We start from the raw sequence: 144,179 nt of genomic DNA, 5'->3' as shown, positions 1-144,179 counted from the left end.
GACCTTGGGTCAAGGTCATGGTACACCCTTAGGTCATAAGCAATCTTTGTGTGAAGTAAGAATTTCCAATGCTTCTCCATAAGAAAGATATGGACCGGACACGATTGCACAGACAGACGGACAGACAGACAGACAGACAGACAAGGTGATTCCTATATACCCCCCCAAACTTTGTTTGCGGGGGGTATACATATTATTTTAAAAATTGCACAATTTCAGAAATAGACAAATAAAGTTTTATGAAGGATATTTAGTTCTTTAAATTCTGATATTGGTTTCGGGTGTTAAGGTATTCTTTCAGTACTTTAGTTAAAATTGTGAATTGTTTTCTTTGACTCGCACATACAAAAAAAACCCAGTTATTAAGTGAACAATTTATTTTAGTTAGTAACAAGAATTTTGTATAAGAATCTGAGTAGTTTGTATAAGCATTGGAGCATTTGGTACATGAGGTAATATTCATGTAAAAATATAAAAAATGTTTACACATAAAACAAGAGAACTGAAAAAAAAATGAAAAGGTGACAATAATAATGACAAAAAGTAAACAAATACTGTTATGGGCATTGGTTACCAAATAAAAACATAATGAAAGAAAGACGTAATATATGGAAATGTATTGTAAAAACTGACACAACATGGACATGAAATTGACAAGCACCTGTGTATTGTTGAAGCTTTGAAATATAAAGGTAATGTGTTTAAATTTTCAGGAAATGTTTGTAAAGGTATATTTGGGACATCAAAATTTATATTAAACTTAAAAGTATTGGAAAAAAATAAAATGATCATAAAATTTTTTGTAATACATCAAAAACTACACACACTAATACTTTACAAAATATACATCTTGGCCTTCTACATAAATCTGTATAATTGGGCAAGCAGTTTCATTAAATGGCACTAATTTACCCTAAAACTTTTAATATTGTCAAAATAATTTTTTTTGCCTTGTTAAGCAAATGTTTTAAAATACAAAAAGGTTATTGAAATAAAAGTGAGATTTGAGACATCCAAAAATTTATGTAAACCTTCACAGTTTTGGAAGAAAAATTTAATGATCACTAAAGTTTTTGTGATGAAATAAAATCACTGAAAACTCTACACACTAATACTTTAAAAAAATTACAACTTGACATTCTACATGTAAATAAACTTGTAAAATTGGGCAAGCAGTTTCATCAAATGGCATCAATTTACACAAAAACTTCTAATAATGGTACTGTCAGAATAATTTTTGGTTTTTTAAGCAATGTGTTTTAAAATATAAAGATGTTGTTGAAAAATAAGTGACATTTGTGACATCAAAAAATTCATATCAACTTGTGCAGTCTTGAAAGAAAAATAAACTGATCACAAAAATTGTTGTTATGAACGATAAACATCAAAAACTACACACACGAATACTCTACAAATACTCTACAAAATTGACATAAAACTGTATAATTGGGCAAGCAGTTTCATCAAATGGCATCAACTTCTAATACTGTCAGAATAATTTTGTTTAGTGTTAAGCAATATGTTTTGAAATACAAAAATGTTATTGAAAAATAAGTGGAATTCGAGACATAAAAAGTTAAATACTGAAATATGATTGGTTAAGACACAGTTCCTTATCCGTTCTATTACCCTCAGTGTTAGCAACGGGTAACATTACAAATTGTTACACGCGGGAAAATTATGCGCGTACGGTTCGCTGTAGAATTCACATTATTCCTATATATTTACATTCTTCAGTGTCTTTGCCTGTGATAACACAACGTTTCGATTTTGTACTATAAAACCCATAACTTCAATTGAAGCCAAATTGAGGCGCCAGCGGGGTTAGCTTATTTATATTTAAATATTTAATCGAACGGTGGCTTAGAGTTATATAAATATAAGTAATAAGGAATCATTCTTTGAATATTATTAGGTGATAATTTCGGTCGGAGCGTGATCAAATCTATCATAAAGCCCTTCGGGCTTTATTGGATTTGATCACGCTCCGACCAAAATTATCACATCATAATACTGAATGATTCCTTATATAAAAGCAGTAAAATTTTCTTGAAAATTAAGACATTCAGTATAACAAAATTAATAGTGCCTGTTTGGGAGGATAACAGTTGAAATTGACACCCCTCTAAAACCATTGTCAACCTCCGCTTTGCGTCGGTTGACGATGCTTTTCTTGTGGTGTCAATTTCAACTGTTACCCTCCCAAACAGGCATATTTATATAATATGTTTGAAAAAAAAATAACACTAACTATTCCCCTTAATTGATGTTTTCGATGTAGTGGAAACTGATGTTTCCTCATTAAAGGATGTTACTACAACATCAGTAAAGCAGAGGTATTTGCCAACTCCTGATGTTGATGTCAAGTCCCTCCAAGGGACACTTTGACAGTGTCTGTGTCATCCTTTATTGTTACAGATTTTACCTGGACATCGTTGCCCTTAATTTTAACTGTTTTTGTGATGTCCTCCTGTAAATAGCTTAAAACTGTAATTCCATTTCACATAAAAAAAGATATGAACGTTAAAATTTTTTACATTATTCTACTTGTCAAACGGAATGATAATTTTACTAATTAATATAAATTAATATAAATTGATCTATTTATTAAATAACATAAATTCATACTTACAGATATAACTGTTCCCTTCACTGACACAAGGGACTTAATCGGGGACCTTTTGACCTGTTTTATGGTCAAGGTCAACGTTTCAGCAGGTGGGGTTGGCAATCAATGCCCCCTGTCTTTGAATTTCAGTAGGAACATCAACATCAGAGGTCTTCATGACCTTGGTATTTTCGGTGATGATTATCCCTTCTGTAGGCTCAGTTATAGGTATGCAGTGCATCACTATCACTGATGTGCCTTCAGCAAGATTTGCTTTCTTGTCCTCATGGCCATGCTGTGGTCTGCAATTCCAATGACACAGTATTCTTTTTTCTCTTCACTCTCTTCTTGATATCTAGCAGTACTGCTTACTCCACAAACTTTTACCTTTAATGGCTGAGAGTATGGTTTGTTCCCTTTGCTAGCCTTTAATTTGGCTAAAGTCAGCATCTGTTACAATGAAAAATACAATCTGAGAATTGAATAGTAGATGTTTATATTCTTGTGAATTTTTGATGTATATATCTTTATGGGTTTTTCCCCCCAATTGATTTTTATCTTCGAAAAGAAATAAACAAAGGCTTATGGTCTGAATAATATGATTCTTGGGTACCCCAAGTCAGTATTTTGTCATGCAGTACATTTGTATACATATAGTCTAAAGCAGAATTATAGTCTGTGGTGCTACTTGTTTTCAAATATTGAAGATTAAACTTATCAATCATGTATTTTACAAGATAATCTCCAGCTAAATTGTCCAAATTGAAATCACCAGCTAAAATTATTGAATTGGCATTACTTGTGTGCGTGGTCAATATCCAATCATTATTCTTCTCACAGTTTCTTTATTTGTCTTTGGAGGGATGTACAAAAATATAATAGTAATAATTTGTTCTCCGACTTCAAAATCAACTGACAACACTTGAACTTTTTCAAATAGATGTTCCTTCAAATTTGCCACTTGGCATGTGATTGTGTTTTTTACATACATTGCCGCAGTATTTGCCGCAGTTTTATGGTATATTGGTTTAGGACGTGACATGGAGTCCTTAAGATCTGTAGGGGACTGGAGCAAGTTCATTGATGATGCAGCTGTTATTCCAGATGCAATTGATGAGTCAGAATCAGAGGATGATTCCTCAGAGTGCTTGAATGAACAATAGACTGCCTGTTCTTCATAGACTATATATGTATATACATGCACCCTGCATTGCAAATTGCCTCAATTATATTATGATATATTCAGTTATTGTTATAATATTCTGCAGTCTATTTTGATTAAGTAGACTGAATTAATATTAACCTTAATTCATTTAGGGAAGCGGGTTTACATGAAAACTTTTGTATGAGTTTAATGTTGGATGCATGCAGAAATAAGCTGCCCCAGATATAAACAACATGTTTTTTTGTCAAGTAAAATATCTAGTGTGGTTTTATGTCAAAGGCGGAAAATGGCCAACCATATGTATAGATATGCTATAAGTTTAATCAATGTCAATTAAAATTTTTTGTGTAATTCATGTACTCCAAATATCTGATGCAGTTACCCGGTACATGTATTTAAATTAGAATTGCACTAATTATGGTATTACTCCTGAAAGTAAACTGTTTACTTACCAAATTAATTTTGAATAACATATTGACAGTTTGTTATTGTCATTTTTCATAGAGATATGATTTTTTTCAATTAAACACAGTTTTGTTTTTCATATACCTGGGAAATGTAGGATTTTTAGAAACAAACCTTAAATGTGTAACCACTATACAATAGAAACTGTAGACTGAATCAGCAACTATGGTTTTCGTTGAGTTCATTTTTTTTAAACCAATATACAGAATCAAATTATATTTAAGAAAAAATATTCATATAGATGTATTTCAATGTGTTTGTACCAATTTTTACAAACAATTTAACTATTATGAATCAGTCATCTATGTTTCTGCCTGGTTCTTACAAATAGCTGTACTTAATTTTGGAAAATGTTAATGAAAATAAAAAGATCAAGTTAACTAGTAGGATAATTTAATTTTTGTGATATATGTATAAATATGATGTGTTCTAGGTAAAAAAAAAACCCTGAAATTACAGGGTCTGGAAGACTGAGCATGTTTCAGGAATAAAGTATTTGAGACAGACTATGAATTTACCTCTACCCACCATTTTTACAAAAATCACAGGTCAAGAAGTGTTTTAAGGTGGAGTCCGCCTTATCATGGTAAGGCGGATAAAAAGGCGGCTTCCACCTTATTTTAAAGCGGATTCCATCTTATTTTAAGGCGGATTCCCCCTATTATAAGATGGATTCCATGAATATCTAAGGCGGAATCCTTTTACGACTAAGGCGAAATTAATCCAACTTTGATTGGGGGGAATCTTTTCCAGGTTATTAGACGTGTTTAGGTGGATATTATTTACACGGAATACGCTTTATCTCATTTAAATATTTCCAGCCATATACCGCCCTGATTCCACCCTGAATCTGTAAAATGTACAATGCCTTCACGGATTTTTTTTTCGTACGGGTATTTATAACAGGACTAGGTAAGGGCTAACTTTTTTCATTGTTCTCAATCTTACAAAATAAATATAGGATTTCATCGATTTTCATTACTCGAATCTTCGCCAGGAAAATAACAAAGTTAACATAAAATATTTAATGTTATCCAAGAATCCACTCCTGTTTGGATATTCGTTACCGTGTAATTTAGCTACAGAACAGAAACATTTAAAATATTTTTTAAATGGCATTTCCTCTTTTCAGACGCAACGCTGTTGATCTCTAACTTTATGATGAATTGTTCTTTAAAAAGTAGTTGTGCAAACAAGGAAATACAATTTTAAACAAATGCGTTGTCATCTCGCTTTAATGCTTATGAAAGCTAACGACAAGTGGCATCCGCTGCTCATTCGCTAGTAGAGACCGGTATACGTCAACCATTGTTTATTCGTCACGGGCCTTTGTTTCTCTTTATAATGGCAACCATTGTCTGATCCAGTACTCATACACTCATAATATGCAACCAATGTTATTAATTTATTGGTATTTGAATTGCATTTTGTAATGACATGTTATATATGACAGCAAACATATTTCGTAATGAAAAAATGAATGTTGAGGTTCGATTAAAATACATGTACTGAGGTTGTTATATTTACTAAGAATTGCGGGGAAATCATGGCATCGTATATTGGCGATCTTCTCTTGCTTTTTACATTCTTGTCAATTTTGGTTGCCTCAGTTTCTTATTATTATGAGGCCGTTCTTGGATTTGAAAACAAAGTGCCTATTTCGGAACCAATAGACACCAGATCCGCGGATTCTTTAGTAGGATGCGCCATGTCCTGTGGTTCTGGATGCAAATGTTTTAACTTTAACCATCATACAGGAATGTGTATTTCCTATCAGTCCTGCCATGCCTTTAACATGACAAAGAACGAATTTGGGTGGCAACTGTATTACAGACTTCCTTTGAACACGCTTGGTAAGTAATGTTTTGTTTTGGGGGATATTGTAAGCGAATTCACTATCGTTCTTGACAAATTCTGAAAATGCTTATGGTACATGTACATGTTTTATGATCTACCCAATAGCTACTTTGTTATCTTTTCAATAATCATAATGGCCATTAGCATTAGGTTTAACAAGAAAAAAATGACGAAAGTGCCAAAACAAGGAGTGCTAATAATGTGAAAAAGGCTACATAGAAAGATAAAAACAATCTATGCAATTCTTTATGTTGTGAATTTATACACACACCCCTATAAACCTGTTTGCTGTTAATATTCTCTTTTGATAAGTGAACAGATATAACATACATCCACTACTTCGCAAACCCTCTTATTTTGATTCTGAAAAACTTGTAAATGTCGGAACCGAAAACGATCTACGCTTATACCCATGGTTCGACTCCAGTTTCCCTGAATGTTCGTAAGATACCTATATTATTTCTACAAATTAAACATTATTGCATCCATGTACATTTGTATCACAAAAAAATCAACACTAACCCTCTTTCTCAACTTCTACATCCCGGGTTTAAACTTTGTGTATCAGATTGTTTATGTCAGCGCAGATCAAATGTTTGTGTTTCGGATAAAATTGGTAAAAAAGTATTAATTTAACGAAAATAATGCCGGAAACGTTACTTAATCAACTTAATCTAGCAATGCACAAACAAATAGCTCTACATCTGTTTTTTAACATTAAAACGAACATTGATTAATATAGCATAAAGAAATATTATTTTTTTTATTAAGATATAATTACTTATTTAATCGTGTGTAATTTGTTAATTTTTTTTTTTATTTATGTTTTTTATTCATTACTTTCACAGCTTTCTTACATGATACATTTCTTTTGGAATCTCAACATTTTTTACATACAATATACATGCAAGAATAGATATATAATAGTTCGCAATGGTGTGGAAGTTTGTTTTTTATGTTTTTAGTGGGGGTGAGAAAGGACAGAAAACATTGAGTGAAATAATATGCATATACCGGTCAACACAAACAAAAGAAACAAAAGAAGAAAAGCAAATAAAAAATATAACATGCACACCAACTTATAAATTGACAGCTCTAAATTTAAGGATTTTCCAGTATGTGATTATAATATACACAAACAACAGCATGAACATAATATTTAGCACGTACATGTACATATATTTATTTATGAGAGAAAAGAAGGTGGAGAGAAAAATGCTGACGGGGCAATGGTTGCTTTGCGGCATAGCTGTCAATCAAAAAGATTTATTTATATATTTTAAAAAAGCATCATACATTCTCTTAACAAATAGTTGGGGATATAGTAAAGACTTGCTTTCAATAATATTCTCCAAGTGTCTCTCAAATTTTTCAAATTCACAGTTCTTTAAAAGTAAATATTTTTCCACAAGAAGCCTGTTTTCAATTTTCCTTTTGAGTTCCAACACATTAAAAGTTGGGTAAGTTTTAAGTCTACAAGTGAAAATATACTGTTTTACAATATAACTTAACAGGTTTTGTATTCTATACATATGGTAGTTTTTATATTTACCAAAAAGTATACTTTGCTTATCAAACATTAGGGACACCCTGTAGTTTCTTAAAAATAACTCTTCAATGTCACTCCATAGTTCTTTTACAAATGGGCATTCCACAAAAAGATGACTGATTGTTTCAGAATCTTGTTTACAAAAAGAACATTTAGGGGATTCAATAAGTTTAAGCTTATGCAAGTAATAATTTGTTGGTAATATCCTGTGTAAAATTTGGAATTGTAACCAATGGAATTTAGATTCTTGGGTTGTTTAAAAGGAAGTTCAAATATTTTATACCAATCATTCTCATTAAATATTGTGTCATTCTCTTCCCATTTTAGTATTGCTTTATTTTGGACCCTCTTTTCCCTTATCAATATATTATACATATCTTTGAATCCTTTTCTATTTTTGTAGAATATGGCTAATGTGTTTGGGATATATGGTCCAACTGTTGGTTTAATTTCTTTTATATTGCATTCACCTATTCGTTTTAATATACTCTTTTTTAGACCATTATATTCAACAAAGTTAGTCTTAATACCAAGTTCAATTAAAGATTCAAAACTTCTAAAGTCACCATCTATATCAAAAAGGTCAATGATGCAAACAAAACCAGCATTAAAAAAACTTCTCAAAAATATACTTTCTTTGTTTATCTTTACCCTTGGGTTATACCATATGTGTTCAAAAAGTGGATTGATTGTCTCACTTATTTTTATGTAACTTAGGAACACCTCTGACCAAAATTTGTTACCTATACTTTTACTGTGTTTAAGTACATAATCCGAGCCCTTTATCCATAAGTTATTTATTTTTATTTTCATTTGAGCTTCTAATAAATTAGCCCACTTGGATTTTGATGTGAGGAGTCTACGAATCCAACTTGATTTCAAAGCAAGTGTAAAATCAGAGTAATCAATCATTTTCAATCCCCCAGTCTATAATCTTGAATGACAATATTTTTTTTTAATTTTGTGGACTTTGCCACCCCATAGGAAATCATATAGTTCTTTATCAATTTCTTTTAACATTTCATTGTTGGGGTTTGGTAAGGTAAGAATAAGGTGGTTAAATTTTGGAATAATTAAATTTTTCAAAACCACTAATCGTCCAAAAGGTGTTAGTTTTCTGCGTTTCCATTGTTTCAAAGTACTTTGAATTTTTTGAAATATTGGGTTGTAATTTAAATCAATCATTTCATTAAGATTTATGGAGAATTTAATTCCTAACAAGTCAAAAGTGTTATTTCCCCATTCTAACTTCCATCTTGAATGATGAAAAACCTCTTTTGAAAATGTTTTGCTCCCAATCCAAACAAGTTTTGTTTTAGAAAAATTTATTTTTAGTCCTGATAAGTCAGCAAAAAAATCTAGTTCTCTTAGAATTCCATCTAATGATTCTGGGGAACCATCTGAAAACAGAGTAGTATCATCTGCATACTGTGAAAGTTTATATTCTTCTCCTTCTATAAATATACCTTTAACATATTTGTTATTTCTTATAAGAATCCCTAAAACTTCTGCACATAAAAGAAAAAGATATGGTGAAATTGGGTCACCTTGTCTACAGCCCCTTTGAAGGTAAAAATAATCTGACGCTATCCCATTTTGAATAACACATGACTTGATTCCACTATAGAAAGTTTTTACCCAATCTTTAATTGAATCACCAAAATTAAATATATCAAGGGTCTGGTAAATAAAATTCCAAGATATGGAATCAACTGCTTTTTCAAAGTCTATCAACATTAATAATCCTGGTATTTGGTTTTGTTCAGTATAGTTCATTAAATCATACACTAGTCTAATATTTTCTCCTATGAATCTCCCCTTTAAAAATCCTGTTTGGTCACTACTGATTAGTTTGTCTAAGACTTTTTTTAATCGTTCAGCTATACATCCAGAGGCTAATTTATAGACAACATTTAATAGACTTATTGGGCGCCAATTTTTTAAATATTGCTTAGGTTTTCCTTCTTTGGGAATACAGGAAATAATTCCTAATTCATTAGTTTCTGAAAAGTTTAACAATTCATATGAGTTATTTATTGCCCGTGTTATAAAGGAACCCAAGTCTTTCCAAAAAAATTTAAAAAACTCGCTAGAGAAACCTCCGGTCAAGGACTTTTATCATTCTTCATTTTTTTAAGAAAGTCTAATACTTCTGTTTTGATTAATGGGCCTTCAATGTATTGCAATTCCTTAGTATCTAATTTTGGAAAGTCAAACTGATTTATTTTTTCTTTAACAAAATTTTCTCCAGCTTCCTGTGTTTTTTACTATACAGCTTCTCATAGAAGTTTTTTGTTTCATTTAAAATTTCATCTTGATCATATATTATTGTTTCGTCTTCCTGCACTAGTTTTGGTATTTGCTTATTGATAAAGTTTTTAGATTCTAAAGAAGTAAAGTACTTAGAAGGCTTTTCACCTTCCTCTATCCATTTGCTTCTTGACCGTAAACACTGTCCTTTAAGCCTTTCTTTTCTAATATTCTCAAGTTCATTTTGTTTACTAGTAATATCAGGCAAGGATTGTTCTCCTAAGTTTGGTTTCAGAATTAGTATTTCTTTTTCTAATTGTGATTCTCGCTTACTTGCATTTTTCTTCTTAAAAGTAGAGTATGAGATTGTTTTCCCTCTTATTTCCATTAACAAGATGTCTAGAAATATTTGGTCATTTATTGTTAAAGATATTATGTCATTGTCTATCTCTGGAATTAATTCTCTATTATAGACTAAACAGGCATATTGTAGCTTAACCTCGCAAATCTTTTCCTTAATTAGTTTAACATAATCCTTGTCTGTTAGTAGTGAATTGTTAAATTTCCAAAAACCTTTACCCCTCTTAAATTCGTTTGTTTTAAAAATTAATACTACTGGTGAATGGTCTGATCGATAACTATTTTCAAACTTTATTTGTGGAGCCAGAGATAAAAAAGATTGTGAGATATAAAAAAATCAAGTCTTCCCAGTTTAATTGGGTTTCTCTTTCTCCAGGTGTATCTTCTTAATGTGGGATTATTTTCTCTAAAAATATCAATTAAGTCAAGAGTCTCCATGAGTTTATGAACTTCTACTTGTGCCTTAGGATTATTTATTCTTTTATAGTTCATCTAGGTCTTGATTCAATACTAGTTAAAATCCCCACCTATTATAACATATTGGCCTGAGTAAATTTCTTCTATCTTTCCTAACAATTGGGAATAAAACTCTGGGGTATCAGAATTTGGGCCATATAAGTTGACTAGTAAAAATTGTAGGTTGTCAATTGTAGCCTCTAAAATAAGATAATTCCCATTTTCATCTCTGTAATTTTTATGTACTTTAACTTCACAATTATCATTAAAGAGAATTGCCATTCCCCTTGAATTTGACTTATATGAATTAAAAAAGACATCATGACCCCACATTGTTTCTATATAATTTTCTTCTTCAGTTGTAAAATGTGTATCTTGTATAAAATAAACATTATATTTTTTCAGTTTTAAATTCATTAAAACATCTTGACACTTTCTTTTATCCCCTAGTCCTTGACAATTTACAGAGATGATTTTCAGTTAGTTGGTCATATAATCATCTGTTAATTTAACCATTGTCAAACACAAAATACATAACAAATATCATGCCCCGATAGAGAGAAGAGAGGGATATTATGTTCCCTATTGAAAATAAAAGGCTGTGCATATTAGAAAAGGTACACATTGCGCAGACTGGCAAATGCATGGTAGTTTATTTTAACTAGTTTTTAACATGACCCTGTACTTGGTTATACACATATATGAACAAAGATTGTTATATTATCTTTAAAATAGGGACGTTTGAAGAGACAGCAGTGCTTATCCTCATGTACAGTTATGTTTAGAAGTTAATTGTGAGGATGTAATTTGTTAATTTGTCTTAAATTCTTAAACTAGTCTTTATACCTCTTTAAATTATAAGAAAAATACATTACATTTAAAATCTACAATCAAAATAATATTAATCGTTTTTCCGTCTAGAACATTTCTAATTTTTAAACCACCTATTCGGGATTTTCATAACCTGCAGTTATCGTTCGTAACACGAGTTATCTCTCCATTAGAGCTGGTATACGATATTTAACCAGTATAAACAAATGGTTATAATAAACGTTTTTTGTCTTGTTTAATCGGTTATTGATATAAATTGTCAATGTAAAAAGACGACTGTGCGATGAAAGGATGCTGTAATACTGCAAAATAAGTACGAAGATTTGACTAGCGCGTTTAATTGTAGCATCGCTTTTGAAAGTGCGGGGGGGGGGGGGTCATCCAAGAAATATAGACACACCATGAAAATCCTAATCCGTGTGTGTGGGGAGGGGGTAGGTGGTGTAGCGTACTGTACTGCATACCTTTAATCATAATTTCATTAAGCATTTACTTCTTTCCACAAATTCACAATTCTTTTACATGGATGATGCTCCCAAAAAAGTGGTTGGGGGGATTCCAAATACACAAGCAAAGTAACTTGTCGTTGATTTTAAAATTAATAATAATCGATAAAATCAAATCCGTCAGTACTTCAGTACTTTGATTTTTTCATTTATTCGCATCATATTTCTTCAAACATATATTAAATGACTTCTTTATAGGGATGATGTAAACACACACAACGGTATTAATTTTTGAAGTCATTAAAAAACATCTAAAAACGGACATTGCCTGCTCAGAAATGTAAACAGAAAATTCTACGGACTAAATTCTTATTAAAATGATGTTTTATATCTAATGTAAGTTTCCTTCCACCTTTTCGCTCGGGTTCTTTTCTCATTTTGGTGTGACTAGCAAAGAACGATCCTATCATTTTTAAGTTCCGATTGAGAATAAATGAAAACGGACTGAACAATAAGTGAACGCACAGTGAGCGTTTTGTGAACGGTGAGCGCGAACGGAGCGGAGCGCTAGTGAACGCACGGTGAGCGCACTGTGAACGCACAAAAAAATGGAACGTAGAAAGTTTCAGGGACTGTATTTAACAACACAGAAGGAATTTTTTTGCTTAAATTTAAATCTAGTCAACACATGAATCTAATTACTTGGAATTACTTGAGATCGAGACTAATTTGACCCTCACTTTGATCCCTACGAAGATACTTGGCTCTAAATTATTTAAAACATTTTATCTAAAACTTCCAACTATATATCAAGTATGTTCAATTGTTTCCTTAATTAACAGTCATGCATGATTTCTATAATAGATACACATGTATTTAAACTGAACACATTTCATTATATCCCGGGCTTCGTTAAAAAAAAAACCAGATTCATAATTTGTTCACTTTAATGCAAGTAAATTTTATAATAGATGTTGACATAGTTTGGATGCAAATTAATTTTTTGTGTATGTATTTTAATAATATCTAAAGTCATATTTAATATGAAGTCATTTCAGAAAGACTCTGTAGTCTATAGCTATCATTTCAAAAGAAATGAAAGAAACAAAAATTTGCAGATCGGCTTCATTTTTGATTAACATTCATTGAAGTCAATACTGTTTTTTTCATTCCATATTTAAATTGCATTGTATATTCGTTACGTAATCACTAGACATCGACATTTTTCTCTGTATAATTGTCGATAGTTCTGCCGACCTTCGCATTAGGGAAACAAACCAAACAGTCGTCATCGTACTATTCAATATATGGGCCCAATGTGACAATAAATTGCTTAGATATTACATTTACAGTTCAGTTTAATATCAACTGTCAAAGCTATTTCTCTATTGAAGTTAATGGTATCCTCATATCTTTATCACGCAAATATTATTATTCATTGTAATATCGTTGACAGTTCTGTCGAACATCGCATTAGGTAAACCTGCCACACAGTCAACAACGCATTATGGCTATAACGCCGCGTATGCAGTGGATGGCAACAGAGGAACAGATATTTATGTAGACAGGTGTACAGTCACAGATTATGACGACACCAATCCCTGGTGGAGGGTGGATCTGCAGGCTGTGTATAACATCAAAACTGTCAGAATACTTAACAGAGGAATAGATAAATACGGAGGTAAGTGAAAAAAATTAAACACATTGCAAGTTTTGATTTTGCTTTTTATATCCAAACTTTATATTATATATGTATAACATCACAACTGTCAGAATACTTAACAAAGGAATAGACAGTTAAACACAGGTAAGCGTATCTAACAACAACATTACAAAATCGAAGTATAGCAAATGGAGAGGAAACTGTTGATTAAATTCTAGTTAATTGGTTCATAGCTTCGATCGAATGAAGTCCTAAAAAATATTGATTTACTATTTTGTTATATCCGAAACTCTTTAAACTCCTCTTTTATTTTACACAGTATCCAAATCATGATTAAGGTGTCCTATAGATGTGCAATAAGGTTTCGGAAATTTAATTTTCATCCAAGGTGTCAATTAGATGCTGAAAATTGACGTTTATGTTGTTTGACAAAACATGTGGTTCCAATAAATCAACTGCTTTATGCATAAGCCAAATCAACTCTGGCATATAATTGGAGGCGTCCTGTTGATGTATAAGGTCTTAGAAATTTTATTTGAACCCTGAGGGTTAAAAAAGTTGTTTTTATTTACACAAGAAATGGTTCCAAAAACTTAATTTTCTCTGGAATTATGAAATGGGATTTCGGTTAGATGCACAAAAACCTCTTGAAAAATTGCCATTCTGGTGGGTAAATAGTAGCCAAAATGACATTTGTTCCCCCAACTTTAGCTAGATGGGCAAAAAGGTTTAAGATGTTATTAAATTGGATTACTTAAGTGGTTGTAACCCCCCCACCCCCCCCCCCCCCCTACACAAAAAAAACCCGAAAAAAAAAAACAACAACAAAATCCTAACATTCATATTTAACCTAATGGTCAAAAATCTAATGAAAATAATATTGGTGGTCTTAAAATAATATTAACTGGTGAAAATCAGTAACATATACTCACCTCACGTTATATCTATTGAGTATATACGGTCAGAATGATACACCTTTATTCCCATCCTACAGTACCGATCAGTCCCAACCTAACAGAAAGTAAACCCCAACTAAACCCTGGGTTTACTTTCTGGAATTACTCCGGGTTTACTAGAGTGGACCCTGAGTAAACTCAAAGTAAACCCATAGTGAACACAGAAAGTAAACACCTATCAAACGTATACCCCTGAAAACATGTGTATTCAAAAATGCATGTACAATGGGCGGGAATTACAGGCAGTAGGTTAGTAAGATTAAAGACGGGTCTGCTTCACACTGCAGTGCGTTCAGTTGACCCCAAATGCAAGTCCCGAGTAAACCCAAAGTGGACACAAATTCTTAAGAAGTAAACCTATAGTAAACAAAAGGAAAACCTCAAATGTAAACCCGGGGTTCAGATAGGGTTTACTCTGGTGTTAGGTTGGGTCTATTCAATACTGTAGGCTTTTTTCTTCTATAAAATTATTTCAGTTGCAAAACCATCTCTTGGAATAGGATTGGTATTGTCATACCCCGCTTCAAATGAGATTGGGAGTAAACTCCATATCCTTCTCTGTCCGTCTGTTTGAATGTATTTGTGTTTGTCTGTCTGTCTATAACACATTTATGTTCCACTTTTTTCCGGTATTTGATGCTTGACATTTTAAGTCTTTGTTTAGGTATGCCATATGGTGGGATTCATTTTTTTCATTGTCAATCTGAAGAATCAAATTTAAAATATAAGTAAACATAGATTAATAGAGATGTGGATCTTCATGAAAATTAAAATATTTTATCATTTTCTATTTGTCAACTCCTCGGGGTTATATACTTTACACCATTTGATGCCCCCGACACAAAAAACACGAATACATAGAACACGTATATATATAGAACTTCGCCTTGACCTTAAACCTCGATTTAAGCAGCTCAGTTTATGCATTTAGTTTCTTTGTAAAAAAAACAAGCATTATATACTGGTGTAGCATACAGGAAGTAAGTCAAGACGAATAATATGCAGTAAGCTTTTACTTAGAAACTTGACGTAAAGTCACCGCAAAGAACATGATAGAGCGATAACTATAGGGCTTATACATAGTGGGGCCTCAATCAAACTAGTACTGCTAATAGTAACGAAAGTCTACTACACAATTAACGTTTTCCCTTGTCATCAAGATAGTTGTAATTAACACGTGATGTCAATCACTTACAACAATTAGTATATACTTACATCCACCAAGCATGATTCCTTCTATTTCTTATAATAAATTCATAGGTCTATAGAAACAACAGTACTACAATCTACACGCCCCGTTTATTGATTGGTCGAAACCTACATGTACAGCGACCTTCATAATACATTGTACAACGTACTGCAAAAAACAATCATGATGATGTCAGACTCAAATTCCAATAGCAGACGATCTGGCTGTTACTTTTAGCTGACGTACTGTTGTACATAATGTACATTGACGTCACTTTAGTGGATTTTACCTACTTTTTTGCAACGAATTTATAAATATGTTTAAAGATAGATGTAAATATGTATTTGTTCTAATATAAAATAGTTTTCTGATGATTCATGCGGGTTATAAAGAGAGCCATCACTGCAGAAAAAAATCACACAACCCGCTAAAGAAAATGAATTAGCATACTTATTCCTGCCTCATTTTACAATTTAGGTGCTTAACATATGTCAACTTTCTACAAATTTATTTGTCAAGATTAGGCACAGTCATTGTAATTTTGACCCGGTACAATATTATAATCGCCAAAGCAAGATCTCATCAAACTTTAATCATTCTTATTGATCACATTTTTCGTAAAGAAATATCACTGTAAATGTTCTTTTTTTTCTTTTTACGTTATAAACAAAATAATCATACTTTGTAAATGTGTACCCTTTTTGGATTAAAAAAAAATAAAACAAATACAGGGAAGTGTAATTTAGGGGAAACACTCCGGTTAGGCTTTTCCTGTGTTATATTTATATATAATTATATTGTGCATTTTTTTTATAACCATTAGGCCTTCAAGACAAAAGCTAACAGCATCTAGTTTACACCTGTTATTTGACTTTTATTCAGATTTGTCGTTTCGGCTGCGTGATGTTACCGTCACTGTAGGGCTGACAGAATCTGATGTCAACACTCCCTGTGGTTTCTTTGCTGGTCCCGGTACCGCGTCACAGCTGGTCGTCATCGATTGTACGACATTACCACGGGGAAGATTTGTAAACATCTCCAAGACAACTGAGCATCTCACTCTTTGTGAGGTTGATGTGTTTGGCGTCGTTGTCTAATATTCATTAAAGCCGATGACTTAGCTGAAATGTTGCCGACTTCAGATACATGTATATGTTTGCGCATCCTAAAGAATTGATTATCTGTTCCTATTTAATGTGACTTTTGACATCGCTTCAAGTTAAAGTTCTACAGCTGTTGCCCTATTCATACCTATATATCTTTTAGCTTTTACATGTCTGACTTTTTTTTATAATGCTACTTACTTTGGATATAACTGTGAAGCTTGTAAATGTACCTTTATATTTCATTCAACGCATTTTTAATAACTTTGATCAGTACGTATTGGTTTTATTTCTGTTTAATTACTGTGGTGTCAATAAAATAACATTTATGGTTTATTAGGGTTTTCCGTTTTTCAACGGAAAACCCTTCTGTTATTCTACTGTTTCTTATTATTATTTTTTTTTTTTCCCGCAAATTTTGTGCACGAGATTTCTCGAACATTTTTTGTCTGATTGCTATGAAACTTCCAGGGTATGTAGATGATATTAATATCTCTAGACGTTTTTTTCAAATTTTTAAAATTCACTTCCGGTTATGAGTTATTGCCCTTTAATTGAAAATTGGGGGGTCTTTTGTCCAGAGTTGATCTCGGGAACTACAGATGATAGATGCATGAAATTTGGCTAAATTGTCGGTAACATTTTATAGTTTTGCTGGCATGAAAATTTTGGTAATTTCTTTGTTAGTTTTTGAGCTATTTGTCGCCAAAGTTTAAGATTTTTTCGGGGCTGAAATTTTGTTGCTTTTTGTATTATAACCTTTAAACTAAAAATATTTTGTTAATACATATAGAACAAAAGTTGTTTAGAATAACGAGAGCTTTCATTTAAAATTAAGAAAAAAGGGCTGGCCCCTATAATTAGGGGTCAGCAGCTCATACACGTATTTTTCTGATAGCAAAAATCGTTATCATTTTATGAAAAAAAATTAATTCAGTTATTGTTAATATATTAAATAATGTCATTTGGTATCAAATTAAACAAGTTCTGTGCTATATTTTTTTTTCAAATTTCATAAAACAAATATGTGAGAATCGTACATGAACGAGTTAATATGTCTACATTGACACACAAGCGAACAAATGCCACATTAAGGCCCAGGCATTTACTGCATTACGTTGTGTTGCGTCTTAGATAAATTGTTGTGATTCAATTTCAGTTTTTTCATCTATATCATTTATGAATTCAATGAACACACATTATTTAAACGTTCTATGTGCAACTATTTGTCGGGGCGCCCCTGTTTGTAACCCCCGCGCGCGCGCCGAATGTAAACAGTAACGAACGGCATTGTAGAAAAGAGAGAGCCATAATGCAGAAGAGAAGTTGTGTATTCTTTCGGTGTACACATGCATTTTCAATTTGCTGTGAAACATATGAACATGCACAGGGAACAATACTACATATTTGTTTAAGGAGGATATTTTTCTCGTGTGAATCGTTTACGAGGAAATTCTGACAGCCACACTTCTGTCGACGATCAGCCGTTGATAAGCTACGAGTAATAAAGGAGAAAAGATGGACATTAAAGTGTGTGATTTATGTGGATGTTACTGAAGAAGGTGAGGCTTTTATTCCTTTTAAAGTTTCTTGTTAACTGGTTAAAATTTAGTATATAGTATAGAAGTACATGTAAGTACGTGCACACTGTTAGATGTTTTTGTTATGGTGTGGGTGTTTGTTTACTAACGTGTAATTTTTACATGTTTACTGGATGTTTAGACTCGCTCGAGGTTCATGGGGGACTGGAAAGGGTAACTGAATTTATCTTTTTAAAAGAATAACAGATTGTGAATTTTCAACTCAAAATTCAAAGCAGGGTCTAATTAGAAACATATCATATATTCTTGTGCAGAAGACTCCAAATGTAGTCATGAATACCCTGTAGACATAACTTCAAGTAAATAAAATTGTATACTTCAGACTTCAGAGTTAAAACATGACTTTAATATCTTTATGATGCCGATCATTGTATCATTAAAGAGGTTTAGCAGACCAACGGGTACCCGGTACATGTACTTGTACATGTACGTTACAAGTTAGAACTATGCCTACCATTCTACCAGTTCACATAATTTTTCTTGTTTAGCAGTTATGATGTGTACTTAAATTGTCCTTGTTAATGTTTTAAATGTAATTTTTTATTCTCTTTTTTTAATCTGACTACTGGCAGTATTGGCGTGCGAGCAGTTCTCGCCGAGGACCATTTCTCGCTGGTGCACTGTTACATCATATTTTCGTATATAATTTTATGTGTTGATAAAATGACGTAACAATGCACTGGTGAGAAATGGTACTCGGCGAGAACTGATCGCACGCCAATATTGATTAATTACAGACAAAAACTGAAGGTTGCGAGTGTTATTTTTTATTGAACAACATTGTTTAAAATAATTCTTTATATATGTGACGATCAGACCGGTTTGAATACCAGTGCCAGATAGCTCAGTTGGTAGAGCATCTGACTAGAGATTCAGGGGGCCCAGGTTTAAATCCCGGTTTGGTCCTTCATTATTTCTCCCATCCTGTTACAATATTGGTGTTGTGACCAACCCCTGGAACTAACAGGTTAACTCGATCCTGCCAGGGATGATCTTCGAGGGTGAAGATCATTTAAGGGGGAGGAATGTGACGGTCAGACTGGTTTGAATACCGGTGCCAGATACATGTAGCTCAGTTGGTAGAGCACTTGACTAGAGATTCAGAGGGCCAGGTTTGAATCCCACTTTGTTCCGTCGTTATTTCTCCCATTTTTTACATATACATGTATATCAGATATATATGACAGATGATTAAGGTCATCACATGTTTTGCAAGATGCAATAAGTGTTAAAAACCTTTACTTTACAACAGAATACATTTAAGTGAATATTTATGTTTCTTGTTATTATTTGGTGTGGTTTTCTTGACAGTGTCGCATAAACAATTAACCCGCTCCTAAAACACAAACTTTCTTTTTGTGGATTCAGCTTACCGCTGATTGGCTGCTGTTGCAGCAGACAAATAAGATATGCACGCACAAAACACAATGAACTTATCAGAGAATGAGTTGAGTTTATTTAAACTGTTGGAATTTGGGTATTTTTTTAAAAAAATGTATACTTGTGACAAAACATATATGTGGTACATACAGCTGTAGCTTTATGAAGAACATTTTGGTTAGACCATATATACCTATCATGCAAGTAAATGATATTTACAAAAAACTTGCAATTTATGGCGCACAAAATATACGCTAGTTTTATAAAGATTGACATACATGTAATGAACCACATTCTTTGAAAAATAATCTATTAAGAATTCTTCATTAAGTTTACTCATACATGTTTTATGCTTATTACACGTAGTATTGTTTTTAAAACATGTAATTTATAAGAAAATAAACAAAAACCCTCGCTAAATTTATTTGCAAAAAAAAAAAACACAGTAGAATTGATAAAAAATGGTATACCAGAAGCTAATACCAGTACATGTACTTTGACGCTGTTCGGTGGGTAATATTCGTTTGTAATTTACGAATTGAAATATTGACTGTTGCACTACAAATACGGTAATAAACTCTCTCTCTCTCTCTCTCAAACCCTCTCTTTCTCAATGTGATAAGTGTTTATACCTATGAAAATTTTTTAATATTATATTATGACTTGATATGCAAATTTTTGATCTTGTACTGCCTAAATGTTATGTCATGTATTGGGATATGTCATACTTATTAAACTGCATGGTCAGTGTATTTTTTACAGAAATACTATGCATATGTTAATGTAAACACAGCTATTACTAGTACATGTATGTAAACACAGCTAATTATTTTTTTTATTTATTTCAGCTCAAAACAGACTCTTGTTACCACATGGCTTTAACCGGTACCTGTTGATTCTTGTGGGTCAGCTCCTGAGATTAACCTGTCACCTCTATCCACATGCATATTCCTTGTGTTCTACAGACTATTTACCGGTAATTCAAATTAAATCCGATAATGCATGAACAATAATGGAACTTGAAGAAAGCATCATGCCATGTTGTGGTTTGTGTTTGATAAGAAATTATGAAACAAAATTAAGGCTGTTTAAAGAAATTCATAATTGCTGTGAAAATTTGTTTTTCAATAAAAGTATACAATTATGTTTCCTTTATTTTTTATTTCATAAAGATATTTAGATGTGTTTACATAATTGAACCCCCCCCCCCCTCTATTTAATTGTCTGCATTAAGATTACATGTAGGATATGTAAATGTACATTTGACTAATTTGAAATAACATCTGCTATGATAATTACTTTTGAAATGAACAAGAAACAACCTATTTCTACCTTTCTAAGGTATATATGCATAAAAAAGTAGAAAAACATGTCAAATTTGAACATTTTTCATTGAAATCAACTCTGTCTCCAGCTACCTGGGTGTTTTTGAATTTAATTCTAATTTAAGGCATATGTCTAACTTGTAGGTTGTAACTTACTGTTTTAGCATGGTTAGAAGAAGACTAGAAATCAGAATAGATTAGATATTCACTAAATATGATTGTTAGCTTACTTTTTTCATGAAAACAAGAAATCACAAGCAGGACAGCTGTCTATTTGTTAATTAAAATGGTACAAATCATACAATAAACAAATAAAGATCAAATTTTAGAATCATTGATGATTGTTTTCAAATATGTGTGAGAAATGACTCAAGGAAATTGCCACACGTTTCATAAAATTAGGTAAAACATTTCAAACCATGACTTTTTATGAAAATCAAAAGATTGGGGGGTGGGGGGTATACATGTAAGGGTATTTCTAAGTGATGTGAAGCTTTTATCATGATTATATCATGTAGGCATATGTTGTATTGAATAAGGTTTCTTTTTAAAGGTGGTTGAACAAAAGTTGACCTCTAAAAGGTCAGGTAAAGATGTTTTACTATGGAGAACCCTGTAAAATCTGTGTTTACTAAAGGAAATTCGAAATGGTGGGTTCACTTAAATGGCCATATTTTTATTAAACCTCAATGGAATTGGCAATGTGTGGTATTCTTTTTCTCAGAATTGCATTAGCTTTCTTATTCTAAGACAAACCGTCTTTTCATAAAAATGTTAGTGTACTAAGTTAAAGATACAAGGAACAGTTTCGGATAAAGTACTGTCAATATTTTTGTAAAATTGAGAGTGACTGTACTTGAAGGTTTATCATTGTTGCGTAGATTCATGAAATGAATTTTAATGATTATCAATAGTTAGAGGGATGTCTCTTGTTGGAATTGGTAAGCAATATTAAGGCCCCTAATTTTAAGTACATGAGAAGCAGAAATAAATTGTGAAACTTGCGGCTATGACAGATATGTTGACTTTACAGTGAAATTGAAGGTTACAAACGGGAGGTTATATAACATGAAATGTAGGTGGATGGGATATTATATGCCTATTTAGTATTTACTGGGTATGAGGACAATAGCAAGTTTATTGTCCCCCAAGACAGCAACTATTTAATGAGGCAAAGCCAAGGGAAATAGTTGCTGTGGAATGGGACAATAAGCTTGCTATTGTCCGAATAGTCAGTTAATTGGTATTTCATTATACAGAAGAAAACTTTATTTGTCAGCGATGCAGAATTTCTTGATGATAAACAAATTAGAGTTAAATCAAACTTTGTATTTAATGCGGCGATCTTATTAGGTCAGAGGTGTTCCGAGTTTAAGGTGATATGGGACACTTCCATGTTGTGACGTATTGATTATCGAAATAAACAATAAAATAAAGTGTAATTATATAAGTACATGTAGTTTCTTTTCAAAAATGGTCACCTTACTCCTTAGCACAGTGGGTTAGAGGGTTTACTAGGAACCTGTAAGTCATGAGTTCGAATCCCGCTGGGGTTTTTACAATTTTTACCTTTTCAAATATTTTTAAAAGCTATTTTTTGGTTAAATATTGTAAAATTTGAAAATTCTAAACCGGTGAAAAGTTTTCAATTATATAGTACTTTAATCCACATTAATATCGACAGATGTCCCATACCACCTTAAAAAGGAGGGAAATCAAATTCTGCTGATGAATGGTTTTGATGACTATTCACCATGGGCAGATAGCAGGGATACTATTTTAAATTAGATAAAAAGGCATGTTTATGCGGGCGCCTTCTAGTGATCAATTTGTCCGTCTGTCCATCCGAGATGGCTTGACAGGAGCATAGCTTCTCTCCCCTTGGCCCAATCTGGCTCATACCTCATCCACAGGGTTCCTTTGGTTGAAGGATGTGCAGTGACCCTGAACCATGTTTTTAGGTATAAGGTTAAGGTCATAGCAGAATTATATATATAAAATCCTTGTCTGGGGCATATCTTTTTTCCCTTTGGTCCAATCTGGCTAATACTCACAGAGTGTCTCTATGGTTAAACGATGTGCAGTGACCTTGCATGAAATTTCTAGGTAACGGGTGAAGATCATATCGGATCATGCAAAAATCCTTTTTTGAGAGCATATATAATTTCTACTAACCCCTATTTGGCTCAGAATTCACATAAGCAGAGCTTTTGAGTAAAGGGTGAAAGGGTGTGTAGTGACCTTGAACCTATTTTCAGTGAAAAGAAACTGCGAAGGTCATACCAGAATTATATTTTTAAAAATCCTTGTCCGGAGTATAGCTTCTCTCCCTTTGCTCCATTCAGCCTCATACTTCACCCACATGATGCCTTTGTTCAAAATATATGCAATGACCTCGAATGATATTTGTAGATGAAGAGTCAAGGTCATATCAGATCACACAAAAATCCATATTTTAAGAGCAAAGATATACTCTCCTTTTAGCCCCTATTTGGCTAATATTTTACCTTTACAGAGTTTATTGGTTAATGGCGTGCAGTGACCTTGAACCAAGTCCGTCAATGTGAAGGTCATAGCAGATCTTTTTAAAATTAGTTTTAAATAGTAGATTATTTTCCAAATATGCTTAATCTTGGTCAGATTGAACAAAAATGCATGTATGTTAGGGGGAATGAAATTGAATTAAAAGTTCTATGCCAGCTGGAAAAATTTCAAGTTAAAGGTCAAGGTCAAAGCAGAATTCTCTGAAATAACATAAGCGGGGCCCTTTGAAATGTTCACCATTTCAATGTTGTCTGGTTCATAGTAATTTTACATAGAAAATATTCACAGAAGTACAGTAAAGTAAACTTTACATCGATAAGTTTCTGACAATTAATGACGCAACGAGCACACAGTACGAAAGGTCAACCTTTTGAAAAGCAGTGAAGAGGAAAAGTTGCTCAGAATTATGTTTTAAACAAAATTGATTTTTTACATAAATTTTAATTTTGCATTTTGGGTTAAGAAAAAAGATGTTAGTTCAAGGTAAAGTAAACTTGTACCTAAAATGAAGTCAAATAAGTTAAGTCGTACTTAAACACATTGTGTTTTTTTTGTTAAGTCGTTCTTGAAATGGTTAAGGGTTTTTGGTTAAATCGTACTTAAAAACATTCGGATCATGTTAAGTTGTACCAAGAATCATTCGATTTTTTTTATCTTTTTGTACTTAGGTTTCTTTGTTACTAGATTAAGAACTCTGCTTCTTAGACGTACTTCTAGCGTTGCTTTCGACATTAGCGGAAAACCCACTCGTTGCTTTGCAACGAGCTTTGCTCTAGTTTTGTTTTCTTTTAATAGAACATTAAATAGGGCATGGGAATTATTTACACAACTTCTCTGTGCAGAAAATATAGCATTTAAAATTGTGTAAACTAAAATATAAGAGTCATTATCAAAAAACGCAGAAATAAAATTGAAGAAAAATCAAGAATTCTCTTGTGTTGAAAAATAATTTTATTCAATTGTAACAATAAACACATATCTGAAGAATACAAAAACACTTAACTCCCACCTAGAGATTATTTGATTTCTGAGTAAAACACGATCAAAGAACTGGTCATACTTAAATGTTGTCCTTCCTGTTACACATAAGAAAATACAAATTTTAATAAATTGAAGCAAAAAAATATTCCAAAATTTCTTCAGACAATGTTGTGAAAGCATGACAAATAAAGAACCACTAACATTTTTTCAATGAAACAGAAGCAAAATACAAATTACAATAATATAATAGAAAATGTTCAAACAGGTAAACATTTTGTTTGTTATTTTCACAATTTTACAGAATAAAAAGATAAGTATAAAGCTCAAAGTGCTTATATTTGATCAGATATAAAATTTAAGCATATGTGTAGACCCAAACCTAAAAGAAATATACACATGCAACATATTTTTATATTTATGGTGCTGTAACAGGAAAGACTGAGTCTCGCAACAGGAAAGACAGTACGTTGTATTAAACAAGTCTCTCCTGTTACAAAATCATAATTCTGATTTAAAGTTGATTGATAGTAAACTTAGCATCAATCTCACAGTTTGGAGTCAATTAATATGCTGTTAAAATATAGATGAACCTTAAACAATACCATTAAATACTATGATAAAAGTTTTATAATCTTTATAGTAAAAAGTGTAACAGGAAAGAACAAAATAAGCAACAGGAGGGACTTCTTGTGTACATTCAGATCAAAATCTTCATTTGGTTAAACACTGAATATAAAAAATCTTGAAAATTTACTAAGGTGTTCCTAATATATAATGACATTTGTGAAGAAGTAAAATTTATTGAAAAATATAGAATAAAAATTGAAAAATGTTTACAACTGTAACAGGAGAGACTCCTAATAACACAATCTGGTCAGTAGTGGAAATTGATGTTGATATTTAAATTAAATAACAGATTTATTTCTGATTACTATGTAAAATACAAGAGAAACAAACTTTTCCTATAATAATATTTGCCTTAGAAAATATCAACTTTTAAAGAAAATGAAGTAACAGGAAGGACAATGTAGAGTGAAATAAAAAGATTACATTTAACAGAGTACTTAAAGCATTTGTAAGCTTTATATATGACTATGGACTGTAGGCTGTCTCACTTTTCTGTTACTTTTTTCCAGATGTTGTCAATGATTTTGTAGTGGGTACTCCCATCTAACTTTTCTGGCTCTAGAATGAGGCATCTCTCTTCTGCCTGTATTTTCTCTGTCTGTCAGCATTGGACATCCCCATTTTTACCTATACCAAAAGACAACTTTCATTTTTCAACGAAATTGATATAATTCTTTAAAAATAAAAATAGTTTACTTAACTGCAGATCAAATATTTTGATTAAAAGGTGGAAAAATTATGTTGCTTGAGAAACAATTTATTGTCCTTCCTGTTACACTGAATTAAAATGCCTTAATATATTTATACATAATCACTAGATGCTGAATTGATTTGTAAACAACTGAGATATAATTAAAAAACATATATCTTTATTATGGATTATATATAATAATCAGCATGATGTTTAAAGAAAAAAACAATCATTAATTGTCTATCCTGTAACAGTCCATGTCTTTCCTGTTACAAAAATGTATATTGACATCATTAACTAACAAAATTTATTTGTAAGTAATAAAAAACAGAATATGAAGTGATTGTTCACAAAAAATGATATGAAAAATGTTTTGATCTGACAAGTGAACAAATATTCATAGTTCTTCTGTTATTATGGACATTTGTACGTACTGTAACAATGATATATCTGTCCTGTTACAAAATCACTTCTTATGTAATAACATAAACTATTAAAACAAAAATCCTTACTTAAGGTTAATTTATTGTACATACTACTTTATTGAATATTTTATGAAAAGTTATTGCTATATAAATAATGAAAATGTCTTAAAATCCTCATTTTTATATAAAAATGTCTTTCCTGTTACAAATTTACATGTAACAGGATGGACAATAACAGGATAGACAATTACTCTATATATGGTTGTTTGTTTCCCTTCCTGTCTACCATACACTGTTGATGATGCAGTAGTTTGAAACAAAATTGTTAAGTTATTTTGTAAGAAAAGTTAAAACATTTTACATTCATGTTTAAGTCAATTTTCAATGTAACAGTAAGGACTAGTTTTTTTTTCTACTGAGTAAATCATACTTACATTTGGGACATTTTCCTCAAACCAACGAACTTCAAAAAAATGGCGTCAACAACTTTGCTTCATGAAAATGAAACTAAGGCTGATGAAAAGTATTGAATCCAAAAAGGGTCAATCTAAATATTTCTATTTTCTGTTTTTACATTAACATAACAGGAGAGACGAAAACTCTTGTGACACACATTAAAGTCTTGATATTTCATAAAACAAGTACATTTACAAAACTTTTATTGTTTGAAATGTACTTCTTAAGAATTGTGTAAAGCATACATTTAAAAAAATGAGAGCAAAATGTACTGGATATATTTTTAAACCACATGAAAGTGCAACAAAAAGAGTGTGTGACTTAGCAAATCATGCTAATTTGGACATTAAAAAAGGCAAATTTTCTTTAAGCATGTCATGCAAAAAGAATTAAAGTGTTTTGCTAACCGCAGAATATTGTGTGGTATATATTAATGTACAAATTTATATTATTTTTCCTTGATATAATTTTTTATTGACCCGTGACCAAAATTTTGGCGGATTTTGAGAATGACTCATAAACAAATTAGAATTCAGTACAACCCGTCGCTAACCCGAAGCTTTTTAAAGCTGAACACCGCTCGTAAATAGGCACTGTCCGCCATATTTCTTTTTCATCACTGCTGTCCCTACAACCCCTATATAAGGCACAGACCGCTAAACAGTTCAAAGTACTTTGCTGTAGACGTCTCACCTGTGTGGACATGCATCCTCGCCGTGCTACTCGGTCGCAATGAAATTACCTAATTTTACACACAGGAGAATACTTACATCAAATTAATCGGTCAATTTATTATTTACAAACAGAATATGCACATGAATAAGAAAAAAACGCATTAAATATAAAGACTACGAAAGGAATACCACTGCTCGGCCACGAGTTTCAGGTGTGCAGTCGGGTGTAACGAAATCGAAGGATCTATATACAAGGTACCTATGTGCCGGTGCCTATTTATGAGCCGCGTTCAGTTTTAAAGTAAATTCGGGTAAAGAAATGGTACACTTACTTTGCAATATATTTTCTTTTTGATTTTGCAAATATCCATACAAGATAGAACTATCGGACGATATCATAGCATCATACTCTATCATTTCATTGGAAACATTAACTCATTATTCTTTGAAGAATAAGGAATGTATTATTTTACTTCATTCCCGTATAGAATCGTAATTACTTTGATTTATTTCTCTAAGCAAAATCATAAGCAAGTATAAGATTCGGTATCAGATGAACTATGGTCACTAAATTCAACAGGATTTTGCACGTATGCCGTTAAAATCCCCTTTTCTTATATTTCATTCCAGTTTGAACTTCATAATTCAAAATTTATGAAGAATAAATAAGCAAAACCAAAAAAAAAAAAAACTTAAAAAATTGACGCAATTAAAAAGGACACATTTCTTCTATGTTCGCAAAAAGTTTTACACCCGAAAATAATTAAATATTGGATATGTTCCAAATCTCAGACTTTTTAAGAGTCTTAAACCGAACTTAATTATAAAATGAAATATATTTCAAACAATGTTGCATCAACTGATTTCAGTTAGTTATAATACGAATGTTTTAAAATAACAAAGGATGAGGCTGATCTATTGTTATTTTAAATTCTGAGTTCGTTCAAACCTAGGAAAATAGTCAGTGTGCATTAAAAATTAAACAATATCAAACTGGTTCACATTATTACATGATTTAAAGCTATGAGGTATGTTTCAAAGACACTTTCTTAAAGGGTGTCGTAATCGAAAGTGGTATCTCCTTCATATATATAGTCCGGCTGATTGGTGCAAAATTGCTCACTTAATGAAGCTAGCATCAACTTTTGCATGGTGGTACATGCATATTTAACTGTCCTAAGCATAATTAACAATGGACCAACTCTCAAAAATCAATATGGTCGCCGTTTTCAGGATGGCCGCAACAAAGCTTATCGTTTTGTAACTTTGTTCGAAAGAACAAATTTTTTGATCCTACGAGTTCAAATTTAACACAGTTGATAGGTTGTGGATGCTTTAGACGTTTTAACATTCAAAATGAAAAAAAATATTAATATGACCGCCATATTAAAAATGGCTGCCAAGTAAATTATCTGTTACATTACGGTTTTCATACCCCCGCTCCGAAGAAGAGGGGGTATACTGTTTTACCCTTGTGTGTCTGTCTGTCCGTCCGTAACACAAATTTCTGTCGCATTTATCTCAGCAACTATTTATCGCAGATGCTTGAAATTTTTACAAAGAGTTTGTTAAGGCATGCCATATCGTGGGATATATTTTTGTGCCAATCGGACGTCAACTTCCTGTTAAATGACGACTTTGCTTATTCTATTACCACAATTTTCAAACAAATTTTCGTCAAAGATTTCTCAGCAACTATTAATCGCAGATGCTTGAACTTTTACACAACTTTTGTATAGGCTTGCCATATTGTGGGATCAATTCAACAGGATTCACCATAAAATGTTTCTCTGTAGGGGTCAAATCACGTGCCCCACTCTCACACTTGTCGGCACAGAGATCACAGCTTAAATGTGATATTGTCTCACTCTTTTCCTTTAAAAGTTGGCCCTCTGAAAGAAAGGGCTCCAACATAGACTAACGTCTGCAGTCTTTGAGGTGAAAACGTCCTTTTCCTCAGTGTCAACTACCCTCAGGTGGTAGGAATTAAAGAGCAGAAGGGCTTTGTAAAACTACATCTAACCATCGAAATTGAGTTGTTGGGTGAAGGTTGCGTCTTTGTAATCATTACAACAGGATGTGGCATCTTCTGCAATTTTCTTCACTAAACATACCAGAATCAATTTCTTCTCAAAAAAAAGTCATTAAGGTATTCCCTGATCGTAATTTTCTTCTGTTTACAGAAATTCTCCTCTGCATAGAAAGCACAAACATTGCTAATATATGTAGAATTCTGAAAAAGTACACCATTTTCTATGATGGCTTCAGTTTCACTCTTTCTTTGTGTTTTTAACCATCGTTTTTAAACACAACAAAATCCTTCCCTTTGGAGTAGGTGCCGTGCTCCTTCTAGCTGCACTGCTTTCTTTTGGGTGGCATTTATCATCTATTTTAAAGTTATATGCATAAATTATTAATTTCTATCTTACCTACTCTCTCTCTCTCTCACACACACATACACAAACACTCTCACTTTTTTAAGAGAACGTTGATAGTGTCTTTCATTTGTACAAACCCATTTTGAAATGGAACTAGAATTAAAAAGTATTAAAATTTCACTATATTTTACCAATAAACCACAAAATGAAATATAAAATTTGTATTTTTTTTAAATAAATGTTAGAATATTAGGAAAAGACGTTGAATGTGTCATGTATTTGTACAAAACGTATTTATAGAATTAACTGTTTATCTTTGTAATGCGTGTCTGCGGCAATTTTATGCAGCAAGTGAATTATCAGGATATCTTATTGAAAACAAGCACACACTGAACGACTTGCTTTATGAGACGATGCGAACTTTTATCCGAAACTGCTTTTAATTGGATGATCAAAAAGTAACATGCTTCCGGTATAAATGTCGATGAGTTAAGCGGTCCGTCAAACAGAATGTTCCGTACAGAGAAGTTTGTGACGGTAAAATAACTATTATCTCGCTAAAAGAGCATTACAATGTCATGAAACTGAACAAGGTGATTAATCTGGTAAATATAAATATGTTGAGAACAGATATTTTGTATTTAATCGATCTAATTACGGGTTAAAACATATAAATTGATCTCGTAAAAATGTAAACAAAGTATGGGGGTAGTGTCAAAACACGAACGATAATTCAGGACATGTAAACAATAATATTTTGGTGAATCATGCCTATTACAGGTTTTTGACAGGTAAACAATAATAACTGAACATGATACCAGGCATTTTAACGAAAACTGCATGTCTGATGTGATACACAATGAAATATTTATAGATAACTTAATTGATCATAGATGATCATATTACACCACCCCCACTTAAAAAAATGAAATTCTCCTGAATTGAGGGCAGTCTAAGTGGAACATTTTTAGCATTGATAATATCAATGACAGAGTCCATGGTCTGTTTCCTCTGCAGGAAAGCAGCATCGAGCATCATTGTCGTCCATGAAGTGAACTCCTTTTCTCGCAAGAGAACACAGCTTTTTGTAGTTATAAAATCTAAGCTTCCTGTCTGTCTCTTCTTATTTGATCATTATAGGCTTGGCTGACCCAGGAAGACAAAGGAGGTTGTATTTACAGAGAAGGGCAGATCTGGATGAGGTCAGGTATGAAGAATTGATGACACCACCCGTCTCAAGGGAGAGGGCCGTGAACTCCTACGCCTGCAGCTTCTGATCCGGAGTCATGGTTTCTCAGCCTGAGAGTGACCAAGTGAGTTTGGGTCTATCTGGTGAAATGAGAAATGGTGCAACTTCCGACAAGTTTCTCCTTGCTGGGGGCAGCAATGGCATGCTTGCAGTAGTGTTGGGAACAGCTGGAGCAATCGCATCGGCATGGAAAAAACTGGCTGGCTCGCTTCGCTGGCTGTCTCGTCCCGTGCAAAGGGCTGGTACGTTGAGGGAGGCCAGGGTTTCTGGATCTGCCAATTCTACCAGAATGGTTTTACTTGAAATGCTGGCTGGCTCGTCGGCAGGAGTGTCCTTGGAAATTTAAGGTGACGCTTGGAAATCAACAGGAATGGCAAAAATTGGCTGGTCTGAGAGTATAACCAGATGTTCATTGGCGGGGTGTGTGTGTGTGTGGGGGAGGGGGGGGGGTCTGGCTGGCTGTCAATGGCAGGGGGCGTCTGGCTTGCTATCAATGATAGGGGGCCCTCTGGCTGGCTGTCAATGGCAGAGGGCCTTCTGGCTGGCTGTCGATGGAGAAGGGATCCTCGGGTTTGCACGGAATGGCGGAGCTCTCTGGTTGACCTTGGATGGGAGGAGGATCCTGAGGATGGCATGCACTGGACATCTTAGATGATACATAGGCTGGGGGCAATTTCCCTTCCTGATGCCCTGAAAGTGCTCTGGACCAACAGCAAAGACAATGGACAGCGCTTTCTTTACGGATGGAGAGGCCACAAGAGTCATGGAGGACGGTGTCTGGGAAATCTACAGGACTTGATATCATAGTAACGTTTCTGGCGCTCTGCACTGGTCTTGAGATTCTGCCTGGCTAATTCATGAATAGAATGGAGCTTGGTTTGGTAATACATGTAATAACATCTGGTTCCGTTTCATTTTCTGTAGATGGGGAGCAAACTACAGCTTCTAGAGGTATATCTTTAGGAGTCCATTAGGGGTCAATTTTAGGACCATTATTTTTTATTCTATATATAAATGACTATTCAAAATGTCTCAAACATTCTTCGGTTACAATGTATTCAGACGACACATCACAGGACGTAAGTGACAAATCTATAGATACGATAGAAAAAAAACTCCAAGAGAACCTCGAGCTAGGTACGGAATGGATGATTAAAAATAAACTTAGTATAGATCTTCAAAAGACGCAGTGTGTGCTTATTGGCTCATCCAAAAGGTTGCAAAAATGTAGAAATTTGAACATAAATTTTAGTGGTGTGCCAATTGAATTTGTGAAACAGGCTAAATTTTGGGGGGTTTATATAGATCATACCTTATCCTGGAATGCCCACATCGATTTTATTTCAAAGAAAATTTTAGGAAAACTTGGTGTGTTAAGGAGAGTGAGCTTTTTTATGCCACCAAATACATTACAGAAGGTTTTAAATAGCATTGTGTTTCCACATTTTACTTATTGTTGTACTGTCTGGTGTAATGTAAACAACCAACTGTATTTAGATAGAAAAAAAGCCGCAAGAATATTGTTAAATGTACGTAATATTTTAACTTCTACTAGTTTTTTATTTTCTTGTTTATCATGGACGCTAATTAAGGATTATTTTATGTTTAGATAAGTGATCGTTTTGTACAAGGTTTTACACAACCAAATGTCCGATTATCTTAGTGTGTGTCGATATACGAGATGTTAATTGTCGCCAAACCAGATCAAATGATTTTATGTCAAACTTTTTATATTTACCACGTCCAAAAACAGAAAATTACAGACGTTCCAATAGTTACTCGTCGATATTTCTTTGGAACAAACTTTCTCAATATATCCGAAACTCTACTTCAGTAAGTAATTTTTAATATGTGTATCTTCAGGAGTATTTTCACAGAGCTAATATTTAGCTATAATAGTCCTTTTATAACTCACTTTTTAATATATGTATATTGTAACAGTAATATGTATATTACCATGTACTAAGACAGTAATGTGCTTGTATTTTTGATATATATGTGAGTTTATATTTAGATGCTTATTGTATCATTATAATGTGTATGATTGTAAATATGTTTTAATGCAGGACCACGATGAAAACTAGCTACAGCTAATCGTGTTATCCTGGATAAATAAAGGTTATCATTATTATAATATTATTATTATTATTATAGTGTTGTTTCTATCCAAGACCATCATGTTTGGAGTGAAACGAGTACTATTGTGGACTGCAGAACGGTCTGTCATCATGACCTGGGGCAGAAATTCATCCCATTTGTTCTGTTCTGTTTCACAATACATGGTAAGCATAGCAGCTAAAGTGCGGTTAAAACGTTCTATTTTTCCATTACTCTGAGGTCTCTGGGACTCACAGTTGCGCCCTTGATCAGTGTGAATCTGAAGAGGTGTACCGAATCGACAAGTGGACTCATTTACAAATATTCTGCATACTGTGTCTGCTTCATGGTTTGGTATACAATGTAGCATATGCATCAGTCAACTTTTGATTATGCTTGATTTTATAAAACCACAAGCATGCTGATACAAAAATTTTCTTTAAAATAATGGCATGAGAACCAAGTGACTTATTATTCATGGCCTTAGTTTGTAATTTTACTGATTTTTCAAGTGTAAAAATTTATTAATTTTGATATAAAATGTCATGGAATATTTACCTCTATTTGAGTGGACATGGTGCTGTTAACTGATGTCCCGTTATTGTAATGTTCCAAAGTCACGGATTTTACCACAACGGATTTTGTTCACCATGTCGTCACCCCATAACTTCAGTCCAACTGATCCTGTTTGATCCGCAATTGTGATAACTCTCCTCTTAGAGTTATTGCGAAACAGGATATTTGTCATCTGTGATGGAAATATATTTAACAAATAAAAGTTCTTAAATGAAAAATCGGCCAAATGATGAGAGGTGCTATACTTTCAACTTCACTTGCGCAGTATAGGCAGCTTCCATAGACATTGACAATTTTGAAGGACGTTTCATGCCCATTGTTTTCAATAAATAGGAATATTGTTAAATGTTACATATTGTTGGAATTCATTAAAAAGGTGTAAAACTGGGAGCAGTAAATCTTATCTATGCCTCTGGTATTACACAATCAGGTGGTTTTGTTATTGCACTATTGCATGCTACACGAATCCAGCATGCTCAAACAGAAAGACAAAAAAATAAGGGGTTTGAGCTATGAGTGTTAGAGACACTTGTGAATAAACAATATAAAAACCTTGTCGATTAAATCAAAGATGTCTTGCATTGTCTGATCAGTTGAACGTTTTGATTTAACCCTAATCAAAATCTTGGAAAAAATCTCGACTTTAAATAGCACGATTTCGCGAGGGGCGGTATGGATCAGACACCCTTGGCTACTGATGATGTATTTTCGGGAAATTACGAAAAGGAAAATTTGTGATAAGGTTCAGATCATCAGTTAATGTATTTTAAACATGAACGATCTCTGATATTTAATCCCTTCAAAAAAACTTTCATAGATGTTTAAATTTCTGTGATTTGGAGGAATCCTTCAGTATGTGTTATTGCCATTCCTGAAAGCTCTCTGTCGAAATCCATGAAAAGCTGCTCACATTTGTTTACTTGTGCTTACTGTGTCCTGTTTTTGATCTTCCAACTGTTTTCTCTGCTCTTAGGATTTTCACTTTTTTTTGGTCTAGTACTTTTGCCTCTTTTTGGCATGATTTAATGTATCCAAGTTTCATTTTGTTTCCGCATTGTAGACACTTATGCTGTCCACAAATCAAAATGGTTGCCGCAACGGAAACTTACTAAAACTTGAAGTTTCTGCATAGTTTTAACATCCATAAATATTCTGGATACATATGGTTTACAAAGGGTTTCCGCAATTAAAACCTACTGAAACTCTATTTTTTTTAAACCACGGAACACTGCTGACTATATGAGCTAAGGTTTGGATGTAATATTTGAAAGGGCAGCTTGGTATCTAAATTCCTTTCACCCCTCTTGAAAAAATTGACATCCAAGAACATAATACAAGAACTCTAAAAGCAATGGGCAATCAACAATCTTTATGTTGTGACCAACTAAAATGACATTGGTGTACGTGTCAAGAAATTTCAGAAAAGATTCCAAATTACAATTTAAAGTGAATATCAACATTTCATTAAATACTTGATTTCTTTCTCAAAAGCTTCCTGCTGTAAGTGATTTTCTCTGTCACACCATCATTAAGTTCGGCGTCTGATAGAACGTTGAACCCATTCTGCGAACACCAACTTTGTACGTAGTCTGAAATAACAATTTCAAACAGGTCCAAATCTATTCTGTTCACATAACTTTGTTTTCAATAATAAATAAAATACAGCTAAGATAAAATAAAAGAGACATTCATATGGGAATTCCCTTATCAGGGACTTTTATGTGAAATATAATAAAACTGTACAACAAAGGTTTTAACATCGAGAATGAGGTTGAAAAGTATGATTGAGACTAAACATATCCCCGTTTGCCACCAAGGGGATACAAATAAGTAAAAGTGATGCCATGTTTACAAAGAAGATAGCAAAACATCGTGCGCATGTTGAACGGGCCATTGAGAGAATCAAACGATTCACATTACTGCATTAAATTCACAACATATTTCTTAGGGGAGTGAAGATATAATATATATCATGTTTTATCGGTAAATGATAAAAATATATTTATATGTTAATTTACACCTGTAACTGCTAGTAGTAATTGTATATGTTTTCAATTTACATGCAATGCATACATCCTGATAAGTAGATTGTATTTTACCTAGTATATTATAATTTACCAGATAAGCTACTGTAGGATTTCCCAGATCCACGCTTTGCCAGGATCCATCAAACGATGCAGATTCTCTGAAATACAAAATGTATAATAAATATATAATCTTGTCTGGACAGTGGACAATTCATACCATGCTGCCAATGAATTACATATACATCTTATTTTGTGCAACATTTACCTCAGTTATGTATCAAAAAACTTATAACAATATATAGAGGATTTTTTAAAGAATATTTAATTTTCTAATTACTTTTTTTTTATTATACAAAATTTATAAAGCGCCATATATAATTTATATTAAATTACTCTAAAGCGCTGTACATATAAAACCTATTGGTAAAAAAAGCTAAGAACATAAATAATATACCTAAATAAACTAAATAAAAAAAAACTACATACTTATATAACACTAAATTTTGTTTACATGTAAAAAAATCAATGCTGTGCTGTCTCTGTACACAATAAAATAAGGTTTAAATGCGTAAATACTTAAGAATACTGTGGATAAGCCCTGCTGAAAAGGTAGGTTTTCGATAATTTTTAAAACGAATAAAATTCCCCTCTAATCTAAGATTTTGGGGAAGGTTGTTCCACAATGTAGAACTGGCCACGTCGAACCGCCTGTCACCATACGACCTAGTCCGCGCACGCGACTGGACAAGGAGCATAGAGCTCTCTGAGCGCAGAGACCTGTTTGGCTCGTAGACCTGGACCAGTTCTTGTATATAAAATGGCGATGTTCCGTCTAAGGCTTTAAAAGCCTGTAGGATCAGCTTGTATTAAATTCGCTGCTCGATTGGAAGCCAGTGTAACTTGACTAGTACTGGTGTTATGTGATCATATTTCCTAGTACGCGTTATAATCCTAGCGGCTGCGTTTTGAACCCTTTGAAGTCTTGACAAGGAATTGGTACATACACCGTGTAGTAAGGCATTGCCGTAGTCCAAACGAGAGGTCACAAGTTAGCATACAAGGGTTTTACTAGCGCTTTATAATATTAAGGGTAGAATGCGACCAATATTCCGTAGTTGGTGGTAACATGATTTTCCGATGTTTCGTACCTGGTGATCCATGTTCAGTAACGAATAAAAAATGACACCTAATTTTTTTTACAATTGATGAAACGCTAGTTTTGTTGCCGTCAAAATTAATGCTGAGTTCTTTGAAGTAATTAATTTTGTGTTTTCGGGCAAAGACAATTAGCTCTGTTTTTTTCTCGATTAATCTTCAAATAGTTGGAACGCATCCAAGAACCAATATCAGACAGGCAAGTCTGCAGACGAGATGCTATATCTATCCAGTTGCTAGTAGGTGTAATTGCCATATACAATTGAGTATCGTCAGCATAGCACTGAAAACTCATGTTGTGTTTACGGCAAATATCACATATAGGTTTAGCAAACAGGTTGTAAAGCTTTGGTCCAAGGGCCGAACCTTGTGGAACACCAACATTCAATTGAAAGTCTGTAGACTTAGACTGGCCTATAGCAATACTTTGCTGTCGATCACTGAGGTATGACTGTATTCATTACAAGGCAGCACCCGTTATTCCAAAAGAAAATTCTTGGCGATTCATAAGAATAGTGTGGTCTATCACATCAAATGCTGCAGATAAGTCCAGCATCAACAGAACAACACACATTCCTTTATCTAGAGCAGATTTTATGTCATGCTGGACTCTCAAGAGTGCTGTTTCCGTAAAATGATAAGCACGGTATGCTGACTGTTGTCTATCATGCAGATTTTTTGATTGTAAATGATCTTCTAGCCTAGAATTGATAACCTTTTTAAGGACTTTAGAAATAAATGAAAGGTTGGAGACAGGACGGTAGTTCTTTAACACCTCTTTGTCTAATACTTTGTGAGATCTTTTTCTCTGACAGCAGCATCAGCACAGCTAGAACGTGCTATATCTTCAAGGGCTTCACATATTTCTCTTTCTCTTTTCTTAAGTGTTGTTTTAGAACATGGTGGAATGCTCAGTGTCGACAATAAGTTGGACAACTTTCTTTCCCCTATACCACTGTGTAACATACCTGAAAGCAAAACAAAATGATTGTTTGAAAATAAATTAATAAGAAAAATGCAGTAGTTGTTATGAAATAGTGGGGTGTTTTTATTTACAGGACTAAACATACTGGTATAAATCAACAAAATTTACTTCTTCAAATTCATAATGTAATGAATGTTATAAATCAATTTACCTAATGCTAACTTTGTGTTGACATCCCAAGCTCGTCTCTTCTTAGTTGGAACAACCGTCTTTCCATCACAAAGGGCACACCTGATGGTTAATAAGCTGCCTAATCCATAACATGTCTTGTGTACCGTGTTTGTTATATTAAAGGCTCGGAAGGGTGGCAAACAGAACAGCCTTCAGAGAGTTTGTCTACAATAAATCCCAACTCCACTATTCGCCTTCCCTGTCGCCAACTAATCTCTGCTGCATCGTGAACATGGTCAATCTGTCCATCTAAACTATCACTAGATGCGTAATTGTTCTCCTTGCTATCATCAACTACCGGTAAACACTCATCAATTTCAGAGTCATTATCACCATGATCACACAGCTTAGATGAATATGAGTGGTCATTAATAATCTTTCTTACGTTGTTTGCTTTAAATACGTCGATTCTTTTCTTTATGGAAAGCTGAAATGTAGCTTCATCTCTCGTACTTTTACTTCGGAAACGCTTTTTTTTATTACTCTAATAAGCTAAAGAGTTCGTGTTACGGGAGATAACTCACAATTAGAAAAAAACCCTCAAGAACGGTTACTGAAATTCGATGTAAAAAAGAAAAAATGCAGGAACTGAATTTTTATTTCCCGAATACTTCGTTGCCAATGCCCTTAAGCTTTAGCAATTTTTTTACCACTGTAATGGGAAAGCGGTTTTTTTTCTTTTTCAGTGATTTCGCATTAGTCCTCATTCCTTTTTTACGAAATTTCTTGATTTTAACCGAACCACGTGCAATTAATTCATCATTCGGGATTTTATCTGAACACTCCTGCAAGGAAACCGAATCCAGCGCCAGAACCGTGCATTCTTTCGGTTTGATTATCTCCATGCATGGCAATTCATCATCACTTCAACAAAATAAAATTTTGCTTAAAGTTGAAAAGAAGCGCTAATAAACATTTCTACACACACACACACACACACACATCTATCTATCTATCTATCTATCTATCTATCTATCTATCTATCTATCTATCTATCTATAAACACTTACCTGATTTCTACCCACTCCGCTCTCAACTCTTCTAATTTTTCTACAACTAGTGGGTGATTGTTCAAACAATTTTTCTTGGCGCACTCTTCAACGGACTCTACGGTATTAAGATATCTCAAGGACATCTTAATAATTTCTTCCTCTGCGTAGAACAAAACATATGTAGACAGCATCTTGATGTATTGTCTAAGCGTAGTGTAATCGCACCTTCAAATTGTCTTCCTTTTAAAATGCCCCCCCCCCCCCCCAAATCAGTAACGACATGTTGTTATTTGATTACACCTTTAATATGTCAGAACTAGTTTCAACCTATCTATACAGTTAATAATAATTAATGCATGTCGATTTCCTATTCATATTATTTATCCCCATAATTGGTAAATGACTTTCACGCACAATGCATTGTAAATGAGGAAACTCAAGAACCTAAGAAACCTGTAAACCTTCTAGTGTAATTTCCTTCATATTTTCACACCAAGCCAAATTATTGCATCAACATTAATTTTGAGATATCGATCCTTCCTATTTAGCTTGATTTCTGTCAGTAATGAATCTTGTGCATGTCCATTTTGTGGCCTTTATGGTTTGTAAACCATTGCTGTTCTTAACTTCTAAGATCAAACATCTGAAAGACGAAACATTTTCTAAAGTCCAAATTATCTTGCCAAAAATGTCCTGTAAAATATCTGTAAGTCAATGCCAGTTCTTATTCTGATGTATAGTTAAAAGGTTAACCGAGACTTACCTGGAAGGTGAAGTTTGACTGTAATTTCTTCACGAGTTCACCAAATAATTGTGCAAATTCGCGTATAGTCACTTGGTGATGGTTAAGAATATCTTGACATTTTTCCTTAATAGATAGGTTGCGTTCTTTTCGGTTTAAATACGGAATTATCTTCGTTGATAGTTAAACCAAGAGTGTCCAATAAATGCGCTGTTTGCTCTACATTTCTTTGGCATTCTAATTCTGTTTTGCTTATTTAAAGCGAATCGTCTATGTAGGCCACATTAGCATGTCCGCGTTTTCTTAAAGTAGCGAACACAGATTTTAATAGTTTCTTGAATATTCGTGGGGCTGACGCCAATCCCATGGCCAAACACGTGTATTGGAACTTCTAGCCTTTCCAATAAAATCTCAAATATTTCCTGTCCTGACACACATTACACGACTAATAAGCGTCTTGTAAATCAATCGACGCAAAATAACAATTCTTTGACACTAAGTTGAGTTCATTATCCAACCCGAGAGTAACGACGAATTCCGGGTGCTATGTTCAAACGATTATCCTGTCACTGACAAACTGTTCGGGGATAATCTGGGGAAAAAAGGTCGAACATATTACGAAAGCAAATAAGGTTGGGTCAAAGATCTCGGGTAGCAGCAACAGACCCGAGAAGAGGAGTTTCCCCAAGTCGGAAATACGAAGGTCAAAGACCCTACAACCAGACCAACAGACCTCAGCCTTTTTTAGGCAAGCGTTCTTTCCAGGGCTACAAAAAGAAAAGTTGCCCAAACAACAAGCTGACGAAGAAACAAATCAGGAAGTGTTACCTTGTTACCTGTGAGTGAATTTCTAAATTCCTCTAAATATTTTACGGTAGGGAAAATTGCCGGTCACTATGAAAATTGGAAAATAATTTCAAGTGATTCAAAAATTTTAGAACTAGTGAAAGGTTATTCAATTGAATTTCAAAATACACCTTTTCAATGCAGCAATCCCGACCAATTAATTTCAACGACACTGATTTAGAAATCATTGATATTGAAATCAAAGAACTTCAATCAAAGAAAATTATTGAAGAAGTAGCAGATTATAACGAAAACGAATTTATTTCAAATATCTTCCTAAGACCAAAGAAAAATGGGAAGTTCAGAGTTATATTAAACTTAAAACACTTGAATGACTTTGTGGAATATCACCATTTTAAAATGGAAACGTTGTCGTCCGATTACACTACGCTTCGAGACTACATCAAGATGCTGTCTACATATGTTTTGTTCTACGCAGAGGAAGAAATTATTAAAGATTTCCTTGAGAGGTCTTTTTTGTGATAGATCACAGTAGTCGTACGTCATCAATTTGAGACCGTCCATTGCCAGGGTTGTGAGGTCCTTCATTGACGGGCCCTCTCCTTTTTGCTTTGCATTAAGCAGAAGATTGATCTGCTGCAGTTGAGGCACAATTTTCTTGGTTACCAGAGTCTGGGTACGTTGAAGTTTGATGTCTTGATTTCGGATTTTCCGACTAAGGTGGGCTCGAATTTCTTCATTAATCTTAGGTGGTGACTGATTAAGCACATTCCGTGGTCGAGTATACTTCTCGCTCACTTCCTTTGTTTTTATAACATTGAGCACTATACGCACACAATCGCTAGTTACTTTGGCCAGTTTTTCATGAACCGGCTCGCGACATTTTCTTTCTGTGTCAAAACATTCGGCAAGTTCATCTAAGATAGTGTCGTTATCGAACTCATCAACTTCATCTACTTCATCAACTTAATCGCCAAACTCGTCCCTCTGAGTTTTCTCTTCATCCTCTTCATCCGATGACACGTCACTCTAATCTTTCGAGGAACACGGTTGATTTTCGGCTTTACGTTTCCGTCCTTGTCTTTTCAATTCACCGACAGATGATGCCAAGGAAGCAATATTGTTTTTCCATTTCCTTCATCATTGTCAGTATTGATGGGTTCACTGGAGCCTCTTTTTCTTCCGAAAGGCCATCAGCCATATCAGAATGCTCAAAGCTTTCACTCATTGTATGAATATGCGTTAAATACGCAAATGGCAATGCCAATAATTTGCAAAATAATGTTATAAAGTTATAAAGTAAAATAAAGTTATATAAATTTCACAAATCACTACAGTCTTATAATAAAACTCACAATGTAAGTCCAGATACTTGATAATAATTAATACACGTCTGCTGCTGAACCACGCTAACTTATCTATGAACCACGCGATAATCTTATCTCATTTAAGACAGAGGCATCAATTGGGGGAGAAGAAACTAATGTTTAACAAACGCTGCGAGAAAGTAATCCAAGCGGGTGAGGCTTCCATTTGAGTGGGAGTCTCCCAGTCTTTGCAGATTGAAGATGACTCTTGTTACACTGTACCGAGATAAGGTCATCCCGGAAACAGTTGGTATTTTTCAGGATGGAGACCAGGATACTACCACTCTTTCACCCAGGAACTGTCCTGCCTGGACAATATCTAGAGATTATGTTCAGTCCTGAAGGTGCGTTTTTGCATCAAGCAACCTGTTTATCTTTCCCTTACCAAAAAAGTGTAAAGCATTATTAAAATTAATTATTTTGATAAGATGTGCTTCACGGAGCATGTCATTTTTTTAGCTCACCTGAGCTGAAAGCTCAAGTGAGCTATTCTAATCACATTTTGTATGTCGTCCGTCTGTCCGTCCGTCTGTCCGTCCGTCTGTCCGTAAACTTTTCACATTTTCAACATCTTCTCAAGAACTACTGGGCTAATTTCAACCAAACTTGGCACAAATCATCCTTAGGCGAAGGGGATTCAACGTTGTGAAAATTAAGGGCCACACCCGTTTTCAAGGGGAGATAATTAGAAATTAATGAAAAATTTCGAGAAATGTTCAAAAATCTTCTTCTCAAGAACCAGAAAGCCAGGAAAGCTGAAACTTGTGTGGAAGCATCCTCAGGTAGTGTAGATTCAAAGTTGTGAAATTCATGACCTCCGGGGGGTAGGGTGAGGCCACATTGGGGGGGGGGGTGTTAAAAAAATTTACATAGGAATATATAAAGTAAATCTTTAAAAATCTTCTTCTCAGAAATTAATCAGCCAGGAAAGCTGAAACTTGTGTGGAAGCATCCTCAGGTAGTGTAGATTCAAAGTTGTGAAAATCATGATCCCTGGGGGTAGGGTGGGGCACAATGGGGGGGGGGGGGTCGAAGTTTTACATAGGAATATATATAGAGTAAATCTTTAAAAATCTTCTTCTCGGAAACTAATCAGCAAGATGATTCTTTATAATTGTTAAGACTTTGGCTCCAGGACAATTCTTCGGCCTCACAGGAAGGTTCAGAGTTTGATGTAGCTAAATATCCCATATATAAACAATTGTAAAGGATCTTTTTGAGAACTGCAATCTCAACATGTGATATGACTATACAATTGAAGCAGGCAGCTATTTTTTCATTAGAATCTTTTTGTATTACTGTTTTGAGTTATTGCCCTTGATTTATTGATTTATTGATTCTTGATTATTTTAATTAATGCATCCACTGTTAACCAATTATTGTGATGATTATTTTTATACAATAATAAATATTCAATGTATATAAGTTGTTCTGCATAAGTAGTTTTGGGTTAGGCCGGATTAGTTTGTTTATTTTTGATTTCCAATTTTTAGATACTATGAATTTTTTTAGGCCGGCACATATATAGGGACAGTGTATATTGCATTGTGACGAGCGACTGTTTGGGGTTAAACTTGAACAGGTACGGAGAGATTGAGGGTGTGGACATCCCTGCTCTATCTAACCTTCGTGTTTTTCTAACCTACGATACAGAGTGTGCGGTCCTTCCTGCCCTGTATCGCATTAATACAAGTGTGCGGTCATACCTGCTTGTCTTGGTGGTGGTTGCGGCGGAGCACTAGTGTATGGTCATCCCTTCTGGTGTTCTGGCCTTTCTAGCGCAAGTGTGCAGTCATCCCTGCTTGCGTTATCTCTGCTTGCGTTAACGTTGGTACCCGTGAGTTGCGTAGGTGTGCGGTAATCCCTGCCTGCGTAACTTTGATTCCCTATATATGTGCAGGAGCGGTGATTAAAGTCTGCTCTTGTAAATATTGGCAGCAATCAGGGCTATCCGAGTTCCAAGGGGGAAAAATGGATTTTATTTATACAGGATCTACAGATTGTTTGTATTATGACTCCATTAAGCTGACTTTATCATACCTTTTGTTCCTCAGGTGAGCGATGTGGCCCATGGGCCTCTTGTTAATTTATATTTTGTACGCATATTTCCTTTTTAAGGAAATGTATTGTTTTAACGCATAAAAATAAACGATATTTCATATGATATCACAATAAGTTATGAAGGTAATTTGGTGAAAGTTTCAATTAAATTGAAGAATTGCTGACCGTTTTATCGCCAAATATGGTCGACCAACGGTAGAAAAATTAGTAAAAAACGTTAACGTAAATGGACACATTGGAGCCCCGGGTCGTCGTTAAATTTTGTGTGCACGCAGAAAAATCTCCGATGGAGACTAAAAGGTTCTTGGATGCTGCTATTTTTATAGGACAAAGGTTTACAAATGTAACCACAATTGGAATTGAAGGTTGGAAAATGAAAATACTGATATATTTAGCTCTTGCAGCACCCCGACCCTCATACAGTCCGGATCTTGAACCTATGGATTTTGCTTTATTTTCTTATCAGAAGTCGAAACTGTGTGGACAGAGATATTCGGACTTAAATGATATACAATATGACACAAAAGACATTATACAAAATGTGACAAATAATGGTGTGAACAAGCGTTTTATAAATGCGTTTTATAAATAGGTTAAATGGCATGAAAAGTGTGTGAACTAAAAGGTGTTTATTTTGAAAAAGAGTAACAGGTTTAAAATGCCTTTTAGTAGTTTGACGTCACCTGACGTCGTGGAATATGAAATGGTGCTCCGTTAATCCAATTCATGCAAAATAAACATCGCTGTTTCTTTTGAAAACAAATTCAAAATCTTAGATTTTTTGCATACTTATTTTTAATTGAAAGCCATTTAATAAAACATAAGTCATCCTACAAAGTACACTATACTTTTGCCGTAAATCACTTTGTCACTTTTCTAACAGCCCTCGTATATTGTTAGATAGATGCTGTTGTAATCTAAAAAAATACACTATGCACGCTGTTAAATTTAATTTACTTGTAATAACTGGATATAAATTTGATGAATGAAAAGCTATTTGTATCAACATTTGAAAATAATGGAAAAATTTAAAATTGTTCTTACACACAATTCCATTCATATACAGAACAGCCCCCTTAGACCGACCGAGCATAAAATTTTCTCCGCAGCTCATCGGGCTGTCTTTAATGTAAAGGATCTTCACAGCTGTGCACCTTAAATCCAACACACGTCCCCTATCAAAGTAGGGGAAGTGCAATGTGGTAACATGATCCGGAAAACAACCTCCGTACAGCCCCTCTCCATGTCACACGCATTCTGAATTATAACACAGCTCAAATAGCTGGTGTTCTGAAATGTGGCATATCCAAAGTTATTTAAAAAGAAGCCTCAATCTAATTCTGTAACTCGCCTAATTGTTGCAAACATGTGCGTTGCTGTGGGTTGTACTGACCAAAGTAAAATATTTTTGGTAACACCGATCCCGACCCTTTGTTAACAAAACAGATATTGCTAGCATATCACAATTAATGTAGGACTATTTTTAATGTATTTTTTTTTTTACATTTCAAATAATAATAAAAATGCACAATGGGTAAAGTGTTATGATTTTATGTGATTTATCGAATTTCAAAATGTATTGGTAGAACTTTTGGTCAAGTACCATTATATAATCAGAGTGATATGTTTGTATGAAGACCTGGACAGATTTATCTAAGTCAGTTTTCACTGGTTAAGTTAAACTAACAAAATAAGTGATATATTTTATATATTGTTACACATGTGGGCAGATTTAAAATTTACAATATCTAATTATTTACCAAGTTACGCTTGTTCTTGTGCGCAGGTGGATTGAGTTGGTGAACACTTTCTTTACTTTTCTATTGGCCGTTGTTCCCATTGGATAGTATTATCGAATCAGATCATTTCTATTATTATAAATCCCGGTTACTTTTGATTTTGTTTCACTGTGGGTCCGGCGATTTTGTACACCAACACCTCGCACAAGGTATTTATTGTATTAATTTATATGACATAACTTTTCTTAGTATCTACATAAAGTAAACTAAGATTATAATAAAGTTTAAAGCTTTATTTAAACCGTAACGAATTATTGTGTATAAATTGTATATATATTGATATGTGTTTATATTTATTTACAGAATCACCTTTTTGTACATATAAAACATCCTGAACACAGAACCGTGTCTTTATTATTTACTCGGTCACAAATGGCGTCGCCGGTATCTACAGTCAATGGTGATTCTTGTGTGAGGAAGAATGTCTACAAAATCCAGTGAGCAGTCATCGCTGAAAACAACTCACCTGTGAAAAGTCCGGAACGTACCGTTACCTCTTTTGATAGAAATACCTTTAAACGCCGAACCATGACGACAAAGAAATTAAGACAACAAATAAAAACTCTACAAAAAGAACTCGATAGACGCATAGATGAGGACAACGAAGAATACAAATCCAAAACTACTTATCTAAAACCAGTCCGTAATGTGCAGAAATTCAGCGGAAATGAAGATAAAGACGATATTCATGTTGACGACTGGATAGAAGAAGTTGAACATGTCATCAAAAGTCACCGTATGAATAGAGAAGAAAGTACCGACTTCATATATTCAAATCTGACTGGATTGGCAAAAGAAGAAATCAAATATCGGCCATATGAAGAAAGAAGCAATCCAACAAAAGTGTTGCGTATTTTAAGTGAAACGTTTGGAGACAAAGAAGGAATAACAGTCCTACAGAGAAATTTCTTTGAGCGAAAACAGATGGAAGGGGAGTCTTTACGAGAATACAGTTACGCTCTGATGAACCTCATCAAGAAAATTACGACGAAAAACACAGATATTATTCCAAACCCTGATTTGACCCTGTGTGAACAATTTGCGCAAAATGTGAATGATATCTCATTACGTAGAGAATTAAAACGACTTATTCGTCAACAGCCGGATATACATTTTTTGGACTTCCGGGACGAAGCAATATTGTTTTCAGAGGATGAAGAAAAGAACCGCTCAAAGTGCTCAACAGACAGACATACTACAGAAAAACAGGCCGCTGAATCTTCACAGAAGTCAGAGAAAACTACTCACGGAATTGACAAATACTTAGAAGTCATACAACGGCAGGAACAAAACATCGACAATCTTACAAAGTTACTTGAACGGCAAACTGTATCCAAATCGAAAGAACAATACCGATTACCATATCCACAGTTAAACCGCCGCCGTTGCTATACATGTAAAAGCGAAAATCATATCCAAAGAAACTGTCCACGAAATCTCACTTCGACAAATTACCAACAATCGGGAAAATAGATCCTGCTGATGAGCAGAGTCCGACATCAGTAGGAAATATAGAGGACTCCACCTGTGTCAATCATATTATTGGTCAAAGCCCTACAGTTAAAATTAAAATGTTTGGTGTAGAAATTAACTGTTTATTAGACACTGGGTCTATGGTGACTACAATAACGGAAAGTTTTTATAGAAACAACATCGAAACACTCTGTAAGAATATAAAGAATGATGTGAAATTGAATTTAAAAGCAGCAAACGGAATTTCAATCCCTTATATCGGATACATAGAAGCTGATGTTGAATGTATGGGAAACGTTATAGAAGATCGCGGTATCCTGATAATTAAAGATACAGAAGATGGAATGACTCGGAAACGTAAACACAATATCCCGGGCATTTTAGGAATGAACATTATTGGACAGTGCAGAGACATTTTTATTCAAAAACATGGAAATTATTATCACGAGAAAGTATCTGAAATATCCTGCAATTCGAAAATTAAGTCAGCATTCCGAGTGTGTGATCAAGAGAACAGGACTGTGTATGGTTTTGCTAAAGTGTCTGCGCGACATCCCGTTAGAATCCCAGCAAGATCTGTGATCGTGATCAACGCTACTGGGCCGCCGATACCTGGAAATTACTCAGCCGTAGCAGAACCATTGTCGCATAGCGAGCACCTGAGTGACAGCATTGTTATAGTCCGGACATTCGTTCAAGTGATCAAGGGCCATTTCTATTTGCGGCTAGCGAACATAACTGATTCTGATGTCTGGATTTCACCTCGAACACGCATTGCTATATTATCAAAAGGAGAAGAAGTTATCAATGAAATTAGTGACCCTGTGCAATTTTCCAATTGTGGCACAGTACAGGAAATATTTGTGCAGTGTTATGTGACAGAATCTACTAACGAACGTTCCTGTGATCCAGAGTTCCGTATTCCTGTAAACTTGGACAAAGTTGACGCGACAGACCAAGAGAAACGAAGCATAGAATTACTATTTCACAGATATAATGACGTATTTTCAAAGTCGGATTTAGACACAGGATTTACAGATACGGTAAAACACAAAATAACGCTGACAGATGGAGTATCGGTCAATCTACCGTACCGACGCATTCCCCCGACGCAATTTGAGGAAGTTAAACAACATATTAGAGAGCTATTACATAGGGATATCATAAGAGAAAGTACCAGTGCGTATGCATCACCAATTGTTATCGTTCGCAAGAAGAATGGTGAATTACGTCTGTGCGTTGATTATCGGAAGTTAAACTCTAAGACAATCAAAGACGCATATCCTCTCCCCCGTGTTGAAGAATCATTTGATACACTGTGTGGTTCCCGTTATTTCTCGACCATGGATTTGACTTCAGGATATAACCAAGTTGCAGTAGAAGAGAACGACAAACACAAAACAGCATTTACTACACCATTTGGACTATACGAATTTAACACCATGCCGTTCGGTTTGTGTAACGCTCCCGCCACCTTTCAGAGACTTATGCAGCACTGTTTCCGTGATGAAGTTTTCCAGATACTCCTGGTATTCTTAGATGATATTATTGTGTTTTCACGGACTGTAGAAGAACAAATTCAGAGATTGGAAGTAGTATTTCAGAAACTTCGTCAGCATGGACTTAAATTAAAACCATCTAAATGTGATTTTTTCAAAGAGGAAGTAAAATACCTGGGGCACATAGTATCAAAGCATGGAATTAACACAGATCCTCTAAAAGTGCAAGCTGTGAGTGACTGGACAACACCGTCAACACCAAAACAGTTACGTTCATTTCTTGCATTGGCGTCATATTATAGACGTTTTATTCAGTCTTTTGCGAAAGTTGCAGCGCCATTGTACAATTTAATCAGAAAGTTTCCGAATGCATCTAAGAAGCTGTTCTGTGAAAAGTGGAATAGTGAATGTGAAAAATCATTTGTGTTATTAAAAGAATTACTTACCAGTGCACCGATTCTAGGATATGCCGATTACACAAAACCTTTTGTGCTTGAAGTCGATGCAAGTCTCAACGGTCTCGGGGCGGTACTTTCGCAACACCAAGATGGTCAATTACGTGTTATTGCGTACGCCAGCAGATCACTTCGTCCCAACGAACGGAATGTACAGAATTACAGTTCGCGACGTCTGGAACTTTTAGCATTGTATTGGAGTATTACCGACAAATTCCGGGATTATTTAGTGAACTCTTCTTTTACCGTTTATACCGACAATAATCCGCTTGTGTATCTACAGTCTTCTAAATTGAGTGCATACGAACAACGCTGGGTGTCACAGTTGGCTCTCTTCAACTTTGAAATCAAATATCGCAGTGGAAAACACAATTCGAATGCAGATGCTCTTTCACGTAAGTCAGTGAGTGAAGAAGGAATACTTACCTCATCAACCAGTCTAGGAAATCTCTGGTCTTCTGAAATTCCAAAAGATGTTATGTGTGTGCAACAGAGATTGTGTCAAGAATCATCCGATGTGATATGTGTTAAAATGCAATGTTCTCTTCGTCAATACAGTCAAAGTGATCTGAAACGCTTACAGTCTCAGGACAAAGACATTCATCAGTTTTTAAAGTTCTGGAAACAGGGGGTATATCCAAAGAAAGAAGAAAGGAAAAACTGTGAAAAGGCTGTGAATATTCTTCTCAGGCAGTGGAATCGTTTAAGTATGGATAACGGAATACTTTACAGAACTGTGTGTGATCCTGTTAATGGAGAAACCAAACAGTACGTTTTACCATCTTCACTGAAACTAGAAATTCTTAAACAGTGTCATGACAACCTTGGTCACCAGGGAATCGAAAGATCATTCAGTGTTATTAAAGACCGGTGTTATTGGCCTAGAATGTTTAGTGAGATCAAAGAATATTGCAAGAACTGTGAACGTTGTTGTGTAGCCAAATCAGAAAACCAGCAGATTAGACCAGCTATGAACCACTTACTAGCAAACCGACCTCTGCAAATTCTAGCCATTGATTTCACAGTATTGGAACCATCTAAGGGTAAGGAAAATGTACTTGTGATGACAGATGTTTTTACCAAATTCACACAAGCAGTGGCCACCCGTGATCAGAAAGCTTCTACCGTTGCGTTGTGTTTGATTCAACAGTGGTTTCATCACTATGGTGTACCGGATAGAATTCATAGCGATCAGGGAAGAAACTTCGAGTCGGATATTATTAAACAACTCTGCAAAATCTACGACATACAAAAGTCAAGAACAACAGCTTACCATCCCGAAGGCAATGGACAGACAGAACGTTTTAACCGTACACTTCACGATTTACTCAGAACTCTACCACCACAGAAGAAGAAACTCTGGCCAGATCATTTATCTGATGTAACTTTTGCGTACAATGTGTCTCCAAATTCCAGCACTGGTTACAGTCCTTTCTATTTATTTTTCGGTCGTAAACCTAAAATTCCAGTCGATTTTATTGTGTCGTCAACAGTGTCAGATTCTGTCTCGGATAGTGATGTGAATTACGATGAATTCATTCAAGAGCACAGAAATAATGCTAGTGAATTATTCCAGCATGCTAAAAGAAACCTGGAAAAAAATGCATCACAGAGGAAAGATCGCTTCGACGCAAAAATGGTGGATCATCCGATTGGTGTGGGTGACGAAGTTTTCATAAGAAACAGAGGTTTTACAGGAAGACACAAACTTCAAGACCTTTGGAGTACAACAAGATACCGTGTTCAAACAGCCAAAGACAGTGTGTATACAGTTGTTTCAGACACTGGACAACAGCGTACCCTTAATAGACGTGATATCAAACGCGTACCGCCGAAATATATAAGCAGTGACAATTGCCATGCACGTGACGTTATGCCATCCTTATCTCTTCGTCGGAGTTTGCGATTACGCGATAAACAGAAGAGTATGTGGGATTAAGAATCATAGACTGTGAATGTGATACGTATATTGAACATTTGATTTATATATCATATTATGTTGATTAGTGTGTGTTTGAATTTTGATTTTTATCGAGACGATAAAATTCAAAGCAGGGGAGTATGTGGGCAGATTTAAAATTTACAATATCTAATTATTTACCAAGTTACGCTTGTTCTTGTGCGCAGGTGGATTGAGTTGGTGAACACTTTCTTTACTTTTCTATTGGCCGTTGTTCCCATTGGATAGTATTATCGAATCAGATCATTTCTATTATTATAAATCCCGGTTACTTTTGATTTTGTTTCACTGTGGGTCCGGCGATTTTGTACACCAACACCTCGCACAAGGTATTTATTGTATTAATTTATATGACATAACTTTTCTTAGTATCTACATAAAGTAAACTAAGATTATAATAAAGTTTAAAGCTTTATTTAAACCGTAACGAATTATTGTGTATAAATTGTATATATATTGATATGTGTTTATATTTATTTACAGAATCACCTTTTTGTACATATAAAACATCCTGAACACAGAACCGTGTCTTTATTATTTACTCGGTCACACACACATAACAATACGAGTAAAATAAATCCAATTAAATGTACATTATATATTCTTCTTTATTTTCGGAATCGTTCCAGAATATTTTTCGCTTAAAAAAGGTTCCAATTCCTCATCCCAATTCTCTCCATCAATGAAATTTTTTATCATATTTGGGAAGAGAAGTATCGTCCCCTTTAACACAAAGTTTTCCATTTCTTATCCACTCATCGTCAGTATCTTTGTGAACACATCTTGAGTAATATTCGGCACTTTTAATTTTGTGACAATAGTCAAGGGGTGAAGTTCTTGATTGTTGCTACATTTTTGGCACACTTAATAGTAACCCCACTCCGAAGAAGAAGAGGGTATACTGTTTTACCTTTGTGTGTCTGTTTCAGGCTTGGGGCGAATTACTTTTTAAAGTAATGCATTACATTACCATTACTTAATGAATTTGGGCATTAAATTGCCATTACTTCATTTTCTTGAAGTAATGCATTACATTACCATTACATGAGTAAAGTAATGCATTACCATTACTTTGTGCGAAGTCGATAAGAAGTTTAAAAAAAGTAATTTAAAAGCTGATTAAAAAGTTTTTGCAAATGTTTCATATATAAAACATGCTTAAACATGTATACAGGTTCATGTTCAGTATCAAGTTCAAACTTAATGACTTAAACAAGACAGCTGTTACACTTTATGATCAGCAAAGTTTCATCTTTTTACTGCATCCTGTCGGGTTTTAAAATCTTAGATATAAGTTTTCAGGCAATAATAGAAAAAAATACTTGAATCTTGTATTTTCTATCAGTCCAAACGTTTGTACTTATTATACGACACGGAGAGAGAGAGAGAGAGAGAGAGAGAGAGAGAGAGAGAGAGAGAGAGAGAGAGAGAGAGAGAGAGAGAGAGAGAGTAAACTTATTTTCAAATGGGTTATCTGCTGGAAGTAATTTTTAAGCTTCCAGAGATCATTGTTGGACAGTGCATTCTTTTTAATGCATTCTTTTTTGCTTTTAAGGTGTATGTCTGTTCTCTATTCTAATAGCCAAGAGAAGGGTGGTGATTTTGGGTGTTTAGGACCTCTTTAAACAATAGATTGTTTTTATACTTAGATTATCCTGGGGGCATTATGTGTTGTTGACACATTGAATCCATTGAATGCACAACTAATTTGAGTAAATTGTTCAAATGATATAAAATTCTTAATAACACTCTTAAAATGTTATGAAATTTGGTTGTTAAAGCAAGTTATATTGACAATTTAAGAAGGAATTGTTAATTTTTTTTTAATCATACAACTAAAATATCTTAATCTCAAGAATTATTGTTTCTTCTTTAAAACAATTTTTAATCAACTACAATTTTATTTATCACAATTTTAACAAGATATCTGTGCGCCAATGCTCACTAGTGATACCCCCGCTCTGATGTGAATATGCAAAATAAGCAAAGTCGACATTTAACAGAAAGCTGGCATCCGATTGGTACAGAAATATATCCCACAATATGGCATGCCTAAAGAAATAGTGTGTTAAAATTTCAAGCATCTGCGATAAATAGCTGCTGAGAAATCTTTGAGGAAAATTTGTTTGAAAATTTTGGCTAAAATAAACAAAGTACTCATTTAACAGGTAGATGACGTCCGATTAATACAAAAATACATCCCACAATATGCCATGACTTAACAAACACTGTGGAAAAATTTCAAGCATCTCCGATAAATAGCTGCTGAGAAATCTTTGACGAAAATTTGTTTGAAAATTTTGGCAAAAAATAAACAACGTCATTATTCAACAGGAAGTTGCGTCCGATTGATACAAAAATATATCCCACAATATGCCATGACTTAACAAACACTGTGTTAAAATTTCAAGCATCTGCGATAAATAGCTCCTGAGAAATCTTTGACGAAAATTTGTTTGAAAATTTTGGCTAAAAATAAACAAAGTCGTCATTTAACAGGAAGTTGACACCCGATTGGTACAAAAATATATCCCAAAATATGGCATGCCAAAACAAATAGTGTGTTAAAATTTCAAGCATCTGCGATAAATAGCTGCTGAGAAATCTTTGACGAAAATTTGTTTGAAAATTTTGGCTAAAAATAAACAAAGTCCTCATTTAACAGGAAGTTGACGTCTGATTGGTACAAAAATACATCCCACGATATGGCATGCCTAAACAAAAAGTGTGTTAAAATTTCAAGCATCTGCGTTAAATAAATGCTGAGAATTCTTTGACGGAAATTTGTTTGAAAATTTTGGCAAAAAATAAACAAAGTCCTCATTTAACAGGAAGTTGACGTCTGATTGGTACAAAAATACATCCCACGATATGGCATGCCTAAACAAAAAGTGTGTTAAAATTTCAAGCATCTGCGTTAAATAGCTGCTGAGAAATCTTTGACGAAAATTTGTTTGAAAATTTTGGCTAAAAATAAACAAAGTCGTCATTTAACAGGAAGTTGACGTCTGATTGGTACAAAAATATAACCCACAATATGGCATGCCTATACAAATACTGTGTAAAAATTTCAAGCATCTGCGAAAAACAGTTGCTGAGAAATCTTTGACGAAAATTTGTTTGGAGCAACTATTTATAACAAATGCTTGAAATTTTAACACACTATTTGTTCAGGCATGCCATATTGTGGGATATATTTTTGTACCAATCGGTCGTTAACTTCACGTTGAATGACAACTTTGTTTACTTTTAGCCTAAATTTTCAAACAAATTTTCGTTAAAGATTTCTCAGAAAATATGTATCACAGATGCTTTAAATTTTAACAAGCTATTTGTGTAGGCATGCTATATCGTAGGATATTGTTTTTGTACTAATCGGACGTCAAGTTCCTGTCATTTGACGACTTTGTTTAATTTTAGCCTAAATTTTCAAACAAATTTTCGTCAAAGATTTCTCAGCAACCTCAGTTAACTTCACGTTGAATGACAACTTTGTTTACTTTTAGCCTAAATTTTCAAACAAATTTTCGTTAAAGATTTCTCAGAAAATATGTATCACAGATGCTTTAAATTTTAACAAGCTATTTGTGTAGGCATGCTATATCGTAGGATATTGTTTTTGTACTAATCGGACGTCAAGTTCCTGTCATTTGACGACTTTGTTTAATTTTAGCCTAAATTTTCAAACAAATTTTCGTCAAAGATTTCTCAGCAACCATTTATCACATGCTTTAAGTTTTAACACACTATTTGTGTAGGCATGCCGTATCGTGGGATATATTTTTGTACAAATTGAATGCTTACCTCCTTTTAAATGTCGACTTTGCTTATTTGCATATTCACATCAGAACGGGCGTATTACTAGTGAGCATTGGCTCACAGAAATCTTGTTAGGTGGCGCGACAGTCTTTCTTTCCTAATGACGTGTTTTATCGTATGGACAAACGATGTCACCAGTTGAAGTTTTAAGGTAGTATTCAACCATCTTTACTATTTGGATACAAACAACGGGCACTATGACTGAATCTTAAACTTCTAATTATGATTCTTGTCCATTTTATACCGATTTTAAATACGCTTTGATTAAGAATACGAACACTTTGATCAAGAATGCGCTTAAAATTGTACCACCCACTATTATACGCAGTATATTTAATTTAAAAAAAAAATGGTACTTGAGCAAGCCTGCACTCGATGTTTCCTAGTCGAAAAACCATCGAAAAACACCCATATTTTGCTACAAAACATCAATTTGTCAAAATAATGCAATCTTCATGACTTCATTTCTACATTATGACGTCACTGTGGTGATAACCTTTTACACCTTTATTTCAAATATTATTTTAACTATCTTTCACCTTATTTTTAAACGGGCATGATCACGATTTTGGTCAAATTCTGTTTTTATGTTTTAATTATTTACAATGCTTTAGAAATCCATTTCAAATGATCAAATAAAATTTGAGAGTCATTCGTTGAGTTATAGGCAAGATATAGGACACACAATTCTATGTAATGTTAACAAGGCTCGTGCCCTGTTTTTGTTTACAAAGGTTCAATATACCAATAAAAAAAATCTTTTTCCAGTTATTTGTCTATCTTTTTTATTTATTTTTAGCATGAATAAACAGTTTCTAACGTTTAACACATTCGATTAAGGTTTAAAACTGAAAGTTTTTATCCAACGTTCAAAATGGAAACAAAGGCTTTGTTTACAAAGGGAAGAATTTCAAGCTCTCTAACTCGCTCATTACTCAGCAAATGACACTGAAATGTCGGTTGCGTATTAGAAATGCCTTTGTGAAGCATTGTAATTATTAAAATCGGAGAAATAATTTTGACCAAAATCGTTACCATGCCCCTTTAAAGCTCTTTCTAAAACGTTGTTTTTGGGGTTAAAAAATGCATAATACTGCATATAGTCCTTTGATTAATATTATGAAGGAATTTATATCATAAATTAATTTGAAATATGTAATTTATTTTCAAAAGGTATCAAAAAATGCAAAAGAAATAAAACAAAAACAATAATGATACATATCATGCAGCAATAGTTTTAAGATTTTAGTGCCATGTCAGAATTCAATTTTTGGAAAAAAGTATTATACAAATGCTGATTTATTCTTTTTAAACCAAGAAATTCAACAATTTCAGGATTATCGATTTTCCCTGTTTCATACATGTAAATATATTATCCTTTAAACTTGATTGTTATAAATAAGTGCACTTTGGAGCTCAGTGACATCTTGGAATCCATTATTCGAATTGTCGTTGTATCTTCCATCAGTTGATCCTGGTACGTAGCACTGGTTCTGAAGTGTTCGCCGTCTTATTAAACAATATTTCATAAAAATTAGAATAATTGTTATTCAAACTTTTCATTTTAATATTTTTTAAACAATAAAATGGTTTTTGAATCATCAATGGAATCATTTTATTTTTTATATTCACATATTTCCTTTTAAAAACTGTTAGTGTACATCAGTACGTTAGTTTAACGAAAAATCCAAGTGGTCTTATATTGGCAATTGGGTCTGATATCAAAAAGATTGTTTCGTGCAGTAGGTGTTTTTTCTTAGGTTACTGAAGGTTTCGACCAATCTATAAACTGGTTAAAACTGAATCGTGTATATTACAGTTTTGTCAGTATCTACAGCCCTGTAAAAAACTAGGTACTGTTTCAGTCATATTTTTCCGTTTTAGATTGATTTATCAAAAAAACACAAAAACTAGAAATGCATAATTATGTACACAAAAATATCCATAAAATAAGAATCTATAAATAGTTACCTGATTAAGCTTACGCTTTTAACAAGGGTAATTTTGACGTCATAAACAGTGCAATTTCCCGTAATTTTCATAAAACTGAGCTGAAGATCAAAATTCGCCAGTGTGATTTATAAATAGAAAGCTATGTCCGCAACTGTCGCCCTCGATGAAACTTAGCAATAACTTTATCATGTGATATCACATGAAATATTTACATTTTGTTGTGGGCAACGGCTGCGGACACATTTTCCTCTTCAAAGAACTAAAAGCAATTTGCTATTTTTCTTTTTTTTTTTATTAATCTTAAAGACCGGGGTCGATCTATATTTTCTGCCTCCTGGTACACAATTAAGCCTATAAGGGCAAAAAGGCGGGGCTACCTCCATCACTGTCGGTGATGCTGATAAGAGAAAACATTGCATGCGACTCAGTCCGCTTTGTTTATACACTAAGGAAAACCCAATATATGGAGAGGGGCTGTATAAATTTTTAGATAGAGGGATTTTGATAAATGTTTTAATTTTACTTATGTTGTAACATGTATGTGTGAAGATGATAAAATTTCAATTTGGCATTCCTGAAACAAAAATGATTTCAAGCATGAAACTTGATCCAAGTAACAATTAGCAGTTCCCCCCACCAAAATGATTAAGCTTACAAAGAATAATCAGAGGTTCTCTAGGGATATTTTTCATTTGAAACTGATTCAAACCCCAGTAGATCGGTATTAGGATGACAGAAGAAAATATGAACACTAGTCAACAGCTAGTTGTTGAGACCTCAAATATAACGTTTACAAAACTTTCATTTGCTTTTACAAGCAAACATATATTTAAATACCCCTTATTTACCCCATAGTGGGAACTAGGAACCTGAGTGAAAATGGAGGGAAATGACAGAACACAATAAGCTGGAAAAAATGTATATTTTAGCTTTATAAGTAACTAAAAGTTGTGGAAAAACATTTCGTTAGCTTTGACACTGAGTTGGGATATAATGTAGTTCCTTTTGAGAAAAACAAGAACGGGTTTACAAAGTTCTTTGGACAGTGACCCACATTTTGATGACTTTGTCAGGTTAGGGAGACTGACGATTGCGTTGTTCGTGCATCACATACAAAACTATGGTGGCAAGTAGAATGTGCAAAATAAAGTAGTTCACACCAATGGAAAGACAGATCGCGATAGCTTGATTTAAATTTCGACACAGGAATTTTTGGGAGAGATCAAACATAACCCAGATTATCATCGGTATTAATAAATAGGAAGTAATGCATATGGATTAACTCGCATTATTGACTACGGTTGGGGCATTATGCATCTTTATTGTGGACTCATAAAGATGTATATGTGGAACTAAAAGCAATGCGATTATTTTAATTTTAGGTTTTTAATAAATTTCAATAATTGTCACAACAACGGTGTTATTCATGTGAAGGATTAATTTTTATTCAATGCTAAGGTAAAAGATTCTTGCCGATACATTTCTCATGCTGTGATGAGTAATCTACAGAGCACATGGCTACAGCCACTTCCTGTGTATACAAAACATTGGTTATCTCCGCCTCCAATGTCAACCACTTGTTTAGAATTAAAAATTTTGAGCTGCTTCAGAACTTTATAAGACGAATTCTCTTTTAATAATTTTTTGTTTGTAAAATGTTTAATGTCAGTTGATAACTGCCTTGGTAGCTACTTCCTCACCAAGAAATACAATTTTTTATTCATGAATAATGCAGTTGATTTGAAAATATTCTCTCTGAACAGAAAGCTGCAGAGAAAATTGAATTTCCCATTCATTTTGTGATTGGCTGCTATTTATACCTGGGCCCCGACCTTTAAAAATATGCTAAAATGATAAAGTCATAATTATATTTCGAAACAAGATAAAGGTGTATAACTTGGTACTGTAGATATATATATACATACTCATTCGTATGTGCATTTTCATGAGATTTAGACAACTTTTAAATCTAAGGGCAGATATTGGTATAAACGATGCCTTTTTCTTACATTCGATTTTGTTATGAAATAGAGGTAAAAATGGGTAGATGTAATTTTTCAGTCTGAATAACAATAACTTACTTTATCATCACGCTATAGGCTAGTAATAGTCCAATTATGGTAACTAAAAGGAAAAATCCACCAAGAAGACCGTTGAACTTTGACTTCCATTTATTTACATTGTTTTTCGAATCGTCAGCTGATACTACAAAATGAGTATTGTATTGTTATCTTAGCTATAGTTGGTCCCACGTCTCTGATTATTTTAAGTGATAGACAAAGATAGAAAGTACTTTATTAGTTAAAGTTGAAATTATTCATATATCAAATAAATTGTGTAAGAATCAACATGAAATATTATGCGAAAATCTACAAAAAGTGACATTTTACCTTCTACATGTATCTCTTATTGTTGAATATCAGGTTAGTAATAATTGACACATAATAAAATGTAAAAAGTTCAAATAACCGCGTATATATGTGCTTGAAAGATAATGACGATGGCAAATCAAAGTTTTCTGAAGAAATAAATATTACAGTTATAGAGGACTGAATGTAATTTCTTCTTCTTTCATACGATGCAGTAAACGCTTTATAAACCGCTAACATACGTAACATTTTTTTTCATAATTGAAATTTCTACGACTAAGAAAATAGAAATAAGGCACTTAAAAAATAAATTGACGTTAAATTTAAACCTGACATCACAGGGATGAATACATTTTACACGCGTGTTTTATAGTGTAACGTAGATAAGTAATGTCATACAATAAATTGAATGAGCAAACTAAATTAGGATTCAATACAAGGATTATGTTATTCATTTAATTATCGAACTAATACCGATTACAAAATATTTTTTATATAAGAAAATTTTAGAAGCATAGAGAAATTTCTTTGAAATATTCTTTTTAAAAACCATATACAGATATTACCTTTTTCACACGGATGACCTTGGTATCCATTTTTACATTCCTGGCAGGCGCCAGTCTTATTTTGACACCTGCGACAATAAACATCTGGACAGGGAATGGAACAGTTTGTCCCAGACCCATAATATTTCGTTGAACTACAGCCTATAAGAAATAAATTGTAATCATTTGACACACTTTTTCATTTAATCATTTTCTAATCATCTTTGGGTTTTTTTAGTTTTAGAAACACATTGTCAATACATATTTTTTTATAATGATGATTTTCATGAAATTACTTTGATGTAGTATATAATATCCAAAATATACAATAAAGTCCCCATATAAACGAAATAAACCACGTTTGTTTGTTTTTATTTGAAAAAAAGACCCCGTTTGGAAGCCTCAATATGAAACACATGACTGTTATTTTATTTTTGTAGCCGCAAATTTAGAATTATTTTTCGGTCGTTAAAACTAAGCCTCATTTTAAATAAACCCTAAAGAAAGTGTTTTAATATCAAATTAAAAATAAAACATTTATTTTATTTTTTAGATGTTAAGTGAGTGAGTTATGCACATATAAATAAGAAATAAATAACACCGACATACGTACAAGGTTCATAAGATTTAAGGTTCATAACTTCCTTAAAACTTCTTGTTAATTTAGTGACACTTTAGTGTTTTCTAGATAATATTCGAAAATGCAGCAAAGAAAATTTCACCATCAGGTATCTTTAATCATATACAGATACCTTTTTGAAAAATTTGCCAAGATGGTATTTATGTTTTTAATGAAAAAGTCAATGCTAATGCAAGAGTCTTTAAAGGAAATCCTTTATATCCGTTGTATCTCTGTAATTCCAAAAACAAGTAAAGAGCTCTTGATTGTGACAAAAGAAGCAATGATTACGGAACCCCTACCCGTGGCATTGGACACCCCCCCCCCCCCTTTCAAAAAAGAAATTGCTAATTGCTATGTCCGCGCATGCAATAACACTCTGTTAACGGTACATAAGGTACATTTACATATAAAATATAGCTAATAAATAACGTCAAATGAGTGTGTGCTAAAAGGACAATTTATAGATATGGATATATCTATGCATTAGAATATAAATGTACTAATCTAGCATGAATTGTTTTACAAATAGGGTATACTTACTCGGATGTCTAAGTAATAAACGAAGTCAAACAAGGGTTTTGGCGCTACTATTTTATATAATTTCTTTAAATTTTATAACATCTAATTTTGTGTAGTGTTTACTTTGGAGATAGTTGTGTATAATATTTTAAAATGTGGTGCATTCAAGTAGTTAATGAAATGCATACACAATACAGTTCTGAATTTGTCAGAAGGTTACATTATCTTTCAGAATGATGTACATTAAATCATATTATGTCAGTCTCTATAGGGGATTGACGATTTTAGCGCGATTTAAGCGCAAATTTTCTAGAGAACACTATTGGTATTTTCGCATGAGGAAGATTTTTTTTAGGTTATATAAACAATCGAAGCCTTAACAAACATACCCTAATAGGGAAAGTTAAAGTGGGTTTGCATCCGAGAATTAACTCTACCAGATATGAATTATCGAACACGTACATGTTGATATGATACCTGGGTTATATAAACCGTTTCCCATAAGATTCGACGTAGTGCGCGCGCCTGTCCTCAAAATAGTACATTACATTACAAAACATGAAAGACGAATGACCGAAGCTCAAATGTCAAACTTGCATCGAACGGATTATGTATCAACAATTTACCGAAACCCGAGCAATCTTTCAAATCACAATTTTCAAATAATAATATACAACTATCGAAGATTCAAAAACAGAGTTAATATTTATCACTTCTCTTTTTACATTTAACGAATAGCGCATTAAAAAGTACAAATGCAGTTTTACATAGACAGATATAATATATACAGAGATAGATAGAATATTGAACCCCTTGGTTTTCCGTAACTTCTCCATAGCTATTTTCTTTAACGTCATATTATTACTAAAGTTATACTTATGGTTGCAACAGTTTAAAGTAATTTTAAGTAAAAAAATGAATAGATACTCATATTTTTAAAATTAAAAAAAAGAATAATACTGCAGAAGTGGGGTCATGGCGCACGGTCAAAACTTGTGTTATGTAAACAATTAACCATATGATGTCGAAAGTAATGTTTCTATAAATTAAGCTTTAAACCAAAAAATAGTGTATAAAGTATTGTCATAATATTCTATGTTCCAGATGGTAATTAATTTAAATCGGCGATAAAGTCGATACAAACTGTGAAAATGCTCAATGGTGCAAATAATATGTCAGAAATTATTTGCACATTTGTGTTTAACTACAATTCATTTAGTGGGTGTGGTGGTAACTGCATATATGACACCAAACAGCCCGAAAAAAATAAAATATCTCTAAATATTTGTTAACAGGACTAAGTAATGTCATCTAGCGTTCAGAATGTTTCTAACTGTGAACGAGGAGACATATGGTAAAAAATGAAAACTTTGAAGAACAAACTTATTATTCTAAAACAAATGTGAGCAAATAAGATATCAAGTGGTATAGTGCCGCTTTAAAGTTGTGAAAACACATGCACAAAAGACTTACGGTGAAATAGAGATTTGGCATTTCTGAAAACTGAGCGTGCGTCATCTTGACGCCATGTTCTGAAGGTAACTGTGCTCCTACGTGGTGACAAAATATGTCGCTTTTAAGGGATGGGACATCTCGCCGATATTAATGTGGATTAAAGTACATTATAATTTAAATACTTTCACTGGTTTAGAACTTTCAAATTTTACAATATCTAGCCAAAAATAAGCTTTTAAAAATATTTTGAAAGGTAAAAATCGTAAAACCCACAGTGGGATTTGAATTCATGACTTACAGATTCGTAGTAAACCTTCTAACTCACTGCGCTACGCTGTTAGATGACAATATTGGGAAAGAAACTACTTATGTAACTGCACTTAATCTTATTGATTATTTCAATAAACAATACGTCAATACATGGAAGTGTCCCATACCACCTTAACATCAGGTAACATAAATACCTTTTAAATCAAATGCAATGAAACTTCACATATCAATAAAATAAGATTTGGTGCATATATCAGTATGTTAGATGTGACTGTTATGAAAGATACACGATAGAAAGCTACATTTCTTTGTATTTGTTGATTGACATTCGTATAATGTACCAGAGTGTTAATAAACTTGGACTTGTTTCTTTCAAATTGTTTTTCAGTAATTTGTATCTTTAATGCCAGCAATACGTCATCAGCTTTCTTAAAAAGTCCTTTACATTCAGATAACTATATTGGTTTAAATAGTACAGCGACATCACTTATCTGAAAAGTATAGTTCTTAAACTTTTTGATATTGCATTCCTTATCTTATTCTCGTTAAATTATCACCCCCTCCCCTTTTATCTTTAACAGCAGAGTTTTAAGTCATAAACGTTGATGTAGTCTTTCATAATGATACCAATAACCTGTTTTAACTATAAACAACTGAGTTAAACTACAAATATCATAGAAACTCTTGATCCAAACTAATCTTTCAAAAAATAGTCAATAATTTAAGAGAAATAAAAACGATTTTATCAAAAATATATTAATTAAAAGTGATATATCTGTGTGCAAAATGTTCAATGTAAGAACAGGTTTAATACTATTTACTTGAAAATACAGTCAATAAACAATATTGATAATGTTTTCATCTTCGCAGAAAAATTTCAAATCGCAACCATGGTGAAATTAAAAACACTTTGATGTACATGGAATTATTTAACAACTAAAATAAATTGATTTAAACCGGAATACTACACGTTGGCCACGAGTTTTAGGTGTGCTATCGGGTGTAATGGAATCGAAGGGTTTATATACCAGGTGCCTATTTACGAGCGGTGTTCAGCTTTAATTTGAGAGAGAAAGATAGAGAAACTTAACTGGTTAAAGGAGGAAATTATAGATGACGCAGATGAGCGAACTATCTATCAACAATAGTTATAAGGTGACAAATCAAGGTCTAGCATATCTTATAAATTTTATAAAACTTTGAAGAGTTTTGAAATTTTTTAACCAGGGAACAACTATATCTATATATAAATAATGGGTTGAGGTAATGTCAAACATCAAAGACTGTACGAATATCTAAGAAACTGTTTTAATTACAAGTGTTACTGTATTCGTAATTTTTATATTCAGACTTTAATTAATTTGTTTGCAAGTTTATAACTAATGATTATTTCTTCATCAGCACCACTTAAATTTTACTCAATACACTTGAAGTTCTGTTATTGTTATTGTGCTTGTGATATATTGAACTAAACACCATACTTAAACATGTACAATTAATATAACTATTCACGTGTAACAAAGGAGTAGCTTTTGATAAGAAACAGATCAGCTTCTGATCTAAAATTTTTGAATACTTGGACAAGTAAATTGTTGCTTGTTGGCAGAAAATGTTTGTCAAAAACAATAAATCACTTTAATGACTTTCACAGTTCATTTTACTATGATTATGAATTATTAGGATAGCTTCAGATACAAAGTCAAATATCAATTAAATAATGATTTTTATTGTTATTTTTTTTTAACTTTATATGAGTATTTGATGCAGAAATCAAAACTATGCAATTTTTATATCGCATCCAATATTAGCCTCAGGTCGCTGTATATAAGCCCTCCAGCTTGTCGGCTCTCGGGCTGATATACAGCCACCTCGGGCTAATATAGGATGCGATAAAAAAAATGCCATGGAATAATTTATATGTATCGTACCTTATGATAAAATATTTCATAATTTTCTATCATTTCGTATAATTCTTTTTTTTGAAGGATAATGATGAAAAATCTCATCGAAACATTAAAAGCCATTTTCTGTAAGCATTTAAACTTTTTCGGCACGCATAGAAACGGATTTTGCCGAATATTTTCCAAAAGGTAGACCTTGTTAAACTTTCTAAAATGAACATGCTAAATTGTCTATATACTGACCAGTTTCCATGGAAACTCGACCCAAACTTCATTATTTATCAAAATAAGCCATCTTTACTGCAGTGTTATAAAAAAAAGGCGGCAAGCTCAATGTTTAACAAGCATAGAATTAAAATCATCAATCCTTCATCTATCTAAAAATGTAAAAACATGATGGGGAAGTTATCCTTATTGTGTGAAATAATAAGTTTTAAAATCTCCCTTTGCAAATTAGAACTCTTTTGTGCTGAGAGCTCAAAAAGAGAAGTGTTGAAACAGCATGTCAACAAAGTTTTTTTTTTTTAAATCATGAAGATTTTATCCTTATTTCTGTTAAGACCTCTGAATATTGTCACTACACATATAACACGAACCTCTATTAGTGTTTCTGAAATCCCATCCAATGCCTCATCATGTTACATGTATAATGTAGTGCAGTTGGATTCAATGGACAGGGTTTGACATTAAGTTTTTGAATTACTAGACCAGTCGGGCTACCTCAGCAATTTTTCACTAGCCCTGACCCTTTTACTACTAGCCCTGACCAATTTTGACAAAAATAAACTAAAAGTAATGACAAACATAAAATATCAAATACCTGTTTCTGTTTAATTGTACTGGTTTATCTTTACCAATAATGAATCATTGAAACACTATTTAAAATTTAATTTTATTCAAACTGTACTAATAATGATACAAGTATTCAATGGTTGGGACCAAAAAGACTTTAGGGAGACTTCCCTTACTTCTCCTGAACAGAGAAACATGGATGAGTTTGAGAAATCGGGGAGACTTTCATAACTTCACAATGGCATAACAATAATGATGATATTCACAGATTTAAACTTTAATAGTTTAAATTAGATTAGAAACAAGTCATTATGATTAAAAAATAAAACAAATTCTAAAAATTGAAAAAAAAATTATCAAGTTTATTTAATTTAAATTATTTGATGTATTCATACATTTTATAGATAAAATGTGTTGTAATTGTGTTAACTAAAATGACAAATAAAATCAACCTCTGTTTTTAGTGTATTCTGGTGGCATTAGCCCAACCCAACCATTATGTTGAGGATTATATTTTTTTAAAAGGATATTATAACTGTAAACAAAGGGTTTATGATTATTTTAGTATTAATTTGGCAGTGTTATTAGGTAATTACAAGTTACCAACAAATTCACTGTTATACAGAATCAACACTAGCCTTAAAGTAATAAACATCGTCTTGTACAGCGTGTGGTTGCATCACCTGTATTTATAACCCCTAAAGATAAGACAGACTAGATTAATTAATCACAAGAGACATAAACTGAGTTTGTGAAGACGTCTTTAGAATTAATTAATTATCATTTTATTGCCCTTGGGGTTAATTTACACGATTATATGAACTCCGTGTACAGGGCGGCTTGGACTTTTCGTCCGGAGGAAATTCCGGCGATGTTACCGATCAAAAAGTTAGCATTTCCCCCACTTCATCCTCTAGGTTAGTCCTTGGGTTGTACTTAAATTACGGTTTGTAGAATTTATTCCTGTTAGGAAAAAGTGCTTTTACTTCTATTGATATTAATATTACAGAAAATGTATGTGCACACTCTTTTTTTTCACACGACCAGTCGGGCTAGTACACAGACATTTAATCCGACCGGACCTATCGTTTACTAGACAATGTCGGTCGGACGTGCCTTAGTGTCAAACCCTGATGGATCTTTGTTATTTCAGGTATGTTATGCAAATGAATAACAGAGACAAATCATAAGGTACAAATAAAAATACCAGTTATATTAATTACAATACCACTGGAACTTATTTTACATGCATGTGTTATTAATGTGGTTCTTTCAATTTAAAATATATAAGTTGTTGTTTCCCCTTTTAGAAGAAAATCAATACACACAAGAAAACCAAGCTGATTAAATTTGTAAGCAAAAAATAAAAAAAAAATGTGTGCAAAAATATAACTATTACCATACATATTCTGATATTCTTTTATTAATATGAAAATTATCTCCTCCCTCACCACAAAAGCTTGGAAAATACACACAAAATCACATATGTATCATTTGAAAATTGATTGTTAAAACCAAACATTTTTCACATATACTTATATGTACATGTATTCATTTTTAAAATACATGTATTACAATTATTTGTTGCATGTACATTTATGTAGACTGCATTCATATATTTAGGGGATCAGGCTTGGGGCGAATTACATTGTAAAGTAATGCATTGCATTACCATTACTTCATGAATTTGGGCATTAAATTACCATTACCATTACTTTATTTTCTTGAAGTAATGCATTACAATAGCATTACTTGAGTAAAGTTATGCATTACCATTACCATTACTTTGTGAAAAATAAAAAATATGTCTTATAAAAGTAAATAAAAAGTTTTTGCAAATGTTTCAAATATAAAACACTCTTTAACATCTCTACAGGTTCATGTTCAGTATCAGGTTCAAATTTTTTGACTTATACATTGTACAATATTCATTCTTTATTTGCTCAATATATAATCATATTTATGGTATAACGTTGCGGTTATTAAAAGCTAAATAGAGATGTTTCCCCAAATTGCACAAATCTTTAAAATTGTTGACATTTAATTGTATTAATTTATGAACAGAGGGGTTTTACAGCAATTTTCTTAATGTATTTTAATCAGATTTCTTAATACTGAGGACACTGTAAGACAAAAGATGACTCTTGCACTTTATGATCATCAAAGTTTAAGGGGATACAATCAACAGTCAGAGGTAGTTTCTTAATTTTTGGAGTATTTTTTTTAATTAACATTTATTCATTGTATTTTCATAAACAATTTTAAGATAGATACAAGTTTTACAATGATTTTTTTTCCCTTTCACCACCCATTCATACATGTACACACATTCACATATGTAAAGTAATATGCTTAAAATTTTTCACAGGTAAATGAAATAATTTACTTAATCAATTACTGCTCTTGATAATATATATATATATATATATATATATATATATATATATATATATATATATATATATATATATATATATATATATAATATAATATAAAACTATTAGTATTGTTAAAAAATATTTTTCCAGGGCGACACTGGTTATCAAAAATTAACAATTTTGAATTGTGCAATGCTACACACCTTTTAATGTAATATTTCATTCTTAGATGACTAAGAAAGCCACACAAATTTGGAATTCTACTTTGCAACAAGCATGAAAAAATATACTGTTTGCAACATAATATGATAAAATTTATTACCTTGTTATTTACATTTATTGGAGTCTCGCCTTAAATAATATTAGTAACATTAAAACCGACTCTATTAGAGGTCGTTGTGTATATATGCAAGCTTTATCTCCACAGAGGTAATATTTTTTAACACATAACAAACATATGCAGTATAGTTTCTATTTAAGTGCCACAAAATCTACAACAGTCATCGGTTTTAATTTTGATTTGTTTAAGGTAGTAACATACAGGAAGAATCCTATGAAGGATTCTGTACTGTAACCATTGTAATGAGGAATCCATAGTAATTTTAAAACAAATTTTACATATATTATCAAGTAAATGTGGTGACAACTGTTCATTCCATATGTATACTGAAGTAGGAACAATATTGTTCTTGTTTATAAAATTATAAATCACTTATGTACATGACATACAATAGACGAATTTATAGCTTACTTGATGAAAGTAATATTTTTTACTGATGAGAAATGATATTTCATGCATAGCTTCAATGCTGAGTTCTATATAAATGAGCCTTCTGATTCAGTCAAAACTGTTAATTGGTATGAAACAATAAAAGGAATGAATTATGCATTAGGAATGTAAACATAAATTTAAATGCAAACTTGCTATTTGGATGAACATGTTAAAAATTCTATGCATTGGTAAATTGCAGGAATTGTATTTTTGAAAATAATGCATGCAATTAAATTAATAGTTATAACATCATATCGGGTACTTGTATAATATAGATTATTAAGTTTTAAAGAAGATAATTTGAAAATTCCTGATCCTTGATTACAGTTAAACAGGAAATATGGATTGAAAATAGAAAAAAAAAAATATATATATATATATATATACTTGATTTTAAAAATTAATCAATTTCAGCATTTTCATCTTTATGCATTTATTTAATTCATTAAAGTTATAATTAAATAAAATACAGATGTATGATTTTATTAGTGCTGCAGCAATTACTTGAGGGATGGAAAAAGAAGATGGCAAAGGATGTCATAATAATCTATATTAGAATACTATTTATAACTAGTATTAGTAATAATCACCATGATAATATATTTCGATACCTTAATCATTAAATTATTTGAATGAAAATGCAAACAAGATTACATATAGGGCCTCATGGCTCACCAAATCAGCTGAAGCCATAACTGATGAAATTAGAACACTGTATCCTGACCAGTTAGTAAAGTAATTCTTGTTTAGAAAAGATCTTTAAAATTTTCTGCACATATTTTCATTTTAAACGTCAATTATTTTTTTCTTCGAGAAGAACATTTTGATTTTTTTCTTTTTTATTTCTATGTAAAAATTCACCCCCTCTGATTGTGGGCTCACCCTACTCCTATGAATCATAATTTGAATAAACTTGAGTCTACGCTGCCCAACGATGCTTCCACACAAGTTTCAGCTTTTTGGCCAAATGATTTTTGAGAAGATTATTAAAGAATGCCAACGAATTTTTAATAACTATAAATTAGGGTTGTGCACTGAATGTGACCTATAGTGATCTTTTTGTTTGTACATTCATCCATCAAAACATATGTCCATCTAATAAAGGTCATATCAGATTACTCAAAAAAAATTTCTAAGCATATACACCCTCCTTTAAGCTCTGCCTGGCTTATACTTTTCATAAACAGAACTTATGTAAAAAAGTATGCAGTGACCTTGAACCAATTTCAAGGTCAACAAATGTTAAGATCATAGCAGATGTTTAGTCCTTTATCACTCCCCCCTGAAAGAGGGTGTTACTCTTATTCTAACAAATTTGAACCACCTAATCTTCTGGATGATTTGTGCTAAGTTTGGTTAGAATTGGCTTAGTGGTTCTGGGGAAAAAGCTAAAATGTGGAAGTTTACAGATGGAAGGACAGACAGAGACGGTTGCCCTCCAAAAAGCTTTCAGCTCAGATGAGCTAAAACATAAGTTTGATAAAATATGCTCTCCCTTTTTTCATCAAAATTTGGTAATCGTTACATAATGAAAGGATATACAAAGACATAAACTGTATATAGAATTGAATGAAATTGTTTATTATGTTTCCATGGTAAGGATTGTGTATAAATCTTACCTAGATTCGATAATTTGTAAACCAATATAACAAACACTCTCAATTTTTTGCATATTTAAATATTCACATATTTTTTTTTCTCAAAAGGACATCATTTACGCATATTCATAACCCTAGTAAGGGTTTTATGAAGTTTGAAAGTTGTAAAAAATACACCTTTGTTTCAATGGAAACAACAATTTTGAGGTAACTTCCCCATCACGTTTTGATTGTTTCTGATAACAGAGGACCCAGTCAATTCAGGATTGGTGTCGGTTTGCAACAACCTGTCCGCAAGAATTTACAGGGCATCACCAAAAATGCCTCATTTCTAGGTTTTTTACAAAGTCGTTAACCAATTACATTAAAACCCTTGGTACAAAAAAGAAAAAAATAAATACTTTGATTTGATTAATGTATTATTCAATAGTTAAGATGTGACGCTTTGAGAGTTTGATAAAGATTTATCACAAACTAATATAATTGATATTAATATTTAAGCTGAAAAGTGTGTTCTTCAGTAAAAATCAAGACAATTTTCTGCTAAGAATGATAGGTATATGTATCCATGGTTACATAGTTGCCTAACAATCAACTTTTGGTGTTTTATTGATACGTATATGATGATATGCATCATATTAAAATTTGAGAAAAATCGGTGACTATGCGTGCCGAACCTCCTATACAAGTGTTTAAATGCTTACAGAGAATGGCTCTTAATCATTTAAAAGCACAAAAGAACATTTCATCGTCTTTCTGTCATATTCTATTGTTATCAACCCTGATGTGTATTTCATATAATAATTTTACTTGCATACATATGATTTATTTGCTTGTTTTGTTTCACATATGTGTTTTTTTGAAAACGTTATTTGAAAATAAAAGGTGTTACAACCCCTATAACGAATTTGTGTTACATCAGCAAATATATTTAGTTTTATGTAATTTCGCTCATTAAAGTTATTCTGTACTATAACATACACCTTTTTGAAAATCATATGATAAAGTTCAGAAATATAGGGGGTTTTTTATAAATAAATATGCATTCAAAATTTTACGAAATTAAACAATTATAATAAATTGTTTGTATATGATTTGTAGAATTTTACAAATAGATAAAATCTAAAACAGACGCTTACCTAATTAAATAACACTAAGCAACATGTAATATTTTCATTTATAAGCTAGGTTTTCTCCTGTCACAAATTATTTATTAGACAACACTACCTGGTATATGTTGATTATATATATATATATATAATCAACAAATGATTATGATTTATGATATGATTTATATATATATATATATATATATATATATATATATATATATATATATATATATATATATATATATATATAAACTTTTGCAACGATTTCTCTTTTAAGTGTTATCCTAACTCTTCTTAACTAAAGAAAAAAACATACCATTTTGTTCGGTGCAGAAATAGCCTTTCCATCCTAAGAGACATCCAGAGTCACATAGACCGTTAACGTTGTTGCAGCCATTACATGTTTCAATACATTTCTCTGCACAATTAGGTCCGAAATATCCGCGTGCGCAACCTGAAGTATGGTGATTAATCTTATTGATACACACTTAAAGCATGTACAAATACATCACATAAAATATCATTCTAAGACTCTAATATCAGTTTAAATGTTTGTCGTACATGTATGGATATCGTTTTATTGAAGTTTGTTTTGTAAAACGCATAATTTGTATTTGCCTTTGAAAAGCTTAATAAACTTCATAACAATCCCTTAAAAGAACAAATCGAGGTCAATATGTCTAAAAAAACTATAAAGCAAGACGAGGAGTGGTAGAGCAAGCAATATTTTCATTTATTTGAAAATATACCAGTTTGAACTAGTGATTTATCTTGATTGCAAATGATAACGATAACTGCTTTTTTATCATTTGCTTAACGAAGCAGTAGACAGTTGGCCCTGTGTGGACAGTATAAATAAGGTGGACCTTTTTTGAGAAATTGAAATAATTTATAATTGCCAAAACCATGCAATCTTAAATCAGACATTTTTTATGATATGCATAAACAATAGAAAGGAAAAATCAAAATATTTTTTATGTCCGAATGTTCTATTACAAAAAGAATTCAGAATTAGGAGAACACTTGTATATATATAAGGTCAGTGCCGTATAGGTTTTTATCAGTACTTCGCGTTGTGTTTATTGTGATCAGCTTCGGCCGATCACTGTTGTGTCCATATGAGGCATCCGGCAAATACTTCCACGTGCGCACACATTCCGCTTGCATAAGTAGTTCTTATAAAAACTTGAAGCTTTGGTTTTGTATTTATATAACATTTTACTCAGTTTTATTTCAATTCATTTACCTTAAGAGATACAAGCATACATTAAATACAGATCGACCTGTTAATTCAAGAATGCACATTTTGTCTCACGCGTAAGAATTTCGATCGAAAGATTCATTCAGTAATGCAGTTGACCTCGATAAACTGACCTCGATCATGAGAAGATGCTCCATGAACTGACCTCGATCTATTGATGTTGCATAATAGTAGCTAGGAAGACGGCTTGATTTATAAACAAGGTCACGTTACAATGCGACTTCAATAGCAAATTATGATAGCATTCAATGTTTTTGAGTCGCATTAAATTATTTACATACAACTCTTTCTTTGTATACGTGTTAATGCTCTTTGAATTAGAGCCCTACTCAGTATTCTGAAGAAGAAGAAGAAGAAGGAGAAGAAGAAGAAGAAGAAGAAGAAGAAGAAGATACATAAACATTTAATAATTACGTTAAAAATATAAAACTAGACAAGGAGTTCACGATTTTTTTTCAAAATTAAATTTGTTGACGATTTATAATGATGAAATTATGGTGTACAGATTCAAAATATTCTATATTTTGTAGCAATCCAGTATTTTTAATTATTGATCATGTAGATTGCTTCCAGCTATCTATATATCATTATTGCCGATCATTCCTTTAAAAGGAATACTTGTTTTTTGTGTTGTGACTGAATTTGACCTCAAACCCCTAAATCTTTACTAATTTCTAAATACAGTATGGATAGTATGAAAACGAATTTACTTTCAATTAAGATAAATGAAACATAATGAACCAAACTTAAAGGAACTGAAAACCAAGATTAACAACCCTTTATAAACTTATAATAACAAAATAAGAAATTTATATAATCTATATAATCTGTACTTAAAGGGACTTGGACACGATTTGAGTTCAAAAATTTTATTTTTATTTTTTATGTATAAAATGGTTAACTGGTGCATTTTAAATGATTGACCAAAATATTGAATGTTAAAGTCAAGTTACAAGCGAGATACAGAGGTAGGAATTGGTTGTTATGTAAACAAAGCTCGAGTTTTATATTTGTTTACAAAAATGTAATGTAGAGAATTACCATGTTGTAGACAAAATGACATGCAAAAAACAATTTAAACTAATTCAATATCTTCATAAATACTATTTTCAACAAAAGAAAGATACATTTGATTGAAACTTACACCAATACAACACATTTGTAAAAAATGACATTTTCGAGCTTTGTTTACAAAACAAAGAATTATAAACTCTGTATCTTGCTTATAACTTGATATTTGACTTTCAAATTTTGACAAAGCATTGTAAACTTCTATATTTATCAGTATAAACATTGCAAATGGGAAAATAAAATTTGAAATTTTAATTCAAATCGTGTCCAAGTCCCTTTAAAATCCACCAACCCTTAAACCTAACTGTACTGAAACAGGGACCTCAAATAGACATCCGAGACGGAGAGAAAAAGTAGCTAGCGAAACCAGCCGTCTCCTTCGTCAAAAAAAGAGTTACACGACTTTTTATACCGAAAAAAGAACAAAGATAAACATTAAGTTATTGGCTATCGAATAAAGTCACATGTTTATCTCAATATACGGTGGATATCATTCATGGGATAAATTTTTGATATTTCACTGTGTGCGCTACGTGACGTCATGTTTTAACAGTGCGAACCTCAAGGCAGATTATTAACGTAAAATGAAAAAGTAACAAAATAATTCAGTTGAAAAGCATAGACTTATAAATGTGCAACATTTAATGTTGTTTCAGGTTGTTTTTTTATAACTTGATAGAAATATGCCAGAAAATGAAATGATTGTTTGTTTATATTCAAGGAACTTTTTCCGACGTATGTGTATATTTACCCACTTTTGCTACACATGTCTCCTTGAAAACCAACTTCACAACCAGTTAGACATTTTCCTGTGATGTGGAAACACTGGTTGAGGTCTTGACACCGTCCACACTTTTCCAGACATCGAATTCCATAAAATCCCGTGTCACAAGCTTTAAAAAAGGTTCAAATTTTAATTATAATTACTATACGTGCAGTAAACGCAAAATGATTCCAAATAATAATCAATTGCTTGATCTTTAGACTTCAAAATTATTTGTTTACTCACGTGTTTTACACTGGTCCCCCTGATAACCACCATTACACCCAGTTAAGCAAGCTCCATTTATATGAGAACATTGGCTGATGTCACGACAATTTTCACATCTCTCTTTGCAATCAACTCCATATGACCCTCTGTTACATGCTGTGGATACAGTAAGATGTTATTTTTCATAATGAAATGCATCAACGATTCCGACAAAAATATCTTTAAAAATCAAAATTTCAATAAAATTGCATTCCACTGAAAACGTTTAAAAGTCGTCAATTTCGGTCTTGGAATAAATTAGCCATTTTATTAAGCAAAATCTAAAATAGAGATCCATAACTAATTAAACCGGACGCTATCTAATTGCTTAAAATCTGTAGGTCTTTCGTATATCTAGTTCTAATTAATAATCTAAAGTATGTAAATATTTATGTACCACCCCCCCCCCCGCCCTCCTCGGTTGGACTTGGTATTGGCACAAGGAAATCGTTTGGAAAATTTAGAGTCTACATTATATGAGGATGCTTTTATAGTAATATCACAAGAAGAAGGATTGATGTTCTTAAAAAGAAAATTATCCATATCTTTTTCTTATATTCTTATATTCTTTTATGCTTTACTTTGATCCACTTCCGATGCCCATATATTGGTTTTGGTATCACTATTTCGTTTATTGAGAATCAGCTTTTTACATAAGAGCTTTAATGAAAATATTGCCATATCTGTCGTGATACTTAAGAGGAAAGGTTTTAAGACACACACCATTTTATCACTGCTGAGATTTTCTCATCTTTTGAAAGGATTTGACCTTTTGTTTAATAAGTTGGAAACCCCTTTTGATAAGGATATCGTGTTCTTAGTTTGGTTAAACTAGGTTTAGAGTTTATAGAGAAGTCAAAAATGTGAAAAAGTAACAGACTGATGGACAGACAGACATACAAAGGAACAACAGGTGATTAGAAAATATTCAATTAAAACGTCGGTTCAGGTGAGCCTTAGAGGATAAAATCTTTTTTTTTTATATTGCTATCGTTGTCGATCGAGAGCGACAGCCAAAAAGTTTTAATAGCTTTATGTCTATGTTAATAGGTGTAGCAAATAGCTATACCATTTAGTCACCTTTAGGCCAGCATTTTTTTATTTTTAGATTTACGAAATATTTTTCAAATTATTTGGTAAGGAGGAGGGAAAAAAAAGAAAAATAAAATTGAAAAATTTCTCCATCGAGAAAAAAAATAAAAATAAAACAATTTTTCAACAATATTTTTTTTATTTTTATAATAAGAACACGTGTCAAGGAGCTGCCATTTTTTTTAAATATATAAGTAATTTTGGTTGTTGGTGATGTTCTTATCATAACGCATTTTATCCATGGGCACTGAAAATTTGTGTTGATATATTGTACATGCATGTATAAAAACAAAGGTTCTTTTTTTATATATACAAGTACATACTGTACATATACATTAAGACCAAAAAAATTAAGGGAGTTTTCACTTCTTCCTTGCAGAAAAATAGGAAGAAGTTTGAGAAATCATTTACTTGATTAAATTAACAATGCTATTCACAAATTCAAAATTTAAAATATTGTTTCTGAAAATAAATTGGATTAGAAGCATGTCCATAAATGTCAGTGAAAAATCAAACAAGTTTTTTTATTTGAAAAAGACTAACTAACTTTTTAAATTTTATTTATTTATGTAATTATACCTTTAATAAAGGAAATGTTTCGTTATTTTGTTAGCTTAATGACAAATAAAATCATTCTCTTTCCTTCAGTCATAAGACTCCTGTGTTTAGTGTGTTTAGGGTTATTAGTCCAACCCTATGACCCACTTTCAACCGTTATGTAGAGGATCTATTTCCAAACGGTTAAATTATGATTATTTTAGAATTTATTTTGCAAAAATGTTTTTTTTAAAAGTAACTTATCATTTTCTTGCCAATGAGTTTTTTTTTTAAATTTACGGAATTGTGATAGAAAAAGACTTCAACTTCTCTTTCTTGAGGAAATTCTGGCTAAGTTGCCGATCACAAAACTTAATCATGTTAATAGGGTCGTAAATTGTAGGGTTGTATGAAAGCAAACAGGAGTAGGCTCTATGGTGGTTTTTTGTGACTTCTAGCGCCTGTGACTTGATCGGAAAGAACTTGGTCTTTTTAATAAATGCATGAACAACAATAATTCATTTATCATAAACATTTATTTTTATTTTTACCAGAAAGAAAATTTCGGGTCGGAGGAAAAAATAAAATTAATAGCTAGTTCAGGTCCTTTTATTTTTATTTGAATTTTTAAAAAAATAGGGTCGGCGGGTTTGTAAATCGAAATTTTAAAAAATGCAGGCCTTAGGTTACCGATCAGTCACATTTCAGTTCACTGAATGGCAGAAATTCATCCCATGGGGACTGTAACAAAGGTTTAAAAACCTTTTTTTACTGAGTTACATTTTGAAGTCTTTTAGACGGTGGATGCTAGTTGTACAGAAAAACACGAAACCAAATTGATACATATTCAGTCTTACCTCAACAAACATATATGATTGCGCCCATGAGAAAAGGGTGCTTATGACATTTTTTGCACATTTTTTTATTTTTACAAAATTGAATTAAACACATCTTAAAGTTGTCAAATCTAAAATTTTATGGTTATACACTAATTCTAAGTAGAATATGTTGCCCATTTACAGTGATGCTTTTTCAATAGGAAAACGTGACGTCGTGTTTCACATCCATGTACGCAACGTCAACAATCATTACTGTGAATTAGTCGTTTAATAAACGTAAAATACAGCACTTTGTTATCAGTATCTTTTCACATTGCTGCATATAGTTGTATGCTTGCATCTATGCTATTCATTTATTTCAGAAACAAAGGTTTGTTGTTATTGGGGGGTTTTTTAAATCATAATTATTTCTACTGTCAGCGCAGTTGTCTGACAGTGAAAAATTATTATTAAAAAAAAATTGGCGGTTGTATAGTTTCAGATTACTTTTGGATATCAACGAGAAACTAGTTAGTGGCGTATTCTATGTGAAAATATTTCATTTATACAAACACTGTCTTTTCCATATAAACAATCAATAGCTAAAATATATTATTAGCTTATTTTCTTAAACAACATAAATTATGCGATTTTCGTGACATTATTTAATATGTCATATTTTAGTAATGAACTTTGAAAACAATATCCGAAGTAACGTATTATACAATTTTGTTTAATCATGATCCATTGTACAACTTATTGATGCAATTATAGTCGCAGCACTGAACTTTTCTTTTGAAGTTTTCAAAACGGTAACTAGACTTTGACCTGTATACTCACAGATGAACACAATAAGAAAAAAGTAGTTAATTCTACCACTGCTGGGAACATGCCTTTTACACCACTCTTTCTGTTCAAAAGATTTTTTCCATTCGACTTTATGCAGAATTTATGGAAAACAGCGCCCCTTCCCTGTATCAGATGATATTCACCCCCTCCAATATTGATAAATTTCACATAATTTAAAAAGGAACTTTTTTTAGTGTATGTAGGATATTTTCACTTTTCGGTCGCTTCTAGACACATTTTTTTCGAACTACTGTGATTGTTTTTCTCTAATTGTTAAGCCCCCCCCCCCCCCCCCCCCGCCTTTGCTTATTTCGGGCGTGCCCACACCTGAAAAATAACATCCAGACACTTATCTCCTGTGTGTGACTATTTCACAGCAAATGTGTAGGTTTAGTATCATAGAGAAAACATGCAGTATGCAGAGATTGATTCCGTGTTTTGAATGTATATTTCACCATCGGTTTAAGATAACTCTCAATCGTCCATTACCCATAATCCAAAGATTATTCATGCATAGAAATACACCGTCAGTGCGCTGTATTCAAGCTGTATAATTAGTCTTTATGTATCCTACATGTACATATTCCAGAATCATTTGTAAATTTTACACACTTCATCAAAGTCGTAAATAATTTAATGAATCCGCTCCATCGACTAACATTAAAGTGAAAATAAAACTCAGGTTCGGACGGGATCGTGAAACCGTCTGATATTCTAAAGTTCTTCAGTAATGGTCACAAGAAAATGAACAAGTATTGAGATTGGTCTTGACGATCACAAAGTTATTGATTAATTAATACTAATCGAATTAAAAAATATGTTCCGATAAAACTTATGTGGTAGGTTCAACGTTTATAATGTTAAACAATGATTTATCGGTATTAAAGCAGAAAATAGCGAGTCAATATATAATTTTATAAATAGGCTGTAATTATGATGTCAAACATTTTTAGTAAAACATTTTCACTAACTACTCATCTTTGGAAAAATATTCCGAACTCTTGCGACACCGTAGGTTCTGGCACGATAACAGTTTCTCACTCTTTTAAGCATACTGCGTGCGACTTAAAGAATCTTGTATTAAAAAAAACATGCATGAACATAATGTACAATTTTGTTTATGGTGTAGTTTTTGTTTGTAACGTATATTTAGAAATCATGTCAATGTATTATTAAGAGTTAATGGAAATCTCTCGTTCCTTTTATCTATTTGGTACTATTCCATGACCATTTTTGTTCTGGCTCTTTGTTTAAATATATAACTTGAAATAGGAAGTTTTAATTTTTAAAAAAGTATAAGAGTATGATTACATCATTTCTGAACCATTCTCAGGAACCAACATCCAGATAGTGAATTTCTGCATATTTAAATTCACGTTCATTACATTGAATCGGACCACTGAAGATTTTGACTGTTTAACACCTTTAAAACACATACAACAGTATTAAAACAAAATCGGCATCATAAGGAAAGAATTAAAAACAAAACTTAGATATTAACATAGCAATAGAAGAAAATTTCTATTTAAAACTTTCCTTTTAACAAAAATACAGTCGATAGGAACATGAAATGGTGTTTTTATTAAGCTGTACATTGGGTTAACTTCTTTGTTTATAATCACATTAACCAAGTATTTCTAAAGAAAGTTAATTGGAATTCATAGCTCTGTTGCAACTGACAGGACTGAAATATACACGCTCCGTTTATCAATTGGTCAAAACATTAATCGACTTAGCTAGGAAAACTCTGGACTGCACGAAAGAATCACGATGATGTCAGACTCAAACTCCCATTTAAAATGATTTACCCTCTCCGGTTATTTAACGTATTGATGTACATTTTTAATAATGTTTTAATTAATTTTACCTACTATTTACGATCAATTTATTAATCTGTTAAAAGGAGGATGTAAATAGAAACAACAAAATACTTTCATTGATGATTCATGCGGATTATGACGGTAGCAATCATCGCAGAAAAAATTACATAAACCGCTAGGGCATGTTATGTTAATTTTTTTTATTTTTTTACAATGTTGCCACCTTCATATCGTGCATAAATCACCAGAGAAAGCATTTAATTGATTTGGGCTTACTATACACACTCAGTTTTGTCCCTCCAATTCATTAAAAAAACCAGGTGTGAATCATAGCTCTATATATAGTTACTAACAGAGCTGAAACCCTCACGATCCAGTTCTAAACATTAAATCGATAGGTCGAAAAAAATCATGGGCAGCGATAAAAAAATATATGCGGAAAGAGTGAGCATTTAGCGCATTTTCAACAAATTCCCTTATTGCCTTCTAAAATTTCGATAACATTCAAAACTACATAGGAAATCGGAGTTGCATATATATATTTTTTTTTATCTGAAAACAATTGATATAACAGTAAAACTTCATGCAATATATTTCTTCAAAATATATAGGGTATAGAAATAATTAGACTCGGCCTCGTTAAGAATAAAAACAAGGAATTGTGTTTTTTAAGGGCATATCAGACTCATTTTGTACATGTAAATGCAGCGTTTTACTTAATATTAAGAGTGTGTGAGGAAACACAAGCACTTGTTATCTTAACTTATGAGAAATTAAACAATACGCGTATTTACCGAATCTGTGAGATGTGTGCAGAACTGCTGACTTTCATCTGTCTTATCTTAAAAAAGATTTTTACTGTGTTCTTTTAGCTTATTTAACCAGAAATGTTTCTAGTAACTGCATTTTTAGTAATTTATCAGAAAAGGATTTAGGAAAATAAGTTGAAAGTTAAAACAATACCGGCAACGGTACTTCCTGAATTAAGACGATTCAAGTACATGTATTTGTTAGGTTCATTTTTTTGTTTCTTAATCCACGCACTATTAGCGTAAATTCCTACATGTATTTAAACGAGAGGAATTAATATCCGAGTAAAATCGCGAGAATGGCATCTCGCGAATTTTAAAATCTCGCTTTTATTTTTGGACAAATGTAACCTACATTAATCTATGATAAAAATTCGGCATTCGCGATTTTATGTTCTTGCAATTTGATGGAAAACTGCTGAATCGCGGAATTAAGTACTCGCGTAAAATAAGGAAGCAACAGTATGTGGTCTGAATAATGATTCCCTTTCTTTAAGATAAGATTATTTTCTTTATTTGTGACGTAAATATGTTAATATCAATGCGCTGGAAAAAAAAAAGGTGAAGCAGACACATAAAATTAATAGCAAAATATTTCTGTAAAACTTCATCAAATCATAGCCAATTTGGAGCAATAAGCTAATATCGAGAAAAACAGAAATACATGTAGTTAATCAAATGTGTATGCAAATAGAGTATAATAAGAGATTATTTAAAATAATGTGAAAATAAAATTTAGGAAAATGTATAAAAAATTTACGGTATGAAAATGACACGTTATATATTTTACTCTTTTCAGACGACGTTATGACGTAAGTCATGTTTGTGACGTTATTTCTCTGTTTTGTCAAAAATGTCATAAGCACCCTTTTCTCATGGGCGCAATCATATATTACCTCTCAGGAACTTTATCAACATCAGCATGCCAACTACATGTATGCAGAAGATGGCGAAAGACTTAAAATATTTGTATTTTTTGAAATTGTATAAAAAGTGAACAAACAATAATAAATCCAACTACGGTTCAAATATTTAGTTCCCAAATACATATTATATTACATGTATGGTATAATACTACTCACGTGTTTTACAAATATTTCCCTGATAACCTGCGTCACATCCAGTTAAGCAAGTTCCATTGATATGTGAACATTGGCTGACATCGCGACAGTTTCCACACGTTTCTTTACATTCCACACCAAATGAACCAGTGTTACACGCTTTTTGAAAGTATAAACAAATTAATTTTTCCAGAAAGGTTAATTATTCCTTAAAGATTTAATTTATTCAAGCACAAATATATAATCCCACATGACTAATACAACACTTTAACTGTGTATGCACGAGCAAGTTTATTTTTGCAATAATTTACATAATCAACGAAAATACATAGATATATCTTGTTTCCTGATTCCGTTTTCTATTTACTCACATGTGTTGCAGTAGACTCCCTGATAACCAGCATCACAACCAGTTAAGCAAACTCCATTTGAATGTGAGCACTGGCTAACATTACGACAATTTCCACATCTCTCTTTGCAATCAACTCCATATGACCCTACCTTACACACTGAACAAAAAAAAGTATTTTCTGCACAAATTGTATCGTTGAATGAAAGTTTTATAAAAGACTAGGAAGATTTGGAATACGGCCCCAGTCAATTGGTTAAATAACATTTTTTAGAATTTCTATTTACTTTTGTATTTAATTTCTGATGTATTGACTCTTAAAAAAACCTTTCGTACCAAAGATCAATCTATTACTTGGGAGCTATGTATAATAATTTATGGTGGGGGTACACTATTTACATTCCTGGCCATTTTAATAAAGGTCCAAGAACCTCGAAATCTCACTTATAACTTAAAAACCATCAAAGTTTGTAAAAAATATTATTGATACATAGTTGTTGATGGTAACAATATCTGTTTGACAAATTTATTGTGATTTTTTTTATGTAATCAGGGATTCTTACGGGGGCCAAATCCGAAAAGTCTTATGTGGCGTAAGTTAACAAGAGGCCCATGGGTCACATTGATCACTTGTGCAACAACAGACATCATTAAATCAGCTTTACTGAGTCATACATATGTATACAAATTATCTGGACTATGTAGTATTAAAGATCCTGTATCAAAACAAGAGGCCCATGGGCCACATCGCTCACCTAAACAAAAGGTATGATAAAATCAGTTTAATGGAGTCGTATTACAAGCTATCTGGACAGTGTAGTTTGATGCAAGTAGATCCTGTATGAATATAAAATTATTCCCACCCCCACCCCCTGGATATTATGTTTATTATCATAAGTCCCTTTTTAACAGAATGATTTTTAGTCATGTCACATGTTGATCATTGAAGTTCTATGTATAGAATAAAAAATCTTCGTCAAACTCTGAGCCCCTCGTGAGGCCCAAGAATCGTCCAGGGACCAAATTCAAAACATTTTTTTTAGAATCAGCAATATGTCAAAATGATTACATATAAGTAAAAATATGTATTATAACATTGCAGCTTTTGTGGATATCTAAAATGTTTTTCTTTATAAAAAAAAAATTACCCAATGTGGCCCCAACATAATCCTTAAAATTTTCATTTGAACACATTTGACTCTACATTATCTGAGGTTGCTTTCACAAAAGTTACAGCTTTTCTAGGCATATGGTTTTTAAAAAAAGATTTTCAAAGATTTTTCCTGCATCTTCCTCATTAATTTTTTTTCTTAAATTATTTACTATTTATTAACTCTATACAAGAACAACGGTTATAATGATGAAACATGAAAGTTTAAGATAAATGACATACATTAAAAAAATCACAGGAGAGAGAGAGAGAGAGAGAGAGAGAGAGAGAGAGAGAGAGAGATGATGATGAAAATGAATGTTGCCATATTTCCCATATGTTATTAAATTCATTCATTTTGTTTGCAGATTTTTTTTAATATATGACTCGATATTGTGTAATACTCCAAGGGCTTTTAAAGCACCTGCTTCTGTATATATATTGCTTAACTAGCATTAATATAACATTGCTTTGTCTAATATTTTCTTTAGTTTTGTGTTTTCTAAATATGAAAGCATCTTGATTCAGTTAAATATCTTACATTTTTTGTTTGACACAAGGTTATGAAGTTATTAAGAAGCTACTGTGCAGTTGGGCAATGCCACATTAGGTGGCATATTTGTTCCTCTCTATTATGACATAGATTACATAATTTTGAATTAACTTTCCCAGTTTTAAACATAATACTATTTGTTGTTAACATGTTATGATTGATTTGATGGTGTATCCATTGTAACTTGGCACTACTAGTAGTAAAAATGGGATCGAATATTTCTTTTTCCATTGTAAGTCAGTAATTTGAAAGATTTTCCCCCACTTTTCCTGAGCACCTGGCTTGATTACTGATCTATTTAAAACATCATACATAGCTTTTGATTCTTTTCTTGTTGTGGCAAAAATCTGGATATTTATCGGAATAAAAGGTTCATCTAGATATACATCTCTGCGCATATATGTATTACACTTTCTCATATCAGAAATTATAGCATGTTTAAGTCCTAAAAAAATACATAGCTTGTTTTTATATTAAACTTCAGTTGTAGTGTATCTAAAGATATAAAATTTCCCTGTTCATTCATTAGGTCATTGACATATATGAAATTATTTTCATACCAAGATCGGTAGGAAACTGTTTCTTTCCCCAACTTTTATCTTTAATGATGCCACAGAGGCTGGCGAATATAATCTTTCCAATTACTAATTTAAAATGTGTTTTAAGATGTGTTTGTTGATAAATGAAACAACATAATTCCTATGATATAGTATTGTAAGGTATGAAACAATATTGTTTAATATGATACAATATAATATCATATGTAATATTATAAAAAGTTATATGATACGATATGATATTGTATAAAAAAAATTCATATTTTATGTTATGATATTATATCGTTATGTATAGTATTGTATATTATGAAACAATATTGTATAATATTATATTGTATTATTAATTTATTATTTTATCAAATGATACTATTACATAAGAGTATTACATAAGATATTGCAACATATAATATTGTATCCTATGATACAATATTGTATATTTTATAATATTGTATCATACGATATTGATACTTAATATTATGTAATATCGTATCATACGATATTGTATAATATGATATTTTTTTATAATATGATATATTATCACATCACATGAAATTGTATTGTATGATATTGTAAAATATATTATTGTATCATATGATACAATATGTATAATTTAATATTGTGTTATATAATATTTTACTTTTGATATATGATATTGTGTCAAAACAGAATCCATGAATATCCAAGATCATAAATATGATTTTCATTTAATATGATAAAGTGGTCGTAAAGGTGAAGTCTCATAAGGGTGATGTCTCGTCTCGGTGAGCTTTGTAATCCGTGATTACCTATGTTCAACTTTTCCTAAAGAATCCCTTGGCCAGTTTCAACCAAACTTAGCACAAATCATCCTTAGGCTAATGGAATTCAAAGTTGTGAAAAATAAGGACCACGACTTTTAAGAAGGGGAGATAATTAGGAAACATTGAAATAAAATTGAGGATTTTTCAAAAATCTTCTTCTCAAGAACCCGAGGCAAGGAGAGCTGAAACTTGTGTGGAAGCATTCTCATGCAGTGTATATTTGAAGTTGTGAAAATCATGACCCCCGGGGGTAGGATTGAGCAACCATGGGGGGGGGGATTTATACGTAGGAATTTATAGAGTAAATCTTTAAAAATATCCTTCTCCGAAACAGTAAGGCCAGGAAAGCTGAAACTTATGTGGAAGCATCCTTAAGTATTGTAGATTTAAAGTTTTGAAATTTATGACCCCCGAATGGAAGGGTGGGGCCACATAAAAATATGTAGAGTAAATCTTTAAAAATCTTCTTCACAAGAACCATTTGGCCAGGAAAGCTGAAACTTATACTGAAGCAGTCTCATATAGTGTAGATTCAAATTTGTGAAAGTCATGACCCCCGGGGGTAGGATGGGGCCACAATGGGGGTCGACATTTGACATAAGAATATATATAGTAAAGCTTTAAAAATCTTCTTCTCAGAAACCAACCAGATTTGTAGGAACTTTTTTATAAGCTCACCTGAGCCAAAGGCTCAAGTGAGCTTTTCTGATCACAATTTGTCCGTTGTCTGTCGTTGTTGTCGTTGTCGTTGTTGTAAACTTTTCACATTTTCATCTTCTTCTCAAGAACCACTGGGCAGATTTCAACCAAATTTGGCACAAAACACCACTAGGTGAAGGGGATTCAAGTTTGTACAAATGAAGTACCACGCCCTCTTTAAAGGGGAGATAATTGAGAATTATTAAAAATTTGTTGCTATTTTTCAAAAATCTTATTCTAAAAAAATATTCGGTTAAACTTGTGTGGAGGCATTCTCAGATAGTGTAGATTAAAGTTTGTTCAATTCATGATCCCCGGGGGTAGGGAGGGGCCACAAGAGGGGGATCAAGTTTGACATAGTAATATATAGAGAAAATCTTTAAAAATCTTCTCAAAAACTATCAGGCCAGAAAAGCTTAAATTAAAATGGGAGCATCCTCAGATAGTGTAGATTCGAGTTTTTTTCAAATCATGGTCCCCGGAGGTAGGGTGGGTCACAATTGCGAGATCAAGTTTCATATAGGAATATACAGAGACAATCTTTAAAAATCTTCTTCTGAAAAACAATTTGGCCAGAAATGCTCACATTCAAGTGGAAGCATTCTCAGGTAGTGTAGATTCAACTTTGTTCAAATTATGGTCCCTGTAAGTAGGGAGGGGCCACAAGAGGGGGATCAAGTTTTACATAGGAATATATAGAAAAAATCTTTAAAAATCTTCTTCTCAAAAACTATAAAACCAGAAAAGCTCAAATTTGAGTGGAAGCATTCTCAGGTAGTGTAGATTCAAGTTTGTTCAAATCAGGGTCCCCGGGGGTAGGGTGGGGCCACAATTGGGGGATCAAGTTTTACAGAGGAATATCTAGAGACAATCTGTAAAAATCTTCTTCTCAAAAACTATTTGGCCAGAAAAGCTCAAATTAAAATGGAAGCATTCTCAAGTAGTGTAGATTCAAGTTTGTTCAGATCATGGTCCCTGTGGGTAGGGAGGGGCCACAAGAGGGGGATCAAGTTTTACATAGGAATATATAGAGAAAATCTTTAAAAAACTTCTTCTCAAAACCTATTTGGCCAGAAAAGTTCAAATTAAAGCGAAAGCATCCTCAGGTAGTGTAGAATCATGTTTTTCATAGGAATAAATAGAGAATATCTTTTAAAATCTTCTTCTCAAAAACTATTAGGCCAGAAAAGCTCAAATTTGAGTGAAAGCATCCTCAGGTAGTTTAAATTCAAGTTTGTTCAAATCACGTTTCCCGGGGGTAGGGTGGGGCCAGAATTAGGGGATCAAGTTTAACATAGGAATATATAGAAAAAATCTTTAAAAAGGTAGTGTAGGGGTAGGGTGGGGCTACAATGGAAGGATCAAGTTTTACATAGTTTTACATATGAATATAGAGAGAGAATCTTTAAAAATCTTCTTCTCAAAAACTATTAGGCCAGGAAAGCTAAAATGTGAGTGGAAGCATTCTCAGATAGTGTAGATTCAATTTTTTTCAAATCATGGTCCCCGGTGGTAGGGTGGGGCCACAATGGCGGGATCAAGTTTTACATAGGAATATAGAGGGAAAATCTTTTAAAATCTTCTTCTCAAAAACTATTAGGCCAGGAAAGCTGACATTTAAGTGGAAATATCTTCAGATGATGAAGATTCAAGTTTGTTCAAATCATGGTCCCTGGGGGTAGGGCGGGGCCACAATGGGGGATGCATTTTATATATAGAGAAAATTTTTAAAAAGCATCCCCAGATCGTACATGTATAGATTCAAGTTTGTTTAAGTAATAGTCCAGGGGTAGGGTGAGGCCACAATGGGGGATGAATTTTTACATAGGAATATATAGAGACAATCTTTAAAAATCTTCTTTTTAAAGACTATTTGGCCACAAAAGCTTAAACTTGTGTAGAGGCATTCTCGGGTAGTGTAAATTCAAGTTTGCAAAATCACAGTCCCTGGTGGTAGGGCGGGGGCCGTGATGGCGGTTTGAATTTTTACATAGGAATATATAGAGAAAATCTTTAAAAATATTCTGGGAAAGTTTTCGGTCAAAAACTCATTACTTAGTGTGAAAGAACAGGTTATGCAGATTTAAGTGGAGCCACGAAATGGGGGGGGGGGGGGATATAGAAATAAAGAAAAATCTTCTTACAGGTACAACAACAAAAGGGGCTTTGTATTTACCAAAAAAAAGAGGTGGATGAAAATTGGCAGATTTTCAATTTTTTTTAGCAAGATCTACTGTACTTAGTTGTCAAGATATTTTGATGCTAATTTGATCAGAATTAAGGCAATTGTTGCTCAGGTAAGCGATGTGGCCCCTGGGCCTCTTGTTTTGTTTAAAGTGTTATAATCCTTCTGGCTATACATCCTGATCTAATTTTATAAACCTTTATTAACTAGAGTTATATGTCTCTAATTTGCTATGTTAAACTTACTTTTACCCTCTTTTGCAAATTTTTTCCATAACATTTTTAAAAATTCAACTGTAAAGCAATAGCTCTCAGGGCTTTTGTTATTTGACGTTTTTTTTAATATTGTTGATACTGCATTATATGTAAGTTTCACTGGATGAAAAATCAAGTTTCAGCAAAACTGAAACTATATGGAAACCTTGCTGAAACTTGAAGTTGAAGTTTCATGTATAGTTTCCGCAATGCAGAAACCATTATATCGATTCAGCAAGTATCCGTTAGGTTTCAGTCAGCAGAAACTTTAGTCTAAGATTCCTGATGGTTTCCGCAATGCGGAAACTAAATTTGAATCGTGTGAATAGTTGTGTAAATTATTATGGAAATATCAATCAGTTTCAGAACATTTCCGCTAGGTTTCAGTATGCTGAAACTTTAAGTTAAGATTCCTGATGGTTTCCGCAATGCGGAAACTAAAATTGAATCATGTGAAAAGTTGTGTAAATTATTATGGAAATATCAATCAGTTTCAGAACATTTCCGCTAGGTTTCAGTATGCTGAAACTTTAAGTTAAGATTCCAAATGGTTTACGCATTGCTGAAACTATTACTAAAATTGATTTGAGTTTAATAGTGATATCATTTATTTTCAACAGGTTTAAGTTTAATTCTAGCCTAATGATAATGAATCCGTACATACTAAAATGTATAGTAAGGTTTCAGCGTGACTGAAACTATATGTAAACATGTAACTATCTTCAAATGTGGCAAATAAGGCGATTAAGAACCTTACTAAGTAATTAATTGAATTTGAAAAGAAAAACTGATGTCTGATCTTGTTTAATGCATATGATGAAATCATTAATCTTAGGTACTCGGGCACGTGTATACATGTGTATACATTCTTTGTCCAGGTGACCTCCTCTGTGATTTTCCTGTATATTCTGTGTGAATTGCAGGGTTTTTTCTGTCAGGAGTGAACAAAAGACTGTTACATAACATATACACAGTACGAAGCGCGAGTTTATAACTGGAGCCCGGCGGGAATTTTTTTTCAATTTGTGTGTACCTGTGTTAGTAAAACTGATAAGTAAATTATAATTATTTAGTAAAATAAATTAATATACCTATTTTGTAACACTCCTTCTTAAATCATTTAGTTATCATTTGAATGAACCTGAGGTACAGTAACTAATTAAGCAAACAAATTAAGGTAAAGTCGTTGTAAATTTTTACAAATCGTACCAAATATTCGTACAACCTGAAGTTTAGAGCTAATTCATTTCTTTTTTAATACCACGCCAACACATGTACACAGGAATCTTTTTGTAAAAAAGTCTACAGTTGATAATAACAAGTAAAAACCACTTGGAGTTTGAGTCTAATATAATAATTTATGACTGTATCATGATTCACTGAGGTCGGAAGCAAATTGAAAGGGGGGGGGGGGGCTGGACTAATCCTCAGAAATATTGAGAAAAAAAACCTAATTCCCAAAATCATGAAAATCCTAATCCGTGGGGCGGGGGGGGGGGGGGTGCTAGTATGCCTATTATGCCTATTACTCCAACTTCTCAATCTTTCAAGGTAAATTTAGGAACAATTACATTTCCGGCGAGAAAAAGTGGGGGGGGGGGGGGGGGGGGCTATATGCCTATTGGTTAAGTCTAACTTTGCACTAGCCCCCCCCCCCCCCCCCCGGTTCGACGCCTATGTGATTCGTGCATTTCTATACTTTGTATTTACTTTCTGTACTGTAAACACAGATATTGATACATGTTTATGAAACATGCACATGTTTCTGTTATAAGATATAATAAGCATTATTTATAATTTTACTGAAGTTATACGTTATATTACAAAATCAGTTTAAAATCCAGCACTAGCCATGTGGTGCACGTGATTTTAATCCCATTTTTAAAATTTGATTATACATTCGTATACATTTGATGTAGAAAGTATACCAAGTAATTAAAATTATATTTTGTTTATATATCAGTCCGACGTGTACGTCTTACTTCCCGGCTTGTTTAACGCGTTTGTATCTTAATTTCATAAGTATTCTTAACGTACTGTTCATCGCATGACCAATCAGTGCACATGTGTAACTGTAAAATAATTGCCATCAATTCATCGTAGTTGTAAATTCACCGTACGGGTGAACGCTGTTAACCGGACCCCGTTAATTGATCGGCATCTAATTATATTTGTGATTTCTGTGTGTTCATGCAGAACCTGCTCTGTGATAAACATAATATTTTTCACACCTCTATATTTTGAATAAGAATATGACCGTGCTTAGAATCGCGGTGAAAATTGGACAAGTCAAGACTAACTTGTCAGTCAACTATATATGGCTCTATCATATTTAGTTTGGCAAAATCATCAGTACATGTAAATAATTTAATATAGTTAAAGACAAAATCTGATACATATGTCTCATTAAAACTTGTTTAATTTCATTAGACATTTGTAAACAAACGGTCGGCCATTTTTTTTGGTTAATCACGTGTTACAAATACAAACACACGCCAATACTTTAATTGTCGTAATTAACCAGGAAATACTGACTCCGACAGTTCTTAATTAAAATAAATATACATGTAAAAAGTATACTATTCGGTAAAAAATGATAATTTTGATTAAACATGTTAAACATTATTCATTTTAAACTATCCCAAGATGCACTTTTCCAAGATTTAGCGGGTTCTGATTGGTCAGTATTGGCGCACTTTATGATTCCGAGCGAAGGTTAAAATGGACAAGAAGGTGCTGTTGTAAAATGGAGAATTGAGAAGCATTAATAGCCTCTACAACAAGGAGATAATGCAGGAACGAAGAACTCATGTCAAGGTAACTTAATTCACAATATAGGTACTCCCAATAACATGTTCAAGGCTCTAATTTATCTCTCATTTGTAAACGAGATCTCGCGCCATCAAATCAAGATGGCGTCATTTTTTCAAACTTGGTTCGGCGTTTTAATTTCTATTACCGTATCTCTTTTAAATATACGTTTTGACCAAGTTAACCATTAACCAACTTTATATGCATGATGATCAAGATTATCCAGGGTATACACATATATAATTATATAAACGTCCCTAATATATGAATGCTTGGTTGGTAAACAAGACGAACAATGAATCTTTCGCACATTTTACGATTTACAAACTCTAAATGTAACGAAAAAAATTTATTAATTAAATCCGGAAAATGAAATCTTTCACGTTTATCTTTTCCAGTATTGACAGCATACAAAGTCAATGTTTCCGGTGATTAGTTGCATCCTCTGTTCGGTGATTCGGGTGAATGTTTTGACCAGCTGGACGATGTGAACGCAAGGTATTGCTTTGAATTTGATTATTTTCACCATTAACTTATACATGTGTTGGATATTTATAATTTACTGTAGTAATTTTTGGGAAATCCAGGTCTAAGTTCTTGAAAAGGAGGTTGATTGGGGGGGGGGGGGTGAAACACACTTATTGTTGATAAGTTTTTCCATTGTTCAACAGACAATAATTGAATCAAAATGAAAATAACATAGCTTCAAACATAAAATGAAACATTTTAGACCAGATACTACTGTAGTCATTATATGACATAGTTTAAACAGCAACTGGCAACTGCATAGTAGCTTCTTTATTCAGAATTTTATTCAGAATGCTTTTATTACATGTTAGGCTGAATGACTTATGTTTATTGTTTACAAATCTAAATGAAACTTTATTATTCATGTTTAAGATAAATAGAACAGACATAAAGTACAGCCCAGTGAGAGGAACAAGTTCATCGCAAGAAGAATGAATGCTACCACTGTCCAGAACTACTAAGTCTGCTGTAGCCATGATGTGATCATATGAGTGCTTCACCGGTCTGGATAATGCTCGAAAGTCCCCCAAAAAGGCCTATTTCCATAAACTACGACTCGGGTTACATCAACAACAGCCAAGGACACTCCTTATTGATTCGAATGGACACATCTCTACGACCCGACTAAATCTCTGCAGAACAAGACTTTTTAACTGTAAAGTATTCTCATTTCAAAAAACCTATAAACTATAAAAGTACTTTTCTTATATGATCAAATACCAGTATATTACAATGTCTGTCTGTAAGCTAGAATCTTAGAAAATCACATGGTTTTGACTTATTAAATGATTGATTAGACCTTGCAGATATTAACTTTCATTTTCTTAAATAATTTGTTATATTTGCAAATATTGCATAAAATATTAGACTCCATGTAACATATATCCTCACACCTCCAAGTTGATAAGTGTTAACTACTTTTTTTCCATTTTCTTTGTTTAAACATTTCTTGATAACTTGAATTTTATTTGCAGCAATATATGAAAAATTAAGAAACCAATCTTAAATGTAAAAACACTGCATTAGGAGATGAATGCATGGGTCATAGAAATGATAAAATACACCAAACAATATTCAATTAAGTCGTATATGAAAATATATAAAGACAACATATACCCCATGTATTACAATTTTTATATAACAAAATTACTTGGATGGAAAGTTGTTTCCATGTGGGTTTTATTTTAAACTGTGTTATGTAACTAATATATAATTGGAATTAGCTTTTATATCATAAGTAAAATGCGGGTATTGATGAGAATTGTAAGGTGAATGATCTGTGTGATACTTTGTATTTTATACATTCATGCTACAAAAAGCAAGTACATGTACATGTAGTAATACTTGTCATATATAAACAATGTATATTTTACTTCATGTCTTGGATTTAAAAATATTAATGTAGGTAAAGTTGTGAAATGTAGGAAGGTAAACCATGTGTAAAGAAGAATATTCATCAGGAATGAAGTGTTTTGCAATCAGCATAATTAATTAAATGTGTACATCATATTTTTGCACATGATTTGACAGACTGCTTCATTGTTAGCTTTTTATTGGCCAACAAGCTTTTCATATCTCCCTCTGGGTCATCTATTAAATACTGACAGGCTTATGATATTAAAATCTGATCAGTTGGTACATCATGGGTGGAAATGAAAAGTTCACTTTGGACTTAATGGATTATCAAAAAAATGATATCAAATCCTGTTCTATTGTAAAACATTAGATTATATTACTAACAAAGAAAAGGTTTATCCCAACTTGTAAGTGGGTCACTTTGACCTCATTTTGGAATTTATTGACATATTCAAATCAAATCTGGGTCAAACCTCTATAGTCAACTACTATCTTGTAGTGTATTTTTTTTTTAAAGATGGATACCGGTACTTTAGACTTTTCAAAAATATGTTATGGTGTACATATTCATTGTAGTTCAAAACAAATTGAGACAAGTGTATCATGTTCATGTAACAGTGAAGTTTTCTTTGTTTATTCATGTACGTGCAGTTATTTTGTAAATTGCATTCATATTTTTTAAAAAGTAAGATCTTTGTTGCATTTTTAAAGGGAGATTTGATAGGCATTTAATCGAGATGAAAAAAAAATCCAAATGTAAAGATTTCTATGGGAGTTTTTTTTCTTGTGCAATTTAATCATTTTTTTAAATAAAAGTCCCTAATAAGGGAATTGCCATATGGATGTTTCTCCATTATTGTATCTTGGCTGTATTTTATTTATTATTGGAAACAATTTCAGATTTTTGAACAAAATAAATTTGGAACTGTTTGAAATTGTTTTGTTTTTACATAAAGTAGAAACCTTGCTCAGCTTTTGTGAAAGCAAAAATATAAAAAGTTTCAGTAAATTTCAGTTGCAGAAACCCTTTGTAAACAATATGTTTCCCAATTGTATATGGAGGTTGAAACTATGCAGAAACTTCAAGTTTCAGTAAGTTTCCGTCGCGGAAACCATTTGTAAACAATATGTATCCCAAACGTATATGGAGATTGAAACTATGCAGAAACATCAAGTTTCAGTAAGTTTCCGTTGCGGAAACCATTTGGATTCATGGACAGCCTAAGTTTCAGCACTGCGGAAACTTAATGAAACTTGAAGTTTCCGTGCTGAAACCTGTCGGAAACTTAAAGTAACCTTAAGTTTCCGCAGAGTTTCCAAAGGGTTTCCGCAGCGCTGAAACCAGATATTTCATCCAGTGTTTGCTCTCTAATTTTTCACGTTTTGGGTTATTTAATTTTATAACGTATGTGAAAGTTGTACTATTCGAATCAAATTCCGCTGTATCTACATTTGTTTTGCATTATGCAGATTTTTAAAGAAAGTCGCCACTTCTTTTAAAATATCTTCCTGTATATCAACTTCTTCATGTATGTTGTTGTCCTATTTTATAAGCTTAGGTATAGTTTAATTTACATAATGTCTGTTTTCCAAATTTAAAAAGTAGCTGGTAGGTTTTTCGCCTTCACTTAACCGTTTCGCTCGTGATCTTACTAAATTTCCCATTTGCTTATGTTTTCTTGAATTGTTTAGCTCTTGTTTCTTTTCATATATTGTATCAGGATTCGTTTCATATTCTTCCTCTAATGAGCCTATTTTGTCTATAAGTTGCTGTTAAGCAATTCATATACTTTTTTAAAAAATAGTTTGAAAATGAGGTGGTTTTACCCCTGATTTCTTTTAGCAGAGTTTCCAAAATTAATTAGTTATTTATATAGAAAAACAGGATTTCAAAGTCTGGTAAATCTAAAATATTTTCTCTCTTATATAAAGGCAATGCATATTGTTTTTTTTAATTTCATCAATATGATTATTGATTGATTGTACATATTCAGGTATATTTAAAAGAGAGTTAATAAATTTCCATAGGCCTTTACCATGTTTGAATTCATTCAGTTTCAACAATATCATAATTGGTGAATGATCTGACCTATAGCTAGTTAGTATGTCACATTTGTTAACTTGTGTTATCAATGAAGTTGATATCAGGAAAAAGTCTAGCCTTGCTTGATTTTATGGATAAGGGTTTCTCCAAGTATATCTTTCTGTATTTGGGTGAAATTCTCTATTAATATTTGCTAAATCAAAATAACTAATTAGCTCTTATAGTTTACTGTTGCTTTCGGATTATTTTCCTGCAAAATAATAATTGGATGGATCTAATAACCATAATATAATCACCTACAATATTTATTTCTTTATTTATTTTTGTTCTTAGAATTCAATACAACTTCAAAACCCCATTCGTTTCTGATACTGTTTTCAATTTCCTTTGTAAAGTGAGTATATATCAGACAAAGAATGTTACAGTTTTGTTTTCTGTAATAATGTAAAGCGTATTTTCTATTTTTATCGTCATTCAGTCCTTGACAGTTTACAGAATATATCTTAATGTCCGACATGAGTCAATCGACGGATTATTTTTAACTCGCAATTAAAGCAAACGTGGAAACCAAAAAAGTAATTCAAACAAATCAAATTTTGGGGTAAACAGTACTGTCAAAGAGGGCAAAAGAAGAGAAAGTAGGAAGAAAATAGAATACCTTTGTGTGGACATGCTCACTATAACTATGAATCAAGGTGAACGTCAACTTTTGCAATTTCAGTGTCAATAAACACAAACCGGATGTTTCATTTGCGCAGTTAAAAAAAAGAGTGAAATTGTTGAACATGATAAATACATTGTACTTTACATTGTACGAGAAAACCAGGAGTTTTTTTTAATCGGCTAAAGATATTTGCAAGGATTGTATATATTTGAAACCTATTTTATAGGTGTTCTAGTAAGTAGGAACATCGCACACGTTCCTCCATAATAATTAATCTCTCGAGACCCAGTCGCGTATGACCGCTCCGCCGTTTAATGACCAACGCTATATCCTACATTTGATTTGTTTTCCTATAGTGTAGTAAGCGCCTGTCCGCTCCATGCTCCCCATCGTCATAGTATCCTAATATATGTCCTATTTAAAAATGTTGCCCCCCAACCACCCTTACCCCGGGGGTCGTGATTTGAACAAACTTGAATTTACCCTACCTAAGGATACAAGTATCCAATTAGTTTCTGAAAAGAAGATTTACTCTATATATTCCTATGTAAAAATTCGCCCCCCTATTGTGGCCCCACCCTAATCCCGCGGATCATGATTTTTACAATTTTGAATCTTCACTCACTGAAGATGCTTTCACACAAGTTTCCATTTGTCTTGCCAATTGTTTTCTTAGATGAAGATTTTTAAATGTTAAACGAGGTGTATTCTATGTATTCCTATGAAAAAATTTGACCCCTCTCCCGATTGTGGTCCCACCTTACCCCCGGAGGTCTTGATTTTCACATCTTTGAATCAACACTACCTGAGAATGCTTCCATAAACTTTTTTTGTTTTCATGGCCAAATGGTTCATGAGAAGATGATGTTTGAAAAGTTCTCCAAATATTACAGTTATTCCTAAATATCTTCCCTTGAAAAAGGGCGTGGTCCTTAATTTTCAAAACTTTGCCTAAGAATGCTTTGTGTTAAGTTTGGTTGAAATTAGCTTAGTGGTTATTGAGAAGATGTTGAAAATGTGAAGAGTTAACTGACAAACAGACAGTCGGAGACGCAGACGGACAGGCAGACGGACGATAGACAAAATGTGACCAGAATAGCTCACTTGAGCTTTCAGCACAGGTGAGCTCAAACCTTAAATTTTCCCCTTGTCCTGGATATAGAGCCCTTTTTGTCACATAATGATTATATAGTCATTTTCAATAATATGCATTTCAGTTTTCAAGAAGATCTAAGTCAAATGGGAAATAAACCTTTATGAAACTTGTGAAGCCTTCGAATTGTCTACAGGCCAAAGTCTAAACAATTTCACAAAATCAACAATATGTCAAAATGCTGCCATATAAGTTAGATTATATATTACAGCATTTGACAAGCTGAATCTTAAAACCTTAAAATCGTGGCAATAAAAGGCGTACAAAAATATCTGAAGCATATGTCCTATAGCAGCCACGATAAAAATCAAATGTTTATATTCAGATAGTTTTGGATTAATGTGATTTAGAAGCTCTCAGAAATCTTTCTGTAGGGAAAACAATTTGTTTTGCTTTAATTGATCTGAATCTTAAAATCTTTAAATCGTGACTATAAATTTGTATATTATTAGATGACTGTACCATATTCACTCTTTAGGAGAACTATCATGTTTTTCAATATTATTCCATTTATATATTTAGGTTATCGGTATGAAAATTCAAGTTATACTTAACCGTTTTATTTTAACATACACTTCCTGTTTAGTATGAACAGATCTAGTTACATAAGCATTTTCTTACTTTGTTTTCATTTTAAAGATATTGATATGAAATTGAGATTTGAATTATCTTTTAGGGATATGAGAGTTCAAATATAGAAAAAGTAATATTCATTTTCATTAACGTTTTGACGATAGGTATGTGTCATGGTTTTTTATGAAAAGTACAAACTGCAAGTTGATATTGTAAACTTTTACCTGTTTTACATGCGTATCCCAGATAACCAGCATCACACCCAGTTAAGCAAGCTCCATTTATATGAGAACATTGGCTGATATCACGACAATTTCCACATTTCCCTTTGCAATCAACTCCATATGACCCTCTGTTACATGCTGTTTAAATAATTAAAAAAATGATATATACATGAACTCAAGATGAGAATTTGGGTGGGTTTTTTTTAAATGTTGTATTCTTAACAAAGAAAGATTGAAGCATTTTAAACAAGTCAACTAAATTTAAAATAGTTCTTTTTTCTACCTAAAGTGCATTTTTGATAAAAAAAAAACAAACAAACAAAAAAACATTCTTTTAAAATACAACATTATCATATAAAGCAGTATCGGACCGACTATATTTAAAACAAACCATAGCTATTGCACTATTCGTCATAAACATCCAAATTATTTTTTGTCTTCCATAAAACATAGTGTTAAAAAGTTTTCGACTTCCCATGCGATTCATATAATCAAGAGTTATGCAGTGTTACTACATACTGTATGATAATGTGCAGTGAAACATTTTCACAAAAAATGTTTTTTTTATTTGTAGAAACTCATAAATGATTGCGCCCATGAGAAAAGGGCCTTATAGCTTTTTGTTTAAAACAGAGAAAACACGTCATAAAGACATGACGTTACGTAAAGAAATATAAATCGTCTGACGGTGCAAAACCGCGCGTTTGTTTTTGTTAATGAACACGTGTTTCAATTGTAAGTCAAATACCCGTACATTTAGTTTCCCTTTGCAACCTCTAAACAGTTAAAACGAACATGCATATATATATATATATACTTTTTACATCTTTTCTCATTAACATCCATATCAACCGAATATTTAGATTCCGCGCCGGTTTCTTTTATTACGATGATACGAACGAAAGACAACTCTTCTTCATCATAAAAAGACTCAGAAGATCGAAGATCGATTAAACAAATTGCTTTCCATGGAAGAATTTGAGGTATTGAGTGTTCTTGTATGAAATATTCCCGTACAGAATTACTTCTTCATGGAAAATAATTCTTATTATCATTATTCTCGACTACAAGTATCAACTTTAACTTGTTGATCCGCGCCCGTCTGCGTCTGTTTACACACACTGCACAGCGTCATTGACGACACCGGCTAACAGCCATAAACAAGCTGTGTTCAAGCCATTATTTGATTTAAAGTTGTACCTTACAATATTGAGCAAGTTATTTTCGACCTGAGGATTGATCTTACAATAAACACATCTTTACTGACACTTTCACGTCATTTCTATGTGTAAAGTCGAAAAACAAGAGAGATAACCCAACTACATATGCAGAAATTACTTGGAGGCTCCCCGCGGGTGAAATGAAAATCAAGAATATTTTACAATGTTATTTTTACGAGATATATCGATTGGTTACTGATTATTTCAAATTATGCGCTAAAGCTACATGTATTGACTGGATTAAAGTTGTTTGGGTATATTTATTTCCAATCAATATGACATAATTTCTTTAAATTCCAAATACAAAATATTCCATTTCTTTTTGTTATTGTAATTGATAAATTAATTTGAATTTAAGAATCTATTGAATTATTAAATTCTTGGTATTAAAAAAAATATGATTTTAGCATTATCATTTTTGGTACTTTAATTTACAATAAAACATTTTGAAGAACTCATTACATTTCTGTACGGACCTATTCAACTGGGAAAAAGCTCCAGGTTGACATGGATATGTAGTTGCATATAGTTTGTACTAGAACCTACACATACTGGTATTCATCAGATAAATAATGTTAAAGAAGATGGGTGGATAAGGTGTATAAAATGCCCATACGCGGTCGGACAGGCTACTGAAAAATTAAAGTATCAATAAACCTGATTTTTTTTTTTAAATCATTTAAAACAATATATATTTAAAGAATCATTGATTTTTAACCTGTAGGTATGTTCAATACATGGAATATGTTGACTCAAACAGGAGTATACGTATCAAAACCTGCAAATACTGTCATTTTTTGGAACTTCAAGGCATTTCCTTTTATAGATTGGGTCTGTGCTCCATATTTTTCTTATAGTCTTAATAAGGTCTAATGGAAAACAAGCCGATTTTAATCAACAGAATCGTGTAGAGATGACCTGCTATGCATTAAAAATATCATTTTGTATCCCAACAGTTGAATGTTTTGAAAAAAATAATACAAGTCCGTAAATTCGTGGCCAAAGTTACACATAGTATTTAAACAGCCTACTTTGTTGTGTCTGAAATGGCTCAGTGTTAGAGTACCTGACATAAGCTAACCTGGTATTTCTAGGGTTTTTATGGTATGGGTTCGATACCACCAAATTTTCAGGCAATATTTGTTTTTCTTATCTTTTGTTAAATATATTAAAAACTGAATATAGTTAGAAATTACGTTTTTGCAAACTTGTATTATAATATATTTGAAAAGAAAAAATAAATTCTAAATTGTTTTTTACGACAAACCCGAATGGGCATTTGCGCCATCTTATTACCCCATCTTCTTTGCCATAACGGCCCTTTTCTCATGGGCGCAGTCAAATATGTCCACTCTTTGACAATAATTAGACATGATTCGTCTGAGGAATTTCTGTGTTAAATTTTTTTCAGTCATGTTAGTTTGCTATAAATGTGTTAGGTAATAAATGTAGCAGTATTTACCTAAATGACAGTATTCTCCTTTCCAGCCTGGATGACATCCTGTGTCACACAGACCATTAAGTATATTGCAGCCGGTACAAGTGTCATTACATTTGTCAGCACAATCATGTCCAAAATATCCATACGGGCAAGCTGCGAAAAACGGGAGAGAAAAATCATTTTGGTTATGGTACTACAATGCATTCTTTAAAAAAAATAAATCTTAAAAACCTGAAGCTTCGTACAAGAGGCCCCTTGGCCACCTCGATCACCTGAGCAACAATTCCATGTATCATCTTATTTCGAGTGCACTCTAAAGCGTCCTGCACTTTATTGGAAAAAGAAGAAAAAAAGGCGAAAAAAAACCCAAAACGTTTTGTAGTATTGGAGAGTTTGAAGATTGCCCATAGTTAAAAGTTAAAGCGGAAAAGAGATTAAAGTTATCCGATTTACACCGAAATTAAAATTGTTTCATATAAATAATAGCTACATACATGTGTCTACTACTATGGGTTGACATACGACAAGCGCGAGTATTGTACATCAGAAAAGACTAGAGATCGCTAGATCTTTAGCTATGTTTCAAAATATACAGGGATCGTTTATGTATGCTTATATAAAAATGAATGTCACTAGATTAATATAAAATAATAAACTTTAAAGCATATGTGTTAAGAGTTTGCTAGGGATAGGAAAACTGCATAAACACGTAAATGTACCCGCTCACCAAATTTATACACCACAAAGCCTGTGAATTTTTTAATAAATAGATACTGTGGAATCATTAGATTTCGTGGTGGTTCAATTTTCGTGGAATTCGTGGGTACCTTTCATCCACGAATTAACATCCTCCACAAATTAATAAATTAGGGTAATAAAGTCATATTTCCTCTATAGGTTTAAGAGAATACACGAAATTACGCCCCCACGAACCTGTAAAATTTTAGCAATCCACGAAAATTGGCCCCCACGAAAATTAATGATTCCACAGTATTATAAATTCAAAGTGGTTTTAAGAGAATATTTGTGTCATTTTTTTTATCTGATGAATTTACATGTATTTTCTTAAATAATGTATCTCCTCCTACATTAAGTCATATCGCGATGGAAAGCTTCGCTTAGTGGTGCCCTTGTTCTAACAATTTAGAATCCCCTTTCTGGATGCGTTGCATTAAGTTTGTTTAAATTTTGCCCGGAGGTCCTAGAGAGAAAGCAAAACGTAAAAAGTTTTCAGACAAAGGGACGGATGACAGACATCAAGTGTTCTTAAAAGCTCACTTAATCCTTCGGTTCAGGTGAGCTAAAATGAGAAACAAATCGTTTTAACACTCTGTAACTGATGAATATTTTCCTAAGAAATTAAAAAAGTATGTTTACAATGAGAAAGAGAATTTATCAGGGCAGTATTACTCTTAATTTGGATGTCTGTATTTGAAATAGAAAGATGATGATTTTTGATTGCTACTCTGGTATTGGAAATTGTCTTAAAATGTTTCTTTCATAAAGTTATTCATGGTAAATACTCCCAATTAGAACTTTTTAGAACTGAATAAATTAAATGGTGGACTTATCGAAAAAATCAAAAATTCGTTTATTTCATTTGGACTGAATTAATTAAATCTATTTTTAAATATTTAAACATACAGTAAACTTCCACTTCACAAAGTTCAATATATGCTTGTGTAGAATAGCCTTCCGGGTATGGAGAATGCGTTCTGTTGTTGTAATAAATTATCATTCTCCCGCGTTCGTTCCTTTGACATGTTATGTTTATCGGATTGGGTATAGTTGTTTTTGTGTAGTATGTGTCCTTGAAGCACAGTATTCCATCCTCTTTCCTGGTTGTATTCGATATGTAAACTGAGAATCCCAAAAATCGAGAGGTATGGCCGTTGAACATATCTATTAAGAAATGATTGGTTAAACAAACAAACCCTTAATATAAAGAAAACCATTTCAAAAATAGCATATTCAAAGCGCTTGCATAACACAAATTTGAAATTAAAATGTTGATGTTTCCTATATTTCTATATGCATTTTTTTCCTAGCACATGGTACATAATATCTATGTTTTATGTCCTCTTCTAAATACATGTACTTTCCATTCCGACAAAAAAAACATATCATGTCGCAATCTATTGGACTATATACACACCCTAATAAATTATGTGTTGTTTTGACTATTCATCGTACGTTAAATTTTAAAAAACTGACATATTCGTGTTGTGTATGTAAAGAAATATCCACATCGCACAAAAACGTATGGAACACCACCAACAAACATAGGCTCTGCGGTCAAGCCCGCTTGTCGTCTTTTTTGAGTAATGTTTATCTCTAATCTGGCCATTTATTTCCTTTTTTTAATTTCAGTATTTCTTGTGAGGAAGTTAAAGTAAAACTTACCCCAAACTAAGTTGTCTGTCCTATATTGTATTAAGATGTGATGAATCGTGTAAACTCTTCCAAGGTTCACTCGCCACACTGCTGTTTGGCCACCATACGATATGGCGCACTGACCGCCTTCCGCTGACAAATTTAGTTTCTCTCCGTCGACAGCATGATCTGCTCCCCACGGTCTAACATAATATGGATTATTTTGCCACGCTGATTTATTTAAAGCAATATTTTCTATAAGGAAATTAAGTTAAAAAGAAGGTAATATACATGAATGAACAGTAATAACATTAATCAAAATGACTGATTGCCTTTAAATAGAATGACTTTTTGGCATTCGTTCGATAAGATGATACATTGTTTAAAATATTGTTAACACCTATTTTAGCAAAGTCGATAATTATCGAGAAAAAAAAATGATTTATAAGATCTTCTTATACTTCATCAGTTTTGCCTGCTAAGATTAAGACCAATCATACTACCGTAAGTTGCTACTGGCCACAATATACACCACACAATACATAAGCTTGTCACAACCATTGTAGTTGGTAGAGTATCACAACCTACAGATACAATTATTAAATGATTAAATGACTCTAAGAACCAAATAAGCACTTAAAGAGGTTCTTTCCTCTGTTTTTGGGTAGCCATTTTGGGTCACCTCTATTCTAGAAATTATGAATCATATATTCATTATTATATCATCATATATACTTATAAATTCAGATTTTATAATGCCAATTAAACAATCTTAAATAAAATAGAAAAGGAAAAATTACATATTTACTGAGATTATTATGTAACTATATTTTGTGGCGGAAGGTTTTCAAGAAGAAAATTAACATTTTATCATAACTCAGTTGTTTTAGAGTACCGTCAATTAAGCTTTCTTATTTTCAGTGCAAACAAAATTTACAGGTAGTTTGTGCATAAGGATATCTTCATTTTGCTACAAAAACATAATTTTACAATTTTTCAATATTTCTATGGACACGAATTGGCTAATTTAACTTATATTTCATAAAAGTCAAGGAAAAATGAATCCCAATTTTTGACTAAAATCAGCTTATTTCATGCCATATCCCAAATTTAATATAATAGACCCATACTTTTTGTATTTTTTTCTGAAATTTTAAGATTTTTCTGACAAGTTTATCATTATTTACGAAAAAGTTTGAGACTTTTAAATAATTCCATTACATGTTGAATTGGTAATAAAAAAATAGCGTTTTATCAGTGTAAAAATGTCAAAATATTAATGACGTGAAGAAATTGTAACATTTTTCTTTATGATAATTTTAATTTGATTTATTTTAAATAGTTTACTTTTGTATTTGATGCCATGGTTTATTCCGATAATAAAATATAGAAGGAAAAGCGATTTATGTGAAATCTGCACTTTCAGTGCAGAAAGGTCATATCAAATACACCGTAGCGCCAAATGAAGCATATAGACTCTAAAATTTTGTTTTGAACTTTGGTTAGGCTATACGTGTAGAGTTTTAAAAAAATACTTAAGAAAAAAAACTTTAAGCATTTTGATCGCAGGATCCAACGTCCTTAAGCATGAGAGTTTGAATTTCAGGATTAACATATTTAAAAGCTATATCAACACGCTATCTTGTAGATATATTGTAGATATTAATATCAACCATATAATACATTTGTGATATTCTTGGCATATATATATATATATAATTTAAAAAAAATAAATATCCAGAATAATATCACAAAATGATCCTATTTACTGCAAAAGTTTTCGCCATTCCTGGCTCTTCAGGCAGTTAGATAACTCATCCAAAATATAATGCCGTTCTTATCCAAAATCAAAAATAAGTTTACAACAAATGAAAAAAAAGCAGTTATTAGGAAGAAATACATTTAATTTCATCCAAAAACTCTCTCAGGCATGTTTAAAATGTTTTACGGTGCTACTGTTGTGGCGAGCGCAGCAAGAATTACGCATACCTTGCATTATTGTCAACCTAGTGTTATCTACGTATCAACGAACGTCAAAGAATTTTTAAGAGAGTATTAATAAGTATGCCAAAGGTACTAATTTTATGATACATACAGCGCAACCCCCTGCCCCGTGTGTGTGTGTGTGTGTGTGTGTGTGTGTGAGAGAGAGAGAGTCCCCGGTCCCTGTTTGTAGGTGTGTAATTTCCTGCTTTCAAATCTAATGGTCTGACTATATGCAATATCTGCGTATTTTTTTTTTACTGTTTATTTTTTTCTTTTATTCCTTTTTATTTAGTTCAAAATGTCCTAATGTTTATTTCCTCCTTATTACATATTCATATACTTACCTGCCTACTGCATGTACAATTAGCTTAAAAATGGACCGATATGACAGTAAAGTATGGCTCTTGCTATATGTTTATATAATCTCTGTATAAAAAAAAAATAAAAAAAAACAAATCATGTCAATGAGGCAGGTATCGCAGTCTATACTGAATAGCTAGTACACGCATTACAGATGTTTGGTCCACCTCTAAATTTATTGCATGAAATAAAGCGCGAAAACACTATGACGTCATCTATGACCTTTTTTTGTCTTTGTTTATGTATCTCGACTCACGAAGGTATGGAAGTATGTCACAAATTTCTTGGGTCTCGCCAAAGCTTTGCGGTACTAAAAACGTGTCTTCAAACCCCAAGACACCATAAATAACGAGTTAAATATCGGCCATTTTTGGCATAGCACCACGGTTGAAAACAAAAGGGAGCATTATTGGACGTCGACAAAAAATTTGTTTGATGAATCTGTATGTTTAGCTTGTTCTTTTCCCCGCGCACACTGGTTCTTAGAAACGCTTCACTGAGCTTACAAAGGTATGAATAAGTCATATATTCTAGAGGATAATACACATGAGCAGCACTTTATGTGCAATTTGGGATTGAACTGTTTGCAGTGAATTTTCAGTGATCTCCCTTTGACAGCATACTGTATCATCATCTTTTAATATTTAAATAAGCTTATCATCGTTACCTATCCTATCGCATTTGTGTAAGTTTCTGTCGTTTTAATTGCAAAAGTTATTTTAATTTTCATTTGTCAGACTTAAACTATTGAGTTGACCCCATATTGACCCTGTATAAACAATTTCGTATTAAATTTGTGTATTACATGTAATTAAGTGTAGACACTTATCATTTTTATATAAGTAATAATAGGAAGGAATGAGTATTTCTTTCTTAATGTATTATAATGCATCAAATACAATGTAGGTCATCACCTTATGGGACTGTTCTGACCCCACAAAACAGGAAAATACAAGGTGTTGTCTTTACCCCCCCCCCCCCCCCCCCCTTTATGAAATAGAAAATGCATCTTCGCTAGCCAAGGGTTTTCGGTCAACTTTGCTCCCCGTAAACCCTTGGCGGATTTCATTACGAAAACTCGGTGACACGCTCTGTTTTATGATTGGCTGCAGCTGCGAGTAGCTGATCCAATCACAGTGCTTGTAAATATAAACTTTGAAAGAAAACACATGTGTGATCTTTGGTAACACATTCGGTGCTTTTAACAAGTTCAGACACAAGTTCTCGAGTACAGTGCTTCTCCAACGATGGTCTAACCAGATCCTTTTAAAACCTATCTATTTTACTGGGATTGAACATGTAGTTCTACAAACTTGTCAAGGCTTGCATGATCAGCATGGGAAGTAAACATGGCGAATGTAGAAGTTGCCTATCCCGTTAGTATATACGTTCCTGCTTATGGTTATTGCTTTTAAAGTTTGAATGAGCTTTGTTTTATTTAATTTCATTGGTCCGCAATATTCACGACAGCGATACCTGGTTTTATGGCATTAAAGCTTCCGTATAAATCGGCGACTTTCTCGCTCCAGGTCCTAACAAAACACTATGAATAAAACATTCCGTGACTTCCCTAGATTATAACTTTATTTATACTTAACATGTTTAATAGCACCGTTAATTATGTTCCGACATTCGGTAGTCAACATGTTTTTAAGTTGTATTAATGCCGTAGTGTGTATATAACCTGTTGTTTAATTTGATTAAAATGTAAATACTAGTATGCAAGGGGCGCAACTCAAGTTGCTCGCTAGATAGCGCCACCACATCACCGAGTTTTCGTAATGAAATCCGCCAAGGGTTTACGGGGAGCAAAGTGGACCAAAAACCCTTGGCTAGCGAAGATGTAGAAAATGATGATACACTGTATATTTTGTTAACTTCTGAGATCCTCATCCATAAACCATATAATTTCTTCTTGCTCTTTGTGTCATTGCGCGTGATATTGTATATAGGTTATGCCCCCTTGGAGACATTCTGACATTCTAGAACTAGAAATAATAAAGTATTTTATGTTATTCATATGTAGTGTTTGATCCATGTTGGTAATTCCTAGTCTAATGATGACACTGCTCTGTTTCGGAGACTTTACAATTGCCCCAAATAGGCGAATACACATGCATACCAGTTTTAAAAAGTTTTTAGACACCCAAATTATATTTTAATTTTAATAGATCACTCGACAATTAAGAGGGGGGGGGGGGGGGTGGGCAGTTTATATTTGAGTTTGTTTGGGGATAGGGGTTCCAAGTCATATATTTGACAATTTTTTAATGTAATTTAAAATAAGACTCAGCAATACTACAGTCATGAACATGAATAGTATAGAACAAAACACAAACTAATACATGTATATATACATAGGAAGTATTACAAAATATAGATGATTGATCTATATCTAGGTTCTTGAATTTAATCATATATCCTGTACATATTATATTATTGTTTCCTTGTTCAAGGCATTTCAGATGGTATGTAGGTCATGATCCAAAGTGCACTTCCTGAAATTATCAAATATCATGAAAAACCATTAAAATCCCCACCTTAACCCAAAGTTATTCTTCCTCCTTATGTCATGGCGCATCAGATCATTATGGCATGTACGTCATGACCCTATAAGGGGTCATCCTGACCCCCTTAGAATCAGAAATTGTCAATTATCTTTAGATTATTGATGTTTAATGATCCTATCTCTATTTAATCTTTATTATTTTTTTTATTAAGTCTCCCGAATGAAATTTGGAGACTTATTGTTTTTGTACAGTTCTTTATACATGTAATATTATTCTTCGTCTTCTTATTTTTCTTTTTTCCCGCTCTGAACTTGTTTCTCAGAGATGGCTGAACAGAATTGTACAGAACTCTAGGATATGATAGGTCTACATATTTAGTTGTGCATCCTGGTTTGGTTTTTCTCATTTTGTGTTAGACTACCACTTTTCGGGGGGGGGGGGGGGGGTTCAAAAGGGTGTGGGGTCTAACATTGAACCTTGTAGGAAGAATAGTAGTCTTTGTTGTAAATGGTTACTTGAAAACGGACAAAGATAATAATATAGGGTTTTCATTATCATATATTGACTGTTACCGGCAATATATAGGGTTTAATAGATCTGACCCCTGGGGTCATCCCCACCCCCTAGGAGTTTGAAATTACCATATATTTCAGAAACTGTTATAAGCATGACCCCTAAACCATATATATTCATGGTTCTGATGTCAAGGGGCATCAAATTTTATGTAGGTCATTGGCCCTGTGGGTGGTCCTGACCCCCTCGAACAGCAAGTCCCTTAACATCTTCAAAACAGTTGAGATCCCAACCATTAAACCATCTATATTCTTGTTCCTTGTGTCAAGATGCATCAAACAGTATATAGGTCATGGGCCCCGGGAGTGGTGATGACCCCACTCGAACAGGAAGTGCACGAATATCTCGAAAACGGTTGAGATCCCCACCCCCAACCACATATATTCTTGATCCTTAAAGGGCATCAAAAGGTATGTAGGTAAAGGGCCTCAGGGTTAACTTTAATTTTTCAAAACCGTAATGCACATCTATAGGACAGTCCCTATCATATCCCAAGATATGATGTGTCTATCCATTAAATCATAAGAGGAGCTCTTGGATCTATGTTTTTTTTAGTGATAAACGCCAATTCCCTGCTACTATTTGACTATCTTGATAAAATTTAAATTTTTAAAACCTTATTGCACATCTATCAACAGCCCCAATTATATCCCAAGAGATGACATAGCTACTCCAAAAGTTGTAAGAGGAGTTCTGGGAACCATACTTTTTTGCAAAAAACGTCATTTTTTGTTGTCCACCACCGATCCCCTTAATAAAAAAAATTCTGGAACCTGATCACACTTCAATATGACACCCCCAATCATATTCTAGAAGATTATTTGGCTACTGATAAAAAAAAGTTGTTAAAAATACGTCATTTTTCAGCCAATAAATAACCCCCAGGACAAAATTGAAAATTCCAAATCCTTATTGCGCATCTATAGGATACCCTAAAACATATTCCAAGAGATGGTTTGTCTACTGTTGAAAAATTAGGAGGAGTTAAAGGAAGAAGGTTTGTTGTGAAAAATGTCATTTTTATACCAATTCTTTGACCCCCAGGACTAACAGAGAATTTTTGAAACCTGTTTACAAAACAACATGATACTCCAAATCAAACTCCAAAAGTTCAGTTTCCTGGTTTATAAGATGTAAGAGCAGTTCGAGAAAGTAAAACGTGACAGACGGACGGACGGACGGACGGACAGACGGAACAGGGTAGCAACAATATACCCGAACTTTCTTTAGAAAGTGCGGGTATAATCATAGCCCCGATCGTACAAAAACTAGTTAAATAGCTAGCGTGTCACTTGGTACAGAGACATAACATGCGACCTTCTTCGAACAGCTGACTGTAAACAAATTGTAGCATTAGCATTTTTTTTCTTTAAATCTTTGACATTTATTCATCATTTACGTTGTTATTTTACATGCTGACTAAATCAAAATAATCGTTTTATACTGTCGCACACTTTTGAGCCACCAGTACGGATAAAAAACGATGTTATGGCCGAAGAAGTGACAATAAGTCGGCAATTATCGGCGTGAAAACATGGTAAACAAAACTATGTAAGGATTTTAGCAAAAAAATAATCGATTATAGGCGTTTATTTTATCAAAATCTACAATAATCCTGAAGGGAGGGGGGGGGGGTAGAAGAGACAAATTCTTGTGCACCACAGTTTTACATGTACAACAATGAACATTTTGAGTTGTGAAGAACGGCTAAGTCTTGTCAGGAGCAATGATTTGTGCTGAGGTCCAAACACTGTTTCACTTTCTGTTTGTCCGAGTGACTGCATAGGAGAGTTGATTAAAAATCAACTCCCAAAAATGTATGTCAACAAATCTTAGGTTTTGTTTATGTTAACTTTTTAAAATTAAATAGAAAATTCCAGATTTTATAGGAAAAAACACACTCAATAAATGATGTCAAAATTTTTTCTGAGCAGTTCATAAAATAAATCTGAATCATGTTCAAAATCAAATTGTGGTGATTTTTTTTTTTTTACAAATTAATTGAAAATATTTATGTTTGTTGAAATGTGTGAACTGAACCGGTTTGACATATATCATTGTCAATCGAGTAAAGTACAAATCAGCTGAGATTTAGTATTATACCTGCAAGTTTAAACAATTCAGCAGTCAAAAATCATACAATTTTTAAACCCCTGCCAAATAAGTGATACCCAAATAATTTTTGAGCAGTTTTAAAATGAATCGGAATCGTGTGTTAAAAATCAAATGGCAGTGTTTTTAAACTATTTCATTGAAATTGTTTAGGTATGTTTCAATTTGTAAACTGACCCGGTTTGATACATGTATTTATTATCGCCAATCGGGTTAAGTACAAAAAAGCCTATGTTCAGTATTATTAGTGAAAGTTTAACCATATAAGCAGTCAAACAATCAGTATTCAGTATTCGCCGTATTCAAAAACCCTACACGCCTTTTAAGTAATAAAAAGGTAATATTCATAAGATATACAAATTATGTTTTAAAATATCATTTCATCTCAATTTTATAAACCACTTTTTTCATACAAGCTGAGCTCGCGAGTTCTCTTTCCTTTCCGTTAACGCGTTTACTCTTATATAAACTAGAAATTACAACAATAGATAGTGAAAAAGTTGGAAACATAAAACTTGATAAATATCAGATTGCTATCTTAATTACATGTATTATATAATGTGCATTTAATAATACCAAAACATGTGCTTATAGAAGGTACGGTTTTATATCGAGGATGTGAAATACGACTGTTTCCTGTTCCCATTGCAGGTCCTTGACTAACAAGCTGTGTACAAAGATAACAATGCAGTGCCTATTAACTTTACTAAAGATTATATCTTTATCATTATTTCACCTTTTGCTTGTCGGAGATTAACGGAGACAGCTGAGCATCTGGTTGAACGTGACTAGAGTTCATAATTGCATGGATCCATACAATGTTTGAAATATTTCGATTACTGATACATAGTTTGATGGAATCAATTCTATTTTTAAATTTTACACAACATGATTCATATAGAGTTTTCTCGAAATTCTTGTCGGAAAATTTCGAGAATTCATATTATAAAAGTGTGCGTAATTAAAATACAGATTATAAACTACTTGCCAAGCAAAATAACATATCGTTAATTTTAAAATAAATAATAATCGATGAAATGAACTCCCGTCAGTACTTCAGTACTTTGATTTAAAACTAGATATCTTTTCATAACGTTTTCTTGCATGAAATTTTACCACTTATTTTAAGATTAACAAAAATTACTCATTTATCTACTCGATCTTCACTAGGATTGTCTGAAAATTACCAATTTTAGGATAGTCTGAAAAATTATGGGTTTTATTATTTAAACTAAATTTGTTTGAAATGTGCAAATTGTTTTCTATACTTTTTAGTTTTTGCTCAAAATGTATCTTTTTCTTTAAAATAATTGAAATTATTGTACAAGTACTGACAAAATGTCATCATTGGTAGAGGCAGTTTATCGAAGTATTTTTTTTTTTATATAAACTCTTTTTCTCTCTACATTTGACATATCGAGATGTATATTGACTGCGAAAAAAAATAATCAAAATATTTATAATGCTAAAAGTTTTTTGTGCTAATATGACCGCTACGAGAAAAAAACTCTTGAATCATATTTTCTCTTTTGCTTTATGCATAGTTTACTATACCGGAAATCGATACTGGCGTGTCGGAAAAATCGCTTAAGCATTTTACCCAAATAATGTCATAAATTTTAATTACTTAAACGTTGCGAATGCTCCTTTTTTTAAAATCAGAAACTACAATTACGTTTACTTAAAGATGCACAAAATGGTGTTCACTCAAAATGTACTAAGCCTCGTTAAGTTTGAAATTTTGAATTTCGCTGCAAATATATTAAATATATAACGGAATAATAATTTAATTCAAAAAAGTAGATAGAAAGTAAAAAAAAAAAGGGGTTTCAACATTTACAATATAAAAAAAAATATAATTGTTTAACGACTTTGCATAAATTAAAGAGAAACTTACCAGTGTTTACATAAAACTGTGCATATTTTCAAAGTGTATTTAAATAATATTACAGAAATATACGCTGTTTAAATACTCACGGTATGCAAACTTCACATTGAATTTTGTAACGACAATTTCAATTTATAGACCCAAAGTTTATCACAGTTTCCGTCACATCAAGTGAAACAACAAAACAGTATTATATAATATGGGTTTTCCTGTTAACATTATACATGTAATCTATTTGACTGAGCGGATGTTGTTTAGAGCCCAGAAACAAATCGTTTGTTTATCAATGGGTTATTTGTAATTTTTCCCACATTACACTACCTTTGCAAAAAGTTTAGACTTTCGTTCACAAAGTTTCAATTTTAGGTCAGAAAATCCAAATGCTTGGTTTGGCTATAAACAAAATCAGATAAATTTTCTAACACAAAATTCTAATCACAGCAGCAGGATCGACAAAAATATGATTTGAGAAAAAATGTTTAATATTTTTGCGGCTTAACCATCAAAAAAGGAGTTACTAAACACTGAACTATTACAAACATTTTTGTAGAGAGATTACAAAGTGGTTAAGACTGATATCTCTTACCAGGAGAGATAGGACGCTGATCACGTGACTGTTGTTGATCACATGTTATTATAATGTGTTTCGTCGGTCATCAAAAAGAAAAACAAATAAACTATTTGTATGTATTATATTGTTATAAGCTTAAATATACTATCTGACTGAATGATAAGTGAACGCTATTCGAAAGGGGAGCACAAGGTGAACGATTTGTGAACAAACTAAGAGTGCACGGGGAAAATTGGGCAATTAGAACGTGTTAGGGACTGTAGCGGTTTGATTGATCAATTTCAGGGATCTATGATTGGATCATGATGTATATATTAAACTTTCACATTTAAATTTATCAAATTATCGATAAAAATTGCACTTCTCATAATAGGCTGATAAATTGCTAGTTAGTAGGTCAGAATTTTTATATTGTTAAAAAAAAATCCACCATTGCAAAATTTTTACATAGAAATAATACCATAACCATTACATTCCTAATGGGATTTCTAACTATTTTATCAGAATCAAATAAAAGTTTAATCATTAAGAAAGAATAATCATATTGAGATAATTTAATTAATTCCAGACTTTACAGACTCTAGCCGAAGATGCCCTGGAGGCCTTTGAGGGAGTGATTGAATTTAAGTGTGTCGACCACTGTGAAGATATTTTGTAACTTAATCTAAATAATAGAGAGACAAGTATTTTACACAAGTGACATAATTTATTTATGGAATGAATAGTAAATAATAATATAATTGATAATGATCAGTTTGTCTCTTATATCAAGCATTTTTCAACATGTATTTCATATCAGTCATACATTTTATTCTGAAAATGTAGGGGCTATGTTTGAATCGCGTGCAAATGAGTAATTTTCAACTGGCGTAAAGGCAATCCAGTTAAACATACTTTCCAGTTGAGGGTCTTGACTTTTAAGAGTTATAGCTTAATGAAATTGTAAACAGGTGTAATATTACACTAATATAATCGTAAAGTTAAAGGTCTAAATTTTTAGGTCACCTGAGTCACTCAGGTGACCTATTGCAATTGGTCTTCGTCCGTCGTCGTGCGTTAACAATTTTACATTTTTAACTTCTTCTTGAAAACTACCAGGCCAATCGTTACCATTTTTGGTGTGAAGCATCTCTATGGTAAGAAAAATCTAAATTGTGAAATTCATGGCTCTACCACCCCTGGGGTGCCACGGGCGGGGCCAAATATGAAAAAAGCCAAATTTTCAAATATCTTCTTCTCTACTTCCACGCATGTGAGGAAAAAACTGGTTGCATGGTTATGATGTCCATGAAGCCGTCTACCAAAATTGTGAAATTTATGGCCCCTGGGTCAGGGGTTCTGGCTCTAGGGTGGGGCCAATATGGCCATATAGTAAAAATGTATTGAATCTTAGAAAATCTTCTTCTCTACTACCATATATATTTTTTAAAAACTAAATGCATGATTATGATGTCCATGAAGCCTTCTACCTAAATTGTGAAATTCATGACCCCTGGGTCAGGGGTTCAGGCTCTAGGGTGGGGCCAATATGGCCAAATAGTAAAAATGTATTGAATCTTAGAATGCTTTCTTCTCTACTATCATATATATTTGTGAAAAAACTAAATGCATGGTTATGATGTCCATGAAGTCTTCTACCTAAATTGTGAAATTCATGACCTCTGGTTCAGGGGTTCAGGCTCTAGGGTGGGGCCAATATGGCCAAATAGTAAAAATGTATTAAATCTTAGAATGCTTTCTTCTTAACTCCCACATATGTGGGAAAAAAATTGATTGCATGGTTATGATGTCCCCGACCTGCTCTACCTAAATTGTGAATTCATGGCCCCTGTGTGAGGGGTTCCAGGTGTAGGGGGGGGGGGGGGGACAATATGACCATATAGTGATAATGCATATAATGTTTAAAATCTTTTTCTATATTCTCACACGTCTGTAAGAAAAACTGACTTCATAATTATGTTAACACTACTTACTAGGGGTACTAGGAAGTCCTCTACTAAAATTGTAAATTTCATGTCTCCTGGAGTATGGTTTTGACTTAGGGTGGGGCCAGAATGGATGTATAATGTTAATGGATATAATGTTTAAAACTGATCTTCTTTACTCTCACACACCTGTAAGGAAAACGGAATTCATGATTTTTTAGACCAGGAAGCCCTGTTCCAAAATTATAAATTTCATGTCCCATGAGGTAGGGTTTCTCAGTCTAGGGTGGGGCCAAAATGTTCATATAATGTTAATGCATTAATATTTTAAAAAGTTGTCATCTTTATTTCTGGTGATACTGAATAAAAACTGACTGCTTGAAAGAAAGAAAAGAAATCCATCTATCAAAATTTATTAAATTTCATGTCCCGCAATGTAGGGATTTAAATTTTGGGTGGGGCCAAAACACTCATATATTGTATAGGGTAAGGATTTTATTGCAGGGTGTGGCCGAAATGGTCATTTAGTGTTAATGTATATACTAGAATGTTTAAAAATGTCTACTGACACAGAATAAAAACTGACTGCATATTTAGAAAAAAAAATTAAGCTGTCATTTATAATAATATTTGCAATCATGTTACCTACATGTAAGGCAAGGGTTGTGGTTGGGAGGGGTGGGGTATATATTTTTTTTATTAATATCTTCTGCTCAGGAATTTCAATGAAAGAAATGAGTTAATTCACATAGTTAGAAAAGAGAAAGAATGAAGCTGTCTATCAAAGTTTAGATATTGTGAAAGTTAATTGAGTTATCTTCCATTGTGTCTTCATAATGGAGTTATCTTCCCTTGCTTCTTCAAAATGGAGTTAATAATGTAATTAAGAAGTTGTATGTTCAGAAGAGTTATGCAAGTGTTTTTATCATGTTAAACAATAACAGTTTTTGAACTTTTTGAATAAACAAATAGACTTTTAGTAAAGTAATAATTGGCTAACCCAAATCACTGATAAACAGTACATGTAAAATGATTTTGGTATAAAAACCAGATAGTGATAAAATGTTACTGGAGGTTGAACATTTAAAAGCTGGAACGAATGTGAGATGTACATTTTTGTTTAAATGCCAACAAGAAGATTTTCTGTCAACCCCTGGGGATGGGGATGGGAGGTTGTTTTAAATATAATATGTATACTATATAGCGACCTTGTTTAAAATTTGTTTTTTGGGTTGTTTGTTTTTTGTTTTTGTTTTGCATTGGGTACTTATAGGAATTGTATGCATTTCATGTGCAGTATAAATATGACTGTATATATTTAAAAAAAAAAAAAAATGAATGTAAGATATTACCGTTGTTTATATTATTTTTATATCACCCCCCCCCCCCCCCCTTTTCATTCGATCAAGTTCGCCGCCCGAATATGAAATACCTTCCGAGACCCGAGTGTTTGTTTTTTTTCTTTTCTTTACAAACGATGTGTTATTGTGGCTTATGTGATGTTTTCTTATCGTCCTCTGGAAAATATCTTACAACAATTTATTCCGGGAATTTTACTTCCTTTACCATTCCATCTCATATTTACGCGTTTTCCGTTCATGCGCAGAAGTCTATCCAGATTTTTCCATTGTGGCATGGCATGGTGACAATCGTATTTGTGTTTGGACATCGAGTTCGACTGCAGATTATTTTGTAAACAATTGGTGTGAAGTGCCAGGTTTTTGTTTGCTTTCGGTTTGTAATTTTCATAACGACGTGATATTAATCGCCGAGTAATCTTTTCCATCGTTACGAATTAATCGGTTGCGTGTGTCACACCGCCATTTTAATAAAATGAGTTAAACAAAAATGACTCCTTAGCCAGGTCTTCTGTCATAGAGCAGTACAAATTATGGTGACTTTTAAATGCACTCTCCGGAACGATACCTATATTAGCAGAGTCACAAATACGCTTTTATTGACTGTAACGAACACCTGTTGCATAAACAGAATGGATCATTCTGAGATTTGCAAGAAATAATCCACCAGGTAAATGCTGGGAGGAATCTGCTGTGACCAGGTGATTGTCTTCACAAGTGAAAGTTACTTTAGCTGTATGACCAAATCTTTGCAATTTTTTAACATCCAAAAGTTCAGTGCATGTTTGATTGTGATGCTGAATTCCGGAGCAAATATTTCTCATCGCTGAATAGGTTGTCAGAAACATATCTTCATCTGTGCTTATTTTATCACATGGTAAATATGGTTGAAAGTTAAAATTTCTCTCATCATTTGCATCATCAACCAGTCCATTCAATTGCAAGTAAAAGTCAAATACTGCATTCAGCACTTGTTCGTTCGTCACAGAAGACACTTTCTCAGCCATGCATAGTTTGATTTTATCCATTTTGTTGTAAACTGATACCTTATCATCTTCTGATTTAACATAAAATCGAATACATCCTGTAACAAGGGGTTTTTCCTGAAGTTTACGTTTTTCATTCCGTGCTTTCATTTTCTCTCTGCAGTCTGATCTTCGTTTCTTTCTTCCATGTTGTTCTCTATTTTCATCACGAATTCTCTCTGTACTTTCTCCATCCATTTTACTTACTTCTGATTTTACAACTGATGAGTTTGATATGTATGTGTGTTTGTTATTATGCAAGTTTCCCACCTGCTGAGTCTGCAGAGCCTTTTGCCAGTGCGGGGTACTCCAGGGTTATAAATAAGTTTTTTTTTTTTAATATAATCATTAAATTGAGTATTTCTGATAGGTATTTTGATTGTTATATGACTTTTTTTTATTGATAATTCATAGCTATTTTTGCTCAATTAAATCTAAAGCTTTAAAGATACAAAAACCAATACATATGACAAACTGCACCCCCCCCCCCCCTTCAGTATGTTACTGCATGGGATTGTTTCTTATTGACCAGTGAGAAACTTTCCCGCCAAACTTCACAGCATGGTCTGTTGGAAGAGTTTATTGTCTTTGGGTAGGGGTATAGTAGTGGCACTAAACTTTGATATGTATAATTAATACGTAATCATTACCATTGAACAATGAATCATTTTTTCATTCTGTTGGATATATGTTTTGTTCTTTCTTTTGTTAGTAAAAACAAGTAGTTGCTTTATATTTAAAAATGTGATAAATTAGTCTGGTACCCCTGGTGTAGTGAAATAGTCTGTCTTGGAATCAGTCTGGCCATTCTACAGGAAATCATCAGTGAATGTAACTCTATTTTTTTCTTTGTTCTTTGCTTTACCATGTAAATGTCACAACCAAGAAGGCAAGTTTGTTTGAACATTACAGAAGTTGAATTTCATTCAATCAGAGATCTATTTTCACACAGTGAATGGGATTTTGACTCGTGTGTTGTTTTTAACAACTGGAAAGAAGAAAATACAAATGAAGAGATAAGAGCTGGTCAGAATGTAAGTGCTACCAGTGATAACAATCCTGACATCAACGAGCAGCAAGCGGCAGGTGGTGATCCTGGACATGAAGGGGATGATGCAATGCCAGGGATCAATGACCAGGAATGTATGTATTGTTTTTGCCACCCATGCGTGACCTCAAACCAACAGAAGTGGCTCGGAAATGGTGCACCACCCCATACTAGGAATTCTACTATTAGGAAAACAAAGTATAAAAAGGTTTGGACTATGATGTCACGTAGATATGCATGGAACCATCCCAGATATCAAGCGAAAAAAGCTGCACATTTTAATCGTGATGAAGAAGTAGAAAACAGTGTATGGACACAGAGAGAAATAATGCCAGAATGTGTTTTATCTCTAGTGAGGGATTTATACCCTGACCCCGCTGGTCGACCTTACATGGGACACAAGTGGGCTTGATTCGTGGACAAAATAAATGTGCAATATAAATTACAATTAAATTATTTTTTTCAGTAAACACTTCATCATATAACTTTTTAGTGAAACAATAATATATCATTGCTGCAAGGCATATCAATAAAGTAAGTCACTTATTTCATTTGTTTCTCTGTTCACATGGTTCTATTTGTTGACATTTCTGATGTGGTAATTAGGATTCCGTTTGACCTAGGGTCAAACTTCCTTATGCAGAGCAGTGGAAATTTGAAATCTTATCACTTCAGATGAAAATATTATGAATTTTGGTATTAAAATAATTTTTCAAAGCTTCATTTTTAATGTATAGATGTATAAGATGGAGAGGTACAACCATGCAGAATTTTATTATATTAAAAAAATTGAACATGAAACTTTTCAAAATTTCTCTGCTCTGGTCAACATGTCAAGAAATAAGTGATTTTCAAAATTTAGCTCCTCCCATTTCCTTTTATACTCCTGCCTGGGGTTTAAAGAGACGGTACAGCTGAAAACACATGTGTGAATAACTTTAGATTTACCTATTATATTGTTAGGAAATAAGAGATATCGTATATTGTAATAGTTGAAATATGTAAAAAAAAAAATCCCTTTCACATACCCAATTAACGTAATTATAAGCTTTTGGAAATTTAATGGACGTACAAACCGGAATAATCTTATCTCATTGATTTGCACGTGGACTTTGATTGCCAGTAATTAACACATGCTGAACACTACAAGATCTTCGTCCGACTACGGTCATCATGTTAGAGGTTAAAGGGACTCGCTAAACGGAACATAATATCACTTTCTCAATAATTTATTAATGGTGTACCAATTTCGGTTCATTGTAAAATAAACAGACATAAATATGTCAAATAACATCTCAAGAGGCCTCATTTACAAAATTTAATTGAGGTTGTAGCAACTTGTTTTATAAAAACGCAAAATTCATGCTTACAAAACAATAACTGTGGTTATTTTTTGCACTTTGCACAATTATTACCTAGGAGAAGTAGAGGGTACATATTTTTATCAACAAAAATGTCCACAAGCATCTTCGCGAGCCCTGCATGTGTTTTGTTACTGTCAATACTTATGCCTAATAGTATAGAAGGCTGAACCCCGTAACATATTGTGATGCAAATATGTATGGGTTATACGTAGTTATCAATTTTGATGATTTTTTTCAAGTCGTTTTTTTTAATAAAATGCGCTGTACTGTCTCTTTAAAGTGGGTCCTTAGGACATCTGTCATTTTAACAATTGAAAAGTCTATCTAAGTCGGCTGTAGCTAAAACAAATGCATTTAACTTGCAATGGCAAAATGAAAGACAAGTGGACATTCAGTCATTATGATCAATTGCAGCAAATTTGACTTGGTAACTGTTAATTTGATAAAACGATGAGACTAATTTAAGAGCTCAAAAATGTTACCATGTAAGGAAGGTGCTTTCAAATCATCTACAAATGTAATTGAGTAGTGCAATCATTTTATGATTCAAAGAATTAAATGAAAATTAAATATGAAGGTTAATTTATCAAATGAAGTAATGTTGAAAAAAAGGCAACAGAAGTAAGTAAAAATATATTATACAAGCGTATATTTCAAAAAAGATAGGTGAACTAGTGCTGTAGCAATTTTTATACACACAGAGGGAGGTTTCGTTATCGATTGAATTATTTTGTAAACTTTTCTCACTTGAAACTATGATGTTTCTTAATTAACTTTAATTTTTTGTATGATATTCTCAAGCCAAATTGACCAATGAGAAATTATCTCTCTTTATGCTTTGAAGCCCCTGTGACGTAAAATTTTCCCGCTTTCATGTTGTGTCAGTGTTTATAACAATCAGGCCTTTCCATCAAAAAAAGGAGAAAACAATTATATTTTCATACTGGTGTGGTACTGCATAATTTGTATCAATCGCTTCTAATGTCTTTCCAACATACTATGAAAAGATATCCTGGGTGGGTTTTTTTTCATGAGCTTGCCAGAAGTATCTATAAAGGATCTGTCCCCTCCTTTTTAATTATGTATCCTCTTCTTTCTCAGAAAATTATATTTCTGTAATTTATTAATATATAAAAAGCTGCATTTCATCTTAGTTTTAAAGATTTATTTCATTTTTGCTTGTTACAGCTCAAATACGAAGAAAAAGGGTAAATCCCTTTGAAGAATCCTAGCTTTGGGTAAAAACAGATCCACCAGGATTTGAAATTGATGTGTTTGAAAACAAAGGTTAGAATTATTCAATTTCTTAGAATGTGATGAAGATATATGCTGATAAAATTTACACATATATACTGTATGTTTCATCTTGACTTTTACTTACACTAAATAGCAGTTATTTTATGATTTTGTGATTCAGATTATTGCATATTAAAACAGTTGACTATATATCTCTATGACTGAGTACTTTCTAAATGAAGCAAGAAATCAAGATGAATGTGCCCATGGAGTTTCTAGCTGTCAATCTGCTAAAACTATGCTCCATATAATCTTGTCACGCATGATTGCAAGTGTTCTTAAATACCATGATAAAAATTATTTCTATGTATGTACATGTATGTTGAGCTGTATTAAAATGAATATTATGATAAACATTCATATAGGAAGAGGAGTTAGGGGTACTATTCCCAGACAAAGCGGAAACTTTTTACTAGTGTATTCAGGACAAATTATATTCCAAATAAATAGAGGGCGAGAGAAGACAGAAAAAAATCTTCAGGATACCGATATTTTTACAGTCTTATGGTAGGATGTGTCAGGTACTTTATTTCTTTTAAAAAGCTTAAGCCCAAGTGTTGTTCAATAATTATAATACATTTAATATATGATGCAACATTCATATATTGTTTAGCATTGATGCAACAAAAGACGATAAAAGGGTTATGTAGACTCATCAATCATGGGCCTAAAAAAGATAAAAACTGCAAAATGAAACCCTGTGGGGATTGTCTTTCTTTTTGTTACAAGGTATTTGAGAGAGAGAGAGAGAGAGAGTGAGTTTGCATTTCGGCATTTCATGTGTAAATAATTAAATAACAGTTCAATTATTTTATAGAGACATCCAGCAAGGAAAAGAACTATTGTACGATTATGGATTAAATCTTATCCATGGAATTCCAATTTGAATTTAGTAAGTTTTTTTAAGTTTCACATACACAATTTGGCTATTTCATGTCAACATCTTTCAAAAATATATATTTCTAAAATGAACTTCTTGTATAGAAGGGCAAAAGTTCAGGTAAGTTAAATAACATTTCAAATAATTAGTTTATTTTGGTTGCATAAAAGTCAATTTCAGGTTGTTAATACACATACTTCTTTTTGTTGCCATTCTTGAATTTTATCAAGATGTGTTTTTTTTAATTTTTTTTTGGTTACTTTGTGTAGTTGATATTTTACCTTTAAGGTTAGAAAAAATATTGCTAACTTCTTTGTAATGGTGAGTTATCAAAGATTTTTTAGGCAAAATAAATTAACTTTTAATGCTTACATATGTAATGATTTGCTTGTTTTAAAAGTTTTTAGTTGTCTCTCAATTTCTTCAGTCCAGAAAAAGCACATGGCAAAATTCATTGAAAACATCAATTGATACATATATTTGATGGTCAAATTAACTTCTTGAAAAAGAATTAGCTGCTCCCAAAGAAGCAATAAAAATTAAAACATCCATTTAAAGTTTCTTATCTCGCTGGTTTTCTTATACATGTATATAATTTGTTACCATTAAAGGGGAAGGGAACGAAAAAAATGTTGTACAATAAATCAATTAATTATCATGTACTATAATTGTAAATCGTATTTATTTTCATTAAAACCCCCGGAACAATGAATAAATCAAGAAATTCGATCGCTTAACTTAAATTTCCCGCTGCCATGGGGGCTGCCATTGAACTTTAATCTATGACGTCACACCATCTATTCCGGTTTGTCTTATCAACATAACATCATGATATTCGCTCTAAATGACAAGTTCTGGAAAATTTGAATCAATATTGATTTGAGACCGTTCTTTTACCTTTGCAAACTACAAACCTACGTTAAATGGAGCATGTTCGTTGAAATCTAAAAGCGGAGGTTAGTTTCGGAGAAATCTACGCGTAAATGTGGAAATTGACAACAGATGCCAAGTATCATAGAAAATGTCTGCCGTCGTTATTTCGACATGGTAATTCCGACTTACAATTATAACATTTATTCAGTTAGCGAAGAACTTGACTTGGAATAAAAGATTTAATCGAGGTCGTTTTCAACTTTGAATGATAGCAGATTAACAGTTGTCATTTACTTGTAAAAATGCATATATTTATGCATACATTGATACATGTATTTATTCTTTAGATTGACGTGTGAACTCAAACATTATCAATTTTGTTTAGTCGATTATTTGAGTAACAGGAAGATATAAACCAGCGTTAATTATATTCAGGGCACTGTGTACATTCATTTGTATATGTAAACCAAACCGGAATAGATAGTGTGACGTCAAAATAATGATTTTTTTTTGGTTTTTAATACAAAAGAGTTCTACATCATATCAGCCTCCAGTAAATACGATTTCTCCAACTTCAAACGTTTATTAAAGCTTAATTACGTATTTTTTTTTCAAAACTGCATGACCACATGTGATAATTTACACCACTTTATTAAAATAGATAAATTATGTTTTTGACTTTCCTTCCCCTTTAAGCCTTACTGCATTTGTTATAAATATAACACGTTCATTTTGTTCGTCTGTCTATAAACTGGAATGTCCCAAGCAAGAGCAATCATACCATAACAAACTCTATGCTTAAGAAAAACTATTTTGGTTTTGATCATTGTAAAGATAAAAAGCCCAGCCATTGGGTTTATTTTTATTAATTATGGTATTTTATTTTACTATATGATATTTATTGTAAGTTGGATAGGATGCAATATTGTAATTTATATTTTTGTGTTGATAAACATTGTATCTTACAATACCGTATGAAATGAACATAAATATGACTATCATACATTTTTTTACAGATAATATACGATATTGTGTCAAAACAATATCCATGAATATCCAAGGTCACCTTTACTACTATATTAAAATAATAGACTCTAATTTTTCGGCTTTAAAAACGAGAAATCTGAAGAGTACTGCCATTTGTTTTATATAGTTTAAACATTAATGGCATTTGAAGATTACCAATTTGTTTTTATTTTTTTCTCAATCAAGCTTCGCTTATTAATAAACGAAAATTCCTTTAAAAAATCCGGAAATCATAGGTATTTTTCGGATTTTACTATCTTGCGAATGAGCATTACATTCACCCTAAATCGTGGGGGGATGTTTAGTTTTTGTTTCCACAATATTAGATTTGCATGGATAAACTCAGAAACGATATTACAAATACGTGTAAATTTTCATTGAAAATTTGTCATATATATATTTTGTTCATCAGAGGAAATACGGGAAATAGCTTTAACTCAGTGCGTTTAATATGAAAAATTACGATAGTTTCAAATGTCAACTCGAATCGAGTAAAAAAAATTGCTGGAGAAAGTGTTGAATTCTTCATGAATATGAATTAAATTTTTAGATGAAAGGTATTAACAGCCTCAAAATTGTTTATTATGGATAATTTGACTGTTCTTTTCAATGCAGCTTCGTTAATTTCCTCCAAAATCGTATCGGAACAATTCTGCAATTTTTTCTACATTACGTGTATATGGGAGGCATTTAAACTGTTGTGTAGGCCTGTTCCGGGACACAGTTAGATTATTCTAACTAAGCAGAGTGTAGTGAAATTAATAGCATTATTGTATTATTGTAGGCTTAAAGCGTTATTATGTAAATGGCAACAATACGGTGTGTCGATGTATCTATTTCGTAAATGTCCAATATCATATACAATCTCAACCCGTGCACGCACGGGTCAAAGTCTAGTTAAGTATGATTTTTATAAAATATGATGAAGGTGGTGTAATAAAGGTGTTGCCTCGTAAAGGTGATGCCTCGTCTTGGTGAGCTTTGTAATCTGTGGTTACCTTAGTTTATATATGAATTCTATATATGAAGTCGGTCTGTCACATTTTAAAACTTCATTTTATTTCATTGAAGTATTAGTACATTATATTGCTGTATTTTATGAATTTAACAATATAGTTCACTGCTTTAGAAGACATTCATGAACATCTTGCAAACAATGGCGCTACAATAATCTTGATATTACATAAACAGCAGGTTACAAAAAAACAATTTAGTGTCATTCTATGGATTACACAATATAGTTCACTGCTTTAGATGACGCTAAATTCGGGACCAAAAAACATCAAAGGTCACTCACATCAACAACGAAATTCTGTTGCCAAAACAAAATAATAATAACAACATTAAATATAGTTTTCAACCTTAAATACTGCATCCCTCCTACTGGTCTCATACTTAAGACCATAAGCCTTATGGTGTTACAAGATACTTCCTGGAGTAAACAGTATAGCACCCCCCTTCCAACACCCCATATACACAATGGTTTTTAGATCACCTGAGTCACTCAGGTGACCTATTGAAATTGGTCTTCGTCCGTCGTCGTGCGTCAACAATTTTACATTTTTAACTTCTTGAAACAACTAGGCCAATCGTTACCATTTTTGTTGTGAAGCATCTCTATGGTAAGAAGAATCTAAATTGTGAAATTCATGACTCTACCAACCCTGGGGTGCCACGGGCGGGGCCAAATATGCAAACAAAACAACAAAATTTTCAAAAATCTTCTTCTCTAAATTTTTCTACTCCAGAATGAAACCTAATTAATTTAATGCATATATGAGACTCCTCGAAACGTTTGTGTGTGGGTTATATGCTACTCAGGTGACCGTTAAGGCCAACTGACCTCTTGTTTTATTGTATAAAATTATGAAATATATATCATATTGTTACGAAATTTCATTTTACAGATGTACATGTATCAGTAGAACATATTACTGTGAACAACTCTGTTAATAAATCCACGCGTTATCGTCTTTTCATAGTAAAATAAGCTTTTGGTATTCGATAAAATACACGTAAGAATTTTTTTTATCGGGATTGATCCTAAAAATTTAACCATCGTGATCAAAATACCCCCACGAAGTCGGAAAGAATGGTAAGGTTGCCTTTGTTGCATGCATTTCTTTCTGATTTTGATTATTGTGCAAGGATTACGGTTCATGTGATTGGAGACGTTATACACCAGATGCTTGTCCGATGATGTAACTGCTTTGACGTTTTTAGCGCTTTGATTCGAGCAGTCACGTAGTTTTGTTCTGCACCTTGGTACAAGGTTTAATCGAAAATTTAAAATTATATCCTTATAAATTTTAAGGGAGGTTTTTCAAAGAACACATCAGTGTGGCATGTTTCGTGTTGGCTCAGCAGATCATGGACGACTACAGTAGATGGGAGTTAAAACAGCTAACCAACAACAAGGATGCTGTTTGCTCAGTTGCCTGGTTTGAAAAATAAGGATGTTATTTTCGAACACCTGATGAAACTGAAAACAAAGAAGATGTCAAAGGCCGAATTTAATGAGAAGTTGAATGAAGATATTCAAGGTAAAAAAAATCATCCTTTTTTAATGTAAACAGATATTTGTCTTATAATGATAAATAACATTAAAATTTTACATCCAGAGGTCTGAAAATTACTTTGTTAAAGACGTAGATTTGTTATTAGGATGTCATTATACGAGTGACACTCGATGGCTGGAACTTCGATCTCTCAAAGTTCTTTATCTCTGGAAGTGAGATCACGGTCCCGATGTTTTCTCTATATAACTATGATCTCTCGAACTTCCGATCTCGAAGTTCTTGATCTCTCGAAGTATAATCTGCGTCCCGTTATACATAATTCATTGTTGTTAACTCTTGATAACTCGAAGTGATGGCGTGGACCATACCTGCAAGGAAGTAATTGCCTGCGGCTGTAGTAGCCGTGTGAATTGGTTGTTTACATAAGTGACACTACAACGATGCGTGGATATGAGTGTCAATAATACTTTAAATGAACAATTAAAGACCTTCATGATTGCTGCACTCAGCAATGGTATTTGAAATAATTTTTAGACAATGATTTAGAGAAAATAATTATGAGACGATAATATATAGAAAAAAATTTCGAGACAATAATTTAGAGCAGTGTCAATAAATTCTTATTAATCATGTTTGTTAGCCGATATTTTTACAACTACAGTATGGAAACTAATTAAACTATTGCACATTAACTTCTTTCACAAGAGCTAAATAGCGATACTGAGCAATCTTGCGAAGGACCCGGCCAATCCGGGGGATAACCATATCGGTCATCGCTACTCAGAAATCGATATAACGCAATGTTGATTGAAGATGTGTTTAACCGGTTTTATTTTGTCTTCCGTCACTTCCGGTCCACACAGGAAGAGTTCAAACAAATAAAGCTGTTTATCAGTTTAACTTTTTTCCATTGATATTTGTAGTGTGCTGGATGAGAAATGAAGTACAAAGGGCAAGTATACAAGAAATATTAAATACAATTTAGATTGAGCACTTCCGTTTGCCCGTTTCCTGTCCCGCGATGAAAAAGCTTGTATCAACGAGATCTCATAAACGGTAAAGACTTGAACATCCAAACTTTGTGGGATGATAGACCCATAGCTGTAGATGCGTTTAAACTATTTTGTTTTGTTCGTCGTTACTTCCGGTCGTCACCGGAAGCTCTTAAAAAATAACTACTTTTTCCGCATAAAATTCCTTTTCCATAAAATAAATATTTACGTATAAAACTATGCATAGGTTGTCTATGCGATGTTAACTCAACAAAAAAATTCTACTTCCGGTGAGATATCTCAAATATCTCAGGTAGCTTTTTTGAAACCCATTTTGTACAAACGAGATCTCAGAAACTATAAGAGATCAAAGCACAAAACTTTCATGGATGATAGACATTTTATTGAAGATATGTTTAACCGGTCTCATTTTGTCTTCCGTCACTTCCGGTCCACACAGAAAAGAGTTCAAACAAATAAAGCTGTTTATCAGTTTAACTGTTTTCCTTTGAAATTTGTAGTGAAGTCGATAAAAAATTAAGTAGAAAGGGCAAGTACAAAAAAAATATTAATTACAATTTACATTGAGCACTTCCGTTTGTCCGGTTCCTGTCCCGAGACAAAAAACCTTGATTCCTGGAGATCTTAAAAACGGTAACGACTTGAACGATCAAACTTTTTGGGATGATAGACCTATGTATGTACATGTGTATACACTATTTTGTTGTGTTCGGCGTAACTTCCGGTCGTCACTGGAAGCACTTCAAAAATTTGTTTTATTCATTTTACATAAAATGAAAATAACACTATACAATCTTACACATGTCATCTATATAATGTTAAATTGGCAAATAAATTTTACTTCCGGTGAGATATCTCAAATATCTCTACGTAGCTTTCCTTTTAACAAATTTGATGTCCGCGAGATTTTCGTCATTGTAACTGATTGAGACACGAATCTTTCATGATTGATAGAATTTGGATTGGGGATGTGTTTAACGGTTTTAATTTTGTCAACTGTCACTTCCGGTTCTTACCGGAAGGGTTCAAACAAATCCTGTTTTAAACAAGTTTAACTGACTTTCTTGGAATTTCCTCTAGCCTGATAAACAGTGATGTACATTAAGCAAATGTACGAGAAATACCAGCTTTTGTTTTTATTAATCACTTTCGTTCGTCCGTTTCGGTCCCGAGACAAAAACTATTGTTTCAAAGAGATCTCAAATTTTGCAGAGACGTGAAGAACCAAACTTTGAGGAAAGATTGACATATGATTGTACAAATGGTTAACATTTTTGTTTAGTTCGGCGTTACTTCCGGTCGTCACAGAAAGTACTTCAAAAATTGATTTCTTTTTCATTCTCGTTGTTTTACATGTAAGTAACGTCTGGATATATCATTCACAATAATTATCATATCCACTTTTTTTTCTATGTGAGAGAAGCAATGTCCTACAGTTAAATTGATACATGTATATAAAAACGGAAGACCTTTTTGTTGCTTTTGCAACAAGAGTCTAGTTACTTTTATTTTCATTATTCACATTGCTTTAGAAAAGCACCTCCTATTTGAGTATCAATTGTAGAGTTAGATGCAAAATACAGAGCTCACAATGCTTTGTTATGAAAACAAGGTTCATGTCCTGTTTTTGTTTACAATCAAAGTTCTTTTAAAAGCTGATTTCTCTTTCTTCTAGTTCGTTTTAAGCATAAATAAATAGTTCCTAGCGTTAATCAGATTTATTTAAGGTGTAAAACTGGAATTTATACTTCAATTTTTAAAACGTAGATAAAAGCTTTGCTTACATGACAAAGAAAAATGAGATTTGTATCTCTCTTTTAACACAACGAATGGCCCTAAAATTTTAGTTGACTATTAGAAATGCCTTACACACACACACACACACACACACACACACACACACATATATATATATATATATATATATATATATATATATATATATATATATATATATATATATATATATATACACACAAAATCGTGACCATGCCCCTTTAAGACATTTTTATCAGAATGATTTTATAGCCTTATCACATATTAAGCATTGCATTGCAGTTTTTCTACGAGAAGATTATAATTGCAGGATGACTTTTGCCATTTTTATTATTATTATAAAATTTGAATAGCGCTTAATATAATAAATCAAAGTACTGATGTTCTGAAAGACGGGGTCTTTAAAGTTTGAATTTATAATTGTCCACGTTTTCCTCAAATATGCTTCCAGTCTGAATTAGGTGTTCAAATCTATGTTAAAATTCGGCTTTTTGCAATTGCCTGATGTTTTCTCTTATTCCTTTTATCTTTAATCAAACCTCTAACTCCTTCTACTTTTAAAGGCTTTGTTTACATGCAGTTTATTAACGTAAAAGTTTCCACCATTTTTCCTTACCAAATTATAAATTTTCTAATCAAAACCAAGACAACCTTCTTTTTTATAATAAATTTTATTATATTTTATACATTGGAAAAAATACACGTTTTCTCACCTTCTCGTATGGATCACTCTTTGCAAATGAGGAATCTATATGTCTTATTAATGATTAACCACTGATTGAGATTCAACTGAATTCCCTTCTGCTGTTGCTTCATGTCCTCTATAACGTCGAATATCTACTGATATATTGTTTTTTTTAACGCAGATTCGCACGGAGATGTCTTCGCTAAGCAGAAATTAATTTACGTTCTGACATATTGTTTTAGTCTTGTCCACCGAGTACAGTCCTCTTGAGCTTCTGCTTTAAATTTTTTCTTTTTCTTTCTTCAAGGACATTCGTGTTAACAGATATTCACGTCATCATAGGAACTACCTTGCAATAAATGTTCATCAGTCCGACGGGCCTTCTCCACATCACTCCGCCCAATATTTTTAATTCTTCTTCACATTCTAACACCATCAAATCGTTAACTTTTGAATTTAATTTCATGTCAATGATTTAAAAAAAGTTTTCACCTTTTATACTTAACAAAGGTCGTTTCCTATTTTTGATTGGCCATTTTAAATTGTTCGCCTTTTCTCGATCATCACATCACATATTGTATTATTCGTAAACTTCCGACAGTAAATAACTCATTCTAAAATTCACCATGTAGAAAGGCATAAAAACACTTTTTTTTCTACTAATCATAATAATAGTCAAACTTAATCGTTTATTGCTCCGTTCACTCCATCTGCATTAGTCCTAAACAAGTTTTGTCGCAAATCTATAATATCTTAAAAAAACACTTTGATGTATATTTTTCTCATTGCAAATTTTGACAAAGTATTTTAACACTGTTTTCTCCGCATCATTATGTTTTGAGAAGTAGATAATGATAACACATACAGACACGATAGACGATAGATCACACCCCCTATCCCTCTCTATGTGACTCAGTACCGGGACCAGCAAAGAAACCACAGAGAGTGTTGACATCAGATTCTGTCAGCCCTACAGTGACGGTAACATCCCGCAGCCGAAAAGGGCACATCTTAAATTAGTCAAATAATAGATGTCAATTGAAAAGTTAAAGAAGAATACTAGTTTAAAAAACTGCATTATTTTAAAATAAAAATTATATATTAATATATTATTTATACAGAATATGAACTTCCCTATATCAAAAACATTTGCGATCAGCTTTTTGTAAGTTTTATATGAGATCCCAAGAGAACATTAAAAAAAAGAAAGAAATGTCTACAACTAAGATATTTCGATTTTGCAAAGTCATCCCTCTGTACGCCTACCCGTTTTGTACTCATCCATTCCTCTGTTGAGTATTCTGACAGATTTGATGGAATACACAGCCTGCAGATCCACCATCCACCACGGATTTGTGTCGCCATCACCTGTGTGTGCACAGTTGTCTTAATAAAGGTTTGTACCTCTGTTACTATCTACTGCAAACTCGGCACCATAAGTTTGAAACGTTGACGATTGTTCGGCAGGTTGACTAAATCCAAGTTCCTAATTAGCAAACTTTTAGTGTTAATATAGATAAAATACAATACAATTTATTATACTTTCATGTTAAATACTGAAATCTGATTGGTTTAGACGCAGTTGATAATCCGTTCTATTACCCTCGGCGTCAGCAACGCACTTAGCAACGGGTATCACAACGAATTGTTACATGCGCGTAAAATATGCGCGTACGGTTTGTCGTAGATTTCACTTCATTTCTATATAAAAGCAGTAAAATTCTCTTTAAAATTAAGACATTCAGTATAATAAAATAAATAGTGCCTGTTTGGGAGGGTAACTGTTGGATTTGACACCCCTCGAAAACTATTGTCAACCGACGCGAAGCGATTGACAATGGTTTTCGAGGGGTGTCAATTTCAACAGTTACCCTCCCAAACAGGCACTATTTATATAATATACACCGTTTATAAAAGAAATACCATTTACTTGACTAGCTGTTAAAGAGACAGTACAGCTAAAACACATGTGTGAATAACTTCAGATTTACACATTGTTTTGTTAGGAAATAAGAAATAACGTTTATTGTAACAGTTGAAATAGATAAACAATCTATTTCACATACCTAATAAATGTAGTTATCAGCTTCCAGAAATTTAAGAGTTGTATAAACAGGAGTAATCTTATATCGTTTATTTGTATCACGTGGATTTTGATTGACTGTAATTGACACGTGCTGAAAACTACAAGATCTTCGCCCGACTACGATCATCATGGTATACGAGGTATATGAGGTAAAAAGGACTCTTTAAACGGAACGCATAATCACTTTCTCGATAATCTATTAATGGTTTACCAATTTCGGATCATTTTAAAATGAACAGACATAAATGTGCCAAATAACCCATCAAGGGGTCTTACTTACAAAAATGAATTTAGGTTTTAATCAACTCCTTTCATAAACACGCAAAATACATGCTTACAAAATAACAATTGTGGTATTTTAAAAACTTTGAACAATTATTACCTGGAAGAAGTAGAAAAGACATATTTTTATCAACAAACATGTACAGGAGAACATTCGCGAGCCCTGCAAGTGTTTTGTTTACAGTAAATGCGCGTGCGTAATAGTATAGAAGGCTGACTCAGGAACACGTTGCGATGTAAATATGTGATAGTTATACATAATTATTAATTTTAATGAAATAATTAGATTTATTTCATGGAGAACTTTGTAATTTTCTGAAAGTTTAAACATTCATGAGTAGTACAAAAATACCGCAACCGATTGGAAAAATTTTGTAAGTCGGAGTTTTGATAAGATACTGTCGCTTAAATTAAAATGTGTTTTTTCAACGAGTAGGCGAGGCAAATCAAAGTATGTGTCGGTATATTGTTTTACAAATAAGTCTCTACATATGCCATAGCGACTGTCCACAACCTCTACTTGAAACTTATACTACATTTAACATTGGTTTTTGAATTACTTTATTAATTCAAAAAGAAAGGTAATTCATAACCATGCATTGCACTAGTAATATAACGACATATTATAAAGTATTTAATCATAATGTTCGTGTCACTTTCAGATATGCAACATTGGGCATATACGGCGTTTCCTCCCAAATGAAACCTGCAAAACCATATTTAACGCTGTAATCACTGCAAGATTGGACTATGGGTACTGCTACCTTCATGGAGTTGCAAACATACACTCGGGAGAATACAACGTGTCCACACCGCAGCAGTCATTGTTACGAGAACAGACATGTATCACCCTCTATCCTGGCAGATCTCTATTGGCTACTCTGTACTTTCGCACGCAGTTCAAAATACTTACGTATTCATACAAATCGCTGCACGGACTAGCTCCATCATATACCAAGAACTTTATATTTGAATATAAACCCCATCCGATCACTGCGATGTGTGCCTCCTTAATTCGGACAAAGACGTACGGTGAACGCCAGCTTAGCTCGGTTGCATTGCACTTGTGGAATGATCTCCTGACGAAATTAAACAGGCTCAATCTGAACATCTTTAAAAACACTTAAAGGGGCATGGTCACGATTTTGGTCAAATTTTATTTTTTCTGTTTTTAGGTCTTTCCACCTTTCAGGTGACAGACCTCTTGTTTTCTTTATGTTTTTTATTCTTCTTCTTCTTCTTTTCTATTTAGCTCGGGGTGACTTATTTGTTATTAGAGTTATCCAAACAATTTAAATTTTATATAATTGCTCATTAAAAGTTATGGTAGCAATTGACCCTGTGTCAAAGAACTCCCAGAACTTACAGAGTTATTGTCCTTTGAGAAGGAAATGCTTGTTATCGCTACTCCTCTGAAACCATCAGAGATAGATATTTGGAAATTTTACCAATGTCTTCATTACACTTAGGGGGTTCTTGAATCTATGCATACTAAAAAGATCTAAGGCCCCCTTCTAGCAGTTATTGCCCCTGAAAGTATTGAAACTTTAATATAATCACTTCCAACTTTTTTATTGTCTATCATAGAGAGTTCTGACCACTTGGAATAGAAGCGTCTACCTTGGCCGAACAAAATGACATAACGGTCAAAGATTATGGTCATTTGGATGTCGGTTAATGAGTGAATTTTCATATAATTTAATATACAGAATTATAATAATGGTTTCAATAGCTTGCTGGATTGCGCAATAAGGTATTCAATTGGGTCAGCCAGGTATCACATGAAGTCCTGGTGGTTACTCAAGTGGAACTTGTTAGCCTGTAGAACACTCTCTTCTATTGTTAATTTTACTGTTTATATGATTGTGTAAAAAATATCACCTAGGCTCAGTTTTGTTCATAGTGGAAAAAATTCAGAAAAATAATTCAATAAATGTTAACGATATATACAACATAGAATTCTTAAAAAATGACTTGAAAATTAAAAAAAATCTCTTTAAAAATCATTTATCATTTTATGGCTTTGTGGTTTTCCCATTTTATAGTACAACATGTATCACAGGTGTAATAATTTTTTGTATACCTTATTGAGCAATCTAGCAATTCATTAAAAATATTAAGGTGGAAAGACCTCTAATTGTTATTATTTGCAATGCTTTAGGAATGCATTTCTAATGATCAAATGAAATTTGGGTGCCAATCGTTGAGTTTTAAGCAAGATACAGAGCTCACAATTCTTCGTCATGTAAACGCTGCCCTGTTTTTGTTTACATAGGTTCAATATACCAGTAAAAAATCTTTTTAAAGCTGGTTTGTCTATCTCATTATTCATTTAAAGCATAAATAAACAGTTCCTAACGATTTTCAAATTTTGGTTGCCTATTAAAATGTTTCAATGTTTCATTAAGGCATTTTTAATAGGCAACTAAAATTTGAGTATCATTCGTTGAGTGATAAGCGAGTTACAGAGCTGATAATTCTTTGCTATGTAAACATTGCTTTTGTTTACATTTTGAATGTTGAAGTATAAATTCAAGCTTTATACCTAAAATGAATGCGTTAAACGGTAAAATGCTGTTTGTTTATGCTTAAGATGAATAAGAAGAAATACTTATCAGCTTGAAAAAGATTTTTACTGGTATGAACCAACGTAAACAGAAACAGGACACGAGACAAAGAATTATGAGCCTTTTATCTTGCTCATAACTCTACGTCTGACTCCTAAATTTCACATAATTATTAGAAATACATTCCTAAAGCATTGCAAAATTCAATTTGATTAAAATCGTTACCATGCCCCTTTAAAAACACACTTTTATAAAATACATGTAACTTTTTAATTGCATTTCATTCTTGTTTAACAGGAACATTTTCCCCCGGACTTGCTTACTCCATAACACTTATTCTTTATCATCACAGTATATTACAAACCTCGAAAGTACTTATTAATCTATTTATTAGTAAAATTAACTTATACTAATCTTTTAATTAAAAACAACAAATGCTATTACTTACAATTTTGATGTCCGTTATATCGTACACACTGAAAAATAAGCGAGATGTCTTTCTCGCTGTACTACAAAATATGACGTCATATGCTTCAAAATGACGCACTAAGTTAAATCATTGAAGGCTATCGTGCAGTTTTATAGCGAAGAAAAATAAATGTCATACATTAACGGAAAAGTATCAATGAATATTTTGTTTAAAATTATTATTAGTAGAATGCTACCTATATAGTCTTATTTTCATTTTGTTAAAAGTATGCATCGTATAAAGAAGCCACCTCGGTTTTGTATAAAATATCGTATATCTAAAATCTGAGTACCTAAATAAATCACTTAATTGCAAGGGCATACACTTACCTGATCCCGACAAACTTTTACATGTGAATTTGAAATATGCTATGTAACTTAAAAACTTCTACGATCCTTGTAAAATCTTACAAATTAATTATTTTTTAATGAAATTAACCCCGTGACCTTCAAAATTATTCAACATATGCATTATAAATTACGGTTTCTACTAACAAATATTCTTATCTTAAAAAGTTCGCACCGTTTTTCAAAATCTACGATATAACATCAAGTTATTTCATAATTCAGTTGTGAATTTTGGCATGATTATGCCCTTGCAATATTGAATTTTTTAAATGACCTCAAAACCACAAATACATCTGCTTGTACCATGCGACTGCCATATCACGTGACCACTATGAACAAAAAATATTGTACTGTTATATATATATTTTAGAAATATATTGCATTTGAGTGACTGTTATTGATTTTAAAAAGGACATGCCAGTTTAACTAAAGTATACGTGTTTTCATCACAAAAATTTGCCCGTATTTTTATTGACCGCCTTAACTGTACTGCGGAGCGCTTACAAGGTCACAAAGTCCCATAAATCCAACAAAAAGTATCAACCAATGCTGATATTCAAAACTTGACCAAGGTAATAGTGGTATAAACATTTGGTATAAATTTAATGAAAATCCGTCAAAATATGTAGGCATGAGAGCGCTTACCAAAAAAGTGTGACGAACGGAAGCACGGACGGAAGCACGAACGGACGCCCGGCATTTCCGAGTTGCTGCGGGGGACAGAAAAAAATGCATACAATGTACATATAGTTATAAGACTAATATTGGATTATAACCATGAATGAGGTACTTACTTATCACAATCTAAAATCTAAAATATGGCCACTTATTAGTTTAAGCTAGTTTCCGAGACTAATTATGCTCATTAGCTTTCGGTAGGTACATATTATGGGATGGTCATCAAAACAATACTGGCACATATTAATTTGCTCCTTCTTTTAACTACTTATAATTCAATCTAAATCACCTGAGTGGTCTTCAAACCGACAAAGCTACTGTATTTGTGCTCAAGATGATCAGGATATATTTTGTGGAATAAATTTCCAATTTGTGGTATGTTTTCAATGACAGAACGTGTACAGAGAAAGGTCATTTCCTTTAACAGATGATCCTGTTCTTGAGTTGATGAAATTGACTTTCAGATTGTCAAGTTCTGGTATATTCTCTGTCAGGGAGTCTGTTGAAGATGCTGGTACAACCCGATCCATGATGGCATACATATTATAGATATGAAGTGAGAGGGTTTTTCTATCTGAAGTTCTATAAGATGGTAGTATATTCTTATCCCAGTTATCGCCTATGATCTGGAACTTCCTCCACGAAAACAAGTTTTGAAAGAGTTAACTTTCTTTATAAAACTGAAAACCAACACATCCCTGAAATAACATTATTTCCTATTGTAAGCAAAAAACCAACAATCCACGTAAAATAGCCCCCACGATTTTAAATGATTCCACAGTATGACAAGGTAATAGATTTCAGTGTCTTTTGCAGCAACTGAAGCACTTTTATAGCTCTCTGGCCCCAACAGAAAAGATTTAATATAGGTGGTGGGGCAGAGAATAACAAAAAATGTATTTATAATACTATTGTTCATATGTTTAAATAAAAGTGTCCATCCTAACCTAAAATGTTTTCTGGGAAAAGCTAAGACTTGATTTTCATTAGATATACTTACAATTCATTTTTAAGTAAATAAATGTATTTGTAACCTTTCTTGTGGTTCCGACAAGCTTGCTTAATTTTGAATCTTATTCCGATAAAACAATAATAATTTTAATGAAGTCTTCGTCTGTCATCTCTTCCACTTCATTGATGCCAATATAAATTGTGCAGTATCATTTATGTTTGATTATGCATTTCACAATGGACATAATTTTTAAGTACTATAAAATGACTTAATTAAAAACAATTTGTAAATGCAGCAACAGAAAACAATATTTTTTTTTTTTAAAGTATAGCATCAAATCTGGTCACATTCGCCAAATCTAATGAAACTGGGTGTCGGTTGATGTTAAGTGATGTCACTGCATCAATTAATGATAGTTCCAATCATATTGAAGTTGAATTTAACAGAGACCTTCAAATGTTTCTCCATAAGATATCAAATTAATATGTTCTTTTCCTTCTAATGAATTTTGAACTTGCATGAATAACCTTAGATCAAAATCATGTTTGAAATAACAATTTTACTCAATAGAAAAATGGATCGAACACAATTGCAGACAGACGGACGAATAAGGTGTTCCTATATTATAGGTACATAGCAGACGAGTGATCCATTTAAACCGTGAACCTGGTAATTACTATAGGGTATAAATAAATACTACCACATGGAAATTGCTTTATCTTTTCAAGTGAAACCCTTTCTTATGATAGCTTTTTTTCATCAGGTTGTTTAGTTTGGAGGATTGCCCTCATTGGTGAACAAATCATGAACTCTCTCAAATTTTGTTGACCTTGATAGTACTGTTGTACCAAATTTTGTTCCACTTGAAGTTGTCCGAAGTAGATTTGTTCCAACAGGAAGATTTTTTATTGTGCTTCATAGGTCTGGATTTGAAAAAAAAATATATCATTTTTGAAAATTGAAATAATTAGGATAAATATTTGTACCTGTAATATAGTTGTTTTAGTATCGATGCAATGAGAAGAATACCTTTATTGTAAAAAAATGTATATTGGTCAATGAGCATACTGTTTAGCTTCATTTCGATTCACACACACACACATACTTGTAAACACATGAAACTCACTACACAAGACTTTACACCAGTAAGTCACTACACTGCTTTCTAAGCATCCTAATGACAATTTTGGAACAAATTTGTAGAAGAGGGACTTCTCTTATGATTCAACGGGGTCAATTACCCTTTAAATCTTTATATTTATAGTTTGAATTTTCACCTGAATTCACTACATTTGACCATGTGACTCTTCAAGACACACACACGATTCTCACTACATTTTCAGTGTTGAGATACACACATGAAACCGACTACTACAGACTCATTTCATTTATTTCACCTCAATAAGGACTTAATGCACATATTACTATATGTATTTTGAGTACATGACTATTGAAACACCTGTCCAAAATGTGTAGTTGAAAGTGCATGCAGCCAGCAGCTAATCTTTTCTTGCATCAAATGGAATTGTTTTTAAAACTTATTTTGGACACTTGGGACCAAGAAATTAGCCCCCCCACATTTTTTTGCAAAGTGATACCTAACCATTAGAAACATAGCATGATAGAGGGTTCAGCCCCCCCACTTTTTCTCGCAGGAAAGAATATTGTTCCTAAATTTACCTTGAAAGATTGAGAAGTTAGTTTCAGAAGCATACTAGCCCCCCCCCCCCCCCCCCCCCCCCGCACGGATTAGGAATTTCATGATTTTGGAAAAAAGAAAACTTGGGTAAGAATTTTTTTTTGGAAGTATAGGTATACTCCCCCCCCCCCCCCCCACGGATTAGGATTTCCATGATTTTGGGAATTACTTTTTTCTCAATATTTCCGAGGATTAGTCTAGCCCCCCCACTTTCAATTTGCTTCCGACGCCTATGATTTATATTGGCTAGGGGAAGCATGCATAGACACAATTGATCCTTTTAGGCAAAGCTGTACATGTCAAGAACAAAGTATTTATTCCATTATGAAAACCTTTACTTTGAAAATTAATGACATGACAACTACATTAACTATGTCTCCCCTTTCAAAGGGGAGACATATTGTTTTTGTCGACTTTCTTCTTCTTCTTCTTCATCCAAATTTGTCCAGGCCGTAACTTAAATACCCTTTGACATTAAGACTTCAAACTTGGAACATAGGTAGATGGTATTGAAAATGAGTGCACGGCACCAAATATTTTGACCTTGACCTATTTTGTTCTTCAAGGTCAAGCTTTTCATTAAAAAATAGTGTCCGGACCATAACACAAGACTCCTTTAACATACAGACTTTTAACTTGTATCATAGATAGATGGTATATAACCTAGTTGAACCTTACCAAAATTGGTGACCTTGACCTAGAATATTTATTTCAAGGTCATATTAGAAAAAACTTCATTGTTCAACTTCTGTATATACTTAGACAGAAGGACTTTAAACTTTAAACAAAGAACACTAATAATACACATAGGTGTACTATTGAATAGTATTTTACCTTGACCTTGTTTTACTCAAGGTCAAATTAAGAAAAAAATAATAAAATTTTGTCTGGGTCATAAATAAAATACCCTTTGACATTTAGACTTCAAACCTGGGACATAGGTAGATGGTATAGAGAAGGAGTGCACGCCACCAAAAGTTTTGACCTAGACTTATTTTGTTCTTCAAGGTCAAGTTTTTCATAAAAAATATTGTCTCCTTTAACATAGAGACTTTTAACTCGTATCATGGATAGATGGTATATAACCTAATTGAACCTTACCAAAATGTTTGACCTTGACCTAAAATTTTTATTTCAAGGTCAAATTAGAAAAAAAAAATCATTGTTCAACTCCTGAATATACTTTGACAGAAGGACTTCAAACTTTAAACAAAGAACAAAAATAATACAATTAGGTGTACTATTGATTTATATATGACCTTGACCATGTTTTACTCAAGGTCAAATTAAGAAAAAGATTATAAGATTGTCTAGGTCTGGGTAACATATAGCTGACATCATTTTTTTCAATTGTTAAATTTGTCCCATATTATAATCCTTGGGGAGAAGGGGATACCCACTAGTTAAATTTTATTTTCAAAAGGTTCAGAACAGATGCATTTAAAAAAATAAGAATGAAAAAATATTATTTTGCAAAGAGAGACATGATTGGGAAATCTCATTACTCAATACTGAATTATCATAATATGCATTACTGGTATACACAAAAACATACATGTATTTTATTTCATATCAAGCACATGTTAATAATTAGTGTGATTTTAATGATCTGAAATTGCAGTGAAGCAAAAATTTCTTTTGATTTATATTGTTTAGGTGTGGCACTTTCTGGATATATTCTGTTTGATCAATTATGTTTTTGCAGATTTAAGAAAAATAGCATTGAAATTGGGGAAAATTGATATTAAAAAAATTCGTTATTATAGCGTTTGAAACTGATAGTCAATAAAACAAATATGGAAAAAATGGTGAAAATTAATGAATTGAGGCAAACAGTTGTATATATCTATTGATTTTTTCATACTTTTCATTATACAACATCTTAAATTTGAGAAAATTTCACATTTCACCAAATTCCAACCCCCCTTTTTATCCTATTGGTTACCATGGGAATGGAGCGCAATATTGCAAAAAAAATGGTCTGATATATTAGCATTGTTTTACTTGACCCACATTTGGAGTAAAAATTGGTTATTCAACAAATGTAGTTTCAATTAATTTTAGGGATGAAGCTTGATTGTTCGTGCCATTCCCTCTTTAATGCTTTCCCTGTAAGCATTTAAAGAAACCACTTATCTGAATTTCGGTGCTTTATTGTGGCTTCCGACGAACAGGAACATAACTTCAGAGAATTTTAAAAATAAAATTGTTTGTGACTAATCTATTTATCAGATATCCTCCCTCCCTGTCTTCATGCTACTGTAGAATGACCAATCCCTCTAACTTGCAATCAGATGACCTATAGTCACCCATACTTCATTAACAGATCGACATTATTTAACGCAATGCCTCGCCAAAAAGGAAAACCAAACAAAATTAAGGTGAAGTTAAATTATCTGTTACATTTAATATTTATTACTCAGCGTAATCACTATTTCCAACAATATATTTATGAAAAATTATCGGAATAATCAAACTGATTGCGATACCGTTTGTACCTAATAATTTGTTTTTATTTCTTGACGTGAATGTAAAATTAGTCTGTTGATTATGTAGATCTTATGGATCATTAACAAAAACGATTTAATGAAATTTCAGGAAAGAAATTCTGCTGATGAGTGAACACCATGCAAAGTAATTCGTAAAGTCTGTTCAACGACAGATTCGCTGCAAGACGCTAGTGGGGTTATACAAGAAGCTATTGACTTGTCTGTTATTCAAAAACCAATAAGTCCAGTACATTTTAATGACATTACTGCAGACAACACTTGCGTACAAGTACTTGACTCAAGTGCATTTCAAAAAGAGAATACATATGTTCATAATAAAAATGATGACCCTGAAATCACCAATACCGATCCGGTTTTAATTAAAGAAAACTACGAATTTGATGACTTTAACGAAGCATTTGATGCTCAATTCGAAGAAATTTGCATTTCATTGTCCGAAGATGCCAAAGAAAGAAACCCTGAGAGTTTAGCGGACGAAACAGAGAGTGTATTGTATGATTCAAATGATTCTAGAAAACCATTCTCTAAATGGTTCTGTTTTCTTGTCTTCAGATTCCCCCCTACAACATGAAATAATATAACTGTATGTTTGTATCCTTTTTTGTTAGCGAGCGACTTCAATTCTAAACTTAATTATCCATCATATAAAACATAGATCAATTGTTATAATTTGTTACAACCTCAGCTATTTTGTTAACTGTGTGTCTAACTTTAAAAAGTCTAAGTCACTTACTATTTTAAGACTGTGTGTGCTTCATCGACTACAATTGCTCGTTGCTTTCGCTGGTAGACATCAAATTTCAGGAAATCTCGCCATCTCATATCACTAACCAGCTGTTCGGGACTTGCATTAATAAAATCAAACTCTCCATTGTGATGTCATTAGTTTCAGCCGAATTTTCCTATGTAGGTGGCTTTGAAAATTGGATTTTCCTTGATTTGTACAAAAATAATCAATGGCCATTATCTCAAAAAGTAGGTCATTGACCTACTTTTTTGCAGTTAAAAATAGCACTACCATGATAGGTCTTTAACACCGAATAGATGGTTTTTTCATTATCATAAGTGGAATTATTTTTCATTTAAAGTAAACGTATACCTTATAAAGATTTTGTTGGAATTACAGCATTGACAGAAAAATCCAAAAAACAAGAAAAAAAATAAGAAAGGTAATAAAATCTGGAATAACGAACGGCAAACATCCTTTTTAACACACACTGCTTTTTTGCAGATTTAAAAACATATACCCCCCCCCCCCCGTGTCTTTTGCAGCCTCCATGAGTTGTCCATAGCCATTTGATTTGTAAAGATTAATATTGAATAGAAGTTTGGAGCTTTGCCAGAGCGACCTCATAAGACTTCGTCAGAATTTTGTCATAAGGTCCTCCCTTGAGTATTTTTCTGTATTTGAGATACCCCAAAACGATTGGGTCACTGAGAGAAGGCTCTCAATTTAATGGGACATGGATTTTATATACATGATTATAGTTTATATACTAAACAAATCTGGCAAGCCACAGACCATTAAACCCATTCAACTTTTTAAAGATCTTTTGACTCAAAAGCTAACATTTTGAGCATTTCAGTATGTTTAGCTCGCCGTATTGTTGTGACAATAGAAACAGGAAATAAGTAAGTTTCATCAACAACAATCTCCCAAACCTACCCTCAACTAACTCACTGTCAGAGGTCCAGGTATCTAGTCAACGAAGACCCTCTGCTGACAAAAAGAAAAGGTCCATTGCAAAATGTTATAGAGACAATAAGATCCATTTAGACCAGTTTAAAAGCTTGTAAAGAAGGTTACAATGTACACAATTAGATTGAAGCCAGTTCAACGGAAAAATCCTAGAACAAAGACAAAAATATTCTTAAAACTCAATTGTTTAGACTAGGTTTCCTGGACATTGCTTGGGTTCAACTTAAGTGTTTGATAAGTTTATGTAAACAGTAAACCTAATAGTTGTGAAAGATCTTCTTGATAACTGCAATGCTTATGAGCAGTGTGTAATAAGACTTTGACTTTAAAAATAGTCGTTACAATAGGGGATCATTGTTTAGCATAGAAATGTTTAGGGAAAATTTCTACAGGACTATATGTGTATAATAAGGGTCGTATAAAGTTTCAAGTTCTTTTCTCTATATTTTTACTATACTAGTTATTACTACCTGATATTTAAGGTATTATATTAAAAGTTAATTATACACACAAAACAGACTTAGACAAATTGTCTGACAAAAGGCCTGTTAAGTCTGAGAGGCGAGATGGATGCGGAAATCGCATCAAAGAAGAATACTCATAAGGCGTTATGGAAGGAGATATAAGCTAAATTAAAGAAGGCCTACAACTTCAAGAACGATTACATGCAATGTAAGTCAAAATCCAACAACCTTTCAGCTAAGTACGAAAGCTGTTAAAGACGCCAACAATAAGTCAGGTCAAAGGCGGCGGACAATCTCAGTAAATGATCATCGCCATTATAATTGGCATCATTGATCTCAATTACCTTCAATAAACACCTTTTGCTAAAGCGCGATTGATTTACGTTTTAAGCCGCAATCGTCCATATTGGAACATTTGTGACCTTGAAACGCCATCGTTTGTTTCCTGGTGACGTGGCCGGCGATGTTAATGGAAAGCGCTCTTGATTAATTACCTCACCGGTTATAAACCTATTTATTGAGTATTACTCATTAAATAAAAAAAATTAAAAAAATTAGGAAAGATTAGGATTTGAACCAAATTATTATCCAACAGTTGCAATTTAATACATCCTTACTGTTTAGCATGGGATTTTAAAATCACTCGCTTCTTGGACAGCGTAGGGTGAGCTATAGGTAAAATACGAAATTCATAAGCAGCTAAGAGACGTTTTGTTACACAAATGTATCCAGTTTATATCCATATAATAGTGTTGTGTTGTGCATATAATATGCCTTAATGGTAGTCAGGGTTTGATACATGGTGCACGAGCCAGTGGCTATTGTTATTAGTATGCCGAGTGTTGTATATACTGGC

At 32.7% G+C, this 144,179-nt stretch overlaps 2 protein-coding genes and 1 long non-coding RNA gene across 3 annotated transcripts; 2 read left to right on the top strand and 1 right to left on the bottom strand.

Moving 5' to 3' along the window:
• The first annotated feature begins 5,691 nt into the window (after positions 1 to 5,691).
• Positions 5,692 to 17,180, top strand: LOC117686344 (fucolectin-like). Its single transcript, XM_066079811.1, has 3 exons — positions 5,692 to 6,091; positions 13,444 to 13,668; positions 16,678 to 17,180. Exons 1-3 carry the CDS (start codon positions 5,785 to 5,787, stop codon positions 16,890 to 16,892), a joined length of 747 nt encoding a protein of 248 aa, XP_065935883.1. The 5' UTR covers positions 5,692 to 5,784; the 3' UTR covers positions 16,893 to 17,180.
• Positions 17,181 to 56,450: 39,270 nt separating this feature from the next.
• Positions 56,451 to 112,373, bottom strand: LOC136273968 (multiple epidermal growth factor-like domains protein 10). The gene is made up of 14 exons (XM_066079807.1): positions 112,301 to 112,373; positions 103,286 to 103,366; positions 102,813 to 103,037; positions 102,054 to 102,311; positions 100,431 to 100,562; positions 97,749 to 97,886; positions 82,220 to 82,357; positions 81,870 to 82,007; positions 74,842 to 74,979; positions 74,588 to 74,725; positions 71,817 to 71,954; positions 60,103 to 60,243; positions 59,249 to 59,372; positions 56,451 to 56,723 (listed from the first exon to the last, which is right to left on the bottom strand). Exons 2-14 carry the CDS (start codon positions 103,341 to 103,343, stop codon positions 56,594 to 56,596), a joined length of 1,896 nt encoding a protein of 631 aa, XP_065935879.1. The 5' UTR covers positions 103,344 to 103,366; positions 112,301 to 112,373; the 3' UTR covers positions 56,451 to 56,593.
• Positions 90,924 to 94,019, top strand: LOC136270972 (uncharacterized). Its single transcript, XR_010708867.1, has 3 exons — positions 90,924 to 91,212; positions 91,605 to 91,704; positions 92,107 to 94,019. It is a non-coding gene; the product is annotated as an uncharacterized lncRNA (long non-coding RNA).
• Positions 112,374 to 144,179: the final 31,806 nt, after the last annotated feature.

This window comes from Magallana gigas, chromosome 1, assembly GCF_963853765.1.
Source record: "Magallana gigas chromosome 1, xbMagGiga1.1, whole genome shotgun sequence".
Taxonomy (NCBI): domain Eukaryota; kingdom Metazoa; phylum Mollusca; class Bivalvia; order Ostreida; family Ostreidae; genus Magallana; species Magallana gigas.
This window is presented reverse-complemented; position numbering and strand designations above follow the sequence as displayed.

Bases quoted from the DNA above. Each gene is read 5' to 3' on its own strand.
- LOC117686344 (XM_066079811.1), top strand. From the start codon at position 5,785: ATGGCATCGTATATTGGCGATCTTCTCTTGCTTTTTACATTCTTGTCA. The intron at 6,092-13,443 runs GTAAGTAATGTT...TATCGTTGACAG, and splicing joins ACTTCCTTTGAACACGCTTG to TTCTGTCGAACATCGCATTA. The intron at 13,669-16,677 runs GTAAGTGAAAAA...ACTTTTATTCAG, and splicing joins AGGAATAGATAAATACGGAG to ATTTGTCGTTTCGGCTGCGT.
- LOC136273968 (XM_066079807.1), bottom strand. From the start codon at position 103,343: ATGGTTGTGACAAGCTTATGTATTGTGTGGTGTATATTGTGGCCAGTA. The intron at 74,980-81,869 runs GTGAGTAGTATT...CTGTATCCACAG, and splicing joins GGGAAATATTTGTAAAACAC to CATGTAACAGAGGGTCATAT. The intron at 71,955-74,587 runs GTGGGTAAATAT...ACCATACTTCAG, and splicing joins AGGAGACATGTGTAGCAAAA to GTTGCGCACGCGGATATTTC.